The sequence below is a fragment of the Thermobia domestica genome, chromosome 13 (genome assembly GCF_964235325.1).
Source record: "Thermobia domestica chromosome 13, izTheDome1.hap1.1, whole genome shotgun sequence".
Classification (NCBI taxonomy): Eukaryota; Metazoa; Arthropoda; class Insecta; order Zygentoma; family Lepismatidae; genus Thermobia; species Thermobia domestica.
The window spans coordinates 33,680,719-33,824,897 of record NC_137466.1 but is presented as its reverse complement, the minus strand read 5'-3'; the positions used below and the strand labels follow the sequence as shown (position 1 = coordinate 33,824,897).

The 144,179-nt window shown below is 35.7% G+C and overlaps 1 long non-coding RNA gene across 1 annotated transcript; it reads left to right on the top strand.

The window, feature by feature from the left end:
- The first annotated feature begins 28,433 nt into the window (after positions 1-28,433).
- On the top strand, positions 28,434-91,342 carry LOC145669159 (uncharacterized). The gene is made up of 3 exons (XR_014128155.1): positions 28,434-28,670; positions 35,954-36,131; positions 91,215-91,342. It is a non-coding gene; the product is annotated as an uncharacterized LOC145669159 (long non-coding RNA).
- Positions 91,343-144,179: the final 52,837 nt, after the last annotated feature.

The following is a 144,179-nucleotide window of genomic DNA, read 5'->3' as shown; positions in this document are numbered from 1 at the left end:
AGTAGAGGTGCAAAATGCACTTGATAACTTCTTTGCTTCAAGGCCCACCAAGTTGTACCATCTTGGAATCTATAGCCTTCCAGAACGTTGGCAGAAGGTCGTCGATTCTGATAGTGTCAATTTTTATCATCCAGGTACGTCTTAGGTGACATATCAATGTTCGAAGCTGGTGGGTGGCCATTTTTTGTATCGTTCCTTCTTCTTTTTCGCCGCTGCCTTCTTTATTCCACCGCCATGTTTCCTTATCCAGGAGGCCTCTTCCTTTTTTCCCACACAACCTTTTTTGCTGTTTTTCTGAGTGCTACTGATATTCTGGGGGTGTACTTCTCTTCTACGAGCAAATCTTCTTGCTTTATTTGCAGTTCTTGGGATGTTATAATCTCCCTTCGAATCTTTGCAGCTCTTGTCCCATCTAATTTCCACCACTTCGGTCGAACAGGAATGTAATTCTCTCATAAAAAATATAAAAAAATATAAAAGAAAATATGTATGTGAAAAATGATGTTCACTTTCCTTCGGACCATGGACTGTGTAAATGTATCACTGACTGATGGTCGCGAACCTACTGGGCCCGGTGCAGGCATGCCACCAACAATCACCGATCCATTCACCAAAACCAGTTGTCACCGGAAAATGGAAAAACTAAATTTGCCCCAAGAAAATAATTCCCGAGCCTCTTCAATCACAACTCACAGCTCGACATCCAGGCCTGCAGCCCGTCATTCGCAACCCCTCGTGAAAAAGATTGCAAACCACAAATTACCGACACAAGATGTCAACCTCTAAGTTATGCTGACAATGAGAACTACGGGAAACCTGATGTTTGTGTTTGAATATCCTATCGAAGAAAAAAAAATCATAACGTTCGAAACAGAATCTCTTTTAGCGCAACGGAAAAAAAAAAAACATCCAAACTGAGAATTCTGAAAAAAAAAGACTGAAGATTAAAAAAATCACAGTATTCGGTCGTCTCTTATGTCGATCAGACCAAGAACTCTTTTACTCGAAACTTGTAAAATCTCACCTTCCACTGGAAGTTTAAAATACTTCTAATACTGCTCATGCATTTTGCACCTTAACTACATATCTAAATTTCACTATAAATGTTATTCGATATTACTGCATTCTTTAAATTCCCAATTCTACTCGAAAGAAAACGTTCAGATTACAATTTCTACATTTTATTAAAGAAAACCCTTTGTTTTGATTACACACATGCTACAGCTCCATCTTGAGCAATATGAAGATTTAAAAAAAAAAAAATTCTTTCAATGTTTCTACAATATTCGATTTTTCAGTTAAACAAGAAAACTCTGACAACATAGAAATAATGTTTCATTTCTTACTGAATAATTTTTCATGAATAGTACTACTGATAAAACTAATGAGATATGTTGACATCTGAGAGTATTATAATACTTGGTATCTCGACTTCAAGTTAACATCAATACACTTAATCCGTTTAATTTATACTAAAGTTTCATACAGTGGTGAGTGGGCTAGAACTTTTCATATTAAATGTTTCTTATTTTGTTACTTTTGTGCCTCTGAAAACAAGTCGTAACTCCGGCGACAGGATTTATACACATTTGGTCACCTGCCCTCTCTGCACGGAAAACATTGTCACTTTCTGTGTCTTTTCTCCCTAAAATTTTACGTTACCAACATACAGGAACACAGAATCAAAATATTAGCACATACAGTATCCTTAACCTACACCTATCCTAACCTACATTATTCTAACCTAAATTACCTTAACCTAGAACATGAAAATATATCACTCTTAAAACATTCACATTGGATTCATAGCCCATATCACATCTGAAATACAAAGACGTAGAAGGATGTCAAACTTTACTACTCAAACTAACCAGAATAAAATTATTGATTTCAGACAAAATAAAATAAAGATAAGTTAAAGAAAATATTAAATTTTAAGTCGTATTCCTATTCGTAGGATAGCATAACTTCCGCGAATTTTCGAAAGAAAATCTGTTGTCAGAAGTTATCAAGTTGCACGTTCAAAGTATATCTGTACCAGGTTATCGAAATAAAAAGAATACATAACTGTGAATCGTACATTTTTTTTTTCGGATTTCTAATTACGAAGTCAAAAGAGGTTTTAGATTTTTAAAATTTATTTTATGAGCAGTATTTTTGTTCTTAAAATCAATTGTAGTTCAGAGTAAAATTTGTCTCCTTTTATAGAATTACATTACTGAAAAGTTAATACATAAAGTTGGGATGAGACTTGCACTCACAAGGAGCGCAAACCCATCTATTGCGACAATCAAGTCATTTCGTTTGTGATACTTTTACCGACTAATTCGAGCAATATCCGGGCTAACATGACAGAAAAATGTGATTACAGTCTCTGTGGAAACTAAACTTCTTTTAAAACTGCATGATCTTGCACACGTACCATTCACAGACAAACCATCATTGTTTTCCAAACCGAAATTTCTAGTTGATACGACCAACTAATAATTTTCGTCGAATCCAGGCAGTTGCACTAAATAATCATAACTATAATTATTTACTTGATTTATTGTCTGCACCGATTTTTCAAGGAAAAATCTCCTGGTGCTTAAAAAACACGAAAGTTCACCTTACAGCAACTATCCCTGCAAGCTACTGCATCATGGTTGCCACCAATCAGCTTCCCCACGAATTTTGCTTGGGTATTCTGCTAACTGTCCATTGAGGTTTTCAAAATCAAATTTTCAACACTTCCTCCAATTTAGTCAGTCACTAATCACACAATTACCGCTAACTTAAATTAACTTTGGTGATGATTTTCATTTTTTTTTTTTTTTTAACAATTTATGGACGAGGGACTGAAATGCCTGTCCTATCTTCAGTACAGCTTTTGTAGAAAGACAAAGAAAGACAAGGAGAAGACCTCTAATTGGCTCTCTGATGACGCAACAAAAGGATAATACCTTAAATCTCGACACATCAAAAGAAACCGAACCAATGATGATATCTGGAATGAGCCTCAAACGAAGCTGAGATTTCTCTGCTCCAATGAAACATAATTACTACCTAAACAGAGGGATGTGCCAAAAGATATCATGGCTGAATTTTTGAATGATATATTTTGAAGAAATTACAGAATTGAAATTTAGTGTTTCCTTGCGAAGATTCCCTACGTTAAAATTTCCTTGAAAATAATACAAAACCTATGAGAACTTACAGAATATACACTTTTGAATCCACGTAACATGATAATAATGACAAAATATAGAATATTACTAAAATATCAGATTATATGCAATTTTATACACAATAAATAAGAGTGGTATTATTTTGACCGAATATTACAATTAAAACTACACCTTAAATATAATAATTGATATAAAATAATTCTTGATTATATTTTCAACGCTAAGCATGAACCAAATATATATATATATATATATATATATATATATATATATATATATATATATATATATATATATATATATAGGGGGTTCCAAAATTTTACGAACTGATACATTATACTTGAGTATAATGTAACAGAACATTTCGTCGTCTTCTTCATACTTTTTCTTTGATGTAAATATCGGCTACTACAAGGCAGTGTTGCCCCGTTAGACTCTCACCTGATATTACTTTGCATTTCTTTGCATCAGGAAGGTTTTGTCCCGTCCATAAGATGAAGTCGACCTGAGACCTTGCGATGCCACTCTTATATGTAATAAGATGCAGTTCTTCCTGTACATTCCGCATCAAAAAAATTGCGACAGCTAACGCAGTGCAGCTAGACCACCCAATATACACCTCCTTATCTCATAGTAGTGTCTTGTAAAGAGACCCCTCTCTCTCCTCCTTTCTTCCCTCCCATACTAAAATTAGTTAACAACATGAACGTAATTCTAATTTCAAACTACACATGTATTAGTATCGATAAAATGAAATAACAAAACCGAGACGAAACAAGATTCATAAGTTGATTTAGGGAGAAACTGAAACACACATAATGAAAAATTGAAACCAATGAATGTCTATTTCACAGAGGTTCAGAAACGAGCCAGAGAGAGCGAGAGAGAGAGAGAGACTGAGAAGGCGAGAGAAGTAGAAAAAGAAAAGGGAGAACAGATAAAAATGTGGAATTTTAAACTTAGTAAGAAAAAAACCTAACATTATAAAGTTCCGTTACCAGAAATCCAACATTAATATAGAAATAACGTTTGTTCTCATATATTTTTCAGGACTATTCGAATATATAGCGGATTGCTTGAAACATTCATTAAGTCACTTTCAAAAAGGATAACATACTCAATTTCCAGTAGAACTGTAGATCCCACAGACACATTTCAAATAATGTCAAAAGTTTAACACACATGCTTTGTTTCCGCGTCGTTCGGTTGTAAATTCGGTAGTGTTCATTGGACGTACTGATGCTAACTACATTCTAATAAACCCAGTAGGTAGCATAGGTCATATCTTCCATTCCAGACTACTAATGGAAAGTGAAGAAAGAAAAAAAAGAAAGAAAAAGAAAAATGAAGAAAGAAAGAAAGATAAAATTTAACGAGTGTTATTTTACTGCTAAATTTTAATCAGAAATATCCTATATTAAAAGTCCAAACCGTATCATAATGAAAATTTACAAATGTTGAAATGGAAAATTGGATGTTCCTTATAGATGTAGCAGACCTTGCAAGTTTCAATTCCAATGTGAATAAATCACATTGAATTATAAGATGGAAACAAATTTGTGTCGAACTAGTATAAATAAAATTTTGTTCCCAAATAACCAAAGAAGTTGCCATTTTCTAGTCTTTTCCGAAGATTTATCTGTTCCGAACATCCAGCATCACTTTCATCTCTTGCGGATATAACGTTGTAATTTGTCAGATAGAATGAATACCGTAGAGCTCAAACGGATCATAGTGTCAGTCGGATGATATTGGTTAGCTTATGGACCACCACTGGGTCGAGGATTCAAACCCGTAGTGACCCGGTAATTCAACTGAGACTCGGTAACCCAGATCATAAAAACGATATTTTGCTTATTCCCTTGCGTTTAAACAGTATTTCTTTTTTAAGAGATGGAGATGTTATCACCAGAGCACGAAAAACTCGACGCTGAAGTTGCCAGCTAATTACATTTTCCAGACCAGGTCTACGTCTATTGGTCTCTTGCTCAGTTTTAACTTTGGAACATGCACACGCACATGAAGTGCGTGTGTACGTGAGAGAGAAGGGGGAGAAGTGAAAGATGCAACGAAAGAATAGAAAACGTCAAGAAAGAAAGAAAGAGAGAGAGATGAATATAAAGATGAAACATACTTATCATTACAGTGTATGATGAAGAACGCACACACTGTTTATTCGAATTCCTGACAGTGATGCTTTGTAAGTTCTCCAATAGAAGGTAAATATCTGTTTGCAGCCATTATTTTATGCGAAAAAGTTATACTACTTGATGGAAAATCGAACCCAGATTTTCCCCTTGGAAGTCTGGTACTTTACCACTACACCACCGATTACTTTACCCAAACTTTGTTCAACAAATGCTGTAATGTTTCTTTCTGAGAACGATAACAGGAAAAGTGTTTACTACAGATCAATGAAATGTTTCAAATATTCTGGCAAATCCCTTGCCCTTTCCCAACCAACATTCGTAAATCGTGTCTATCATGATAAAGGTGTTTGCTTCCACATTCTTAAGCATTACACGTCTAATATGAGTAACTGATTCTTCACTATCAATTTGTAAAAAATGTAATTTTGGCGTGAACAGGATTTGAACCTATCTTGGACAGCTTTATTAATCGTAACTCCATTACATTACCGCTGCACTATCATGCAACCTGATACTAGAAGCCAAATATTACTTACTTTAGCCTTGATCATTGGAATGATCAAGCTTCTTCCTGTAAGGTTATTTGCACGTAAGTGCTCAGCGAAATTCATTTATTCGACGATCTAGAGAGAAATCAGTGCCCACTAAAGGAAACTACATTCAATCCAGGAAAAAAATACAGAAATAAAAACATATTATCCAGAATTTCTCCGTGCAAATTCAAAAGTACGCGAATAATAATAATAATAATAATAATAATAATAATAATAATAATAATAATAATAATAATAATAATAATAATAATAACATATATTATAAAATTGAAAGTGACTGATTTATAGTCTCTTGAATCACCCGACCGATCACGATCAAATATTCAACATTGATAATGTTCGGACCTGGAAGCATTTTTATCTATTCGTTTTGATAATGTTACTTAGGGAAGAGGGGAGGATGGAAAAACATAAAAGTAAAGAAAAGTTAATAAGTCTTGAATCAAACGACCAATCTGAATGAAATTTTCAACATAGATTACCTTTGTGCATGGGATGCTTTTAATCATTTCACTTCGATGGTGGAATATAGGGAAGGGGGAAGACGGAGAGATATACAAAAATCAATGGAAATAAAAATAAAAGTAACTATGTTAATGAGTTAATAAGTCTTGAACCACCGGACAAATCTGCATCAAATTTTCAACACGATGAAGTTCGAGCCTGATTTTCGTCATATCCCTTTGGCAGTAAAGTTTATGGGAGTGGAGGGGAGGGGAAAATATATAAAAATAAATAGAACTTAATAACTCTTGAACCACGCGACCTATCTCGATCAAATTTTTAACATGTTAAAGGTTCGGGCCTGATATGGTTTTTATTATTTCACTTTCCCGCTAGAACTTAGAGAAGGGTAATGGGAAAGGCAGTTATATAAACATAAATAAAATTTATTATGTCTTGAACCACCGTACCAATCTTGATAAAAATTATCAACTAGATAAAGTTCGAACCCAAGGTGGTTTTCCTCATATCATTTTGATGGTGTAACCAAAGAAACGGGGAAGGATAGCAATATTTAAAAGAGAACGAAAAATGACCGATATTAGTATCGAATCTATAATTTTTGGAGTCGCTGAGATGAACAGTGACACATCTGATGCCGCTTAAATCCAAATTCAGCCCGCAACCTGGAGGAGGGGGACACATATAAAAATGATCAAAATAACCAATATCATAGTCGAATTCATAGTTTTCCGGGTGGCTGAGATGAACAATGACACTGAAGATGCCGTGCTCCGCAACATGGGAAGGGGAGGGGGTATATAAAACGCATCGAAAATGACCGATATCAAAGAGCGCTTTAGTAATAGTAAAAAGTGACTGAATAACGGAGCATATTATTTTTTCTCAATTTAGCCCAGCAAAGCGGCCAATTGATGGCAATAATAATAATAATAATAATAATAATAATAATAATAATAATTATTATTATTATTATTATTATTATTATTATTATTATTATTATTATTATTATTATTATTATTATTATTATTATTATTATTATTATTATTATTCGCGTACTTTTGAACTTGCTGGGCGAAATTAATTCATGATATGTTTATATTTCTGTAACTTCTCCTGGATTGTATGTTGTTTCCTTTATTAGTGGGCACTGATTTCTCTCTACGTCGTCGAATAAGTGAATTTCGCTGAGCACTTACGTGCAAATAACCTTACAGGAAGAAGCTTGATCATTCCAAAGATCAAGGCTAAAGTAAGTAATATTTGGCTTCTTGGTTCAATTTGCATGATACTGTAGCGTTAACGTAATGGAGTTACGATTAATAAAGCTATCCAGCATAGGTTCAAATCCTCTTCACACCAAAGTTGCATCTTTTACAAAGGGATAGTGAAGAATCGATTTCTCATATTAGACGTGCAATGCTTAAAAATGTGGAAGCAAACACCGTTATCATGATAGACACGATTTACGAATGTTGGTTAGGAAAGGGCAAGGGATTTGCCAGAATATTCGAAACATTTCATTGATCTATAGTAAACAGTTTTCCTGTTATCGTTCTCAGAAAGAAATATTACAGCATTTGTTGGACAAAGTTTGGGTAAAGTAATCGGTGGTGTAGTGGTAAAGTACCAGACTTCCAAGGGGAAAATCTGGGTTCGATTTTCCATCAAGTAGTATAACTTTTTCGCATAAAATAATGGCTGCAAACAGATATTTATCTTCTATTGGAGAACTTACAAAGCATCACTGTCAGGAATTCGAATAAACAGTGTGTGCGTTCTTCATCATACACTGTAATGATAAGTATGTTCATGTTGTTAAGTATAAGTATAAGAATTACGTTCATGTTGTTAACTAATTTTAGCATGGGAGAGAAGAAAGGAGGAGAAAGAGGGGTCTCTTTACCAGACACGATTATGAGATAAGGAGGTGTATATTGGTTGGCCTAGCTGCACGGCGCTAGCTGTCGCAAATTTTTTGATGCGGGGTGTACAAGGCACTCAGGATAGAAACATCGTATGCTTCTGCTACTTGTAATATGTTCTTACCTTCCTTATTTCTGTTCTCCAATCCATATCCTCCATGTATTCTTTCACATTCAGATCTTGATCGTCCATTTAGATCTCCTGCTAGAACAAGCTTTTCATGTAATGAATAATTCTGCAAAGCACTTCCTAGTTCCATACAAAGTTCTTGCTTTGTGTCTTCATAACATCCAACTTGAGTGGCATAGACGCTGATTATATTCAATTCAAGGTTTCACCACGAGCTTGACCATAATACTTGAAATTCTATTATTTACTCTCACTGCGTCCACCAATTTCTCCTTCTCAACAACATGGTTTCTGTTGTTGTTCCCCGTATATATATGCTTGCATGCATGATTATAATCAGCACCGAAAAATTACCCACGGAATAATAGCAACGATCAACAAAAGCTGCTACGCCAAATATTTTTGAATTTAGAAAGACTAAAAAAGAAGAAAAAAGAGAGACTAAAATATATAGGCCCAATAAAAAGTCTGTATGACTGATGAATTTACGAACCAAAACATTCAGTCATCAATAAATTATTTTGAAGTTAATAAATTCCTATCTCACGAAGCATAACTAGGAGATATGTGTAATTAATGTAATTACCTATACCACTAAAAACAAAATACACAAATAAAGCAAATCGCATAATCAATCGCCAGAACTTGAGGCATGCTTATGCAACACCGAGATAGGAGGGCGAGTACCCTTCGATGCACTAATCAAACACAACCTTTACGCAAGATCAATCGTCACAGTAAGGGCGTTCCTCATCACATTAATTCGCCTCCAAAAGAGTGGGATCGGATGACAGATGCTTTAATGATAACCACAGAAACTGGTTCACCTAAAATAACTGCATCCCATATTAAGATGATGGCTGTAGTACTTACAACAAATTTTGCCTTTGCTGATGTATTCTGATGTATTAAGTCCATACGTATGCATAACCTTGCCGCTTTCTGTATATTCACTTATTCATTTCCAGATACAGGAAGATTGTGTGTGTTTCGTATGCTACTACTACTACGATACTAATTAACACACGTTACTGGAGTTTTTTTTATTAGCTCACATATTTTAAATTGTCATTCGATTTTCTTAATGGTAAACGTAAACCGTAACTGCAACAGTAACACGCTAAAACTAATTCGATATCGTTTTATAATCATAGAATACTAGCAGTATCACACAGAAAAATATTACAACACTTGACTGTAGGTGACTGTACTTGCCCCAAGATTCTCAAAAAATAACTACGAAAGCAGTCATCCAGATCCTTTGTAGGATATAGTATACGTAAAGCCGCGTCAGTTGCCGAAGGAGCTGGACGCTCATACCTTCAGGGATTATTCATTGAGTATCTACGAACTTACCAAGGGGGTAACAAAGCGACTTTGATTTACTTACCGACTGATACGAAAATAAAACAGAACGTACCTGTACTTCATATCTGCATGTGTAGTGCCCTTGTACTTTATCCATGACTATGTGTGTGTAAGGGGGGGGGGAATTTAACGCATATCGCATGTCTTGTGCACATGGTTGCTTCTTACTATTGCACTACGTAGAAAATTTATGGTATTTCATGTAGAAGTGGTAATAGAACACAGAAGAAACGCAGATCACGACGTCCTCATGTATACTATTACCCCTTTGTAATCTACCCCACCAGTGTGACCACCATTAGTACTTTCGTACTAGATCTGGTACCTTTTATAATATTTTAGTGTTTTAGTACATTCGCCAACAAATCTACTGCTTTTCTTCTCCTCTTCTTTTCACATAAATACACTAAATTTGCGAGAGAAAAAGGAAGCTCATGAACATTTGCCAATGTACGAAAATTTCAGTTTCTATTAACTTTTCTCTCTCTCTCTCTCTTTTTTTTAAGTAAGGAGTGTATCGAAAAGTAGTTAGCAACATTGCATATGTCAGGAAGGTCAGAAGAAAAGATAAAAAGTGAAGCAAACCCACTTTTTTAAATAATAGAGAACCTCTATGTATCTACATGACAAAGAAAATACAACTTACATGTCCCGTCGTACATATGAACAAGTTTCTGTTTAATTCCAGCCATTAATCGTTGCACAGTCTCGACGGTGCATTTCCTCGATGCTTCAGCCCAGTTTCTCTTGAAGTCCGCCATGTTGCGCACTGGTTTATCATTCTTTCGGAAGTTGCGTTTGACAATTGCCAATATCTTTCGATTTGACGGAGTTGTGGGCAGTTTGGTGGATTCATGTGTTTCCCTACAAACTCGATGTTCTGTTCATTGAGCCACCGTACTGTTGTCTTAGCATAGTGTGCTGTTGCTAAGTCGGGCCAAAACAAGGGGGGAATTGCATGCCTTTTATACAATGGCAGCAGTCTTTTTTTGTAGACATTTCTTTCGGTACACTTCTGCGTTTATGGTGGATTCTGCATAAAAAATACCGGAGGGCAAACCACAGGAGCAGATTGCCTGCCATACCAGTACTTTTTTCCCAAATTTTTCCACGTCAACGTACCTCTGTGCAGCACATACATCCCCAGCATTGCGTGCAGTATAATATAGGGGTCCCGGAAGTGTTTTTACATACGTTTTATCGTCCATCAATACACATCGGTCTGGGGACTTTACGATGTTGTTATACAGCTTGCGGACTCTTGTTTGTGCCGTTTGTCTCTGCTTTGGTGTTTGTTTCGCACGTTTTTGCTTCTTATAGGTCTTCAAATTATGTCTCGCCTTGATATGCTGAATCATTCCTATGAACGTTCTCGCTTTGGTAGCCAAATCTCGCACAGACATTGATGGATTTTGGTGTATCAACCGCACAACTTCACGGTCGAGTCCAGGGTTTCTGGGACCTTTTTTTTTCGCCCGGATCTCGGCATATCTTCAAAGTTGTAATGTTCACCGAATTTCTCAATGACCGATTTCGCAGTTGTATGATGAACCCCACTTTTTTCTTATCTGATTGTATGTTATGCCTTTGACAGTGCACCAATTGTGCAGGATTTCCCACTTCACTTCCAGTTTCACACGAGACATTTCCCATTCAACTCGGAACACAGCAACAAGCACGCAGCTATCCGTTTACAAGACCAACTGACCAGGTGCTTTCAGGTTTTGCCGTCTATCCAGCCTCGCAAGTGCACACCGACACCCCCAATGTTGCTAACTACTTTTCGATACACTCCTTAGTATTTACAAGAGTAGAAGTGAGATATAGGCGCCGTACGGTCGCCTCCTGCAATGAGAAGGAATTCTGGCAGTGGTTAGTTGTTCCTCGCTTGATAACAGATCCATTTCTATCGATTTTGTGTTGTAACATACAGGGCAGGGTCACTCATCCACCCACCGGAAAGGGGGAGCTGCTAGAAACCTTCTAAAAATATATTAATATCGTAAATTGTCATAAATAGAATGAAACGGGAGCAGATAAAATTTTAGTACTTTTTTCTCCAGATTGAGTACTTTTTTTTGTATAGGTTAGTACGAAATGTTTTTGCTGTGCTCACACTGTACAGTGTACACGACCATAGACCAAGAGCTTTTACTATTTTAGCTAGTTGCCTCTTCAGCAGTTGTTCCTCCTAGACAAGAATCAAACACTGAAGCTAGAAAGTGTTCTCTTGATCTATGATACCATGTTAACTATTTATTGTATCATTGTTCTTTCAACTTCGGCAGCAATTTCCTCTTTGAGTAATGGTTTATCAGAGTTCCATATATCTTTTTATACGATATGTGTATATAGAACTGTTCAACTAATTGTTTCAAGATTGCCATTTTTATTATAATTATTGTTATTAGTTGTAGTAGTGTTAACTATTTGTTCTTATTTGTACGTATTTACCAAGATATTTTGAACTTACTAAAATATGTTACTTAGATACTTGAATAACGTGGTTATTTAATGCTGCATTGTTGTAAAATAACGAACATCTCCAAAGTAATTAAACTGTCTTTTATTAATGGAATAATAATTACACAAATAATTTGTGAAGTCAACCAAAAATGTTAATCTTCTGAATGCATCCTTTTACGTGTGTGAGTCCTTGTAAATTTCGATGAGGTACAATCCACCAATACCAACAACGAGAGACAATCCACTAACCCAATCAGCAGAGCAAGATTCCATTCATCTTGATCGGATCTAATTACGTTTATGTTGGTATGTGTTTACGTTTATTCTTGTCATGAAATGAGCTAGAAGATAGTCCACAAAATTGAATTAAAGGAAAGTTGGAGGTCAGAGTTATAGTTATGGATCTCAATCTCCGTCCAATCTCATAACAACGCAGATCAATATTTGAATGTGATTGTTCGGCTGTCGGAATAGTTGATCCCTTGAATGAAACTTCGTCGTAGAACTAGAATTATTGAACTTTCTTCCTGCATCACTGCTTGGATTGAGACCATGTGGTAAGATAAGCAAAGGGCTCTTCCTCCAATGCTGGTCACCCAGAGAGGCCAATACCTAGATCAAAATCCGAGAACTTAATCATTGCTGCATGGCCGGTTTCTTCAACCTTAAGTAGACCATCCTTAATAATCCATAGCACTTTTTCTATGCTCCATGAGTTGTGGTAAGTCACATCCGGGTTGCGTCACAGTTAGGTTAAATCATATCAGACAGGCAGGATCTAGTTAATACATATAATATGGAGCATTGACTGTTCTCCAAGAGTAACTGGATTGTTAATCGACTTGCGTGTCGTAGTTGCGGCGTCGCCTTGATCTTGGGTGTCCATGTTCAGAAGTCTTGTTCGGTGTTGTCATATCCGGTGAAGTCATGATTAGTGCGGCGCCGGTAACCTTCAAAGCAATGACGTTCCTACTAGAATTTCAGTCACTTGGACAGCATAGCCTAAAAACATTCGCCACAATCCGTCTAACCAGGCCGGTGAGGAATGTTTGCGATTACATAAGAACTTATTCCGCGGTCTTCGTCTAACGATGAAGCCTGGATTACAAAAGACGAACAGTACATTCTATGAAGGCTACTTGAGGAATGATGGTTTCAAGTTATATAGTTTATTTATATAGTTTCAGCGCGTACTAAAATGAAAACTGTTTGAGAGTCTATTGTTACATTAGGTAACTATATGAACGTGTCCCACGTGGGTATTGTTACTAAGAAATAATAAAAATGTTAATAATCACTTTAAATTACACTTATGTATTGTTTCATCTGTACATAATAATATGTGCAATATTACAAATTCTACAATATCAATAGTATTGAACGGGATTTGATTTGCAAATTAGTGCCCCTTTCAGGAGCGAGGCTGTATGAGACATAGACCCACAGCTTAACGTGGAATCCAAACCACATCAGCTCCCCCCAGAAATCTGTAACTTGCAGTTACAGTTGAGGTAGTATAAATTTTTTAAGGGGGGGCTATAATTTTTTTAGTAATTTTTGATCGTACTGTGTATTATTAGATTTTACTATATAGTTTTCGGTTTATGTATTAAATCCGTTTGTTTTTGTCCAAATAAAAAATTAATCCATAAGCTTCAGAATTATTAAGAAAAAAAATAATTTCGGAAAATAATTTCTTATTTATATATTGAGACAAGAGACAAGACAGAAACTGTCAAAACCTGTAAAACAAGGTTTGGGGGTGTTCTTATTAAAGCCCTACCTAACCATTGCATGTTCTTATTAGACAGGTGTGATGAGAGTTATGACTGCTTGGTTGCCAAAATAAACAGTGAGAGGAGAACCATATATATTTGTGTTGTGTATTTCTCACTAGGATCTAATATTGAATTGTAAAATGATTTATTTACTCGTCCTCAAGGTTGTCCTGTTCTCCTGATTGGTGATTTCAATTTATCGGAAATACACAGCACGGGATTTCATTTTGAAACAAGCTCTTCTAAATGTAAGAATTTATATGAATTTATGTCTTATTATGATCTGCAATCATTAAATAATGTGACGAACGAAAATAATCATACATTAGATCTGGTTCTGTCTAATATAACGAATATAGAAGTCAGTAGGGAATATTGTCCACTAATTCCAGAAGATGTACACCATCCATCCTTAGTAATAAACGTGATGCAGCAGGGGACCGCAAAGATTAGAAAGAAAACTAATATATCAGGATATAATTTTAGGAAAGCTGATTTCTTACGGTTGTATCTTGAATTCTCGTCTATTGACTTGGACTGCCTAAAGAACTATGAAAAGGCCAATAACCTAGTTGATAATCTCTATTATGTTATTTATAGTGTATTTGACAAGTGCGTGCCAGTTAAAAATGACTCAAGAACAGCTTATTCCTTTTGCTGATGACTTCAAAATATACGGTAGGACAAAGGCCATCCATGACTGTCTCAATTTACAACGTGACATGGAAAATATTACTAATTGGTGTTCTCTTAACAAACTTAATGTAAACATAAACAAATGTAACATTTTATCGTTTATCAGAAACAAAAGTCAAATAGAGTTTGATTACTCAGTGAATCAGATCTTACTAAATAGATTAAATTCAGTCAAAGATCTTGGAGTTATATTTGATACGAAACTGAATTTAATAACCATATAGAGAACATAGTTAATGAATCTTTCAAGATGTTAGGGTTCATAATTAGAACTGGAAAGAAATTTAGCAATAGTACTACACTAACAGAAATGTATTATCCCTATGTCCGATCAAAACTGGAATATACTGCTGTAATCTGGAACCCATCACAACAGCAATACAGACATCAACTGGAAAAAGTCCAATCAAAATTTATCAAATACTTGACGTTAGTGCTATCAACGGGTCGGGTCGGGTCGGGTTGAAGACCGACCCGACCCGACCCGTGACCCGAATTGACTGACCTGACCCGATGACCCGACCCGACCCGACTGACCCGAACCGTGATCCGACCTGATTGACCCGACCCGACAACCCGACCCGAGTAGCCTGGTCTGACAACCCGACCCGACTGACCTGACCCGACAACCCGATCCGAGTTGACCCTAACATCTTGAGAGCACTATGGTCACGACACTGGGCGAACGCCAAAATGCACTCACATTGGGAATTAAACCCGGACCACGTGTCTTGGCAATCTTTCATGCTATACAAGAGCCAAGAGTGCTTTCCTCATCGGTACAAATGAAGACCAAGTGTGATTTTGATTATGGTCTTTCATACTATACGGAAAGCAAGAAAATACGCTCATCGCTACTTGGTGATCACCAAAACAAGGCCAAGAGCAAGATTACTATGCACTTCGTCTTGCATATCCAATCTTTATCTTGTTCTTGTATCGGTGTCCTTGGGCTTGGTGAAATAAAATGAAATATTCAGTTTAAGGTCCCTCGATTCTGCACCGAGGCTAAGGGATATGGTGACCATAGGCGCCGACTTTGGGGGGGCATGGCACTTTTGGCCCCCCAATATTTAAAGGTGGGGTCCTCGCCCCCCCCCAATATAATCCAGTTGAGGAAGAATTACCAAAGAGGAGCAAGAATTTCTGTCGTAAATTACGTCGTGCCTTTAATTCAATATTAGGAACAGCCTTCTTATTCGATAGAAAGCACCGTTTTCAAATCGGCGTTTAACCTTTTTAGGATTTCCACTTTTTGAGGTAAATTTTAGACTTTCACTCAAACAGCTGCTGCTTCCTTACTATTTATCGTAGGATCAAGGTTCATACCTCGTTTTTCTCAGGCTAGATCATACTTTCCAACGGAACCACTCTCTTCTCCGTATTATACACTAGAAATAAGAAAAGTGAAAGAAAAACATTAGATTTTACGAAAAAAATTCGAAATTTTTGTGCCCCTCTGGCCCGGGCCTGGGTTCACATAGGGATCTGAAACTTTAAAAATATCTTGTTATATATATAATACGTGCGCAAAATTTCGTTCTTGTATCTTGAAAACTGAAGTCGGGAGAAACTTTTGAAAGTCTGAAGGTGACCCATCTTTTCATATATGTATATAAACAGAGGAAGTTCGGGTATTATGGAATAGTCGGATAGTATGGAATAACTCATTAGCTCGCCTGTGATGTGTTGCTTCCAAGCGTAGAGGAAAGAAACTACTACCTCACGTCCCCATGATGCTCTACAGTCAGTCTCCATGTGATTGTGACATTCGTTGTGTTGGTAGGCGTGAAAATCTGATTTCTTATTCAGGAATACTTTTACAGGTAAGTGGTTTACAACTTGCATTTTCCTATTGAAATGTAATAGAACAACAATTCTTTATTTACTATGACGTTGGATATACAGAGTGGTAGTTTGATAAGCGCCATTATCCTATACGCCTTCGAATGCGTTTAATAGCTCTTTCGTTTCCAAGCTGGCGTAGAGGGCAATATGGAATACCCGCAAGAAAAGCATGGTATTCTGTATTCCGTATGGTATTCCGATTACAAAAATATATATCGGTATTGGGCAATTAAACATACATTTATGATGACAACAATGCTAAGTGTATTTTTTTATTACAGCAAATTGTCTCATGATACAAGGGATGAGCTTGGGCCCAGCGTTCATCATGTTTAATGTGAGCACACAATGACTGTGCCGATCCTGAAGCAGAGTATTATATTTATGACTTTTGCAAGTAATCACAATCAGTTATGGCTTGGCATTCAGAATTTTCATATATTGTCACTATATTCATTGTATGTTCAACAGAAAACTTTTTTCTTTTCTATATAGCATTTGTATTCCATATTACCCGACTATTTCATATTACCCTCCAAAGTGGTTTCTTTACAAATTATAAATTTTACCTACCCCTGTAACGAAACTTCTTTATCAAGATATACATAAATAAAGCCAAATATGTAAGGCGTATACTTGTTTTCCTTTTTGTTTCAATGTGCAATTATTAACTGAGTTACAAGTAAAACAAAAATGGTATTCCATAATACCCGAACTTCCTCTATATATACCTAGGTATAAAATATTTTTAAAAAATGTACTGCGTTATTCCTATTTAGCCTAGAGTCATGGTTCAAACGCCATTTTCTTCAGTATAATAAGCCCTTTCCAACGGTATCACTCACATGTCCGTATCATACACCTAAACCAGATAATTAGGGAAAAACTTGCAAGTATTTTTGCAAATCCAACCAAAATATTTTGCCCCTCTGACCTAGGCCTGGGTTAACGTAGGGATCTGATTTTTTTTTCCTAAAAATACATTGTTATGTACATAATACGTGCACAAAATTCCAAACAAAAGGGCAGAAAAATTGTTGAAAGTCTGAATTAGGCTCTCTCTCTTTATACACACACATACGTATATACTTATTATAAAAATTTACTGCGTCATTACTATTTAGGCTAGAGTCATGGCTTAAACGTTATTTTCTTTAGTATAACAAGCCCTTTTCAACGGTGCCACACACATGTACGTATCGTATTCCTGAACAGGAAAAATTGGGAGAAATCATTTCTTTTTTCTAAAAAAAAATCAGCTCCTCGGAAAATTTGCGGCCCTCGTGCCCGGACTCGGCTTCACGTAGAGATCTCAGAAAAATTTGAGAAATATCCAAAGGTACATACAATTCCAATCTGATATCGTGAAAACTACAGGCGTGAAAATTTTTTGAAATTTGCCTTAAGAAAAAGTAAAAAGTCACGCCCTTCCTCACCCACTTGGCGCAGCCAAGTTGACCATCTGGTTCCAAAACGCATCTGGGGTGTTCTTTGGTCCATCCTTGACTTGACTAATAAAAAAACGATTGAAGTACCTGTTATACAACCTAAATAAGAGGTTAAAGACCATAGTACGCCATGGTAACAAAAGTTACCAAAAATCCTAAAAGAGTTAATAGAGCACTGAAGCTTCAATCAACACTATGATAACACTGATATAAGAAGTGAAGATCAATGTGGTGCAATGAAGTTCCCAGAATTTGAACTTGAATTTGTTTTAATGCATGTACACAAATTTGACTTAGGTCATGAATTTAGCAGCGGAGCAGATGCAGCAGACCGAGATCTGGAGGGAAGGGGGCCTTTATCCAGCAGTTGGTAGAAAACGACAAATATGATTATATATTTATTCATTGTTTTGGCCCCTCCAATATTTTCCTCAAGTCGGCGCCTATGATGGTGACCATGAGAAATGAATGAAATGGTGGAATGAAGAAAGTGGGAGGAAACAGGAGAACCCCGAAAAAACCCACTACACGGCGTTTTTCCACCACAAAGCCAACTTAGCACAAGCTGGGATCGAACCATGGGCACCATCAGTGGCGGACCCAAGGGGGGCCAGGCCCCCTTGCTCAAATTCTTGCCCCCCCTAGTGCCCCACACACACAGATGATGCTATTATAGGTCGACAAACGGTGATTTACCAGTGGTTACAAGTGAAACTACTTCCAAAACATCTCTCGACAACAAAGTTACGAACTGCAGAATACCGTTGCGTTCCGAATAAAATAGCTCCACTCGTTTTAGTTTGTAGTACGGAAAGATCTAATTCACGGAAATCTGTGGGATGCTTGCATTGACCTCGCCACCTGGACATTCATTTTAACCTCTGTCCATTATCTATCTCCTTTGTTTTTGACAAACAACCAGAAAAATAGAAAATCAGTCGGCATTCTCATTCGCTTCAATGTTGAAAGTCATACTAAAATATGATATGCATACTTACCAATAACATACACTGCAGTAAAACATTACACTTGTGTTGGACGAAAAAAGTCTTCGTACACTAAGTAATTGATTTCCATTGATTATGGCGACATAGAACAAATGCATAGCATCCATTAAATAATTTGGTATTATTATTATTATTATTATTATTATTATTATTATTATTATTATTATTATTATTATTATTATTATTATTATTATTATTATTATTATTATTATGAGTTTATCTACCAAACAACTATTTATTGATTAATAAAAATGATTAATCAATTATATTTAGTTACGTATGGTAGATGACTTCAGATTATATTATTTACTGACCGACAGTATCCCACGTTGTCGTATCTGTGCATAAGAGGTAAGTTCTAATCTTTTCTTTGTAGAAGTTAAGTAAAAGAACCTGTTTTACTTCGAAATGCTTAATTACAAGTTTATTTACACAAAGACAATTCTAACATACAAGATGATATTAACGATGCTATTTGCATATACGAGTTATTTGTCACAAAAACTAATTACGCTAGGAAACTAAAATTATGCTTTCTTAGCTAACTTTTACAAGTCGTAGCAATTGAAACTCACATGAGTATATGGTAACCTCTCACCCGAAGTCCAAGGTTAATCTCTTTGCACATGGCTTAAAAAAAAAGAACGTCTCTGTTGCCTCCGTTTTCACTCTCCCCCTCTGCCAGCCTGAATCCCCATTATATTACCAAATATTATCAATCTTTAATTTCAAATTAAGTGCATTATGATTTTTTTTTTTTTTTTTTTTGCAATTATAAAGTCTCATTAGTTTCTATCACCGTTGTCCCTTAGGACAAGTTATTATAACAAAGGAAAAACATATTAATGGTTCATCTTGATTACTTTTCAAGGCTTTTTCTTATAATTCACTTAAACACTATCACTTTTTTTTTTTTTTACAAATTATCATATCCATTTATTCCTTTTTTTTTTCATAAAATCTGTTTTCAACACATTATATTATCATGCGGTATTACAACAAATCTGGAACTTCTGATATTTATTTACCTCCATCCGGAAAATTAGTGTGATCTGTACATGAGGGAATGCTATCGGGCTGTTAAAATTAAGATTACTGGTGGCATGCTATAACTTTGAGTTTTGCCTTATCTCAAGTAGATGCAGACATGCCAGAAGGTTTGATCCTTGTAGATACATTAGTTCAAGCGCTGTCCAAGATGAGGTCTGGTAAATATGACTCTCAACGAACAATATCAAGAATGTTTGGAGATGTGCAAAGAAAATGGTCTCGAATTCCAGAGCCGGAAACAAATAGAATATAGGGGTTCCTCGTGGAGACGAACTAGACATCCGCCATCGAAATATCACAAATTCATTTTGGATGAATCTTTTCCTTCATTGGATGCAGAAAACGAATTTTCTAAAGATAATACATCTATCAAGAGACATTTTTCTCCCTACTATTGATAGACAATCACTGATATGGAAAACCGCTTTGTATCATGTTGCAAAATCATCAGATCAATCACCACTCTACATCCAAAAAGTAAAAACTTTTTTAAATTAGAACATTGTCGAGCCTATAACCCAGCAGTGTGGAGTGATCTGCAAATTAAAGTGAGAACTCAAAATCCTCCCAAACACAATTAATAGAGCAACCCAAAAGCATAAAAAGCATATAAAGCATAACAGCAATTTACACATATAGTTGGTACCTTGAACATGATTGTGATTGTCTAAGGGTCCAAAAGAAACTAGTTTTAAAAGCATAATTTTAGAAAATAAAGTATAAAGCATAATTTAAAATATATAGCACAATTCTTGGAAAATTCTCTTTCACTGAAAGTTTAACATACTGTGTTAATATTTTTTAAAACCAATATTTACAATGCAAAATCATTGAGAACATAACAATACAACAATGAAAAGCTTATTTTCATTTCTGTAAACTTTTCGGTGTAATCCTTTGATGTGGAGAAAAGAAAAAAGTAAAAGAAGAAATGTTTCCGTCAACAATGAATAGTACGCAAGAACTCTATACTATATTGTTAGTTTACTTTTTGAACTTAAGCACTTTCTGTACTTTTTGGTGGCATCTTTTACTTTCCCTTTCTGTATATATGTACCTGTAAGGCGCACACAAATGATATCGGATATCTAGCATATCCGAAACAGTTACAAATTATAATTTAAAATAAAGTGGGTTTTAAGCTTTGGTCAGTCTCTCTTTTGTGAAAATTGCTATTTTTAATTAGGCAGCTAGTGAAAAAAAGCAGCTTTCGATTCCAGCCGAGTTTAAGCTCAACCTAAACTCAGTTGACCAAAGTGAACTGACCCGACTGACCCGACCCGACAACCCGACCCGACAATCCGACCCGAGTAGCCTGACCCGACAACCCGACCCGAGCTGACCCGACTGACCCGACCCGAGTTGACCTGACCCGTTTGAGAGCACTACTTGACGTACCAGAGAACTGGAATCTATCCATATTATGAAAATTATCTAACATTAATAGACAACTTCTGTATTGTAAATGTACTATGTAATACACCAACATTATAATTGGGCTTATGCCTGTTGTGTTGATGGCAAGTAAATAAATATTATTTTTTGGTCGTAAATTTCTGTGTATGGGCACATCATTTGGATGATTATGGAAATTATACATTTTTATTTTAATGTAATGCATAGATTAGCAATTGGGTAGAATTTTCTGAATTTGTCCACTAATCCAATATTTGGTAGAATATTTTAGACCCCCTTCGTCCCGGTGAGATGCCCATATCCTGCTAAAGTCCAGTTTTTACTATTTTTCATTCGCTTTATATTTTCCGCCGAGAAAATTAAATGCTGTGATTGGGAACTATACAGGATGAGTCACAAGTCCTTGGGCACCCGCATAAGTTTGAAAATTGACAGGAAAAGTAAAAAGTGATGATGGGAACAGAGGTTTGATGAGGGGCCGCAACTTTTGGAGTGTATGCTATTCATGGCCGCCATCTTGAAATCCGCCATTTTGGATTCAAGTCAATTTTTTAAATAGGAAGGGGTGTATGACACAACAAATAACACTAGCTTGAGCTCAGGAATTTAGTGGTGTAATCTTTTTTTTCTATCTTGTACAGTTTAGAAGTTATTAATGTTCAAAGGTGGGAAATTACCTTGATACTGAATGCTACAACACATGTTCTACGTGTTGTCCATCCCGTGCAATGCACAACTGTAGTCGCCGCAACCACTCTGACTGCACACGGAGGAGAATGTCTCCTGAAATTTGGTCACAGGCTTGTTGGATGCATTACTCCAGGTGTCTCAAATCACGGATTGTCTCAGCATACACTATCTGCTTAAGATGTCCCCATAGATAAAAATCAAGGGGCGTTAAGTCAGGGTATCTGGGCGGCCACTCTACGGGACCACGGCGACCAATCCACTTCCCTGGCAGTTGTTCATCCAACCATTCACGGACACCAAGTCCATAGTGTGGAGGGGCTCTATCGTGCTGGAAATAAGATGGGAAAATGCCGTGAGCGTTCAGTGTGGCAGGGAACACAAGGTCCTGCAGCAGCATCAGATACTGTGGTGCAGTTAAGGGGTTGTAAATGAAAAATGGCCCAATGATGCGGGTGTCCCATATGCCACACCACACTATTACCTTCGCTGGACTATGTTCACGACTCGGGTCTACCCAGTTCGGATTTGCGCCACACCAGTATCGACAATCATGTCGATTAACCTCCCCGTTCAAAGTGAAATACGCCTCGTCGCTGAACAGTATGCCCTTGGCAAACGTAGGATCCAGTTCGTGTTGTTCAGTAGCCCACATGCAGAACTCCAACCGGCGATCAGGGTCATCCTCGTTCAGTTTATGTTGCATGTGCAGCTTGTAAGGATGCCACTGATTGGCGTGCAATATCCGGACAACGGAGGATTGGTTATTGCACATGCTAGGGACCAGGGGCGGATCCAGGGGGGCGATCGGGACTATCGCTCCCCAGAAGAGGAAACTTTCTTATTTTATATAAAACCCAACCCAAAGTTTGGAGGCCTTAAAAGTAGCAGTATGATAACCCACCGCCCCCCCAGAAGTAGGTCCTGGATCCGCCCCTGCTAGGGACACACGACGGGTACTTCGTTTAGGACTTTTCACAAACGACACAACAACCGCTATTGCAGTTTCGTCATTGGTGGCAGTCTTTGGTCGCCCACTACGTACCCTATCTTGAACAGAGCCCGTCTCTCGGAATTTGGTGATCACGTGAGCCACCGTGCTGTGCGATACCGGTTCTCTGGGTACCGTCCGTAATGATGCGTTCGAGTCGAGTCGAGACAGGATTTTCCTGACAAAATTCGAGTCGAGACACAGCTCTTCCAATAGAAAAATATATATTTTTCGAGTCTAGACATCACTTTTACAGCACATTTTCGAGTCGAGACAGTCTTAAATCTTGTCTCGTGCGCATCCCTAACCGTCCGTTGTAGTCAGCTGCTATTGTTCGGTAGCTGCGTTCCCCTGATATAAGGATGATTTCGATCTTCTGTTCACGTGTCAGACCCATTTTAGATCACCTGGAACAAAGAGAGAACTGGGTCAGTAAACTTTTAGAAACATCTTAAAAAGCTTGGAGGGAGGTATAGAAAATTGACCTATTAACCTTCTCCTTCTACCACATGGTAGTGAAACAGATATTTTCTCCGAAATCCGGTGTTGCCAAGAAATTCTAGCTAGCTGACAATTTTCGACCAGAGGGGTGAGTATTCTTCTGTCATTTGAGAAAGGTTTTGCCGAAAAAGAAAAAAAATGATTAGAAACTCGGAATGGTTTGTGTTGTTTTGTTATTTGACACTTTGAGTGGAAAAATCTTCCTTCTTCCTTTCGAGAGGAATGAACCATATGCAGGAATATTGGTTAATGTGTTTATTTTTCCCTTCCCTACTTTGGAGTGTGCATTCTTTTAAAGTTATAAACATGAATATATCTATTGAGAAAGAAGGATGGAATTTTAATCTTTACAAAATACTCTTGAATTCTAAATCAAATAATATCTGAAATGTATGATGGAGAAGTATCTAACTTTCTCATTAACATAATAGATAAGGCAACATGAGATCAGAAATTTATGAATAATGTATTTTAATTATATTTTGCATTTTATTACATTATATTTAATTACTTTATTACATAATTACATTATATTACATCGATTATTTTTATAAAATTCTACACCAGAGCATAAAATTCTACTACCCGTCTGCCTCTGAATTTCAGTGCCTCTAAACTTTAGTGACATCATCTCTGGAAGACATCCCATCCACCCAATCAGGTGCCATTCAAGGAAAAAAGGTCAATTATGTGAAGTTAAGATTAAAAAAAAAAACTACATCTGACCGTCTGCCCAGCGGCCCAAACGCTCCTCCCTCCACTGCTTGTTCCCATGCCTGTCAATCCAGTCACCATTAATCTTCACCTTTGACCCTTTCAAGTCTATGAAAATTGATGGTAGACTAACCCCACCCACTCATTGATCCAACCACCCGTTTTAACTAAAGCTCCGTACCCTGAAATCAACGCTTCGTACCCAGAGTGATCTGAAAATTGAAAACAAATAGATTTAGTGCGTCAAATATTTAGAATATTATTTACAGTTTTATACTGTAACGCCAACATTTTGTTACCATTTATAAACTATCATCAAAAGGGTCAAAGCACTCATATAGATTCTAATTGAAACTATCTGGAGAAAATTAAGAGAAGCTGAAAGAAAAGCAAGGATGAAAGATGAATTTATTTTTTAACGAACAAAACTTTTTCATACTAGGATAGTAAACCACTGGATGTTTTACAGGATCTAATGCATGGACAACCCAGCCTATTCAGTAGACATTGCTCCATGTAATTATTATATACTTAGTAATAGGAACTGAAAGACTGAAATTTTGAAAAAAAAAAATGTAGACATTGTAAGTACAACCAGCAGTTTTCTGGAAGAGTCATTAAACAACGATGTCTTAAGCATGTTGAACTTCGGAGTGAATATGTGGAATAAAACAATCTATATATATATATATATATATATATATATATATATATATATATATATATATATATATAATTTTCTTGTTTGTCAGTTCTCAACCTCTTTCGTACTCTCAATAACTTATTTGCTTTAAACGAATATTAATCAATGTTTGTTGAATACATATATTTTTTGAAACCTGCAGTTTAATTCTAAAATTAGAAGTGAATTACGTAATTAAAATGTTAAATTCAGACTTTTCACGGAACAGCTTCATAAATCCAGGAGTGGGCGGAATTATTAAAAAAAAAAAAAAAAGATAAGAGACTCCAGTATGTTAAAACTTTGACTGTTCATTTGTTTGAGTTTTACATTTCATACTTGTAACCTTTTTAGTGCAATGAAGATGATGAGAAATTATGATTATTATGATGAGATTAATAGCAAAATTTTAAAAAAATAAACTCATGACCTCTTGGCTTTTTACCACAAAGTATTTAAGTATGCTAGGAAGTATTCAGTAGTAATAATTAACATATGAACTTATATGCAAAAATCTATAGATATATGTATATAAAAATGAAAGTGATGTTTGTGACTGAATAATTGTTGAACCACTCAATCAATCTCGACTAAATTTTCAAGATAGATGAGGTTAGAACCTGGGATGATTTTTATCACTTCACTTCAAATGTACAACACAGGGCAGGGGGAGAGGTAGATATATAAAAAAGTAAATAAAATTTAATAACTCTTGAACCACAAGATCTAGGCCTATCACGATCAAATTTTCAACATAGATGAGGGCCGGGCCTGGAATGGTTATTATCATTTAACTTTGAGTGTGCAACTTAGGGGGGGGGGGATATTTAAAAATGATCGAAATTTAAAAAAAATACATACACTATAGCAAAACTAGTTTTCACAATACAAAAGTATGATTTACACTAACTGGGACAATTTTGTTTCTGGTCGCCAGTGCATGCTCCTGCCTAAACCATCTAATGACAGCTAATTACAGGCGTATGTTATGTGCATTCACGAAAATGGAACACGGAGGTGAGCCTTGTAACTCTTGTATTGCATATCATTGCAAGACACACTTATTAATCTAAATTCACGACATATTCGACTAGCATAACAATATTTGTCGGGGCCGTCTTAATCCACATAGCTTAGAACAGAAGGGGCTGCCTTACCCCAATCATGTAGGGAAAGCAACAAAGGACACCCTTCTACGTTGTTGCATTTTAACTAGGAAGCAACGCAGTATGCACGACACTTCATCTAATACTCCTATATACCTAACTTTTATATAGCTACAGATTTGCTTGTTTATCTCGAGTTTTTTTTTTATTAAGCAAAGAGTTATATCAGCCATTTTGATAGTAGACTAGTATTTTTATCACTTACCTTTGTATTTAGGAGTATGCAGCTGGATGCTTCCTTTTATCAACACGGTGCTTATACCACTTAATTTCAGACAGCTTCACCGCGTGTTGGAATATGAATCGTTAGCTTCAAATTTCGCCACGCGTGGCGCTGCGAAACAAAACATTATGGGTAGGCCGTCTTTGAACAAATGACCCTAACGTTTTCTCTCTATTTGTTAATTATGATCACTTTGTTGCGTAGATCTCTGCTGGAAGTCCTCTAGACTTTACAGTTCCATTTTTTAATGACTCTTAATATATGTCTCCTCACTCTTAATGGATATTATGTCCAGCTGGCTTCAGAGCCATTTCCCATTTTGACCGCAATGCAGATCAATTTCTGTCACAAATAGTAACCTTGGACGAAACATTGTTGTACCACTACGATTCTGAAACTAAGTAACAGTCAATGGAGTGACACTTTTGTTTCCCTCGTCTGAAGAAGCTCAAGAGACAGACGTCGGCTAGGAAAGTGTTTGCAAACTACCTGCCCCACGGTCAGACATTTAATGCAGAGTGTTACTCTGCATTACTCACAAAACTGAAAGATAATTTGAAAGTACAACGCCGCGGAAAATTTTAAAAAGTGTAGTTCAGGAAGTGTAGTTCCTTCAGGACAATGCTTCTGTCTATCGAGCACTGCAAACAACAACTGACATTGGATGATCTAGAATTCCAATGTCTAGATCATCCTTCTTGTTCCCCAGATATAACTCCGTCAGACTATAACTTATTCCCCAACTCTAACAACACTTGCAAGAACGCCATTGTGGATATGACAAAGAGGTGATTAGTGCTATAAAACAGTGGGGCGAGGAGCAGTCTTCATATATTTTTAACTCGTTTGCAAAAATTGGAGCTCCGTGCAGGAAGTGTATTAAATTTCGTGAGGGATATGTAGAATAACCCATATATAAAATATAAAATGTTAACACTCCACATGCACTCTTTCTCGGTTTAGCTACAAACTTTTCAGCAGTCATTCGTAATTATTATCCATAAAATGGAGCAAGGAGTAACGTTTATAGATGTAGCAGTTCCATTGACTCACAACATCGTAGCCCTACAATATTTAGTGCAGAAATTGGCATAAAGTATAAAGACCTGGCAGACAAAAACAAAAAGATCTGGAAGTATCAGAAAGTTACAGTATATTATTGTCTCTTACTAAAATCTTACTGTTGGTTTAAGTCATCGATTAAAATTTCATTACAAGGCAATAGCATACCATTAACATTAATACATTAAACAGTATCGTTACACAGAACTTAGTAAGTTAAAGGTTTACGGAGTAGAAATTTAAAATTGATTCATTTGTATTTTTTTAAAGTTTTCAGCAGCGAAGCTTTTAAACTGAAAAAGACCTTCCGTGGGAATAAAATCCGAGATCTTGTGTACTAAAGACATACACCCTCGTCACTACACGAGCAAGGAGGGCTAAATTTCGTTTAGAGTAGACAATTTGATGGTAATAACTTAGGAAGTGAACGTATGCTTCTTTAGATGGGACTGTTTCGATTGGATCGAACATGTCCCTTAGATATAAAATGTCCGGTACGACAGAGTTTGGTAGTACAAGGGCCACATTCGTAAATGTCTTTGCAAAATTCTGCTTACAACAACGCAACGCGAGAAGAATGCAAAATATCATTATAACTGCTATGCCAATTATCGCAAACTAAATAGTAAATTTTACGTTGTGTTGACGCAAACCATTATGGAATGTACTCACAAATCTCATTCATGTAATTTTGCATAGTACTATGTAAAGAATGATTCGTTTCCTTCATATTAGTTAATTGTTTGTAATATTTTCGTAAAGATAAACGTATATTAAAACTAAATTTTAAAAATTTAAAAAATGTCAAACTTTTATTGAGGAAACTAATATATCCAAACTTAAAATTTTCTTTTTAATCCTGAAGGTCATATTAATTTACATATTTGCAATACCATTTTAGATAAATGAAACTGATTTGATTATTTAAAAATGCAGAGGAACAATTCACTTTCTTTCCGGTGTAATCTGTGTAATATACATAAAGCATATTAAACGAAATCGCTAATCCATAAACTTAAATTGCTGCTGAACAATTACGTAACATAAAAAGTTTTTGTCATGATTACATGTTCGTATATAAGGACCTGAAGAGAATGAAAGTGCATCAGTTGTTATCCTCTGTTACTTCTTTGCAATTTGGTTGATCTTTTTCTTGGAAACGCCATGGTCAAGTTGGTAAGTCTTGTATACATTTTTATTATCATTAACGTTGTGCTTCACTGATAGGAGCATGTGCGTGCAACAGTTAGAAACAGTGGATACAATCTGCTGCTTAATAATATATTTTGTTTTACATACATAGGACATAAACAAAGAAACCATGTGTTTCAGAATAATAAAAACAAATTATGTATTATTATTGCGGTCCATGTTCCGTTAAGGGAGTCCAAAACTACACTGGACCCTTAACGGAACATTGACCATTATTGCATTGGCAGCAGTACATTTTAGTACCATAAAAAATCATTTTTGTCGATTTTCTGGAAAACTACACATGAATACTTCGTTATTTCATTTTCTTCAGCTCAACATGATTTATTGATTGGTATGTTTCATATTTATACACTATTATAATTAATAAAAATTAAATGAAAATGACCTGAAATTTATAGTTGTATATTCGATTATTATACTTTGATTGTAAAGGAGATTCGGTAATGAAAATCAATGAATTAAAATGATGGGACGAAGCAAATGGGGGGAAGGGGAAGAACTCCAATAAACTCCACGCACACGGTTGTTTGTGAACCGTAAAGCCCACGTGGCGCGAATTAAGATCGAACCTAGGCTCCGTGAATAATGGGGCGTTTACACTTAGTCGATTTGCGTTCGATTCAGTTGAATTGACGTCACTTTCAACTTAATCGACCGTGTAAACGGGACTTCAATTTAATCGCTTGTTGATCGAAGGCGACTAATCGACTGGCAACTGAATTGAAAGACGTTCTATTTTCTTCTGCTATAACACCGCAAATTGTACCAATTACTGCTTGCTTGGACATCTTTAAAATTGCCAGTCGATTTCGAATCAGCTAGAGGAGAGCGAGTCGACAAGCAGCATTCAATTTCGGTTGAAACAATTGAACACATCCATCGATCTGATTCGGCCTAGTTGCTTCGATTTAGTCGCAAATGCAACGAGTCGATTTAGCCGTGCGACTAAATCGACCAAGTGTAAACGCCCCATAAGAGGTGAGTTCTCTGCCATTAAAGCAGCGATCCAAAAACAAAAATTAAAGTGTTTAACATAATTCTGAGACATATGTATACTCAGTGTATACTGTATTAAACATAGTGTATACTGTAGTTTTGCTAATGTCATAAAAAAAAATCATGATTAATATCTACTTCAGTATCAGCTTTACATTAATGGATGCCATATTTTTAGGTTTACAAAAAAGAAAATATTTTTTCTCAAAGACTACGCGTGAAAATTTGCACTTGCTCATCTGTTTTAGTTGACCTCAATGAGATCTACGTTTTTATATGTCTTATCTTTGGACAAATTGTTATTGTAAAATCTACAACGTACATTTTAGTTCAAACCATGTAATAAATTTGGACTCGAAACTGCTGTGAGCTGTGAGTGTATGCATACCATTTTATTTATTCTTGCAAATTTTTTTTTTTTTTTTGAGAGTTGTAAAATTTTAGGCAATATAAAATTTCAAATAAGTTTGGCAGTATTAGTAAATCACTATCTTAAACCATTTACGGGGCCGCAGTGGCTCAGTGGTAGAGCGTTCACCTCTGGTGTTTGGGGTCCCGGGTTCAATCCCAGCCCCCGCCAAGTGAACTTTGTGGTGGACAAACACCGTGTGCGTGGATTTTCTCGGGGTTCTCCCGTTTCCCCCCACTTTCTTCATTCCACCATTTCATTCATTACTCATCATCACCGTCTCCTTTAGCCTAACCGGCATAACCGTGGGACGTAAAACTCAAAGATTTCATTTTTTAAACCATTTACATTACTTTCATTTACTGGGTTTACCCATGCAATAACATCTTACAAGATAATTTTTATAATTTAATACTTACTCAAATTATAAAATAGTGCACTACAAACATATCTCAAAAACGTAACTTTACCTTGATTATGAATACATTGAGAAAAACTTGTTATCTGGACAGTGGTATATTATGCAAATATACGGAATTCTTATGTTTACTACGGAAATCTACGAAGCATACGTTATATATATGCTTCATACGTACTACGCTTATATGTTACATCATGCCGCTTCAGGATGTCTCACATCTGTGTTCCGTATATTATACACGTCAAGTATATGTTACTATATGCCCATCTGTGTGTGAGATCCTGACCGCATATATATATTTCTTTGTTTCGTGCGGAAAATACGTATAGATGGAACGCTTATACAGAAAGTATTATACGTTTACAGTTATACGTTTGCTACCTATAATCGTATGTTCAGTCCAAAAACTCCAGGATTTACGCATGTAACTTACGTTTTTACGTACCCCACATACTTTTTTCTCTTTGTATTTATTATTAGCATGCACATTGTTCTTTAAACTGAACGTGTCTTACACGGTTTATTGAGTTTTCATTAAAGCATGAAAGAAGCTCTTTGCAACTACAATTACTGTTAAAATCAGTCTCCCAGGCTTGGAAATCAAAGAGAACTAACAGTAACCATATCGCTTATTAGAGTGTGGAGGTCGCAAAGCGTATTGTGTATAGATTCCAAGTTATAAGAAAATACACCCTCCATTCCGAAAGAAACCGAACTTTTGAAAACAAATAGTACCACTAGTGCCATCTGTTGTAATATTTTACCGGTAGGTGTCGTAGTCCCTCATAGACAACTGGTATAAATGTCATGACATTTAGATACACGGCAACAAAGTTATTGCGTTTCAACTGTCAGTGTGTTGTGTACATCGGTCGAAAATGAGTTTCAAACAACGAGCTGCAATTGAGTTTTGTGTTAAACTGGGTAAAACTTTTACTGAAACGCACCAAATGCTACAAAATGCATATGGTGATGAGTGTCTATCCCGTACACAAGTTTACGAGTGGTTCAGGCGATTCAAATCGGTTAGAGAGACGCTGGATGATGACGAAAGATCAGGCCGTCCCAGAACCGGATTATCGGAAGAAAACATCGAAAAAGTGCGTGAATTCATCAAACATAACAAAAAATCGTCACAGACAGTCACTGGAGAGTTTTAATGAAGCGTTTGCTGGCAAGAATTCGTCGTATTCGGCCCAAATATCGCGAAATCGGCAGTTGGACTCTTTTGGACGATAATGCACCATCACATCGTTCGCGACTTGTAACTGAATTTTTGGTCAAAAATCACATTATTCGGTTGCATCATCCGCCCTATTCACCAGATCTTGCTCCGTGCGATTTCTATCTGTTCCCGAAACTGCATTTGGCGATGAAAGGAAAGTGGCACGCATCGATTGATGCCATTGAGAAGGCGACGACCGCCGTCCTAAAGACCATTCCAATAAAGGACATGGAGAAGTCGTTTGACAACTTGTTGGAGCGTGCAAATATGTGTATCGATGCAGAAGGGGAATACATTGATTAATAAAAATGATTTGTTCCAAAATGTACATTGCTTTTTTGTTTTTTTTTTAAAAGTTCGGTTTCTTTTGGAATGGAGGGTGTATTGTAAAGAGACTCACCCATAAAATATAAGTCATCAACTAGGAAAAATAATTTTCGTTTGAATTTCGAAAAGGAATACACATTTTTTTGTATACATCTTTCAACATATATAACTAACTCTACATACTATACTCTACTCGTTAGTATTTAAATATGAGTTAAACAAACTCTAATAATATAACTCCTTTTGATTTCGGACAAACATGGTTTGAATTTAAGTTGGAAGTAACACCACTGACGAGCGATATCAAGAACTTACTGCCCTAACTAACAATTTCAACAGTCTCAAATTTTATTAGTTATTGTTATTATTTGAAGCTCCACGTCGCTCTTCAGCACTGAGGATATATGAGACGCCAATTTGTTTGATGGACTGAATTTAACGTCCCTCTTCAGTATTGGTCCTATATGGGACTGCTGTTACAATTTAAACTTTTATCAGAACTATTCTTCACATTTATATCCGAGACAGACACTCCACCAGGCATTTCACTAGAGGTCGTGTGCGTTAGCTAGTTGGCCATGGCCTCAAGAAACAAATGAACGAAACGACATGAATCTACAGCGTAAAATGGGATTTTAAAAACACACACACACACACACACACACAGGCACCCTTAGTGGGATTAGAATCCGTTAGTTTAATATGAAAGGGAGGCACACATACAGACCACAAACGGCAAAATAGAGTTATTTTTCTTTTTTTAGATAATATAAAAATTTGTAAACTTATGCACTCGTAATCTTAAATAAATTCAGAGTAATTGATAAACAAGAAACTAAAAATTATTAGAATGTCAGATATAATATAAATTGTTTCGTGCATAAAAATTCGGATGAAATGAAACCAATCAGTTTTACATTCAACGGTTATGTCGTGTGGGCTAAAGGAGACAGTGGTAATGAGAAAGGAACGAAATGGTGGAATGAAGAAAGTTGGGGGAAACGGGAGAACTCTGAGAAAACCCACTCACACGATGTTTGTTCACCACAAAGCCCACTTAGCGCGAGCTAGGAACGAACCAGGAACTCCACGCAGCAGAGGTGAACGCTTTACCACTTTTTTATTTTATTAAAGTTAACTGATTCAATGAACGTAAATCATTATAACTTGCTTAACTACTTATTACTAGGTTTTTCCTTGTTTTACTTGCTTAATTCGCTTTTTTATTAACCTAGAACAACAGGGACACGAACACAGAAACATCGAGGACAGTTAAAATTCAAAAGGCTCCCCCACATTGAATCGAACCCGGGACCCCGTACACCAAAGGCGCACCTGCTAGCCACTAGATCAGCGGGGATGGCTAAACCACTGGGACACCGCTGTCCCTCGTAAAATTTCTGATGAAATGAGGAAGGAATACGTACAGAATCTTAAATACGTTCTTCAGCACTCTCTGTTCTTAGAATGAACAACGAACCTATCGGGCAATTTTATAGATTTCATAATAAAAGAACGAATGTTACATAATGATGTTCGAATATCAGATTGCAAACTTTAAAAAAGTTTGTAAACACTTATGGCTCTTACTTACTTTTAGTTCTCTTGTAAATCAACGAATTATAATCAAAACAGCCCTAATACGTATATACAGGGTGTTTCAAAACAACACCGACAGCGTTTGGGAGGTGATTCCTGATACCAAAATAAGACGAAAAGTATAGACCAATCTGGGTGTACAAATGTTTCGTTTTGGAGTTATAGGCTGCCGAAAACATGGAAAAATGAAATTTAAAGGTCCTAAGCTCCAAAACTATGGGACCTTCTCTTGTCGGGTCAACATTTAAGGTACTCACGGAACAATTTTTGTACAGGCGGTTTGGTTACGGGCATATAATCTGAAATACTCACTAACTACCTCTATAAAAATTGTTGCGGAAGTACTACAGGATTCTGAAGCATGTATTTTTGGATAGAGCACATATTAGTTCCTTATTAAAATGTTGATCCGACTGCGGTAGGCGCCATAGTTTTGGAGCTATGGACCTTTAAAGTTCATTTTTTCACGTTTCCATCAACCTATAACTCCGAAAGAAAGCATTTGTGCACCCAGGTTAGTCTATACTTTTTGTCTTATCTTGGTGTCAGGAATCACTTCCCAAACGTTGTCGGTGTTGTTTTGAAACATCCTGTATATATATTGTAACCCTTTCCACTCCTTTTATTTCTCCTTTGTCTCCTAAACTGGTCTCAATTGATTTGTCAAATGACAATGTCTTGTATATAACGACTTATTCTTCAAAGTCGAGACGTATTACTTTAACACTATTAAAATAGGGTTGAAAACAGTGGTTTAATTATTGTCCACTAGATGTAGCTGCAAAGAAATCAAGCAGCCAACTCTTAACATTGGATAAAATGAACTGGAAGAAAGTGTCGAGCTTATTATCTCCATATTGGGCTGGGATGAATATCAAGTGTCAAGATCCAGTTGACAAAGGAGTGGAAATGGTTAAAACTGTTATGTTGCTATAATATTCACAATTTACATGTAACAAACACACATACAGTATATGATTTCCATAGTACCTCCAGTAATTTTGATTGGAAACTGAGTCACTCATAAAAAATACAATAACAAATAACATATATAAAAAAGTATATTACTATTCCCGGTGGGAGCTCATGTGGCCTGGATCCCATGCTATGCTGTAGATCCTCATCTCATACAGTCTCGGAGCTGAAAGGAACGTTAAATTTAAGTCCAATTAAGCTAGTATATTACACAAATCTTTGTTACGTTTTAATTGTATTGTAATGAATATTTTGCATCTCTTAAAAGTATTACGTCATTTATATATATATTTCTGACATCAATATATATCACGATCAATCGAAACTGCGATATAATCGAAACGATGTTGACAGACGAAGGCAAAGACGCTAAAACCAAGTTATTCCTAAAAGTTAGCTTGAGATGTCGGTTAGACAGAGGATAAAAATGCAATCTATTGCCTTTAGTTTCTGAATAATAAGTTAAATCCTTACATTGCATTCTTAGTAGTGTGTGAGAAATCAGTTAGTTCCTCTGATTAAATAATAATAATAATAATAATAATAATAATAATAATAATAATAATAATAATAATAATAATAATAATAATAATAATAATAATAATAATAATAATAATAATGTTGCAAGTTCTTTCCTTCTAAATTGTTAACTCGAAAACTCAAAATTCCAATAATTTATTTAAAGACAAGTTTGCGTGCAAAAAAAAAAAAAAAAAAAAAAAAACATCTCTATGCAAACTACCCCTACAAAATTTGAAATTGTCTCTATACATTCATGGACAACATAAATTAGAAAATCAGGCCCATAGCAGAATTCTAAAAGAGGAAGAAGGATGAAGCTAACTTGAGTTCATCTCACATTCATGACTTCTTGTTTTTGAATTTTTGAATATTTGTTGATATAATCAAACAACTGAAAGTTTTACTGGACTGAGCACCTCTGGTCACGTGCTACCTACGGGGCTGTAGAAAATGTCAGTTTATTCAATGTAATTTTGAGAACTTTGGAATGAATTCTAAAATCGCATCCAAATAGGGATGCGCACAAGACGAGTCGAGACAGAATTCTCCTGACAAAATTCGAGTCGAGACACAGCTCTTCCAATAGAGAAATATACATTTTTCGAGTCGAGACATCGCTTTTACAGTGCATTTTCGAGACGAGACATTCTCAAATCTTTTCTCGGGCGCATCCTTATATCCAGAAATAGCTTTAATTTCTTGTACTTCAATTTGTTGAATTAACACACAGTAATCTTAAAGTTACTTAATAGGAATTTCATAATTTTCAGGTGGTCTTCGCTGCTCTTTTATCTGTTGCCTGCGCTGTTGCCCCTGCAAGAATTCCAGCTGGCGTCTCCCCTCAACAGTGCCCCAACTACCCTTATTGTGCCATTGGTCAACCAGCAGTTCAGGCTTTTGGAAACACAGCAGGCGCTTTAGGAGGTTTGGGACTCGGAGGAGGCTATGGTAACTATTAGAGTATTTGCACACGTCCCCGGCAATGCCGGATCCGGCACCGACAATGCCGGAACCGGAACCGGGGCTGCTTTGCACACGCAGCCGGCAAAACCGGAGCCGGATCCGGCAATGTCGGTGCCGGCGCTGCTTTGCACACACATCCCGGTAATGCCGGTGCCGAAAGGTAGTTTAAGTTTGAACGTGAAGGAGAGAACATGAGTCCGTTTTATACATTATATGAAAAGCTGCGTACATATGATTCGATTTTTTTTTTTATTAATTACTTTCGCATGTCTAAACAAACGTTCGATTTCTTAGTACAACGAATTAGTAATCATATTCAGCGCTGTTCAGATTTATTTTTATTTTATTTTATTTTATTTTTTTTTTGCAAGTGCCGTGTAATATTACAGACTGACTTGAAGGGTCGTTCAATATCTGAGAAATAGCTCAATGCAAAGAACAAGGTTAATTGTATTACGTCAATCAAGTGACGTAGGAGCATTAACGTCTAAATCCCCAAATATCTTTTCTTTAGTACACAAAGGTATATTTGCTCTTTGTGTGTGTGGATGTGTGCGCACGAGGTATATGGCCTTCTTTTGGTTTCTTTCTCTTTTTTTTCACTTTTGTTGCCATAATTTTAACATCTATTTAAATTTCTCAAAACTGAAACATGCTGAGATCAAGCTATTTGAAATAATAATAATAATAATAATAATAATAATAATAATATAATAATAATAATAATAATAATAATAATAATAATAATAATAATAATAATAATAATAATAATAATAATAATAATAAGCTCTACAAAGGCAACATTGCGGCTGCCTATTCACTCAATATACAATCGTTCTATGGAACAAATACCAGACAAGACAGAGTACATATTTTTATTACGATCTATAAGGTAAAACAGTATGCAACCACAAGAATAGAAATTTTCTTGTTCTATTTGTGCATTTTCAGTTTTTTCTGTAGCTGTGTTGTAGTTTTTATTTACTTTAATTTTACTTACAACCTTTGTTATGCTTGAAAATGCCTACTTCTACGATTATGATGGATATTTATACCGTACATACTGGGTTGCATAATTAACAGGATAAGCACTGGACAACTATCCTAGATTCATAATTTCTTCGTATCTCCATTTTGTTCATTTCCGCCAAGTTGATTTTTTAAAAATTATGACTTCATATATGCTAAGACATATTCTCTATCAAAACGAATCCAACGACCCCTTTGTTTAAATCGTTTAAGTAAGTTTCAGCTGTAGAAGATAACAAATTAATATACATACATACATGTGTGAAACTCACTTTCCGCGTTGCCGTAGTTGGATAATTCAAACAAGATCCGAATTTCCCTTGCTGAGAATTTATGTAAATAGCAAGCCACTATATCTGTGGTACCTCACAGCCATTTTTATTATTTCATTCTTCATTATATATTCATATGATGTGAAAAAAAGAAAATAACAAAAAAACTGAAGTAAACAAAAAATCCAAATACAGGAAAAGAAACAAGAATACGCAACGCCTTGCTACTCACTCACTGTAGCTAGATTGAAGAAACCTATCAACAAGCCGGCTCCGTCTTTGCCGGCTGCGTGTGCATCTACGCATAATAAAACATTGCCGCCGACAAAACCGGAGCCGGAGCCGGCACCGACATGTCGGCGGCTAGTCCGGCTGCATTTGCCGGAGCCGGGAGTTCCACCGGCTTTTTTGCCGGGTCGGAAAGCGTGTGCCAGCTACCATTTGATTACATTGCCGCCGACTCCATCGCCGGCATTGTCGGAACCGGATCCGGCATTGCTGGGGACGTGTGCAAACGCTGTTACGGTGGACAATTAACCGGTGGTTATGGTGCATCTGTTGGTTCACCTGCACGCGTTCCAGCTGGTGTCTCTATTCAACAGTGTCCCAACTATCCTTATTGTGGAATCTCACAGCCAGCAGTTCAAGCGTTTGGAAACACAGCTGGCATAGGTGGTTACGGAGGATATTAATAATCATCTATACTTGAAATATGTAATATTTTTGTAAGTAAATTATAAGTGAATATGACTTCGTGAGAAAATTAATGTTGTTTATAATTAATTTAAATGATCCTACCTTGAACTTAATTTATTATTCAGAGCAGGGACTTTTTGAAAGAACTGATCATTTAGTTACATGATCAAGACATTTCTCTATAATGTGATTGTATACTATTAAGGGAATCTTTGATATATCATTTTCCTTTTCCTTAAAGGTCATGGAATTCAAGTTTATTGAAGTGTGTAAATTAGCAGATAACTTTCCTGATTTATTGACACAAAAGTGGCACAGTAAAACGTACATTGACTGACTAATGTTCACTTTTCACTAAACTAAATTTTCATGCCCCAAAAATGTATAGGAAAATGTCACGAACGGCACGGAATTCAGAAATTGCCTTGTGAAGAATGCGACTTCTTGAAGAATAGGAAATCAGAGTATATTACATTTTAGGAATATTGATTTATTTCTTTAAGTAAATAGCTGTATGTGAAGTCATAATTACGAAGTTCTTGTATACTGGTACATTTAATCCTAATTCTTAACATATGCTTCTACTACGGCTCTTAATATTCCGAAAGACCAATACTCAAATTAAATTGTCATACCATTAACCTCAGAGTATCTACCCCAACATTGAACTCCACTTCTCGAGGACCATGCCGGAACAAACCTCAGCCTCAATTAGAAGAAAACACCAGAAGACCGTCCAACTCAAGCCACACCTCCCAGTACCAAATCACTAATGAGGAAGTGGAAAACAGTTTTAAGAAACATATATTAGTTAGTATTGAGTTTGGTGTAAAGTAGTGGTAAGTGTGGATTTACTACGCAATCCAATAGTTACATAATTCGTTGGAGCAACAATAAGACTACAAATAGATATAGAAACAACAGGAAGAAACATTGATTAGACAAAACAAAAAGGCACTTTTAAACAGTTTACACTAAAAGCACTGCGATTCATGATCCCGTTTCACATTACAGAAGTAGTGAAATGGTCCTTATAAAGGTGTGTGCTCACCACGGACAACGATACATATTCTGCAACGTGCTTTTAAAATTGGCAAAGAGTAGTTGTGGTATAGAGTTCCATTATTCCACCAGCGCCGTAGACAAATGCTGGATGGTCCTCGGTACATCTGGACAAATAGCAAGAGCTTCCCATAACATCCGAAACGTGCTTGATGAAATTGAAATCGGGGGAACCAGCAGGACAGTCCATTCGCCGTATTTTTCATTTCAAAAAATCAGGCACTTACGCCGCACAATGCAGTCTTGAATTATCTTTAAAGAAGTTGGGGAAGTCTACACTTCAGAAAGGACACGGGAGAAAGATAATAGTATTGCAAAAACTTTGACCTGTGAGTACCGCGTTCAAAAATTGGGAGATCCGTATGTCCGTATAGCATTATGCCTCCTCACCAGATCACCAAAATATTCATGGTCGACAATGTTTCTGGGTTAATTGTTCATGTCCACCTCTCACCAGATGAGTACATGTCCAGAATCACTACCCATACTTAATCTGCTCTCATCAGAGAAGAGAACGCGACTTCACTACTCCTCGTTCCAGTACTAATGTTCTTGGCATAGTTGATAAGGGAAAGAAAAAAAAGAAGAAAAAAATACTAAGCTCGCTCTGTAACAAATGAGGGTTGGGAAACCCTGTATCGTGCAAATGAGATGCATGGAATAAGTCGTGAGTGGGAACCCTTCACCCCTGGTGGGGATATTCATGAAGCTATAGGCTTATGTCTAATTATATTGGAATATATTATCCATTTCTTAATTTCGAACATACTAGGTTCGATCGAAATGAGAAAACTTCTTATCGGACTTCTGAAGAAAATAAAATAAAATAAATAAATACATGACCGTGTTTATTACGTATGGAATTCCCAGTCACGACCCCCTTTTCAGTTTTATTCACAATAAGAGAAGAAGAAGATGAAGAAAGGAAAAGGAAGATAGGATAGAAGAGAAAAGAGGGAAAGTAAGAAGGTGAGAAAGAGGGAAACTGTTACTGGATATTTTTGAGAAATATGGTAAAGGAAAGTGAATAATTATCGAATTGGGATCATTTCCAATAGCTATTGGGTGAATATTTGGTATTAAGGTGATCAAAGGTAGACACATGTCAACCCATACTTCCCAGACCTAGATCCATGTAACCCCAACTACCGAATTACCCCAATCTAGATCTGAGATAGATGAGAAAGTTTGATTTAACAGTTTATTGAATATTTCCGAAAGTTCTCGACTAGTATCCAACATTTGAAAGATAAATGACGAAGTTGATGGCATGTTAGAATCGACCACAGAAAAAAAAATCAGAGTAACACATCTATTTGTCGAAAAATTTTGACTTTCGAAGTTCTCCTATGATGATCATTCGTTCAGGTTACTTCGGTCCTTTTCGCTTACTTCATAGAGCCAACTTAAATTAAGTTAGTATTGACATTCAAAGACTTTAATTGCCAACTACCATTAATTGTAGTAAGTCACACATACGGTGTATATGTCAAAATAATTGGTGCGCTTAATATTAAACCTACATTCCACTCACACACACATTCATACAGGACAATGTATACTTCAGGTTGTATTTAGTTGAATTAAACTAACCTAACTACATTTCTATAGACATTTATTACATTTCAAGAAAAGAAAACTTAGTTTGACATAACAGAAAAAATTTGATACATGAATTTAAAAAAAAAATTAATAATGATAATATTATGGTTTTTAGATATGCAAGAAATCTGTTACTTTCGACAATATAGAATAATACATTTCCCTTTGTTGATACATTTAAAAAAAATGGATTGCGTTAAAAAAATCGACAAAACGAAAGAAGAAAGAGAAAGAAAGATAACATTGCACATATTTCAGATTCAGAACTAAACGAGTCCATACCAATGCGAAAGAAGAAAGAAAAAAAACATTGGTTAATCATTAAAAAAAAACTTTGGTTAATCATTTAAAAAAAATCTTTGGTAGCATTTTTATTGAGTCTCTGTCCCAAGAGGAGAAATTTCGACAATTTTGAGTCCTTTTCTCACGTCGATAGTAACTCCTTTATCAACTCTCTTTATGCACTGTGATTTGTGTCCATGAGAGTATTTAATCGTTTGTCTTAACTATAGAGGAAAGAAAAAATAGTTTCTTCATATACAGTATATATATTTTCATTTCGTCACTTGACGCACTTGGTAGAAAAATTTCAAAATTTATCAATATTAAAAAAAAAAAAAATTATCGAATCCAATCCCAGACATTGGGACCATATTTCCATAATACTATATGTCTCAATGGAGCTAGGTCTCTGGACCTAGGTCCTGTATTCACATTACTAAATTATTGACCACATTTCAGTTCATTGAATTTAAGATCACTAAAATTTTTTTCTAGTATAGATCGTGGAGTCAAAAGGTTTTAGTCACTGAACTGACGAACGACAAATAATTAGGTTTCCGATCGTAGGGGAAGGATTTGGGGCGCACTGTTTCGTAGTTTACTGATTTAACTATTGTCTCGCAAAATAACTTTGGATACGGATTAGGGTTTTTTCTTCTTACGACCTGCTACTTGTTCTATTTACATGCAACATTTGACATAGTATTAAAAAATTGAATAGTTACAAACATTATTAACAAATCAGTAAGGTGTCATTAATTATAAGTTATGCGGTAATACTTTACATCACAAATAATTGGTCAATGTCGGGTGTCAAAAATCTATAGCAACCTAAAACAACCAGGGTAAATACCGAGCCCTTTACATACATACTCATATATATATATATATATATATATATATATATATATATATATATATATATATATATATATATATACAGGCCTGCCCATGAATTGGCTCCCGGAGCCGAAGCGTGAGCGACAACGAGCGAAGATAAGAACAGGTGAGCACAGGTGTTGGTAGCTCCGCCCCTTCCACTGCATCCGATAAGTGTTGCCAACCACACATGATGGTAAAAAACCTACGGCCAAGCCTGGTCACAAATTTGCACGATGTTGAAGCATTGAGCAGACGCAAGCGTGAAATGTGCAGGTGTGCTCTCCCCCTCCCCATTTCGAAAGCAGTGACGCGAAAACACTGCAGGAAATAAAATTGGTACGTTTTTTGATCTAGGAAGACGCATGATAGAGGTTACAGTTAGCGTTGAAGTAACTAACAAATGAAAAAGAAAGAAAGAAAGAAAGAAACGAATATTAAACATGTCAGCTTACAGACGTAAAAACGACTGCAAAAATCGGAAACGAATTGTTTCAGGCCTTTTTTTAGCTTGCTTACACAATTCGTGACATTGCATTACATTAGCACTCGGTCTGTAACTTGTCACTCGCTTCACGTTTGCTAAGTTGTGAACGCCTTTCGTTGCTAGATTGATAGCAGAACGACGGGAGGTTGAAAATAATAATAATAATAATAATAATAATAATAATAATAATAATAATAATAATAATAATAATAATAATAATAATAATAATAATAATAATAATAATAATGCGTATTATAATTATTATTATTATTATTATTATTATTATTATTAATAGTAGTAGTAGTAGTAGTAGTAGTAGTAGTATTCGGACCAAAGACGGATGAAAATGGGGATTTGAGGAAATTCATAACGAGGAATTGCATAGTTTATACCGCTCACTTAACATTGTTAGGGTCATTAAGTGTAGAAGGCTCAGGTGGCCATTCCGTGTAGCCAGAATGGAAGAAATTAGAAATGCTTTCATAATTTTAACTGAAAACCCAATTGGAAGAAGACCACTAGGAAGACCTAGACGTAGATGGGAAGACAATATTAAGATGGATCTTTCAGAAATAAGAGTACAGAGTAGAAACTGGATCCAGTTGGCTAAGGACAGAAGTTAGTGGAAATATGTTGTAACCGCCGCATTGAACCTTCGGGTTCCATAGGCCATAGAGTTAGTTAGATATTATTATCTAAAAGAAATGTTCAAATGTTGTTAAGAGACAATTACACAGAAGAACTGAGTTCCGACCAAACACTAATTTGCCGGAAGGAAATCCCAGTGCAGTTCAGCCCACTTTAAGCGTTATCCGTGCAATCCACGTTTCATGTTCAAGACATTGGGAATAATTGTTCGTATCATTCAGTTGGAACGTTCCCTTCCAAGTTTACGCTATTACAGTAGGCCTACAACATCGTGACTTTCAAAACCAGTCAGTAACTATCGAAGAAAGACAAGCATGTAGCTTCAGTCGTTGATGTGATTTAACATTATTTTTCACTTTTAACAAGCCACCGGCAAGCAACCAGCCAGGGACAATATATTTTTCCTTATTAAAAAGACACTCCTTGTTAAAAAAAAAAAAAAAAAACTAATGGTACCCACTAATGGTCACTCTTAAAAATGGAAAATCTCTTTGGCTCTCTTAATATTTTGTTTGATTCTTTGCGATCAAAGTAACATTAAAAGTGGAAAAAATGAAATGAAATGAAATCTTTGGGTTTTACGTCCCACGGTTATACCGGTTAGGCTAAAGGAGACGGTGATGATGAGTAATGAATGAAATGATAGAATGAAGAAAGTGGGAGGAAATGGGAAAACCCCGAGAAAACCCACGCATACGGTGTTTGTCCACCGCAAAGTTCACTTGGCGGGGGCTGGGATCGAACCCGGGACCCCAAGCACCAGATGTGAACGTTCTACCACTGAGCCACCGCGGCCCCACTTTAAAAGTGGAGTAAGAAATACTATTCTTCCTATTGATAGTGTAATAGTGGCTTCTAATCTCCACAACCAACCCCTTGCTAAGCCTATTCGTACACACATACATGCATAAGCTAATTTTCTGGAGATAATACTTAGATAATTACAAACAAGTGCTACAGTATTTTTTTTTCGTATCAACAGATTATCTCTTTTCCTAAAAAGCGAAACAACATACCCACACTCGGATTAAGAACTTGATAATATATATATATTGAAAACTGGTTTTCCATTGGGCAAACTGGCAAATTTTTATAAATGTAAGCGATGGTTTGGTTCCACCACATCCTTCTTTAACAAAAGGAAAGAAAAAAGAAGAAAAGGAACGTACATAGTTTATCATTTGATTGCTGTTACCAGTTTGTGTTGTCTATAGTTAACGGTTACCACATTGTAAAAAACACTATACACTAAATGGCAATCAGTTACCATACATACTTTTTTTTTATTTGGTAAGCTAGTGATTACCGCCAAGGTTGACAACACTTCCGCTCCTCTAAGGACAAAACCCGAAGATTCACGAAGCACGAACAATGGTATTTGCTCGTAGAATGCTCGTGAGCGTTCACGAGGAGATTTTCCACTATCTGCTCGCCGTGGCCAGGGCTGTATATATATATATATATATATATATATATATATATATATATATATATATATATATATATATATATATATATATATATTCATATTACTCAATATAATAAATTTCACTTTAATATCCATCTTAGTATTTCGTCGATATTTAAATTCTACATAACCTTTTTATATTCAACAAGTATTCACACTTGCTTGGCTCAAAAATAAACAAAAACCCTGACTAACAAAACTTTTTTCTTTTCATAAGGTTGCAACATTGAACTTTATATGTAAACCCGATAACAATAATAATTCTCAATTTACTAAAGATCCGCGTATAAAGAAATAGTTGGTGTTATTTAATAAGTTGACATAAGAGGTGGAAATACAACAAATAGAGCAGGCACGTAACTTTTCAGACTATGTAAGTACACACACACACACACACACACACACACACACACACACACACATATATATATATATATATATATATATATATATATATATATATATATATATATATATATATGTACATACAGAGAAAGAAAAAAATGAAGATTATTTGAAACTAGTGGGCCCAAACTACTAATACATACATACCATATAACCAATCAATAGAAAGAAAACCAGAAATCAGTAGTCAATGGATACAATTTGTACGATCGATGAATAACAAGTCAGTTTCTAGGAATCTGAAACCATGGTGTACCTTCTCGTCAGCCCCTCCCATGGTGGGTTGAGTATCGTGAAAACGGTCCTGAGTCATGCTGAAATACCTCCACGAATTGTATTCCTTGGTGTCTCAGTTAGTACATACGATCGAAATTAGTGATATGAACATTGTATGTTTTCATGAGTTTCAAAACCGGGGGGGGGGGGAGGTTGACAAAATAAATAAAAAAACTTTAGAGAAGGAATAGAAGGATAGGTAAAAAGAGGAGACAGAACACTACAACTACGAAAGATAAGTGGTCGAATTTACGTATACAACATACTATAGCCAAATATTCTCTTTTATGCCAAAAGGGGTTCGGCTTACTCAAATACGTAACCTAGGTGGCGCCCTGCTGCCAAGGATGCAAGTCTGTGTCAATCAGATCCCAATCCCACAAGAGTTTGCTTGTAAGATTGAAATCTGAGCCCCGTATCCGGCCCAGACCAGCAGGATAAAAGGAGAGGGGGAAGGGACCAGGTAATTGTGTCCCCAATTTTGAAATCTCTAAGTAAGTAAATAAAAATATTCGACCCCTCAGAAGAACTAAGGAGGTTCAAGGACAGTAATGAAACTAGAGTAAAAGTAATAGCTAAGATATCCCTAACTACTGGTTTGCCAAAATTTAAAAAAAAAGTTTAAATAAACTGAATTTTGGATCGGTGATTTCAGTGACGAAACATCACCGATGGCTACCCTGCGCAGACATGCCCAAGTCTGGGACGTCGTTAATTTCCATCAACTAATTAAACTAAGAAAAGAAACGAAAATGCTTAAGAGGATCAGGGGTCGACGTCCGGGTACGCGATTGACATAAATATTAATTTAGTAGCGGTTGATTTAATCGGATAGTCCGATCTAAGCTATATGAACACTGCATAATAAATAAGGTAAGCAACGAAAAAAAATCTCGGAAAGTCAATGAATGTTACAAATGACAAATGACCAAACCTGTGCTTTTCGATGATCACAGGATATAGCAGTTATCTTTTCTTAATTATCATTTCTGTCAACCTTTAAAAGTAATTCCCACATGATGCTACCATATCTGATGAAAGGCTTAAGATCCGGGGCTGTTAGTATGAGGTACTTAAATGCGAAGTAACATACAATTCCCAACTACACTTTACTATCCAAATAGCAAACTCGGTTGGATGAATGTACTGGTGTAGAAGTCAAAACGAGAGAGATTTTCAGTAAAACATTCATATTCTCCATATAGAATATACACTGGGCCTATTCATTTAAGTACGGGTGTCCTACTATCTCATTCATATTTTATATCGTATTATTACTATATCATTACATTCATTCATTATTTACTCATTTTTCGCGCGAAGTAATATTTTACAGACACCCTATTAAATACATTTACACGCAGGCCATACACATATTTACATTACGCACTAATAAACATATAATTATCACGATCCGTCACGCTTAAACTACTACACGATAACATTCATCGAACCACGGACTCTTTGTTTCGCAGCACCCAAATTATATTTACTTGGCAGTTTTGTAAAGAAAAAAAAGTCATACGGGCACACACTTGAAAGTTAAATTGTCAACGATGATTTTATTTCTGATTTGTTGATAAAACTAAAGCAACAATGGAATTTTTCTACAGCCACAGGAAAAGAGAATTTAATATTACATTTTGAAACAAACAGTAACATCATGTGGGCTATTAAGAAAATAGGCGTTCTTGATTTCAGTGGATATTTCGGGTTCTAAATGACATAGCAAACTGTAATTTTCAGAACTACGAGATCTCATGCTATTTCATCAAAACGTACACTTATTTGAACCGAAAACCATGTCCACGGGATGTAATTTAGAAATAAGGAGCCAAAATCAAACAATCTAGATCACTAACTTGGGCGATGACGTAATGTCAACAAACAATTGATTAGCGAAAACGGACACGATGGCGCTGTAGTAGAGACATAATTTACCGTGTACTGAAATATATACAGCTCATGCAAATAGACGTGAACAGTAAGCTGCGCGAGAAGGGAACGTAGGAGGAGCGAACAGTATAGTGGTGTGGGGCACGTTCGAAGGGAAAGACCACGTAGCGAGAGCAATAAGATTGTTTCAAGAAGGAAGGCTGCAGTGGTACCAGCTCTGTTAAGGCAGAATTTGTCAAAAAAAAATGTGCTCTGAAATAACAAACAATCAAAGTATGAACGAAAAAAAAGACTTGAAATGTTTACTTGTATAGGAAGACGGAAGAGAAAATATGACTCAAGGAATTGATCCGTGAACACGTGTTTCATAAATACAAAGGTGCCATTTGTTCTGACAACTACGTCATATTTTTTGTCCAAGTTGATAAGCTGTGACAGGAACAGCACCGCGTGAGGCTATTTTGGCTATCTCCCTCTCCATCCACCCCGAGCATTCCATCATATAACAACTCTAAAACTTCCGTAACTAAAATTAATGCTTGGATACAGAAGAAAGAAAAAAGGCTGTTAGAAATAGTCTTCGGTGATCAGCAGTAGGTCAAGAACAGATGCTATGTTGTGAATTTAAAAAGACGAAGTTAAAAATGTACTGTAGAAGAGTACTTTTGTCCTCTCCTATTTTATTCGCAGGAAGTAACCAAATAAAAAAGTAAGTTACAGCTTACATCTCCCAGAATTTAAATTTATTTTATTACCTTTAGACAATTATGGCTCAGGAAGGGACAGAGCTTGGGAAGGTTGTGGGGCAGATCCTATTATGAAGATACAGTCTCGGCATTTGCCTAGCGGGACTAGGGAAAACCTTCATTCAGGATGGTCGGCAGCGGGATTGGAATCCACGCACCTCCCCATTGCCGCTCCGAAGTCTGCGACAATATCACTTGGACTACCGCGGCTAGGTAGGACTCCCAGAAGTATTGACACACTTCAATAGAGGGTGTCCAAAATGTGTTGACCTTTAAAGAAGTTAAGAAACTGCAGTAAGGTTGAGTTATGCAAGTGCTATTCAACCACACCGGCTTCAGCCAAAGTTGCCTCAATAACATAAATAAATTGATCTCAATTGAATAAAACCACACTTCAGCAAACTATCGTAGGCCTATGACAAAGATAAGGGTTAATATCAATTAAACTTACCTTGTTAAGAAAGTGCTGTTTCCTCCATACATTTTTCTCTTCTGACAACTCGCTGTGGTTTTATTGGATAACAAAAGAAATATAGGCCTAATTGTTTTGTATTCCAAAATATGAAAAGATAAATAACACACGCACACACACACACACACACAGTTACTAAAGTGAAACAATCACAAGGAAGAAAACTCGCATCACAGTTATAACAATTGTAAATACCACACTGGAACTATTCACTCACTATCGCTGTCTACGTCTATGGGATGAATACCCGACATTGTCACACCGGAAGTTTTCCCCCCATCACCATCCTCATCACCACTGTCAGTCGAACTATTATCGCTGTCACTCATATCCGAATCAGTGTCTTCTCCAACATTAACGATTATTTCTTCCATCCCTTGATCCAACAAACCCTCTTTTCTAAAATATGCTTCCTCAATAGCCTTAACATGGTCACACTTTCGTTTCCACTCTTCCTTTGAAATTGACGCAAATTTCTCATCTGCCAGCTTCATCACATCATCTAATTTAAAAGTTGTGTTCTTGTTTGCAATCCAGTTTTTTTGCATCTGCCCAGATCAATTCTATTGGGTTTAATTCTGGATGATAAGGCGGTAAACGGAGAACTGTGTGGCCATGTTCAGATAGAATAGTATCTATTTTGTAGGTGCGATGGACTGGTTTATTTGCTTTGATTATTGTGTACAACTGTGGTTTCAACATGTCTTCACTGAAAGGAATGCCTTTTTCAGTAAGCCAGGATACCATTGTCTTTCGAGTTGAATTGGAATTAGGAGGAGGATTGACTTGTTTATTATGGTATGGAGCGTTATCAATGACGACTACACTTCGAGGTGGTAAATTGGGAATTAATTTTTCTTTCAACCACTTTTCATAATTTTGATAATCCATATCATGATGGTAATCCCCAGTTTTCTGGCCAGATTTGAATCTTACATACGCGTTTGGCACAAAACCTTCTTCGCTACCGGCGTGAATGATTATTATTCTCTTCCCCTTCGAAATCGGGGAGAATAATCCATGTAATGATTCATCGCTCCAGCCATAAGGTGACGTGTGCGACGCATGTACGTAAGTCTCATCCATGTATATAATAGGGCGAGAATCATTTCTGTATTTCCTTATGCTTCGCAAAAAGGAAATTCTTTGTGTCCGGATATTGCTTTGTTCAATTAAAACTCGTCTATTGTTTCTAGTATTTTTCCATTTAAATCCAAGAGTAAGGAGTATCTTCCTAAGTGTGTTGAGGCTGCCATCGAAATTTATGGACTGGGTTAATTTAGAGTGGACATTTTTAAGAGTTGGCCTTTGCTTTTCTGTTATATAAAAATCATTTACTGTTCGACGCACAACAGATTCATTGAAGTCATCTAGTTCCGCCTTCCTTGATCTTCTGGGCCTTTCTTTATGCGGTGTTGTGAATGACGCAGATGCACCCGACTAGATACTTGCCAATTCATTTTTTATCCGACGTACTGAACTTAGGGACACGCCAGTTGCTGTGGAAACTCTCTCTAAAACAGAACTTAATTTAATAGCAAGAGCTCCCCGCTCAGCTTCCGTTTTCATGAACTTATACACGTTCGCAACCACCTCCCGCGTTTGGCTGTGCAGTACTTTACCCTTGAGTTTACTTTTTACTGGTGCCATCACTGTATGGTTGGCAACACCGGGCAAAACCGATCTACACGCGACACCGCACGATACGCACCGTTTCAATGCTTATAACCGACTGACCAACACACCCCTTTCTTTCTTATCCCTCCGTGATAGACTCCTCCAATTCTACTGCGCATATTGTTTACACTGTTCACGTCTAAATGCATGAGCTGGAATCAGAAATCTAATATTTACTCTCGTTTAGTATACTTCGAGTTAGACAAATGGTACTAAATTGACGCCGCACTCACACAGAACTACGAACTACACACCACTATAAATACTACACATAAATACTAACTAAGCAAGCACCATTTAATTACATGCGTATTGAGGAAAAGTACTCCTTTGTTGGTATATCGAGTTGGCTCTATTAAACTTTAGGGGCAAAATGAGAAGAGTTAAGCCTAGGTCCAATTGACCTGACCAATTACTTAGAACATATTTACTAGAATTTGAAGCCCTGGGGGCACTTTAACAAACTTTATTGAGGGACCCTTCCCCTGAGAGGGGAAAAGGCCCTAAAACAAACAATAACTAACCCATTCCCCCGATAGAAATGGTTCAATTTGGAAAGAGAAATAGGAGCCTTTTAGTTAACTTAAGCTGCCATTCTGATGATTAGTATCACACTACGAAACCTATCATGTACATGCACTTACTGAATAATAATAAAAAAAATCACACAATCAGATACACGAATAAAATGCACAAAACAGGTCGTATTTCCCTAATCCGTAACTAAGTTTTAAAAAGATCAGACAATCACTCTCAAAAAGTGTCTATGCTTTGGATTGGATGATGAGCAATATGGCGTCAGAAAAGCAGGTTCCTATTTCTCCTTTATTTTACAGTTCACTTAACGAAAATGTAGATCTTGTCATCTCCTAAATGGTCGTACGGCGTTTACTATTGCAGATAAACTAAAATTTTACCTTACTTTCTTCGAAATCCTGGTCTTTTAAGCAGATATGTAACCGTAAGAAAATGTATGTTGCTCCTCTTAATGTGTCTTCGATTATTATGATAACATTGCGCCGAAAACGACAGGGATTGGAAAATTCCACCAATGAGGTCGGAGTCTTCCATCCGCGGAAATTACAATGCGAATAGAAATTTGGCAAATCCAGATATAACCGGATCTGAAAGTGACTATGGACTAGTGAGAGGGGGTGAGGGAAAGTTTAGGTACCTGGCCAAAATCTACATTGGTCTGAAATTAAGAAAATTTATATCCAATGACGGAACTATGTTTCGGTATGACGTCAGAATGGTAAACCTTGTAACTATTCAACTTGTATATGCGAAAATGGAATTTACAATTAATCAAAATATAAATAAATATATTATTCAGTTAAAATATGATTACTAACGAAACCTTTCGATTCATTACATTTAATTTGAAGTAAGGAGAATAAATAAATTGTGTAATTAAAAAGGAAATCGAAGTAAAAAAATACTAGGTACAGGGTGCGTAAAAAAAAGTTACCATTACTTTCAACTGTAATGGTACATTACAGCACAAACATTCAGTCTACCGAGTAGTATTTACCAGATTTTTGTTCCGATGCCAGTGATAAAACAGGGGGGAACCAGGGGGGCAAAGTGGTAAAAAAGGGATTTTTTACCCCAAAATCCCGTTTTTCGTCAGTTTCCCGCCTTACATACATGAGAGGACCACGTGAGTCATACCGTCTGAAAGGCCGTTCCATTCTAAAGAGAACGACGGTCGAATTATTATCCTAGGGTAATTAGGGATGTCTCAGGGAATTTTTAAAAAATATACTTCTATATAGGGAAAAATGGGGCATTGTCGGTACATATATTTTTTGGCGGGCTTATTTTTGAACGTAGAAGATTGAAATTTTGCACAAACATTCAGTCCACCAAGTAGTATTTACCAGAAGTTTTTTTCTGATTTCTGCGTAAAAACAGGGGGGTCCAGAGAGGCAAAAGTTGAAAAAAGGGATTTTTAGACCAAAAATCCCTTTTTTGGGAATTTTCCACTTTACATACATGATAGAGACACGTGAGTCATACCGTCTGAAAGGCAGTTCTGTTCTGAAGAGAATGATGGGCGAAACATGACCCTAGGGTAATTAGGGATGTCTCAGGAAATTTTTTCCCTGAGATCATGGTGTTTTGCGGTCGTTTTGGGCATGGTGGGAATTCCTGATAAAATTTCTCCCGACCTTACTATTCATGATAGAAACTTGAAATTTGGTACACATATTTAGTTTACCAAGTACTATTCATCAGATTTTTTGGAGATCTCTACGTCCACACAGGGGGGGCAGGGGGGCCCAAAATTGGACAAAAAAATTTCCATCAAAAGTTTCCCTTTGACATCAATTTTCCCTCTCCTGGTATATGGTATGGGCATGGAAATGATACCATTTGAAAGCCTGCTCTATTCTGAAGAGAATGAGGTATAAACCATGATCCTAGGATAAATAGTAACGATGCAGTAGCTGCTTGACTGAAAGTCTAAAAATAGCCCAAAATGCCAGGATCCGGAAAGGGTTAACAGCTTCCTGTTTGTCAGACGTAAGATATTCGTTTCAGAGGTTGTTTCTTTTACGTGTTGTTTCTCCATGAGTGTTGTTTCTCCAAGGGACACATATATTGGCCCTTAATACGAAGATAAACCCGTCCGCGGAAATATATGTTCGAATGTAAAATATATGCTGGAAAGTTCTGGAAATTGTTTGGAGATTCGGAGTTTTTTAGAAAATATTTCGGGAGGGGCTTAAAACCTTTCAAACGTCTCTCCGCAGAAACAAAAAAATTCGTATTTCTTACTCAAAAGTCTAGAATCTCCATGCATACTTTCCTCCGAATCCCTTGTATACTTTTGTCGATTTTGGCCTTTGTCATTCCTTTTGGAGATATTTGAATCGGGGTTTTGCTTCCCCTGCAAGAGTTTCCTAACACAGAAGAAAAAATATTCCTTTGTAATGTACCATTACAGTTAATTGAATTTTTGTTTGGAGGGTCCAATAATTTTTCAACGCACTGTACTACGTGATTTTTTAAACTATAACTTCGGTCCGTGTAGTATATACATTCGTCGTTCATTCAAACCAAAATTAATGTGGAACCTTTAATTAATCTAGTAGTAATCATATTTTGGGGAACAATATCTTTATTTATACATTACTTTATTATGAATCTCATATATGGACATTTCAGATGGATGAGTATTGAAATTATCATCTTAATGCTATACGAAACATAGGCCCACAATTGGACAGAAATTCTTGAAATTATCCACCAATCTGATTTTTTGGCAGAATAATTTAGACCCCCTTCGTCCCTCTTAGATGCCCATATCATTCCTAGATGCGGTATTATCCAGTTTTTACTATTTTTTATTCGCTTTATAATTTTTCGCTGCCAAAATACTTGATTCTGATTTAACTATTTTCTGACGCTCCGATATCAAGGCGCGAGAATGCTTATTCTAGAGCTGGACAAGAACACAGCCACGACGCATCACATCGACGATTGTAAATTTCAGAATTTGGGTAGAAAAGCTGCATTCTTAAGGTAAAAATTAGATTCAGTAAATAAATCAAGTTGTTGGGAGCAAAAAGGGAGCCTCAGACAGTAAAAGTTCAGTAGTAAATTCGTCAAACCAGTGAAATATAGAGGTTAGCTTCGAAGACGCCATGTTGATGATATGAACAGTAATAGACAGTATTTCAAGCGCTATGTGTTAATTCTCGATTTTCAACTGAAGTTTTTGTGATCAAAACCTTTAAAAGTCTCCTTCTCACCCCTCTCGAAATTCATTTTAGGGTTACGTGAGACCTGTCCAAGTATAGCTTGTGTCTGTGTACGTAGTAAGTGTGGCTTTTTAAAAATGATTACTAACACGGCGGTATCCGATTTTGTAGTAGTTAGGGTAATTTTCATTATGGTGGCGTAAACGTAAAAAACGGGGTCTCATTCATTCCGGAATTGATTAAGCTTCCAACCAAAATGGGTTGAACAAAATTTTTCATAAGGGTTCTTTTTTCCCTTCAGGAAGGGGACCCTTACCAGTAACATACTATTTGAAAACATGATTTAGTTTTGTAGAAGGGCTACTTGGCCCTGATCTTTTCGTCTCCCTTCTCTTCGATTCATAGAGCCGATTAGGGAATCAGATAATTCCATGTGGTTCGTGTATAGTTGAGTGAGTGAGCATGCATACTTATGTGTATCAGTATTTACTTTGTTGTGTATGTGGAATGTAATGTGCATGTATTGAAGTGAGTAGCAGAGATTTTAGTAGTAAGTGTGAGATAATGTATGAAATATGTCGATGGACAGTGTATTGTTGTTTGTTCATTTATCTTCGCTTAGTCATAATGAGTACATTATTCCTTCTTGAAGAGTTTCACAGAAATACCGTACCGTAATTATATAGTACATGACTTATGATTAACAATAATAGTACAAAACCATTATTAACGTGCAAAGATTATTCATTTGTGCACAGGCTGTTTTCAGACTACTAGCGCCATCGCGTCTAAATTTAGTATTATTCGTTGCTAATGTCCTATTATCTAAATGCTTAGTGATCTGGTTTATACGGAAATGACCCTTCTTTTATAATAAATTACGAGTAAACATTAGCTTAGGCTCATACGAGAAGGTAATTAGACAAATATTGTAATTGGATATTCCTGAAAAGCACGATCGTTTATTTATCCTAGTAACCAAAATATTAATCATAATAATCTTCGCGTTTCTACTTAACTTAAAATTTGTCTATATGGTGTTATTTCTATCACCGGGCTGCATTTACAAATCATTTTATCCGTTGCGTTCTGCGAGCAATGGCATTGTTGACACTTTTCTGGATATGTAGCTGCATATTATTTATAATGTTGAACTTTCAATGCATAGATTTTAAAGCCGTGAAGTGAATTATACGATAGTTTATTACGACAGAAATTTACATTTGGTTCATCTAGGATCACAGGTGCTAATTGATGGATTATGGTAATTGCTGATTTTAATATAGTTATATAGACTGCTTTCAACAGTCTCCGGCTTAGTGATGAAGTATAGGGTGTCTCAAAAGAAATCGAAGTCGTAAAGAAAAGTAAGTGAATAAATAAATAAGTGATTAATGATAGCATTATTAGTACATAAATGTGTATAGTAATGAATATGGGTAAATAGCAATACACGCATGTGTATATATGTCCAGTGATTAAGTTACTATGAAGTATTGATAATACACCCTCCATTCCAAAAGAAACCGAACGTTTAAAAAAAAAACAAAAAAGCAATGTCCATTTTGGAACAAATCATTTTTATTAATCAATGTATTTCCCTTCTGCATCGATACACATATTTGCACGCTCCAACAAGTTGTCAAACGACTTCTCCATGTCCTTTATTGGAATGGTCTTTAGGACGGCGGTCGTCGCCTTCGCAATGGCATCAATCGATGAGTGCCACTTTCCTTTCATCGCCAAATGCAGTTTCGGGAACAAATAGAAATCGCACAGAGCGAGATCTGGTGAATAGGGCGGATGATGCAACCGAATAATGTGATTTTTGACCAAAAATTCAGTTACAAGTCGCGAACGATGTGATGGTGCATTATCGTCCAAAAGAGTCCAACTGCCGATTTCGCGATATTCGGGCCGAATACGACGAATTCTTGCCAGCAAACGCTTCAATAACTTTCACCGACGATTTTTTGTTATGTTTGATGAATTCACGCACTTTTTCGATGTTTTCTTCCGATAATCCGGTTCTGGGACGGCCTGATCTTTCGTCATCATCCAGCGTCTCTCTACCCGATTTGAATCGCCTGAACCACTCGTAAACTTGTGTACGGGATAGACACTCATCACCATATGCATTTTGTAGCATTTGGTGCGTTTCACTAAAAGTTTTACCCAGTTTAACACAAAACTCAATTGCAGCTCGTTGTTTGAAACTCATTTTCCCACCGATGTACACAACACACTGACAGTTGAAACGCAATAACTTTGTTGCCGTGCATCCAAATGTCATGACATTTATACCAGTTGTCAATGAGGGACTACGCCATCTACCGGTAAAATATTACAACAGATGGCACTAGTGGCACTATTTATTTTCAAAAGTTCGGTTTCTTTTGGAATGGAGGGTGTATATATAATAATAAATGCCTTAGTGCATTAATTATCACATCAGATCTTATATGAGAGTAGTGTGTTTCGAAAATTGATGGATGGTATTTTTCACTTAGCGGCTCGAGTCTCCTAAACTAAATACACCGGTTAGTTAGTCAACCAGCCCGACGATACAAATAATATCCATATGACAAGTGATCCCGGATACTTCACAGTTAATTATGTAACAGAATAGCTGCTTGCAGAATTAATCCAGTTTATATATATGCGTTTGACTTGTATTTATATTAATACCCGGCAACTTCGAATTTTTTTCACGTCACCCGACTAAGCGAAGTTCATTATTGTTCGTAGAGGTGACGAAGTGGATAGGCTCAAATAATCTAGTACGTCTATTAGAGTAAACTTTCGTAATACCGTACCAGAGCGTCTAAACTCCCTTTGTCCATGAATTTTCACTTCTTTTATTTTTAGTATATAGTGTTTGAAATTAGTCGACGTATCAAGGCTGGCAACCTTGCAGACTAGTAGCTACTAGTAATATTTGCAGACAACTTACTAGTACAAAAACTATCTTTATTAACTTTTTATTTTTGGCAAATCCCTGTTAGAGTTCGTCTATTCTATTGACTTTACTCTAGTTTTCCATACTTTCCTCGAACCTCTTCTCAGTATCTGAGGGATCGTATATTTTTCTCATTTTAGAAATTCTAAATTAAGAAATCACACTGAGTGCCGGAGTCTCCAAGGTCTCAGTCGGATTACAGCGAGGAGGGGGATTTCACAAAAGCTTTTGTCTTTATGAAAATCCTCTTGAGGGCACGAACTTACTGTGGATATGAGGACATTTATTTTATGTTAGGCATTTTAGTAGACCGGCCATTTTCCGCATTTAAAAGTATATTTGGCTGCGGATTTTTGTATGTTGAAATTCGACACTTATCTGTAATTTTAGTGTCCTAGCTTCCTCCTTTGCCGCCGCTTTTTCTCTCTCCTTTCCTTATCTATTCCTGTGCAATCTTCTTCAAGAATTTTTAAATTTTAACTTCCCCTCGAGATTTGACCTTTACAAATGTCGACCATGTAATATATAGCATTTGAATCTAAATTACCAGCTGAGATGTCGCTAGATATTCATTGGTGTGAAGTATAAAGTAAACGTTTCCTCCATACTGACGGATTGCAGTAGCGAGCGATGGACCGATCTATGATTAAATTTTTCTTGCGTTTCCTTTCATTATCCGCTTATAACCTTTCGTCAAGATATTAGCTAATGCTACGTTTGTTTCCATTGGTAACTGCAAATGTAAAGATTGTTGTATTTATCTGGGCCCAAATGTACTATCAATGTCTTTAGTTACATTTATATGTATATTCTTTGTGTTTACGTGCCTCCCTCGCACATTGAATATCCGCTGTTCTAAAAAGAATACCTAGGAATATGAATTTTATCTTTATGCGCGGGAAATTATTTCAATATATATAATCCGATATATCAATATATATAATATATCAATATATTTGGAATCCGATATATCGTATATATATATATGCGATATATCGGATTTGCACTCAAATGTAAAGTGTTGCAACCTGAAAATTCGATTTGTCGGAGTTAATGATTTGAAACATTGAATAATTAATGAATATATGTATATGTCGAGATATGAATATGAATATATATTGAATGTGAATATAATATTGAAGTAAAATGTATATTATTGAATTGAATAAATGAATATAAGTGTAAGGGGTATTAGTACCTTGCCCTTGGTTCTTGGTTGCCACGGTCGTCAAATATCCGGTAAATGTGAAGCGTAAATGTTGAAAATACCGCCGCATGTTGTATATTCTTTTGAAGTTGTGTGATATTCTTCAATAACATATGTCAGAACTAACCTTATTTGTACAAACCGCATGTAACATGGGTTTAAGGCAGGTCGGCGTAATCCCAATTTCCTACTAAATTGATCCTCAGAGCAGTAAACTGGAATCCTATTATAGAATTAAATTTAATCCCATCCCTCCTGTACAAATCCTGAAATTCAACCAGTGTTTTCATCTTGATAAATCGTGCTCTCATCGACGAAGATCCTTCTGGACTTGAGAAATTCTCGTTCTTAGTTTTTTCTTGAGTTGTGCGAATCTACAGATAAACGTGATTATTTAATGATATAAGGCGATAATGGTTCAAACGTGGTCAAGGACCTAGCAAACCAATTGAAATGACCAATGAAGGAAAGCTGTAGCCGTAAAGGTGGAGACGAAACTTCGTTTTGGTAATCCAAAAGTGGATGAAATATACTGACAAGTATATCTATAGACGGAATAAGTGTCGAATGCAATTAGTAACCTAATTTCATGTAGTCAGGTTTACTATGTAATTTCGCCGGAAATTGTTGGAGAGTATGAAAAGTGTACATTTTCTGAAAGCTTATAGTATAACCAACAAGAAAAACAATGTTTCCATTTTCTACGACTCCTACGTGGGCGCCATCTTGGATTTTACAAAATGGCTGACGTAAAAACAATTTTTGTTAATATCTGAGCTTCTAAACAACATAAAAATATAATTTTGACAGATAAACATGCATTTTCCGGACTAGGGAATCTAATGGTATCGGAATAAATTATCTAGATTAAGCGACAAACTATGATGATTTATATCAAATGGCTTTTTATACAAATTTCCTGACACCAACAACATAGGGTTTAATATTTTCAATTTCGTAGCAACTACAGAGTCTTTACAACTCATCGTCGTCATTGTCATCATCAGTTTCATACTGTGTTTGTGTGTCCTCATCATTTGTACACTTACTGCCGCACTGGCAAAGATGGGTGCATGATAACGTAGGCTTATTTGCTCTTAAAGGACAACTTGCAGAAGAACAGTCTTTTTTGCATTGACAATTAATCATCTCAATTATTGCCTTTGGAGCTGGAAGAATATCTGTCATGGTTGGTTTCAACTGGCCATCCAAATCTTTGTGATAGCCATTCTTCGTGGGATCCAGCTGATGATCTTGCATAGCGATGTTAGCCTGTCCCCACACTCTGGCTTGGATGTGGACTCTGAGGACATGCTGTTTGAGAGCTCCTAGTGTGGGAGGTAGCTTGTCACTTTTTGCCATATGCTTGCAAAATAGATACCATCACAGTTCGATGATATTTTCGATATAGATGCCTTTGGGGCAATAAGCTACACAGACGAAGCTAGCAAGACTTGACAACATGGTATCGGACACTTCTGCTTCTGTTGAAAGCATCTGCAGAGAACTGATCACATCTGGGTTTGCTTTTATGAAAGCTTGCAGCCAGGTTGCTTTACCTATACGAGAGAACCGTCCAGTATTGTCGGCTCCAGTGAATGCATGGAAAGCTGGCAAAGCCTTTGCTCTTTCCGGCCCTAGGGCTCTCCTTATTTTCTCTATGTCGATTACTCCAGAGACCATTAAAATCGACGTATTCTTCAGCATGATGTCATAGTTAGCTATAACTAACAGCAGGACATCAGTATCTGGGGAAAGGAAAACCATCTTTGCATCCGGCGAGTTTCGTTGTGTTGCCAGGACAGCTTGGTAGATCAACAGTGTGTCTGCTTCTTCATGATTGTTGTCTCGAAAACTAAATCTTTGTTGCTCCTGGTGCGCCCTGAAGAAGAAATAATGATGAGTTTTTGTGAGGAACTATTGTACTCTAGAATCTTAGCAGCAAGATAGTTTGTCTGGTCTGCCTTTGTCTTGTCATGTGAAAGAAACCTGTTCATTGGAATGTGTTTAATGTTTGTGTCATCTCTGATCTGATACTGAATTGGTGCTTTTCCTTGCCTTCTTCTATCTTTAGTAGCACCTATAAGATAATCTTCTCTGTATGTATCAAACACAAGGTTGATTTCATCATAATTTCCCGCGAGAGACATAAGCCTGCTATTGAAGGAAGCACCGAGATCTTTGACCGTCGCCATCGTTGCTGGTTTTTTGGCCATCTTCTGAAGAACCATCCCATCTACCAGGGCGATCCTACAACTTGGAACATCTGATGTTGTGTCCATCCAATCCTCTGGGTGCACATCTTCCTTTAATGTTTCTGCTGTTGCCAAATTGTTGAGGAGACTGATCAGCTTCGACTTGTCAAGGCATGGCAAGATTGTACCAGCTGGAGCAAAAAGAGCTCTTGGTGTCAGTGAATTCGTAGTCCCCAATGGCCTCTTTCTGATTAATGTCTCTGGTGGACCTTGCCAAGACCATCATTCTGCCATATAAGTTCCTGGTCTCCTGTAGATCCACAGTATTGTCTCGGAGTTGTACTTTGGTTTTCTTATTTGCCGACATAAACATCTTGTTGTTCTTCTTCTTTACTGGTGCCCATAGACTAACATCCCCATTGATTCGCTCCGACACGTATTCTTCGTACAGCTTTTGGCCATTCTCAATTGCTTTCACGATCATTTTACATACTCATCAGGGATGAAGGTATGAGTGATAACATTGTACAACTTGTCACCTACAGCAGCAAATGGGTTTCCGTGTTTCAAAATTGCTTCCTTTATCTTTTCTATAACATGATGATGCTTCTTGACTGTACTTGGCCCAAATTCATGATGCTCTCTGGTTTTATCACTGTCTAAATCAAACTGACTCGTAAACTCATTGACAACACGGGAGAGTTCAGGTGTAACCATGAAGAATCTCTGTCGAGCATTGGCATTGTTCGAAATGCCGACAATTCCAGAATGAATTTTCATGAGCTTGTTCAGATGCTCGCATGCATGGTCTGCCCCGATGGATACAAAGGGGATATCATTTTTCGTCACTGAAATGTTACCTGCTTTCAGTTCTGCCCATGTTTGAGGGTGATTGCTTCTAAGGTCATGCATATCCGTGATGTATCTTGGCCAGAGTCGTTTGTATTTGATCCGGTCAAATGCAAAGAAGAGCTTGCTGAGCTGCTCTCCAGCTTGAAGATGAAGCTCAAGATCTGCATTCCGAGTTGCAGCGACAAACATAAGAATTGTTTCCACTCGCTGTAGGTAGTTCATCATTGATTTGAACATTGCATTTTTGGATCTCTGTTTCACCCATGTATGGAACTGTGTGCTTAAATCACTAGTGGAGATGGACTCAAGTAGTGTGTTGTTTGCTTGTTTCATGGACTCACTTTTTGTGTTCTTGTTCCTCTCAGAACAGGCAGCTTCAACTCTCTCTGTTGCCATCAAACACACCTGCTTTAACTTCGGATTTTCATACAGAGCAATATATGTACACGAATGGGCACGAAGAGCACGCTTGTAATGTGTACATTTCAAGATTTGCCTTGTTGTTGCAGACCCATACACATCAGCTTCTATCCACGCATCATCAATAGCTGAGCTCTCTATAGAGGTGCCCAGAGCACGTAGGGCAGTCATAACAGCATGTAGCTCTCCCAGTCGCGGGACAACTGTGCGTTTCAAGTCAGGTCTGGCATCTAGCAGTTGGACCACCTTCTCATACAGAGCCATGTCAAATGAAATGACAGTAGAATGATCTTCACCAACAGTCAACTTCCTCAGTTCACTCGCTTGCATGATCACAGTCAGCAGCGTTGACCACTCGTGTACCAGCTCTGGTAGCAGTGGTAGGGCTCCGACGTGGGTAAGTTGCTTGCTTTCGGACAACATTGAGTTGTATCCTGCCCACGCGGGAATAATGCTGGATGATTTCTCTTGCTTCAATCTGGACATAGCAGTAGCAACAATCCATTCAAATTGTGATTGTTGGTAGGAACCTAATATATTCTGACTTATGACAAAGTGTTCTGTTCTCGGGGTGTGCCGTGCTTTTGGCTTGTCACAGTGCATTATAGGTACATGGTATGGAATGACAGATAAAGTGTGGGCATCAGTTATCTTCAAGGGTGGTGCAACAGGTTCTCCAAGAACATCTGCTTTCTGATATACAGCAGTTATAGTTCCATGTGTTGTTATTTTCCCATCAGGAGTGTCCTCTGCAAAATCTGTGTTATCGACTGCAAAGAACACCTTCTCCTTCTTTAAGAATGGTGGTACATACACACCTTCTAACTGTCGCCTGTTTTCTACAACAGCATTGGCCAAAGCAGTTTCCAAAAGTAGGGTACGGCCATAAGGAACACAGTACCCATGTGAACTGAGAAGATTCATCAATTTCTTATTGCCGTGTTCTGATAAACGGTCAGCGACAGTCCCAGGACCTGTGGGTTTTCTCGTGCATGGAGTTGTCTGAACACTGATGATTCGTTTATTGGCTTGTAGTTGGCCTGACGCTTCGATTTTAATTCATACATGATATTTTGACTCAAAGTCAGTAATGCTCGGTCAACAGCGTTGGTACTCCTTTCAGTTTTAAGGCTGTCAATCGGTCCTGTGATGATCCATCGGATCGGGTGTACAATTCGGCTGGAGCATCATGTACCGTATGTCACTGGTGACCTGTATGGTGTTTTTATCCGTGAGTGGCTTTGTAAAGTTTATGATGCTCTTCCTTATCAATTGTGCTGCTTCGTAGATTTTCTGCATGTTGTCCACATCGTCATTACTATTTTCCAAAGCAGAATGAACCATGAGTTCATCACAGGCCTCTGGGGAATAAAGAACAGCTGATTACCTTCGGTTTTTTAAAAGACAGGACTTGAGATGTGGCAAGGCATTCATAATCATTTCTTTGAGTCATTTTCTAGTGAATGTAGGTTTGTGCTTTTCCAAGCCTTCGGTACCAAGCATATTCACATAAGTGGTTTCGATATCTTGCATAGGTAAGTATGCTTTGTTCTGTGTTTGGATGTCAACTAGGTTTATCAACTCGAGCAGACTTGCACGCTGTAACAAAGGCTCTTTGCGATCTGCTCTGCTGGTGCGGCCTTCTTGCTGTCCATGGAAAACATGCTTTGTCCAACAAGATTTGTGGTACCGGACGTCAATTGCATGTACATCCCCTGGTACAATGCATGTGTTCAGTCTTGTTTTCAGTGTTAAATTATCAGGTCTTTTAACAGCTTCTTTTAAAGATTCCCCAGCGTTGACTGTCCTCACTTGATAAAGCTTCTCATCTTCATCGTTCTGACAAAAGAAACATTTTTCCTTATTCAGTGGGCATGTATGTGACCTGGTGAATGGTGAAGAAGATGTTGATGAACCTGTATCGTCCGTTTCAAATCTTCCGATTTTGAATCCCCGTTTCTTGGGCATGTGTCTACCACTTGCTAGTGCATGTGCATAACGGTCTCGGGCACGTTGGATTTGGTCGTTGTTGACTGCATTTGAATAGCAACTACGATGGTAGACTGCTTGATGTGTACAGAGTGCGTCTTTCCCGCTGTAAATTCGTTGATGGATATCAACGTACTTACCATCCTGCAAACTGGCCCTCTCTGCTACTACGTCCACAATGCGCTGGTAAGAGTGCATCCGAGGATTTTGCACCAACTTCTCCTTCTCATCAGAGGACTGACACAATATACATAGCTTCCAGTTCACAGGTGATTGACCTTGACAAATTATTTCATCAGTTTGCGGTTCTTCACTCATGTTCAAGCCCTGCAATCATAAAAAACACAACTTCAATATATGATTGGTTTCATAGCAATAATATAATATAATTTAAAATCTACAAAACGCTTATTAAAATAAACAAGATTGATTGAACGGTCGTTTTTAGTTTCCGTGATACAACTAAGAATTACATCTTTTAGATCGGATTTACAAATGTTAATCTCCACACGGGCTCTAGCCTGGAAAATGCATGTTTATCTGTCAAAATTATATTTTTATGTTGTTTAGAAGCTCAGATATTAACAAAAATTGTTTTTACGTCAGCCATTTTGTAAAATCCAAGATGGCGTCCACGTAGGACTCGTAGGAAATGGAAACATTGTTTTTCTTGTTGGTTATACTATAAGCTTTCAAGAAATGTACACTTTTCAGACTCTCCACAAAGTTCCCGCGAAGTTATATATCATGACACAGTGAACCTGACTAATGTGTACGTACGGAAAATAAAATAAAGTGAAAGATTTGGGCACCATGAAAGGGTGCCTTAATATTTAGTGTAATACTAACGCTCATTGCTAACGCAGATAGGATTCGAAAATTTACTTAAAATCTTCATATGTGAAAAAGGACTCATTTGAATTCTAATATAAAGTTTTTTTTCTGTTCTTCATCCAGTTGTGATTTTGTAAAATATAAATACCTTTTTTATTTTTTTATTTTTAATTCATATTATAAATTCAAACGATTTAAGCAAATACATATATATCCAAATATAAAACGTTCCACTTAATCTTTCTGCTAATATATATATTGATTGCATGTTTATAAGAATTTGTGTCTCATTCTAGAATAGATGTAAGAAATGTTAACAAAATTGTAGTTAGATGGTTTATATTACATTATTCTTATCTGCTGTTCCACTGCAATGAAGCTAATACAAACACTTATACACATCGCTAAATATTCAGCTACTTACAGTTTATATAAGCGGCTTGGAGGCAATTAACTGAAAATTTCAAATCATAACAGATGTTCTAATTGCACTCGGATTACATATAAAGTACGTTCATCTCCGTTACAAATAGCGCAGAATTTATAGGATGAATAGAACCAACATGGTAATTAGTTACACGAAGTATAATTGCATGTTAGCTTCTGATTTAAAAAAAAAAAAAAAAAAAAAAACGAGTGTAAATATAGACATTCTAGTCTCCATCACACAACTTTATATCACTAATCATTGACGTAAATATATCGCAGAAACTATTAATTTAAGCTATTATTAAGTGGTAAGGAAATATGTATTGAATTCTTACATATTATCAGCTTGATTGCAAGTTCTGTAAGGCAGTACGTTACATTATCAAATGACGTATAATATACTTTTAACTAATAAAATAGTTTTCTTAAAAAAATAACAGTAGATTTATTTACTGTAAATTGTTATTCCTTCACTGATAACCAACACTTTGAATCCTAGTTATCAACAGCTCATGACCTTAATAATAATTCCCTTCAACACGGAGATGGTGTACACTTTTGAAAAACTAAAACTCGAATTATCTTTTCTGCACCCCCGTAGTATATTTAACAACACTCAAAAACAAGAAAACGATAGGATCATTCTGAGCTACCACACTGTTCTTATGCCGGGATGAGGAGACGTAAAGAGTCTCCACCCTTGCTGACAGTATGTCTGAAAACTACACTTTTAAAATTATTTTAATAATTACTGATATTAATTTTCATTGTCACAGTAATTCAGATTGACAGCCTTACACACAAAATTTCACGCTTTCTATACATATCTAATTAGTTATGATTGCTTAATTAAAAGTATATTAATTTTGAAGTTAATTCAGATGCTTACTCTAAAAACAAGCATTAGCAGAAACCTTGCTCCTTCCATCTGCACTCTGTCAGTAATTGACCTCTGACGGCCAAAATTTCAACTATGCCTTGTGAGCTCTATAGCACAAAGCCTGTGAATGAATGTTTCAACATATATCACAATAATTCATTGAATTAAAATGGATTATTATATGCATACAACTTATATATAACACCACAGACGATCTATATGCATAATATTTACAACATGACATACAATAATTACATTAAAAGGAAATAGAGTCCAACACACTTGTTTCTGCCGCGATCATTGCACAGCACAGTGTTGCAATCTAAATATCCAAAATAATAACTACCAAGCATTGTACAAAAAAAATTACACTAACGTAAATGAATAACATGTATAGCCTATTAAAAAAGAGAGAGCTTACCTTGTTCCAATGGCTACAGACATATTAAGGCTAAGACTGATGACACATTGTGAAAATAAACGTTTTTACAAGCGTAAAACTTAAAAACTAGGAATAGGCTATCTACAAAACTTTGAACACTAAAACAAAACACTCCAAGCTTCTTTTTTTTTTAAAAAAAAAAAAGCCTGTCTTCACCACAGTTCGAAAAACGCGCGCACTTAGGAAAAGGCACTTCAACACCACTAATCTCTATTGTCGCATGCTAATAAGTTTTTTTTTAACAATGATTTTTCTAGAAAGAAATCTTGCGGAATACTCCTGCTTCTGAAAGGTACATTTTTTTTGCTTTTGTCTGCCGTTGGCAACACTACACTTTATTCAGCGAATCATAGTTCAGCATGGAAAGAACAATATGCGTCATAATGAAAGGTGTCATGCGCAGTTGCCAAACTTACTTCAGCGAAAAGGAGATAGAACGATATGGAACATAAATTCACATAGGACTTTTAAATTATCTTTCCTCCTCGGTGTCAAGAATTTAACTGACTATTGTGGCAACATAGCAGGTGCTAGAAAGAAGGGGGCGAAGAAATGCATGTAAGAAGGGCGGGGTGTGAAGCATTTGTATCGCGGCAGAGACTTCTGTGTCGAGCTCTACTTTCTTTGGAAATATCCGTCTACTAAGGGAAACACCACGTGATCAGGATGTTTACTGCCGTTACAGCCAATACGTTATACCCCTCTCATGACTACAGAAAGCAAGCAGATATGAATCGAAATAAGCTTTGTGGTTTTGTAATTAAAATGAAATATAAATTGCATAGGTGAGACTGGACATTACTAGAATTTCATTGTGCAGTGAAATCCCTCTTAGTTGGACATCTGCGGTTCCTTCGAAAACTGTCCAAGTTAGAAGGGTGTCCAAGATAAAGGGAAATAGGTTTGTAGCATGGCCACATTATCTTTAAAAAAAAATCTTACACTACTACATGCATCAATACGCTATATTGTAAGCAAAACAGTAACTGCACATCATGTTGATATTGTACTCTTACAATATCTTTATGTAGAAACACGTCTTGACTTGGACTGTGCAATACAATACAAGGCACGGAGTAATTCTTTTTCTGTAACGAAGTTTTACGGTTTGAATCATACCTTTGTTCAAAGGTTGTATTTCTAGTCAGGTTCGAGGGGAGGAATTGTAACTAGACACTTGACAAGTTAATATCTACGTGACTTGTGGCATTGTCAATAAATAAGAGAATTTTATTATTTGCGAGTCTCATTTGCAAGTTGATGTTTTTTAACCACTTCGAGATCATCCAGGCTGAGATCATCCAGGCTTTGATGATAACTATATCATTCACTTCTTCGTGTGGTGTTTTACGCTACACTTCTTCGTGTGGTGTTTCCTTCGAGCGCTACAATTTTGTTCCCATAGTTTTAAAATAACGTTGGAATGGCAGTTCCTGTTAATATCCATTTTTTACAAGGAAAAAAGAATAATAAATAAATAAAAGTAAATTTAGTGTGAGATCAATTGTGTACGATGTTCACTTTTCTTAGGACTACGGACTGTGTAAATGTATCACTGACTGGTGGCCGCAAACCTACTGGGCCCCGTGTGGGTATGCCACCAGCAATCACTGATCCATTCACCAAGCCAATCATCCCCGGAAAATGGAACTCAAATTTGCAAAAAGATGATTCCATAGCTCCACAGCTCGGCATCTAGGCCTGCAGTCCGTCATCCTCAACCCAACGTGAGAAAGGTTGCGAACCACAAACTACCAACTACCACAAACTACCAAACCACAAACTACCAAAAATTTGAAATTACGTCTGTAATGGTCCTAACACAGAAAACAAAAAAAATCCACAATAACTTCTAAACAGAATTAAACGCAACGGAAAATAATTAGAAAAAAATCCAAACTGAAAATTTTGAGAAAACTGAAAGATTGAATTTCACCTCGGAATTCGGTTGTTTCATTTCCCGGTCGCACTAGGAAAAGCCTTTGCATATTTCACAGCTGTAATTTTCATTTTCACAAATGACATCATTTTCATGTACTGCTTTAAACCGCATCAGTATAGCGTACACACTGTAAACATGACTATATTTTTAATGACTTAAAACTAAAGTGATATTTCCCATTTTCTGCTTTGAAAGAAAATATTCAATTCACTGCTTGTACATTTTATTTTCATAATAGCTTAAAATTTTGACAAACTTTGCTGAATAAATTTTTTAAAAATGAAGATTTTAGCAAAATAGTATTCTTCTTGGAATCCAATGTCACAAGAGTTTACAGTAAAGATTTCTTTAGCTTGAACAATTTTATTCAACAAATAACTTGTTTGCATCTTACAAATTAAAAAAAAAGTTACTTGTCTCACTGTGTTATACATATTTTCAGTATCTATTAGGTTGACAAAGTAAAATTTAAAGAAAAAATGGAAATGAAACAGACTGGCTACATAATATTCTAATAACATTCGGATTACATTATTTTACTTTATTTTGTGGTAAGCTAGTTTATTTTTATTTACCCCTTTTTATCTTTCTTTTGTGTGTCAATGTCAGCTTAACATGGTGATGACCGGCTGGAGGCTTTACGCATTCTTAGCGACCTCACACGTGTAGCACGATTCTCTCATTTTTACCATGTTCATCTTACTGACCCAGTCACATCAGAGCACATTATAGTAACTTCAACTACTCGTGCAGAAAACACCCTTTTCACTGTCACGACAGTAAAACATTTAGAAGGTTAGATAGGCTGGTTTTTTGGTGCACTCTTTCTACACCACTTACTTGATATACAGCCTATAACTGTTGATAGTTTGAATGTTTATGTTGTAATTTTAAATCCACTAGATATTACCAGAAGATCCTATACGTGGTTTCAAAACATCAATGAAAGATGCATACAACAACCATGTCTCGCCGTCATGACGGACTAGTTAACTTCTTCTTTGTTGACGTCAATCGTTGCTCATAATTTTAGCTCCGCTATCCTGAGATCATTCCACAAGAAATTTCACACACTTCTCCATTTCACACACTTCTTAGAAACTGTGCAAGTCCAAAATGCAAATTCAAACTAGTGCCACCATTACATTCTTCACTCTTTTTACGTTTTGTAACCATGATAAGTTTTGAAGTCTAGCTGTTAACACTGCTTCACGTAAAAGACAAAAGATGATAGGAAGAAGATCCTTAATTGGCTATTATTGATGACGTAACTATAAGACAAGATTTTATCTATTTAACATTAAAGACACCGCAAATCTCAAACGCAGCTGTGATTTCTGATGACCCAATAGCAGACAATTTTCACCGAAACTAAGGGATGTGCCAAGAAGACATTATGGCTGACTTTCTTGACTTAAAATTTTTGAAGAACCTACGAAACAAAATTTTGAGATTTTCTTAAGAAGATTTCCTGCGTCAAAATGCCATTGGAAATAAACTAAAAACCACTGAAAACTACAAAATATACTCTTATTTCCTAGAATAATTCAATACCGTATGTTTGATTAAATAGGTAAAATTCTGAAAATAATATTACTACATATATATTTTTTTAAAATTGAATCTATACTTAAATATTACTCTTTTGGCTAAATTATTAAAATTTTGCGACTTAATCCTACAGCACCACAATAAATTTCTACATATTTCTAAAATCTCTACTAAACAAAAAAATTTCTGAATATATACAGGACTAGCAGCGTTCACCCCGCTTCGCTGCGGTCACCCCGGAACGCAATAAACTTTGTTACTTAGATAATTTTTACTTTTTCGCTTTCAAGTGATATGATAAAAACCATAGAAGATTGCACTAATGTTAACATTATATCGCCTGTCATTTATGTTAACCCGCCCCGCTTCGCTGCGGTCACCCCAACCCGCCCCGCTTCGCTGCGGTCATCCCGGAACGCAATAAACTTTGTTACTTAGATAATTTTTACTTTTTCGCTTTCAAGTGATTTATACCGCCTGTCAGTTATGTTAACCCGCCGAGTCACATGGTCATGCGGGTTGCATATAAATACGTTTATTTTTATACCTATGATGAACTAATAACAAAGGATTTGTACGTATGGACACCTGAATGGTCAATTATCTCAAGACACTGGTAATTGAAAATTAAAGTGATATGATAAAAACCATCTAGGGTCCACATCCTAACAACCCCCCAAAAATGAAAGAAATCGGTTCAGCCGTATTAGCGTGATGAGCGGACAAAGGATTTTTTGTACGTATTGACACCTGATTGGTCAATTATCTCAAGACACTGGTAATTGAAAATTAAAGTGATATGATAAAAACCATCTAGGGTCCAAATCCTAACAACCCCCCAAAAATGAAAGAAATCGGTTCAGCCGTATTAGCGTGATGAGCGGACAAAGGATTTTGTGCGTTCTCTTTTATATATATAGATTTCCAAAAATTCTCGGACCATGTTACATTATACCAAGGTATAAGGTAACACAATATTGTCGAATTTGAAACCCGAAATTCATCTGCTAATTTCCTAGAGCTGTCACAATTATCCAAGCGATCGATTACCTTTCTCTTTTCTTCTAATGTCAATTCATTCAACTTCCGCTTACTCATTTTTACAACTTCAAACGTCTTCTGACGCCGATCACACCACAAACAAAACTGTCATGTTTAGTTTGTAGAGAAACGGAATGTATTGCTGGTCATCTGTTCTTCTTCTCACCCACCATCTTGGATTTCCAGTAATTTTATCTTGCAAATCATCAGTTCATAACCTTTTGTCAGAGGTTCATTCATTCTCTTTTACCTGTGTAGTGTGTCTTTTAGGTGTTCAACTTAGTTTCAAATGTGTATGTCCAAGATGCAAGATAGAGGGGTGTCCAGTAGAATAGAGCCCTTTTCTCACGAACATTGGAGAAAAGTGCAGATTTCTCACGAGAATTGGTATAATTTCGCCTTATTTCTTACGAAAATTGATACAAATTTCCCTTATTTTCACGAGAATTGAAGAAAAGTGCAAATTTCTCACGAAAACCGGTACAAATTTCATTCATTTTCACAACGATTGGTCAACAGTGCAAAATTCTCACGAAAACTGGTACAAATTTCCTTCATTCTCATAACAATTGGTCAACAGTGCAAATTTCTCACGAAAATGGATGCAAATTTCCTGTTGAATGTTTTATCATATATTTTAATACAATTTTATATTAATTTATACAATTTATGCTGATTACTTACTGTTTTTCCCCAAGCCTTTAAGAAACTTGTTTCTTCCTTGGTTATTCCTCCTTCAAATGCTGAAAATACCTAAAGGAACTTCAGAACATGTCCACACAAGTCTTTTTTGTTAATCTTGAACGCAGTTGGTCTTGGTATTCAAGAAACTAATTCTAAAGAAAGAAGGCACCTATAATAAAAGAATGGGATGTCGTAAGCTGACGTAAGTAAAGGAGAAAAGCAGAAAACAAAGGAAAATCGAGTAGGCTTATTCCGATATGTAACCTTCGTGTGAGGTCTTTGTTCATTGAATTGCCGACAATTAGCTTTTGTAAACGTGAGAGAAGCTCTTTTGGAGGTGTCTCGTAATTCCATCATTGTGTCAATTAAGGAAGTAAGAAAATTGTCAATTTAATGTGACATATGGATGTTGCACAATACTTGAACCGTAGGAGGTGAGAAAGACATGTCAAATAAGTTAGTTTCATGTATTTAGAAACATGGGAAACTCTGGATAAAGCATAGCTATATGTTAGGTAAGAATGGTGTAGGAGGGAGGGAGCCCTTTGACGGAATAACGAACGTAACATAGACACCTGCTTGTATGTGTGTGTTCCAGGGTTTTTGGAGGTGGAGGGAGCGAACTGTGCTCTGGACATTGCTTAATTGGGGGACTGTGATTTCTACTGCATGGAAACTGAAAAATATGTGAAAAAAGAAAGAAATAGGAATCATTATTCTAACGACAGAGAATTTAAGAATGAGATAGGTACGTGTCACTTTTTAAAAGTTAATGTATTGCCCCACATTGAGGAAACCGCACATAAGATGGAGGGGTGAAGTGTGTTTTTTGTTTTGTGAGCAAAGGATCACTTTAAACGGGCGTTTGACTTCTTACGCATTTTGTTAAGACCTTGCCACATACGTAGAGGGGGAAAAAAAGAGTGAGCGTTCCTACCTGAGTTTCAAAGAGGAAAAAGAGTGAATGAATGTGTACGCAAGACAACTTTCCCTTTTGTGCTTTTGGAAGAAGTTTTGAAGGAAGATTTCTGTAGGTATTTCCGCATAAATGATTTTATCCTTTTAAAAACTAGAGTAATGAATTAATTATTTATGAATATTAATGAGATGATAATGAATATTAATGAGATGCTAAAGAAAAGGATTACAAAGAATGGATTTTACTGTTTTTCGTATATTTAGAGGCATTTTGCGGATATATGTAATATACAGCACTGCGTATTGTACATAAATGTATGAGATAATGTGGAAGGAAATGCGCGCAACTCTAAGAAACATATTTTATGTAATGATATTGTATTTTCAGTAGCTGATATGTGATTTTAGCATAGAATATCATCTTTTGGATACTGTATTGATCTAATGGGGTACGAAGCTTAGATGAATGACAAATTGCATGTATATATGAATAGTTTGTAAGGGGGGTACATCTATGTGTAGGTGATATGGGATTTTATCATAGAATATCATCTTTTGGATACTGCATGGGTCTAATGGAGTACGAAGCTTAGACGAATAAGAAATTGCATGTATATATGATTAGTTTGTAAGTGGGGGTACATGTATGTAGCTGATATGTGATTTTAGCATAGAATATCATATTTTGGATATTGTATAGGTCTAATGGTGTACGAAGCTTAGACGAATGACAAATTGCATGTATTTGTGATTAGTTTGTAATCGGGGTACAGGTATGTGTAGGTGATATTGGATTTTAGCATAGAATATCATCTTTTGAATACTGTATGGATCTAATGATGTAGGAAGCTTAGACGAAGGATAAATTGCATGTATATATGATTAGTTTGTAAGCGGGGGTACATGTATGTGTAGGTGATATGGGATTTTATCATAGAATATCATCTTTTGGATACTGTAAGGGTCTAATGGTGTACGAAGCTTAAACAAATGACAAATTGCATGTATATATGATTAGTTTGTAAGTGGGTAGATGTATGTATGTATGTATGTATATTGGTTTGATATCGGACAGGAATATATGTATCATATTGTAGACATATTATCTTTCGTTTACATGTAAGTGTTTTAAGCATGTGTTGTTGGTTGCGTAGTTTTAGGGGCTATACTAGGATGGATGCAAACACCTAAAGTGTTTTTATTCTATTAATATTGGATTGTAGCCTTATTTATTGTATTGTAGAGCTGTATATGTTGTTGTGGTGATACGCTATGTGAATGCAAACACATGAACTGATTGTATTATATTAATATTGGATTATATTGTAGGTTTATATTGTGATTGCATATGTATATAGATTACCTTGAATACCATGTTAGAATGTATATATTGTGATTTTTACATACGTAGATGCTTGCGAAAGATGTTCTAGGGGGTATTTGAAGCACAAAGGATATCACTGTGTTATAACCCATTTACATATAGATATCTTTTCACTACAGTATTCTAATGTCTTATATTGATACCTTTACTGACTTCTAAGATGCTTGTTCATCGTATAGTAGACATTATGACAACAATATGGTTTCGAACTTACGATCATTTATTGTAAGAACATAAAATACGTATAAATAACCTTATATGAAGCATAGGTATTGTTCCTTTATTTTATATAGAATAAAAATACTTCGTATTATATGAATATTTGTTTGGAGAAATAAAACATATTATTATAAATTGTAACGCTTTATTGTATTTATATACTCTACAATATTCTATTTTGCAATATTGGCATATTGATATACATATATAGATATATTTAAATAAGATATTTACATTATATATACGTACAAGTACCAACAGATAGGAAAACTTATGGACATCATGATACCTTTAGACAGATTACTATTTACATATACACAGAATACCAATCATTTCACGCACTTAATACTTTGATAACCATATGGCAATGTTCTATAGTCAGTAATACTGTTATGATTTAATCGTCGTCTTTTATTTTGAACTTTTTGATGTGTTTTAGTTTCAGACTTGGATACAATGACAAACCCAGGCTTACGAACAATTCTTCCTGGATTGTGTAACTGTTTTTTGTCAGCTTTATCTTGAACTAGTTGATAAAAATGATCAAAGTTAATTTCTTGTCGTGTACGATGATTTAAAGTAATTCCTCTAATTTTAAATACATAATCTACTTTCCCTGTTTGAACTTCTTTCATCCTATAGGCATAATTTTTTGGCCCTAAGCCTATAAAGGCATCAATTTCCCACCCATCAGGAACTTCATTAGTTAACTCACCTAAATAGGAACCCAAAGAAAGTGGAGGCTTTTCATTACGTTGTTGCACAAACATAATACTATCAGTGTCGCAGTACAATACACGCTCAGGATCTATAACTGTTAGTAACTCATAAAGTTTTAGACGTGCCCAAGAGGTGATGAAGGCTGCAAGGACAACATTGGAAAATTTCCATGGCTTGTTTTTGTTTTCAATGTTTTTATATGATACAATGAGATGCCGCTCTCCAATAGGCAATACAGTTTGTACCTCATATTGTGGTGCCCATAGATAACTTAAAAATTTTTCTGGAGTATCTACAATTACAGATTGAGATAAATCTGTTCTTTGTCCCCATTTCCCATACAAGGAATTGAGAAATATTTTGGAAATATATCTTAGACCAGGATTTGATTCAATGTTATTTTCCGTTAACTGAATGCATTCATGTTCATAATAGTCTGCAATATATTTTTCTTGATCTTGTTTAGTTTTGCACCAGCTAGGAAATCCTGAAGACTCCTGCTTCATTTTTAAGAAGGAATTGACATAATCTTTAAACAGATTATTTTCTGATCCAGATAATTTGAATTCCCAAATTTCAATAATTTGTAGAATTTTGTATCCGAAATCTAAAGCCACATGAAGTTCAGGAGTACAGTATGTACCAGTAAGGACACGCTCGGCATCATTATGGATGCAATTGTTGTCACTTTGTTCCATACACGTACGGCATAACCCAAACAAAAGGCGATCATTACATGTATATGGTAAAATTGGAAAATATAAGTCTTTGGGAGGCAAGATACTACATTGCACTAATCCATGAATACTTTGCACTTGTGGAAAGTCAGGCCCCTTGTATATTATAGGTTTTCCTATAGGCAATGGCTTACGTGCCATTACCCAGGGGTAAAGACTGGTAACATCATAATATGACACAAACTCTTCGCTGGTACATTCGTACAAGGCATTAAAACATTCTGTACGCCCACCATGAAAACTATCTTTAGGTACCAGATGATCAACAAGATCATGACACTGTGTTTGAATAAACTGTTGTAATTTCTTATCATTTTTTACCATGTGGTCCCATTCACATTCCCACATTTGAATGACATTAAGATTTAATTTTTTAAGAAATGCTATTTTTGTGGTGGTGTTTTCATACCGATCTTGTAGCGATGTACCTTGTTTAGAGGATGAATCTAGGGACACGTGTCGTAGTGTAGGATAGCAGTTTAAACACCCGTGATAGTAACATCCATGAAATTCGTAAACTGTATTTGTTTTACTTTCAAATCCATCAACCTTATACCTTCCAAATCGTTTTTCTAAACCATTTCCAGAATGAAGAATTTTATTACCAGTAGTACGTTCTAAGTATCGTAGCCAGTACATTGCCTTCAGACTTTGACGATCACGATGGTCAAACCCATAAGGTGGAATAATTGGAATAATTTCTTTGGGTAAATATAAGGTACGATATGTTAGTATTGCCAAACTAGCAATAGTTGACGCGACGATAAAACATTGAATACCATTTGTTTTGTCTTCAATTAAGTTTGAAAATTTAATGACAGCCTCTGCTAAAATTTTAACATCATTCCGACAATATTCAATCATTTCCTTTTGGAGATTATACTCCTCATTACTTGCAACACGTTCTTTGTGCCATATGATAAGTTGCTCTCGATCTTCACTGTTTCTTGAATCAGGATCAAAATATTTTAGATCAGGAATTTTGCCTATATAATTTTGGTTTTCTAATGTATTAAACAAGTACGGGAAATCTCCCTTTCGTAAATTTGCAGAAAGACCTAACGTCTTAGGTAATTTAGATAATTTAACTCCCATATACAGATATGTGTCACGGAAGTAAATCTTTTGTCCTAAACGCATTTCAATAATTTTTTGCCCTGACATTATTACTTCAGGTGTAAAATGATGGTTTATGATCAAAGTTTTAGCACAGAATTGCATATCATAATTACTGCCATTATGGGAAAGCACAATGATTTTTTTAAACATTGGTCGAGTTATTAATACATGATTAACAAATTCTTCAATGTTGTTGAAATCAAACGAACGGAACCCATTTTTATCACCGCATACAAAACATGTATCATCAAGGTTCATGTCCTTACACTTGTAACAAGCATGAATACAATTTATAAAATTTACATGATGTTCTTGTTCTCCCTGTTCATTTTTAGGAAGTAACATTGTTTCTACATCAAAGATAATGTACAAAAAGGTATCTACATGTTGCATCATAGCCGTTTGAACAAAACAAATATGGTCATCGCTTACATATGTGTAACATGTTTTACAATAACGTTCACCACATTCATGTTCAGACTTGCGTGAACGCATGTCAATTATAGTACCACAAAGGACACAAATTTTCTTTGTTTCGCATAAACTTTTTCCGCAAACATTTATCGCTTTATGATTAGCAAAACATTCTTCTGAAGAAAACAGTCTATGACAATCAAAGCATTCAACTTTAATATTATTATCATTATTAGAAACATTATGATACTTTTCGCACATTGGACATTTGAAGTTACACTTATGATTTTGTGTATGATGATAACCTTTCAAACAATACTGACAATATTTCCGTTTGTTTAATAGTGTTGTAATGTTGATAATTAATTCGTAGTGTCCTTCACTGTACAAAATCAAAATTTTCTTTGATGCATGTATTCCAGGATAAATTACATTATAGTTTCGAGTTAATCCGTTCTTTTCGTAAACAACAATTTGATAATGAGGCGCTAGCTTATTTTGAAACTTTTTTACATCATTAATAGTACATCCATCATGGATTTCAATGTCAACTTTAGCACTGACACACAAATCCTTTGCTTGTTTCATCAATCGTTCAGAATGATTTTTCAATTCATATACGTAGTTATAACGATGATCAGCCCTACCCATTCCAAGAATAATACTCTTGGGAAGACAATACACATCCTTTTCTACAGGAATAGTACATTGTTCCAGGTGTGTTACAAGATCAACAAATTTTGATGAACCCCTTGTTCGTCCCCTACCTTTACGTGAATCAACAATATGAATTTTGAAATTTACTTTATCACCTAATAAATAATTTTCATTACTATTTAAAACATTTTCAATTTTACGAAATAGAATGTCAGAGCTTAAATCCGACTTTTGACGCCACGAAATGTATATTGGTTTATTAATGGTAGAAGCAGAACTTTCTATTGTTATACCAACATACATATCATCATCGGCATCATTTAAAACGTGATCCTTTACAAATTTAAATAACAACTGAATATATTTTTCAGGATTATCTATTCCGCTAGTTTGCATACGTTCAATTGTAACTTCCTTTCCTGTAAGTCCAAAATAACTATATTGTTTGATTCTACTATTAACAATACGAAAATATTCATTTGTTTTACCACTCCCATACATGGTAGGCTGTGATACAGTATTAGTATTAGAACTTGGAAAGTTTATAAAATTTTCCATGAAAACGCTAAAATCATTTGTAGTTAAACTATTAGCTTTTCCTTCAGACACAAGTTCCATAAACTTTTCACGTGCTAAATTCTTTATATTATCTTGACGAAAGAAGCCTACATGATATAAATCAATAATATCTTTTGCAGACTTACATTTTTTCAAAACAACATGAGGATCACAACCAAAATGCATAAACAACGCCTGCAATAACTTGGAATAAGCTTCATTGCTTACCCTTGCACCCGTAGCATGACATTGTGTTATCACTTCCCATGTAAATAAAACTTCGTTTAGATTTTCATATCCACGTGCTTGTTGTGCTGACAACATGGTACAGATGACAGACTGTCCTTCCATTGTATGATTAACACACTAAATATGTAATTGCAATTTGAATTATTTTGTCTTATACAGTAAATATTTTATACAATGATGTACACAGAACTTTGATATTTGTTTTCACAGTTTTAAATGTCAAGGTTCGTAAGTAGCCTTTTATGATATGATTTACAATATGTTGACCAAAGATACACTTTTTAAGAATTTTTACACTTACCAGTAAATATAATAATAAAACTTTCCCGAACTTGTTTCAGTTCACAACAAATTTAGTTGTAAGTTTACCGACACTACACTTGAAAGCTTGTCGGGAATTGCACTAACACTTGCCGTTAACTACAATCATAAAACTTCCCGTAACTTTTTTCAGTTTAGTATCGATGCACTACCACTTGTCACTCACTAACTATATTTTTAGTTCACCGAAGATATATTTTTAAGTTTATCGGTTAATCCTTTAGCACTTTCCGATAATTGTAATTTACAAAGCGCCGTAATAAAATTGATTTAGACTAATTACAGCACTCAAAGTACAAACAGGAAGTGTGTTTACTTTTTATTGATTGCTTATTATCAACACTAATAAATGGAAATTCCAAGAACTCCACACGAAGATTTCCGAAGATTGCCGAAGGTTCCCGAAGTTTCCCGAAGTTTTCCGAATATTGCCGAACCTAACCGAAGATGAACATAAGAGTTTATCCACAATTTCTGTACATGTTGGTTAATGTACCACACGAATGGTTCCGAAAATTGCCGAACTTAACCGAAGATGTACACGTTTAGTAAATGTAAATTGCAAAAGACTTGTAACTTTAAGATATATTTCAAAGTTTATTATTATTAGATGTAACTTTATAACAAAATTGGTATTTAAAATAAATGATTTAACAACAAAGAGTATACCAATGATTGGCTTTACTTTAACAGTAGTAATTCTATAGTGCGCGGCGCGGCTTGCTGCGCTGGATTTATACTTTCAAAATTTAATCTCGTACCCAAACGCATTTCGTTTTGTAATCTCGTACCCAAAGGCATTTGGTTTGTAATCTCGTACGCAGGTGCTTTAACATATTTTAAATTAGTAATACAGATATTACACAATATGATGTAATTTGTAAATGCACTATTAAAGTTTGCAACACTTGAAATAATTATAACTACTTGTTTGTATGCTTTTCCATTGTGTTATCGGTCTAAAAAATTCCTTTGTTAGTAATGCTAGGAATTTCTTTTGTTTGCTTTGCTACAGGTGTTTAAACTGGTTTAAACTGGTTTAAACTAGTTTATTGATTTTTGTTATACAATTATTGAGTTCTGCAGGAACTTTGTTGTTAATTTTTTTTATTTGTTTGCTTCATTAGAAGCTCAGAGGAATTACATTTCGAAAATATTAAAATTATCAAAACATAAACTTGAACATAAGAAAGTTATTTTTAACACATCACAAGACGATTAAACTTAAAATTTATTACATGAAACTTTTTGATTGTTAAATGGACAAGTAAAATTTAAGTCAGTGTTGCAATTGAATACACAAACTAAAAGTAAAAGAACAAGTTACCAAAAGTAAAGTGTAGAAACATAACTTAAAACACAATGTTGCAATCTAAATTGCAAAAGAAAATTAAAAATACAACTTACAAACAAAATGTACAAACCGAAAATAAAAAGTGCAGAAACAAAATTTTAAAAAACAATGTTGCAATCTAACATACAAAACGGAAAATAAAAAAATATAAAAGCAAAACTTAAAACACAATGTTGCAATTAAAAATGCAAAGCTAAAAAATACAGAACCAAAATACAGGACCAGTATACGGATCTGTACTTTTACCGTCATTATTTTAATGACATGAGTTTGCAACACATTTTGGGGAAATAAGGTCCGTATACTACTAGGTAATGTTCGTATGTCTCATGTTTGTATTTTTTACTTTTTCTTTGCAATTTGGATTGCAACATTGTTTTGAATTTTCTTTTGGTATTTTTAGTTTTCAGTTTGCATTTTTATTTCTTAACTTGTAAATTTAATGTTGTTTTGGATTTTGTAATGTAACATTGTGTTTTAATGTTGTACTTTTAATTTCCTTTTGTATTTTAGATTGCAACATTGTGTTCTTTAAAATTTTTTGCTTTTGCATTTTTAGTTTTCAGTTTGCATTTTTATTTCTTAACTTGTAATTTTTATTTTGTTTTGAATTTGTAATGTAACATTGTGTTTTAATGTTGTACTTTTAATTTCCTTTTGTATTTTAGATTGTAACATTGTATTTTGATTCTGCATTTTTAGTTTTCAGTTTGCATTTTTTAATTCTTCACTTGTAATTTTTATTTTGTTTTGAATTTGAAAATGTATCATTGTGTTTTAAAGTTGTACTTTTAATATTCTTTTGCAATTTGGATTGCAACATTGTATTTTGATTCTGTATTTTTAGCTTTGAATGTTTCAATTTTTAAACTTGTACTTTTAATTTTTTCTTTGCAATTTGGATTGCAACATTGTATTTTAAACTTTTGCTCTTGTATTTTTGATTGCAACACTGTTTTAAGTTTTGGTTCTGTATTTTTTAGCTTTGCATTTTTAATTGCAACATTGTGTTTTAAGTTTTGCTTTTATATTTTTTTATTTTCCGTTTTGTATGTTAGATTGCAACATTGTTTTTTAAAATTTTGTTTCTGCACTTTTTATTTTCGGTTTGTACATTTTGTTTGTAAGTTGTATTTTTAATTTTCTTTTGCAATTTAGATTGCAACATTGTGTTTTAAGTTATGTTTCTACACTTTACTTTTGGTAACTTGTTCTTTTACTTTTAGTTTGTGTATTCAATTGCAACACTGACTTAAATTTTACTTGTCCATTTAACAATCAAAAAGTTTCATGTAATAAATTTTAAGTTTAATCGTCTTGTGATGTGTTAAAAATAACTTTCTTATGTTCAAGTTTATGTTTTGATAATTTTAATATTTTCGAAATGTAATTCCTCTGAGCTTCTAATGAAGCAAACAAATAAAAAAAATTAACAACAAAGTTCCTGCAGAACTCAATAATTGTATAACAAAAATCAATAAACTAGTTTAAACCAGTTTAAACCAGTTTAAACACCTGTAGCAAAGCAAACAAAAGAAATTCCTAGCATTACTAACAAAGGAATTTTTTAGACCGATAACACAATGGAAAAGCATACAAACAAGTAGTTATAATTATTTCAAGTGTTGCAAACTTTAATAGTGCATTTACAAATTACATCATATTGTGTAATATCTGTATTACTAATTTAAAATATGTTAAAGCACCTGCGTACGAGATTACAAACCAAATGCCTTTGGGTACGAGATTACAAAACGAAATGCGTTTGGGTACGAGATTAAATTTTGAAAGTATAAATCCAGCGCAGCAAGCCGCGCCGCGCACTATAGAATTACTACTGTTAAAGTAAAGCCAATCATTGGTATACTCTTTGTTGTTAAATCATTTATTTTAAATACCAATTTTGTTATAAAGTTACATCTAATAATAATAAACTTTGAAATATATCTTAAAGTTACAAGTCTTTTGCAATTTACATTTACTAAACGTGTACATCTTCGGTTAAGTTCGGCAATTTTCGGAACCATTCGTGTGGTACATTAACCAACATGTACAGAAATTGTGGATAAACTCTTATGTTCATCTTCGGTTAGGTTCGGCAATATTCGGAAAACTTCGGGAAACTTCGGGAACCTTCGGCAATCTTCGGAAATCTTCGTGTGGAGTTCTTGGAATTTCCATTTATTAGTGTTGATAATAAGCAATCAATAAAAAGTAAACACACTTCCTGTTTGTACTTTGAGTGCTGTAATTAGTCTAAATCAATTTTATTACGGCGCTTTGTAAATTACAATTATCGGAAAGTGCTAAAGGATTAACCGATAAACTTAAAAATATATCTTCGGTGAACTAAAAATATAGTTAGTGAGTGACAAGTGGTAGTGCATCGATACTAAACTGAAAAAAGTTACGGGAAGTTTTATGATTGTAGTTAACGGCAAGTGTTAGTGCAATTCCCGACAAGCTTTCAAGTGTAGTGTCGGTAAACTTACAACTAAATTTGTTGTGAACTGAAACAAGTTCGGGAAAGTTTTATTATTATATTTACTGGTAAGTGTAAAAATTCTTAAAAAGTGTATCTTTGGTCAACATATTGTAAATCATATCATAAAAGGCTACTTACGAACCTTGACATTTAAAACTGTGAAAACAAATATCAAAGTTCTGTGTACATCATTGTATAAAATATTTACTGTATAAGACAAAATAATTCAAATTGCAATTACATATTTAGTGTGTTAATCATACAATGGAAGGACAGTCTGTCATCTGTACCATGTTGTCAGCACAACAAGCACGTGGATATGAAAATCTAAACGAAGTTTTATTTACATGGGAAGTGATAACACAATGTCATGCTACGGGTGCAAGGGTAAGCAATGAAGCTTATTCCAAGTTATTGCAGGCGTTGTTTATGCATTTTGGTTGTGATCCTCATGTTGTTTTGAAAAAATGTAAGTCTGCAAAAGATATTATTGATTTATATCATGTAGGCTTCTTTCGTCAAGATAATATAAAGAATTTAGCACGTGAAAAGTTTATGGAACTTGTGTCTGAAGGAAAAGCTAATAGTTTAACTACAAATGATTTTAGCGTTTTCATGGAAAATTTTATAAACTTTCCAAGTTCTAATACTAATACTGTATCACAGCCTACCATGTATGGGAGTGGTAAAACAAATGAATATTTTCGTATTGTTAATAGTAGAATCAAACAATATAGTTATTTTGGACTTACAGGAAAGGAAGTTACAATTGAACGTATGCAAACTAGCGGAATAGATAATCCTGAAAAATATATTCAGTTGTTATTTAAATTTGTAAAGGATCACGTTTTAAATGATGCCGATGATGATATGTATGTTGGTATAACAATAGAAAGTTCTGCTTCTACCATTAATAAACCAATATACATTTCGTGGCGTCAAAAGTCGGATTTAAGCTCTGACATTCTATTTCGTAAAATTGAAAATGTTTTAAATAGTAATGAAAATTATTTATTAGGTGATAAAGTAAATTTCAAAATTCATATTGTTGATTCACGTAAAGGTAGGGGACGAACAAGGGGTTCATCAAAATTTGTTGATCTTGTAACACACCTGGAACAATGTACTATTCCTGTAGAAAAGGATGTGTATTGTCTTCCCAAGAGTATTATTCTTGGAATGGGTAGGGCTGATCATCGTTATAACTACGTATATGAATTGAAAAATCATTCTGAACGATTGATGAAACAAGCAAAGGATTTGTGTGTCAGTGCTAAAGTTGACATTGAAATCCATGATGGATGTACTATTAATGATGTAAAAAAGTTTCAAAATAAGCTAGCGCCTCATTATCAAATTGTTGTTTACGAAAAGAACGGATTAACTCGAAACTATAATGTAATTTATCCTGGAATACATGCATCAAAGAAAATTTTGATTTTGTACAGTGAAGGACACTACGAATTAATTATCAACATTACAACACTATTAAACAAACGGAAATATTGTCAGTATTGTTTGAAAGGTTATCATCATACACAAAATCATAAGTGTAACTTCAAATGTCCAATGTGCGAAAAGTATCATAATGTTTCTAATAATGATAATAATATTAAAGTTGAATGCTTTGATTGTCATAGACTGTTTTCTTCAGAAGAATGTTTTGCTAATCATAAAGCGATAAATGTTTGCGGAAAAAGTTTATGCGAAACAAAGAAAATTTGTGTCCTTTGTGGTACTATAATTGACATGCGTTCACGCAAGTCTGAACATGAATGTGGTGAACGTTATTGTAAAACATGTTACACATATGTAAGCGATGACCATATTTGTTTTGTTCAAACGGCTATGATGCAACATGTAGATACCTTTTTGTACATTATCTTTGATGTAGAAACAATGTTACTTCCTAAAAATGAACAGGGAGAACAAGAACATCATGTAAATTTTATAAATTGTATTCATGCTTGTTACAAGTGTAAGGACATGAACCTTGATGATACATGTTTTGTATGCGGTGATAAAAATGGGTTCCGTTCGTTTGATTTCAACAACATTGAAGAATTTGTTAATCATGTATTAATAACTCGACCAATGTTTAAAAAAATCATTGTGCTTTCCCATAATGGCAGTAATTATGATATGCAATTCTGTGCTAAAACTTTGATCATAAACCATCATTTTACACCTGAAGTAATAATGTCAGGGCAAAAAATTATTGAAATGCGTTTAGGACAAAAGATTTACTTCCGTGACACATATCTGTATATGGGAGTTAAATTATCTAAATTACCTAAGACGTTAGGTCTTTCTGCAAATTTACGAAAGGGAGATTTCCCGTACTTGTTTAATACATTAGAAAACCAAAATTATATAGGCAAAATTCCTGATCTAAAATATTTTGATCCTGATTCAAGAAACAGTGAAGATCGAGAGCAACTTATCATATGGCACAAAGAACGTGTTGCAAGTAATGAGGAGTATAATCTCCAAAAGGAAATGATTGAATATTGTCGGAATGATGTTAAAATTTTAGCAGAGGCTGTCATTAAATTTTCAAACTTAATTGAAGACAAAACAAATGGTATTCAATGTTTTATCGTCGCGTCAACTATTGCTAGTTTGGCAATACTAACATATCGTACCTTATATTTACCCAAAGAAATTATTCCAATTATTCCACCTTATGGGTTTGACCATCGTGATCGTCAAAGTCTGAAGGCAATGTACTGGCTACGATACTTAGAACGTACTACTGGTAATAAAATTCTTCATTCTGGAAATGGTTTAGAAAAACGATTTGGAAGGTATAAGGTTGATGGATTTGAAAGTAAAACAAATACAGTTTACGAATTTCATGGATGTTACTATCACGGGTGTTTAAACTGCTATCCTACACTACGACACGTGTCCCTAGATTCATCCTCTAAACAAGGTACATCGCTACAAGATCGGTATGAAAACACCACCACAAAAATAGCATTTCTTAAAAAATTAAATCTTAATGTCATTCAAATGTGGGAATGTGAATGGGACCACATGGTAAAAAATGATAAGAAATTACAACAGTTTATTCAAACACAGTGTCATGATCTTGTTGATCATCTGGTACCTAAAGATAGTTTTCATGGTGGGCGTACAGAATGTTTTAATGCCTTGTACGAATGTACCAGCGAAGAGTTTGTGTCATATTATGATGTTACCAGTCTTTACCCCTGGGTAATGGCACGTAAGCCATTGCCTATAGGAAAACCTATAATATACAAGGGGCCTGACTTTCCACAAGTGCAAAGTATTCATGGATTAGTGCAATGTAGTATCTTGCCTCCCAAAGACTTATATTTTCCAATTTTACCATATACATGTAATGATCGCCTTTTGTTTGGGTTATGCCGTACGTGTATGGAACAAAGTGACAACAATTGCATCCATAATGATGCCGAGCGTGTCCTTACTGGTACATACTGTACTCCTGAACTTCATGTGGCTTTAGATTTCGGATACAAAATTCTACAAATTATTGAAATTTGGGAATTCAAATTATCTGGATCAGAAAATAATCTGTTTAAAGATTATGTCAATTCCTTCTTAAAAATGAAGCAGGAGTCTTCAGGATTTCCTAGCTGGTGCAAAACTAAACAAGATCAAGAAAAATATATTGCAGACTATTATGAACATGAATGCATTCAGTTAACGGAAAATAACATTGAATCAAATCCTGGTCTAAGATATATTTCCAAAATATTTCTCAATTCCTTGTATGGGAAATGGGGACAAAGAACAGATTTATCTCAATCTGTAATTGTAGATACTCCAGAAAAATTTTTAAGTTATCTATGGGCACCACAATATGAGGTACAAACTGTATTGCCTATTGGAGAGCGGCATCTCATTGTATCATATAAAAACATTGAAAACAAAAACAAGCCATGGAAATTTTCCAATGTTGTCCTTGCAGCCTTCATCACCTCTTGGGCACGTCTAAAACTTTATGAGTTACTAACAGTTATAGATCCTGAGCGTGTATTGTACTGCGACACTGATAGTATTATGTTTGTGCAACAACGTAATGAAAAGCCTCCACTTTCTTTGGGTTCCTATTTAGGTGAGTTAACTAATGAAGTTCCTGATGGGTGGGAAATTGATGCCTTTATAGGCTTAGGGCCAAAAAATTATGCCTATAGGATGAAAGAAGTTCAAACAGGGAAAGTAGATTATGTATTTAAAATTAGAGGAATTACTTTAAATCATCGTACACGACAAGAAATTAACTTTGATCATTTTTATCAACTAGTTCAAGATAAAGCTGACAAAAAACAGTTACACAATCCAGGAAGAATTGTTCGTAAGCCTGGGTTTGTCATTGTATCCAAGTCTGAAACTAAAACACATCAAAAAGTTCAAAATAAAAGACGACGATTAAATCATAACAGTATTACTGACTATAGAACATTGCCATATGGTTATCAAAGTATTAAGTGCGTGAAATGATTGGTATTCTGTGTATATGTAAATAGTAATCTGTCTAAAGGTATCATGATGTCCATAAGTTTTCCTATCTGTTGGTACTTGTACGTATATATAATGTAAATATCTTATTTAAATATATCTATATATGTATATCAATATGCCAATATTGCAAAATAGAATATTGTAGAGTATATAAATACAATAAAGCGTTACAATTTATAATAATATGTTTTATTTCTCCAAACAAATATTCATATAATACGAAGTATTTTTATTCTATATAAAATAAAGGAACAATACCTATGCTTCATATAAGGTTATTTATACGTATTTTATGTTCTTACAATAAATGATCGTAAGTTCGAAACCATATTGTTGTCATAATGTCTACTATACGATGAACAAGCATCTTAGAAGTCAGTAAAGGTATCAATATAAGACATTAGAATACTGTAGTGAAAAGATATCTATATGTAAATGGGTTATAACACAGTGATATCCTTTGTGCTTCAAATACCCCCTAGAACATCTTTCGCAAGCATCTACGTATGTAAAAATCACAATATATACATTCTAACATGGTATTCAAGGTAATCTATATACATATGCAATCACAATATAAACCTACAATATAATCCAATATTAATATAATACAATCAGTTCATGTGTTTGCATTCACATAGCGTATCACCACAACAACATATACAGCTCTACAATACAATAAATAAGGCTACAATCCAATATTAATAGAATAGAAACACTTTAGGTGTTTGCATCCATCCTAGTATAGCCCCTAAAACTACGCAACCAACAACACATGCTTAAAACACTTACATGTAAACGAAAGATAATATGTCTACAATATGATACATATATTCCTGTCCGATATCAAACCAATATACATACATACATACATACATCTACCCACTTACAAACTAATCATATATACATGCAATTTGTCATTTGTTTAAGCTTCGTACACCATTAGACCCTTACAGTATCCAAAAGATGATATTCTATGATAAAATCCCATATCACCTACACATACATGTACCCCCGCTTACAAACTAATCATATATACATGCAATTTATCCTTCGTCTAAGCTTCCTACATCATTAGATCCATACAGTATTCAAAAGATGATATTCTATGCTAAAATCCAATATCACCTACACATACCTGTACCCCGATTACAAACTAATCACAAATACATGCAATTTGTCATTCGTCTAAGCTTCGTACACCATTAGACCTATACAATATCCAAAATATGATATTCTATGCTAAAATCACATATCAGCTACATACATGTACCCCCACTTACAAACTAATCATATATACATGCAATTTCTTATTCGTCTAAGCTTCGTACTCCATTAGACCCATGCAGTATCCAAAAGATGATATTCTATGATAAAATCCCATATCACCTACACATAGATGTACCCCCCTTACAAACTATTCATATATACATGCAATTTGTCATTCATCTAAGCTTCGTACCCCATTAGATCAATACAGTATCCAAAAGATGATATTCTATGCTAAAATCACATATCAGCTACTGAAAATACAATATCATTACATAAAATATGTTTCTTAGAGTTGCGCGCATTTCCTTCCACATTATCTCATACATTTATGTACAATACGCAGTGCTGTATATTACATATATCCGCAAAATGCCTCTAAATATACGAAAAACAGTAAAATCCATTCTTTGTAATCCTTTTCTTTAGCATCTCATTAATATTCATTATCATCTCATTAATATTCATAAATAATTAATTCATTACTCTAGTTTTTAAAAGGATAAAATCATTTATGCGGAAATACCTACAGAAATCTTCCTTCAAAACTTCTTCCAAAAGCACAAAAGGGAAAGTTGTCTTGCGTACACATTCATTCACTCTTTTTCCTCTTTGAAACTCAGGTAGGAACGCTCACTCTTTTTTTCCCCCTCTACGTATGTGGCAAGGTCTTAACAAAATGCGTAAGAAGTCAAACGCCCGTTTAAAGTGATCCTTTGCTCACAAAACAAAAAACACACTTCACCCCTCCATCTTATGTGCGGTTTCCTCAATGTGGGGCAATACATTAACTTTTAAAAAGTGACACGTACCTATCTCATTCTTAAATTCTCTGTCGTTAGAATAATGATTCCTATTTCTTTCTTTTTTCACATATTTTTCAGTTTCCATGCAGTAGAAATCACAGTCCCCCAATTAAGCAATGTCCAGAGCACAGTTCGCTCCCTCCACCTCCAAAAACCCTGGAACACACACATACAAGCAGGTGTCTATGTTACGTTCGTTATTCCGTCAAAGGGCTCCCTCCCTCCTACACCATTCTTACCTAACATATAGCTATGCTTTATCCAGAGTTTCCCATGTTTCTAAATACATGAAACTAACTTATTTGACATGTCTTTCTCACCTCCTACGGTTCAAGTATTGTGCAACATCCATATGTCACATTAAATTGACAATTTTCTTACTTCCTTAATTGACACAATGATGGAATTACGAGACACCTCCAAAAGAGCTTCTCTCACGTTTACAAAAGCTAATTGTCGGCAATTCAATGAACAAAGACCTCACACGAAGGTTACATATCGGAATAAGCCTACTCGATTTTCCTTTGTTTTCTGCTTTTCTCCTTTACTTACGTCAGCTTACGACATCCCATTCTTTTATTATAGGTGCCTTCTTTCTTTAGAATTAGTTTCTTGAATACCAAGACCAACTGCGTTCAAGATTAACAAAAAAGACTTGTGTGGACATGTTCTGAAGTTCCTTTAGGTATTTTCAGCATTTGAAGGAGGAATAACCAAGGAAGAAACAAGTTTCTTAAAGGCTTGGGGAAAAACAGTAAGTAATCAGCATAAATTGTATAAATTAATATAAAATTGTATTAAAATATATGATAAAACATTCAACAGGAAATTTGCATCCATTTTCGTGAGAAATTTGCACTGTTGACCAATTGTTATGAGAATGAAGGAAATTTGTACCAGTTTTCGTGAGAATTTTGCACTGTTGACCAATCGTTGTGAAAATGAATGAAATTTGTACCGGTTTTCGTGAGAAATTTGCACTTTTCTTCAATTCTCGTGAAAATAAGGGAAATTTGTATCAATTTTCGTAAGAAATAAGGCGAAATTATACCAATTCTCGTGAGAAATCTGCACTTTTCTCCAATGTTCGTGAGAAAAGGGCTCTATTCTACTGTGTCCGGGTTACAGGGGTTTGTAATACACAGAAATCAATGGGGTTTTTTCTGGTTCTGAAGAAAAGTGTGCAAGTTAGAGGGGTGTCCAAGATAAAGAGATGTCCGAGTTGAGGGGTTTTTATTGTATTTTCAAGTAAACATTATAATGATAGGAGATGACTGAAGACTTCGGGGCTACGGGGGTGAAAGAAGTTCGGTGGAACAGCCCTTTCTGAATCATTCGAATCGAACAAGAGAGAGAAAACCAAATTCCTAGGCTGGAGGCGGCTGGCGGAGATCTTAGAAGCGTAGCTTGTTAAAACCTTGTTAAAAACGGTTAAGTATGTTTTATTTCACACCTATTGTTTCCTGTGTTTCCACAGCAAGCTACGAAAAGTCCGAGAGCTTGGAAAACAAAGCTTCTCTTCGTCTTGATGTCACCCAGTACGATATGTACACCATCGTTTCTAACCATAGATGGATTTCGATTTTCTTTATATCCCTTTCTATCATAGGAAAAGTAAACTGAAAATCCATTATTCATATTTTCTCCTTCTTTTGTGGATAGATGCGCTGCTATTCAGAACTTGTGTGGTTCTCCTTGGTGCGTTTTGATTTTTTTTTTTAAACGTACGAAATGCATCTTCTGTGTATAGGAAATTTTCCCTGTATTCCATGTCGACGGAAAGAAAACAGGATTTTCAATATATATTAACGATATTTTAAATTAATTCACAATGATAATGATTAAATGAATGAAATTTAACATATATACTTATCACCAAATTCTGTCATCTTTCATTATGCAAACAAATACACTATACGTCAAAAGAGAATATGTAAATCTCAAATTATTCAGAAAAAAATTAAATATTGGTTTGTCAATCTATCAAATAACCCTATAATAAGTATTGACAGATATGCCTAATGCAAACTTTAATTGCATTTAAGAAGTTCAGTCATAGAAATATAATTGTTTCCATTACTCAAAAACTCTAATTGGTTAGATTTTCACTTTTCGAAAAAATAAATAAACAAATGGTGGCCTGTGATTGGCTAGGAGCTCGGATTCTCCCTCAATCGGTGTATCTGATTTGAAGTACGTTAGAAGGATATAACAATCTATGATTATATGTCATTATTGAACCTCGAATTAGTCAACAAATTTTGAAACTCGAGTTGAAGGAAAAGCCTAATCGATTTGTTTTATATTGTTTTAGAAGTTGGATGCTGTTATGGAATAAACACAAAGTTGGAGTGTCATATGGAATAAGCACAGCATTAATTCGAGATAATGTTTAAAACTACTCTATTATTATTGTAAAGTATGTTTCCTCAATGGTAAAATACTACATCTATAACGCTTGAACTTCGGACAACTGAAGTTAGGAATTTTAACAGAGCTCCGAAGGAAGCTAAGCGGGAAGAAGGGAAGCCTAGAGTTTTGACGCAAACTAGAGGCTTTGGATTAGATATCTCCCAGAGCTCCAGAGCAAGGTAGAGGAGGAGTCACCACTCGAAATTGATGTTTCATTTAGGAAACTTCTCGGTCATATAGGAGCTCCAGATGAGGGGGTGAGGCTGCTGTTTCTTCGATGTCATGTGATTACTGATGTCTCTGTTGCCTCCGTTGTTTGCAGGTATAGTAATTAATAGTAAAACGCACATAGTTGGTATTTGTAAATAGAAGCACATGTTAGGTGTTTGTAAACTCAATCAAACGCTGTATACAACCTACGAATCGGATAAAATAAAGTTAGAATATTATTTAATGTTTAATTTTTAAAAGGTTAACACTACCGTTTAAAATATGCATTATTTTATAATTAAATAGTTACGTTACTATATTACATTTTTTTACTATTAACATTCAAAACAATTACATACACTTACGTGATGTATCGTTTATAGTTCCGCGTAAGTAAAATTAATAATAACACTTAGTATATAAAACTATTTCCCAGTACTGGTAGTATGAAGTGCTTTAGAATTAAAAAGGAACTGTATATCTAACGCACTCTTTTCACATACATTATATTACACACTTTTTAGGGTTCATTCCTATTTTATAGAGAAAGCTACAGTTAAGTACTGAAGGTTTTTATATAGCAAACAAACATTGGTGACGCTGTAAAGGGCCAACTGACATTGAGTAAATATACATGTAATAAACAAACGGTAGTTCATGATGGCTAATTTAATTTCAGGGACTGTGAAAGGATAGACAAATTTAAATGTCCCTGAGAGAAACTGAAATTTCCGGGAAAATACGAGGGTATGTCAAAAATTATCCGCAATGTAGCTCTAACTTTTCTTATATTGTTTATACTGATCTCTGTTCCTCATTTATTTTATTGTTATGTTGTTTTGGTCATGCTATGAAAGTTTGATCCTAATTCCTCCATTTGTCTTCCTTTTGTTGCAGATAGCTTCATGATCGTTCCATTAGAAGTTTGTACCAAAGAGGAACGAGTACTGCTCCGTTTTTTGTGGTTGAAAGTTGTATCAGGGACCACAATCCATACGGACTTTCAGAACAATACGGGAACAATGTTTAGACGCAGTGTCTACGTATGTATTGAAACATTGAAACCATCCTTCCACTTGAGTAACACTTGCGCAATTATTTTTGATTTTTACAATCCATTCGTAGACACTCCGTTGCGGCAAGACACTGTTCCGCATGTATTGTGCTGAAGTCTTTGATGGAGTGCGGCCCCTGATACACCTTCCGACCACTACTTGTTGTTCCTCTTTGATACAAACTTGTAATGGGGCGGCCATAGTCTATCTGCAACAAAAGGGAGACAAATGGAAGAATTAAAATCAAACTTTCGTAACATGACTACAACAGCATAAAAATAAAATAAACAAGGACAGAGGTTAGCATGAACAATGTAAGAAAGGCTATAGCTACATTGTGGATAGTTTTTGACTTACCCTCGTAATTAATAAAAAAACATTGCTCTGAAATCCAAATAGGCAGAACAGGAATTAGGCAAAACAGGAGTTTCTGTTCTCCCCTAAAAGTAAGATAAGGTCAAAAATGTGCTACACAGTGCTGGGGGGACGTTGGACAGAACAAGAATTAAGAAGAAAAGGAAGATACCGCTCACATTAGACCTAAACGCTAATAAATAGCGAGAAGCAGTTTCCTTTAATTCTTTAAACATCTTAAAATCATAAAAAAATATAATGCAAACGAAATATTACATAGCAAAATGCGATATACGTATTTTTCTTAAAACTTTTTGCTAAACTGAGATACTTCTGCAACAAATATTTAATCTTTCCTTCAAGACAGAACGATTCTCTTTCAGTGTCACACATACTAGTAAACGTACAGTGATAAATATCCGTAATCTCGAAAAACCAACCTTTCATCTTATGTATATTTTAAATTCCCAATAATACGAACCAATCAACTATGGGTTATGCACCATAGTGTTGGAGATTGGTCACAGAATTGGCGAGAAAATATCTTGTGTACTTCGACATTATATTGAATCTGGAAATAAAGCACTTAACCCTCGGACTACCAACGGGGGCAGGGGCTTGTACTTTGTGCCCACCTCAGTATATTTTTTTGTAATTACTCTTCTAATCGTTTCTCTAAAATTGCAAGAAAATATGTTATTGCTCAACATGTTTAGCTAAATCATATACCTTACAATGGTTTAAGTTGAATGTTAGTGTGTCTCATAAAATTTGCTATATTAAGTTGGTGGATACAAAGTTGGCAGATGTCACTGATATTTAGTAGTCTTACTTCTAGAGGACAGTAAAATAAATAGTAGTATGCTGCCTTTTCTGAATTTGGCGGTTAGTCTTATCCCGCGTTGTGTTTATTTTGAGAGTTTCGCGTTAGTGTGTCTCATAAATTTGCTATTTTACTTGGTGGTCACAAAGTATCCCCTTCCTCTACGTTGGTAGGAGATGTGACTGACATTGAGAAGTGTCACTCCTAGATGGCAGCATAATAGATAGGTATTAGTCTTATCCTATGTACTGCTCACTTTGGTCTCTGTAAGATATGTTCATTAGCAAGATATGTTTAATTTTAACAGGTGGGCACAAAATACACCCCCTTGGGAGACCGCGTTACAAACAATATCTAGGTAGTGCGAGGGTTAATCAGATTTTGAAATACAAGAGCCCATCTCAATGTTTCGGAAGCAAGATCACGGGCAAAAGCACAGAACTTCCTCACTAGCTTCTTCTCTGTCCTATCTAGTCATAGTTGTTTCAAGCTTTGATAAGAAGTTCACAAATGATGTATGTATAGTAATTGTTATAAATCATTGATCAACAAATATTCATTTTTGGTAAGTCCACTTGCTTTCTGTTGGAAATGGAGAAAGAAAAGTAAGGTTTGGTTTAAAACTTTTAGAAAAGTGGGAAAATTAGCTAGATTCGTGTAACATTTGGCTCAAATATTAAGTTGGAAAGGGTATAATACATTTGTGTCAAATTAATTTATTATGTCTTTATATATAAAAAATGAAGGCTGCATAGACTGCATAATTCCAATTTCTCGCTTCGTGACGGTGTTACAGATTCAGTACTTAATAGAAAACTCGATATGGACACATTCGAAACTACATACTACGAGGGTGATTCAGAAAGTTATGCCTCCATGCCCACTACTTGACCATTCTGAACTGTTTATCATTAATGTATTGATGATTAAGCGGTAGAATGCCGCTTGTTTCACCTTTTTATTTCTTCAAGTTCCAGAGTAATGGAGCAATCAATAATATCCAGTGGTGACGTCCGGTTTAAACAGCAGGCTGTCATCGACTGCGAAAGGTTGTGCGCGCAGGAACATTCATCGCCGTCTACGAGTCGTGAATATACCATTACGACCCGGAAACGAATCGTCAGTCGATGGAGTAGCGCCACACTTCCTGTCCTCTGCCAAAGTTGTTCCATCTGCTGGCAAAGTGCTGTTGACATTCTCCCTCATCCTGCCTATAATCCGGATCTTACGCAATGACGCTGAGGTTGAAGCAGTAGTTCGGCATTGGTGTCACCAGCAGCTACCTTACTTCTTCGCTGACGGCATGAAAAACCTTGTCTTGCGTTGGGGCAAGTGTGTTGCCCATATTCGGAACTATGTTAATAAATGATGCATTAAGTGTTGCTAACATTACAAGCTTTTCACTTATACCTGCATCGGCGCTATCTGCCAAACAAAATAAAAGTATCATCTTAGACGTATTACTTTCTAAGTCACTCTCGTACCTTATCATTATATAAAACAATAAAATATAATAATAATAATTTCCTATACTGGTGAAAATGCGATATATATATATATATATATATATATATATATATATATATATATATATATAGGGTGCCTCAAAAGTCCCCTAACATAGGGTAACTTTGTTATTATCAGAGATACAACAAAATGTAAGAGAGGGGAAAAAGTCTCCAAATATGATGTTTTCAATCTGAAGTGAAGGAATTTTTTAAATCGGGCGAACCGTTTTGGCTGTACACTCTTTATGCTCCCAAGGTTAAATGAAAATGCAACGTTGTCATTTACCTGGATCTACAACAGAAGTGAATGAAGTTACTGTCGTTTACGCTAATATGTCAATGGCCAACCCTTATTTCAAACATGCCCTCATTTGTTTTATATATATGAAGAAAAAAGAAATCATTAGAGACATGTAAAGAAAATGTCAGAACGAGACACAACTCTCTCCCCTGAAATTTTGCGAAGAAAATCAATTATACTAGTATTAGTCGTATTATTATTATGGGATAGTTAACGAAATATATATTCATGAAACATAAATATAATAGTTAAAGTCATTTTGAAAAAGTCACGGTTTTCAATTTTCATTATTTAGTAAACTACCGTTGTGTTTTTGTAGGAGGAAAATTCGAAATCCCTCCTCGGAAAATTTATTTAAAAAACTCTTTAAAATTTGGCCTACATACACGAAACAACTTGGTATCTAGGATTGTATACATAGGGACAAAAAAGGACTGAAAAGTAATAGAGCATGTAAAGTTATCGAAATGTCAATTTTGTTAGTACAGTTTTTACACTATCACTAATGTTACCCACGACGCGGTAAATCTCTCGTTTCAAGAATGTAAGACGACAAGCACTTTTGAAAATTCGAGACGAAAAGAGTAACATGGGAATTCCTGTCTTGCCTTTTAAAAAAAAAAGGTGAAAGAAAGAGACGAGATGGAAAAATTTTGAGACAAGTTAGAAAAAATTGAGGTGAGATAGAAAAAAATTGAGACGAGATGGGAAAACTTTGAGACGAGATGGAAATTTTTGAGACGAGGTGAAAACATTTTTGAGTCTTGTGAGCAATACTAGTTTACTGAAATTTTAGATTTCAAACATTGTGTTAGTGTTACGAAATTCATAGTACAAAACAATAAATTGAAAAAGTTATTTATGAACCCAATGAAGAGCATTTATCAACGTTTAAAGATACACCAAGTCATTGCACAATATATTCCAACAATAAATATGGTTTGAATGTTGTAATACCACACTTTTCGTGGACCTCTTGTGAGGAGGAAGGATTCTCATAAGTTGTAGATGAAATTAATGTTTGAAACGAAACAGGGCATAAAATTTGTACATGAACTTACAAAATACTTTCCAAAAATCGAGACGAGACGAAACTACTAGAAAGTTCACGAGAACGAGACGAGAAAATCTTATTTTTTTGTTTCGCTTTATCTCGTGGACAACACTAACTATGACATGACTATCAAGAGACTAGTGTTGTGTTCGAAAGTAAAACACTCACTTTACCTGCAAATATACAGGGTGACCGCGTGACTATGTTACAAAATTTAAGGGATGATTCCTGACACGGAAACAAGAAAAAAAGTTCAAATGAACTTTTGTTCAACGTACATAATGTCGGAGCTACAAGGTGCCGAAAGCGTGGGAAAATGACATTCAAAGCTCTATAGCTCGACTATGGTGAATGATAGAGCTAATGCGGCATGGTCACGTCAAAGACACCGAAGCTGCTGTATTCAAAAATGCTTACGTCGAGATCGTGCAATTCGTGCACAAGGGATTCCCCAAAGGAGCGTAGGGATTCCCGGATAATCTGTCAAGAAAGATGGGTCGAAAAGGATACGGATGAATAGCTGTCCCAACTGCTAGCAATAATGCGTCTGTACTAAGTCGATATCTCGCACAAGCACAAAATGGCGAACAGTTTTATACGTGCCATGTGTGGTTGCATAACGAGCACTAAATAATAGTGGGAAACACGAAAGGAAAATGTGAATAATTTGGTACAAATTGTAACTACATGATATTACGCTGTCCCATCATTGAACAGACGCTTTTAATAAAGGTAATAGTCGTGAAATATACTAAAATGTTGTAAAAGGATCACACTAACATTGTTTTCTTCGATGTAGTTTTGTCAATGAAAGCAAGGAAAACTAAGGGGAAAAACCGGGGGATATGGGTGCTTTCTTCCAGGCAGAAATCTTATTTTATTTGATGATACGAGCCGAGGATACTTTTTACGAGAGGGGGATTTTTCCGCCATCCAATGTTAATGTGACCACTGCCAGAGAACAACAGTAAAATATCCGTTTCTGATCATTAGCAGTAATGTGCGTTACCCGAACATTGAAAAAGAACAAGGAAAAACATTTTATCAGGACGTTTGTTTTAGTCGCTGCTTCCGATGTTTTGCAGGACTGATTCCGAGATATTGTCTAGAATGCTTAACATATCGTCATATTGTTATTGTTTAGAAGATATTTTGTTTTCACAGACAGTGTTATCACCTGAAGTACGCCACAGTTTGCAGGTTCGATCACAAGCATTTGTTCTTCCTTCTGGCGTAGAAAACAATCGAAGGTAAGGAAAGTATAAAGGAAAGTATAAGACAACACTACTAGAAGGCGTTGTGGAGGGTGGAAGGTCATTCTTCATGTGGTTTGTTCGTAGCGTACGAGTTCCTTAGTGCAGTTTGTGCTTTGCTTGTTCGAATGTGAGATCAAATGAAGTATTCGGTAGCAGAGCTTGCGGACATGATATTTGTGTACGGTCAAGCAAATGGCAACAGTCGAGAAGCTGATAGGTTATATCGACTGAATAGTATCCACAAAGAAGACATCCAGCCCATACTATGTTTGCCAGACTTTTCCAACGCTTAGGAGACACGGGGAATTTATAACCTCAATAGTACGACCAAAGAAGACATGGACTCCGGACTCCGGACACAAGGACACAAGGACTCCGGACTTTGAAGAACAAGTGCTTGATCGTTTCGCCTAAGACCCAACAGTAAGTACCCGGAAAGTAGCACGTGAAAGGGGAGTAGCACAAGATACTGTTTGGAAAGTAGTACACGAGCAACAGTTACACCCTTATCATCCGCAGAGGGTTCAGGCCTTACGTCCAACTGACTTTCAACCTCGCGTTCGGCTTTGTGAGTGGTTTCTCCAACGCTCTGTAATTGATCCGCAGTTTGATTCCTACGTGCTTTTCACCGAAGAAGCTTGTTTTACGAAAGACGAGATATTTAATAGACACAATAGTCATGTATGGGCAGACGAAAATCCTTATGCAATTGTGGAAAGGGGCCACCAAGACCGATTCGCCATAAATATGTGGGCGGGTATTATCAGTGATCAGATAATAGGTCCATATTTAATACCACCACGATTAACTGCACCAGTGTATACGAGATTCCTGCGAGACATACTTCCAGGGTTATTATAGGATGTCCCTCTCGGTGTTCGTCAACGGATGTGGTTTCAAAATGATGGCGCCCCAGCCCACTTTTCAGCTAGTGGTCGAGAGTATTTGAATCAAACGTTTCGTGACAGATGATTGGAAGAGGCGATCCTTGTAATTGGCCTGCACGTTCCCCAGATTTGACTCCACTTGATTTTTTCTTGTGGGGTCATTCAAAACACTTGTTTATGAAACGCCTATAGACAACGCAGAAGAACTATTAGAACGAATACTCGCTGCCTGTGATACTATAAGAACAGCTCCTGGGTTGTTGCAGTGGATGCCTCAGAACTTACTGGGACGCTGTAACGCCTGTGTTGAAGTAGAGGGACGCCATGTCCTTCACCTATTGTAGGATAATTGGGAGATTTGTTTTGTTTACAGGTAATTGATGATGTTCTTGGCTGCATTCAATCCTGCTGTAAAATGTTGATTGAAGACATTATTCCCATTCTTGTGACTTTTGTTTTTAGGACACAACTTCTTTTGCATTATGATTGTTTCACTCAGTTTTGTTTATTTGTATTCAATGACAACAATACATGGAAGAAAGACTTTAATAGTGTGATCCTTTTACAACATTTTAGTAAACAATTACCATTTATTAAAAGCGTCTGTTCAATGATAAGACAGCGTAATATCGTGTATTTACCATTTGTACCAAATTATTCACATTTTCCTTTCATGTTTCCCACTCTTATTTAGTGCGCGTTTGCAACCACACATGGCACGTATAAAACTGTTCGCCATTTTGTGCTTGTGCGAGATATCGACTTAGTACAGACGCATTATTGCTAGCAGTTGGGACAGCTATTCATCCGTATCCTTTTCGACCCATCTTTCTTGACAGATTATCCGGGAATCCCTACGCTGCTTTGGGGAAAAAATGAAATGAAATTTTGAGTTTTACGTCCCACGGTTATGCCGGTTAGGCTAAAGGAGACGGTGATAATGAGTAATGAATGAAAATGGTGGAATGAAGAAAGTGGGAGGAAACGGGAGAACCCCGAGAAAACCCACGCACACGGTGTTTGTCCACCACAAAGTTCACTTGGCGGGAGCAGGGTTTGAACCCGAGAGCTCCTTTGGGGAATCCCTTGTGCACGAATTGCACGATCTCGACGTAAGCATTTTTGAATACAGCAGCTTCGGTGTCTTTGACGTGACCATGCCGCATTAGCTCTATCATTCACCATAGTCGAGCTATAGAGCTTTGAATGTCATTTTCCCACGCTTTCGGCACCTTGTAGCTCCGACATTATGTACGTTGGACAAAAGTTCATTTGCACTTTTTTTCTTGTTTCCGTGTCAGGAATCATCCCTTAAATTTTGTAACATAGTCACGCGGTCACCCTGTATAGCATTGCTCAGTTGTTATTAGAAAATGTGAAAAAAATTGCATCAGGTGTTTTCTTTTTCAAAATGAAAAGAAAAAAAAATAGAATAACTCTGAGAGTAAACTGTGCCTTGCAGGCTTTTAAAAAGGAAACTGACTTACCCTTTATTGTAGGCTGCTAATGAAATATTTATGAAATTTGAACGAATTCGCCTACACCGGTATCTAGAAAATTTGTTCTTAAACAGTTCATTAACAGAAATAAATTACCAACTCATTGATATTTAAAAATAAAACATCATTGTATAGAGTTGTGAACGAAATATTCATGCACGAAATATGAATGAAATTACCTCAACTATTTTTGAGAAAATCATTTGTAAAGCTCTTTTTAAAATAAATCTTTTCTCGATTTTTTCCATAGAAATAAATTATTCGTTTCATATTTATGACAGATAACAGAACGTTTATTTATCAAGTATACATCAAAGTGTTACAGTCATTTTCAAGAAATAATAATATAGCCACACACAAACACATAATAAAAGTTATGCGCAACGAACCCCAGCGTATGGTTTCGATGTATTTTGTTACACAAAATTCAAACTTCGAAACTCCAAGACAATTGACCATGCCATTTGTTTTTATGGGCGAAAAACTTGAGCAATTTTGGATAGGGAGGATGCATGTAACACCGCCATACAAGAAAACAAAAGTTTGTACAGGGGATCCCAGGGTATGGATTCGAAGTACTGTATTTTGTTACACAGAATCCAAATTTCGAAGCCCAAGGCCCATTGACCGTGTCAACTTTGGTTTATGGGCGAAAACTTGTGTCCTCTCTATCCAAAATCGCTAAAGTTTTTGCCTATTAAAAATTGACATATTCATTAGTCCTGCAGTTTCTAAATTTGGATTCAGTGTAAGAAAATACTTTGTATCCATACCCTGGGACTCGCTGCACAGTATTTTTTTACTTTTGAGTGTGTGTGTGTGTGTGTGTGATTGTGTAAGTTTACATTTTCAATCTTATAAGAAACTTTGAGTTAAAAATTGTTCCGGATTCGTTGTATGGAATAGACAAATGAGAAGAGACACACAGAATCCAAAGAAACAATATACTAATGGAAGGTAAGAGGGTATTGAAACATTCTACTTGCTTCAATATTACGAAAACGAATTTTAAAAAAAATCAGAACAAAATGTTTTAACAACGGACAACTGTATTCCAAGAAATTTGGTGAAATCTTACTTTCTTGTATCAGAAAGATATTTAGGTACGTTTCGTACAAGCAAAACGAAATTTATGTTCGTGAAAATATGTACCTGCTTCTATCCACATACTATATATGTAACCGGAAAGATTTATCTGCAAGGAATTTTAACCATGTCTGTGTGAAGGTGGTGTAACGCAAAGATCGTTATATAAAAGTCCGTAATCGTGATGTGAAACATCATTCATTCGAGGAATAGTACATTAATAGGAACTGATAAGTGCCATCATGAAATTGGTAAGTGATTTTACTTATTCATACAGGTATATGGTCCTTTAGTGTTCTATTTCGGTCAATGTTGTGTGTTACAGACTTCACAAATCCTGCAAAATAATGAATAGCTACGTAAGCATATTTTTTTTCAGTCCTCATCTTAAGGGCCATATTGAACTCTTAATATTTTAGTTCACTAATTTTAATCCTTATCTAAAAATGTTTGTTCGAAATATTTTCTCTTTCGGTTCAAATACGATTTTGTCTTTTTATTCTGCATTTCTTTCTATAATTGTCTCAACACTCAAGGCTCAACTAGCAAAAAAGCGAAAGAAGAGAGAGAGGTAAAAAGAAGTTCTTGCTCAGCATAGGAACCACTCCTTCAATAACATTGACAACGTCAAATTAAACAAAACAAACAAAAAAACATATATTTTGACATTTACAGAAAAGTAGATTCGACTATGGACTCGATATTAATATCGAACATTTTCGATCATTTTTATATATCTTCTCCCTTCTCTCCCCCAAGTTTGCAATCCTATCGAGTAATTTGACAGAGTTCATCCCATAGATTCAGAAACCGTTAAAAGTCAATTTAGAAGAAAAGAAAAAAGCATTGGAGATGGGAATGCGTTCCTTTTTGAAAATACATTTCTCACTAATGAAATATCAAAATATGCAGAGCTTTAGTTTCGGAGTTATTGGTCACCAAAATTGGAGTTTGGACAGTCAATTTTCGACAAAATAGAAAACGAAGAAAGGAAATAAAAATAAAAATATCAAATAGCTGTTTAGAATAATTAGGAAAAAGATACATGTACGAGTAATTATTTTCAACGAAGGCCGAGCCTTTCTCGCAGTAGAGAAAGTTGATAATCCGAACGTCAAAAATCCGAAACATCAAAAATTCGAACGCAGTCCCTAGAAGCGTTTTACATTTTGTCTTAGCTCTAGCGATAAACAAACAATAGGGTTGTCCGTCGGTGGACCGAGGCAATGATCTTGGTGTGTCCTTATTTTCCCTTAAGCCTATACAAGTTAAGTTTTAAGAGTGAGTTACTGAACAGTGTAATTTAGTGTACGAGCAGGATCTTCAGAAACATTAAATCAAAGTAACCTTACATACGTTATTGTAATTACTGTACGTATGTACTGTATACCCACGGTATCGATAAAAGAACATGCCGTACAGTATACAAGTGTATTTAAGCCTAAATGGCATTTTCTTGATCATTTTCGAAAATCCAAACTACCTGTGGTCCCAATTCGTTCTGATTTTCGACTTCCTACTGTATTATCCTTTTCCTGTTATATCCAGTACTCAATATCAAAGATCAACTCCATCAATCCTTTATTTTCTAAAAATATTATAGGGCCTAAGTATGATTTTTATTTTTTTTATTTTTCACTATCTCATCGACGAATGGAACATTAATATAGGGTGACCAGATGTCTCGTTTCTAATAGGATTGCCTCCCTTTTCAGGAAATTGTCCTGTGTCCCCGAACAAATGCAAACGGGACGCATAATGCCACTTAAAAAAAATTAAGTGTCCCGTTTTTGAGTAGTAATTATAGTTCGTTTCTTCAAGCGGAGTGCAGTCCATATATAAAGAATGCCGCCTTCTACAGTCGCTTGTCAATTCAACGTGGAGTCTTAGTTGCCCGTTCCAAATGCAGTCCTTTGAAGTTAGTGATCGATTCACTGTTCTCAAGACCAAATTCCTTGTTCTTACATTGTCTGACAACACAGACAAGACGGGTGTTAAGACGTTGCAACCCAGCAATGCAGTCAAAAAAGGGATGGAGGGAGGAAAAGATGCTGTTGTGAAAATCAGCATGAGAACTTGAAAGATATTTGCCGAACTGCACTTCTGTTAAGTGAACACCCTATAAGTAGAATAATCACCAAATGTAATTTAAACATATTTCTTGTATGGGCTTCTACAGTTTCTTCTGAAGGAAAGATGAAATCTTTTACAAGAAATTCAGTCATTATTTTAAGAAAAAGACACTGAAGTAATAGTTAATATCTCTAATCCTTGTTTCTATTCAGTTAAAAGATACGTAATATACAAAATAAACTGAAATAAGGTCAGTCAAATAAAAAGCTGGTTAGTTTAGAAGAATTCATCAGTGGGATGAATAATATAACCCCCTTAGGTGGTGAAATATCAAATAATGTAAGTTTGAGTAATTTTTTGTTTCTTTTTTTTTTATTCTCTAAATGTGGTCACTCAATCTTAATACCTCAAATTGCAATTATTGGTTATGCTTCTTCAATAGTAGTAAACATTTCGAAACAATAGTTGGATTGTAAGATGTTAGATAAGTATTAATAACTTCATTCTTGTCCATTGTAGGTAATCTCTGCTGTACTATGTACCCTGGTCACGGCTCAACAAACCCAATACCCAGCAGGTCTCACTCCTCAACAATGTCCGAACTATCCTTTCTGTGGAAACACACCACCTGCAACAATCAGAGGAGGACAAGTTGGTATCTATTATGGAGGCAGCGCTGGTCAGACATGTTCTTGGGGACAAGGTGCTCAATGGGGACAAGGCTCTCAGTATGGAGCACAAGGTCAATGGGGACAAGGTGCTCACTATGGAACACAAGGTCAATGGGGACAAGGTGCTCAATATGGAGCTCAGGATTCTCAAGGGGGACAAGGAAATCAGTATGGAGCCCAGGGTTCTCAATGGAGACAAGGCTCTCAATATAGAGCACAGGGACAATACGCACAAAATAATATAGATAATACTCCAGTGCGAGGAGCAGATGGTGACGATGGAAGTTACCGAGGAGAAGCAGCCTATGGTGATGATGGAAGTTATCGTTGGAAGGAACAGGGAGGTTACTCAGGAGCTCAAGGATTCTATTACGGAAGTGGAGGAGCACAAGGAGCTCAATGGGGAAATGCAGGAGCAGCTGTGAACTACAATACCATATAAGGAAAATAGGAAACCCAATCTATTGTCTTTTAAGTAATGTTATTTGTCTTTTCTAATGTAAGTTATGAAAATTAATTATTTATTGAATAATTAAATATATAAAAATATGTATTTACTCCTTGTCTTCTTCTGCTTCCTTTCGATACTAATGAATTGTACAGCTATGGTATGTAGTCAATTAGTAAGAATACTATATTGAACAGATTTGCTAAAATTCTCGTTCTGTTTTAACCTTAAATAGTTGAAGAATAGTAAAATTTAAACTTCACTTTAGCTCTTAACAAGGACCACCTGCTATGAAGTGGTTTTAGCAGCTAAATGTTAGTGATTGTTTGGCCGTGCGTAAACTCAGTCGTTGTAGCCGTATGTGTCAGTGATTAACCTTCGAAATATATAAATTAGTGTGATCACCGCGCTAATATATGAATCATTCCGGCTAGTTACGTAAATACTGGATTATCATTATCAGTAGTTTAAATACAAATGAATGGTTGTGCTATATGGTAGCTATCGATGTTTGTTGACACTCGTAAGTGTAGGAATTTTCAAGTTGCGAGTCAATACAGAAGTTTTCGCAGATGGAATAATTTTTAGTATTAACGTAAGCAAATAAATGGTGATAAACTTTCATTCGCAAGCATGATATAACGAATTAAGAAGAGTAAATGTGCAGGGATGTCAGTGTTTTCGTAGCAACAAATGTTGTGTAGTTTCGAATCTTTCGTTGCGGTAGCAAGCGCTTGACAACATTTTACTTGAGGTTTATAATCTCTATTCGAATATCCTTTGTAGGATGGCGAATGCAGATTGTAAGAACTAGCTTTGAGTAGTAAATGCTTATTGACAGTGGCATATATAAATAAAAACGACATGAATGCGTTAAGCGACCCTGAGAGTTGCAAATGTTTAAAGTTTAAGCAAAAACAGCCTTTAAAGAATGTTTTGTATAAGATCTATACCTATCAAAAACGTCAAATCCAAGATAGCGGAGGTTTCTCAATACGGCAGGTTTTCCCCAAAATGAATGCTTTGGGACTTTCAATATGTTAATTAGAGCACTTTCCCGAACATTTTCATCAATTTTCAACGTGTTTTTCGAAATGTCCGGATCAAAGCCTAATTTATAAACCGTTAGATGCGATAGCCATGTTAGAAATGGCCGCCACATTGGATGAGTCAAACATTGGAGCGGCGAGGACTTTTAGGGGATGTTAGTTAGGGTCTTGCAAATCAAGTTACGACAATTCACTGATTTTGAGTAGGTTTCACTAAACTTCTACCACTATACACTAATTTTATAAAATTGCCCTCTGCTTACATGTTGAGAGGAGGGGAATGCTTCCCTTTCCTAATGAATAATATTCATTAGGACCTGAATTATCTTCAGAAATGATTTCTTACAGGCGCATAAAACCTCTCGAACTTGATAAGTTTAAAGAACATGTGGTATAATATTTATGAAACTCCGTTGAAAGCAGAAAATATCATGAGAATGATCAAAATTCGAACATTGAAGAACATAAGTCACAGAAATGAAATAGGATACCCAAACCATATTTTTAACCTTGCTATAAAATGTATATCCTATATTTTTACTATTTCCTTACTCCTATGAAAGTAACCTGGGGAAGATATTCTCTCCAAATTTTTCAGACTGAAATCATTTTATCCCGTACGATTTCGCCTCCTGACACAATACGAAAAAACAAATACTGTTAAAATCCATACACATGATCCTTCCGGGACTCAACCCGGGGCCTTCAAGCCGATGGTCTATCGCCGCAGACCGCTCGGCTTGGTATGAAGATGTACGTTGTATGATTATGAATAGATCACTACAATATAAGAAACTTAAATCCAAAATGGCCACCCAAAAATCAATTTTTTTTAGACCACTAACTAATCTGTCATGAGTTTGTTACACAAACGGGGCAACCACCATATTGGGGCACACACCCCGCGGGTATGGGAACAGATTTGTACCATGAAGGTGAAGACTGGCCCCAAGCATTCTTTCCTCCAATGTGTCGTTCAGCTCCCATTACTATGGCATTTTAAGTAGACTTTACTGTGCAGTAACGTATAAAATTTCAATCAAATACATTCCATTACTCAATAAAATTATTTGGTTCCTAGCTTTAAAAAAAATAATTGCAACAAATCTAAACATGCTAAAATGGAAAGTAGTTTTTGGATTGGTATGAATTAACATTGTGAAACTTAAATTCTGGAATATATGAAATCAAAGTCTACACACACATCTATCTATCTATCTATCTATCTATCTATCTATCTATCTATCTATATATATATATATATATATATATATATATATATATATATATATATATATATATATATATATATATATATATATATATATATATATATATATATATATATATATAGTAGAGCGTCGATTATCCGAAGTAATTGGGGGACATGGGTGTGCGGAAAACTGGTTTGTTCGGATAATCGAACTGTACATGTTTATTTGCCAAAAAGAAGTACTGTACAGTAAATTTATTCATAAAAACAGGCATCTCTTTGTAATACGGCGTTGAAATACAGCGACTGGCGGCTTGGCCGGTCAGCAGCGCCTTATAAAGGCCCTATTAGAAGCAATGTTCCGCCAGCGGTGGCTCAGTGCAGCGACTACTGTGGGAAACTTGGTTTGGGAGTGAGGGGGATGATGGACGGTAGGGTGGGAGAGTAACAGGTGCGAGCGAGTACAGAGTTCGGTTAAGCGGTCGTTCGGTTGACCGACGTTCGGATAATCGACGCTTTACTGTATATATATATATATATACCGATACTATAAAGCAAGTGGGCTGATAGTATACGGTAGTGTCGGGGACATTATTTGACATTAGTGTCTTCATCTTCGACGTACCTATGAGCAATTTACTGTATATTCGTGTATTGAAACTGGTGAAACAAATTTCAATGTTTCAGAATATAAAAAAAAGAAGCCAGGGTCGAGAAGCCTCAGACAACTAAGAGCAGAGATATATTACCTTGTAAACTATTTGTCCTTGCATTGTGAGCTTATTTGAATTTATTTTTTAAGACCTTTAGGCAACTTTGGCCCACTCCGAATGTATGATGATGGGAAAATTAGTGGAATGAAGAAAGCTGTAGGATACAATTCAACTTCGAGAAAAAACACACACACTCGGTGTTTGTCCACCACAAAGCTCAAATGGCACTAACCGAGATTGAACCGACTACCATACACACCAAAGGTGAATGCTTCACGGTGTAGCTACCGTGACATTTCTTGTCTTGTGTGTTCTGCGTAATAACTTAGTTGTATCTTGATTAGCATGGTGCAGTCTGCTACATTTTACTTTCGTTCCCATGGTATGCTGCTATATTTTTTACGAGACAAAACGAGACAAAACGAAGCGAACGAGGCGAGACGAGACGAGACGGGACGAACACATTTTTTCGAGACGAGACATGCTTTGCACGAGACGAGACAGTCTGAAGTTTCGTCTTGTTTCGTGGTAACACTATATATATATATATATATATATATATATATATATATATATATATATATATATATATATATATATATATATATATATATATATATATATATATATATATATATATATATATACAAAGGTTCAGCACGAGCTTTAGAACACTTCTAAAGTAGCAATATTAAAATGTTTATTTATTTATTTAATTAATTATTTATTATACTGTGAAATTATTTCTCTCTCACTGCTGTTACTATTCTGATACTATTAACCTTATCTCCTCCGGGGGCACTGTACCCCCCCCCCAAAAAAAAAACATGCCTGAAAGAAACACTGTTTGTGTGACGAAAGTTTCTAACAAATGTTCAAGAGGATGAATATTCCTGACTACAAAGGAGAAAGTTCATTTTTGATCTTAGAGAAAGTTCTAAAATCTCTCTTGGTGTTTGTTACTACTTACCTTTGTGAACGTGAATTCCTTCTCTTATATGTCAAAAATAAGTACCGGGCGGAATAAATTGAATGTTGAATGTAACTTAACATTGAAACTCAGTCAATTGAAACCAGATATTAAGAAGCTGTGTTTCGGTAATAAGCACAACCTTCACACTGAAGAAAAACTGTGAATTCTGTTTTTACATTCATTGTTCATTCTGACTGCAAGTTTACTTCAGAATTGAAGTACCGTAATCAAAAATGTGTGTGCTCACAAATTTTAAATATTTTTTTTTAATGTTAAATTTTAAATAAACAATCCAGTAAGAAAGTGATTTCAATATACATCTGCATTTTAAAAAAAATAGGTACTTAGTTAGGAAAGAAGTTATAGAGTTCTAATTTTGCCCTTGGGACAAATATAATCTTTGACTATTAGTACATTAATATTCTCTATAGGCCTATTGTGTAGTACGCCGGTCGAAAAGGCCGAGAGCCCATAACGTAACTTGAGTGGCTGAGAAAACCCTCAATTTGTTCCAGATTTCCCCGGCAGATGTCAGCTCCATGTATTTCGTAAGGTTTTCTTTCTGCAGATCTCACTAGATGGCGCTGGAGACGATATCTGCCTTCAAAATTCAACGTAAGTATTACAAATAAACAAACTGCGTGAACACTTGTAATTTCGAAAATTACTTTCATAAAATTTATTAATCCGTATGTTGAATGTTAGAATTAAAAGGTGGATCACAGTCGTAGCCCCAGGGAGGGTCCTTTCCTAAGTGATAAATTCGCTTCAGTGGGAAATTCGGTTGCAATTTTAGGGGACAAGTGAACAACTTTTACATCTTGGGATTTACCATGCTCTTTACACTGAAAGAACAAACAATCATAATTGAAAACGAAGTATGTAGGTAAGCAAGAACTAATGTGCCTAATCTCAAATATAAGTTAGGTCTATGTCATAAAACTGTGCGCAGAACCATGTATTTTGATATAAGAATAGTAGTGTCCACTCCTAATGATGCTAAATAAGCATGAAATTACAAACTCCCTAGTGGCTATGTAGTTTGTATTCCTGGGAGGACCGGGTTCGATTCTTGGTCGGATCTTGTGGTTCAGATCCTATGTTAAGCTGTAGATCTACGTCTCATATATTTTCGGAGCTGAACGGAGCTTATCTTCAAAACTCTCTGTCAATTTCTTACACATAACACAACCTTTCTCGTATTTTTATTTTGTAAAGCAGAATTTCTTATTATTATTATCTTAATCTGATGATGGTCATCAATGAAGCAAAGATGTCTTTGAATCTAAACAATAGTCGGAAATGAAATCTTTCAGTTTTACGTCCAACGATTATGCCGGCTAGGATAAAGGAAACGGTGATGATTAGAAATTAATGAAATGGTGGAATGAAGAAAGTGACAGGAAAAGGGAGAACCCCGAGTAAACCCATTCAGACGGTGTTTGTCCACCACAAAGTTCACTTGGCGCGAGCTGGGATCGAACCAGGGACCCCATGCACCAGAAGGTGTCATTTGCTCTTTCTATCTGTATCAACAACTAGAAAGTTTATCCCACGCAAGAACCAAAGTCAGGATTCCTAAGTGACATTTTTTCTTTGAAAGCAAAAATAAGCTCTCCGAAAAAACGCAGGTCTGAAACATTGCTTCTAGTTATGAACAGAAATAATTTTCTAATGTGTTTTAACCTTTCTGAGCTCTTTCTTGCCTTGATATTTCTCTAATCCCCTTTTCTCTTCCTTTACTATTTTTTTTTTTTTTTTTAAGATTTTATTCAATATTTCCCAATCATCGAGAATTGTGTGTAGTGTATGTTGTGTGAGGATTTTGATTTTTGACAAGATCAAGAAGATTGTGCTTTCTGTGGATCCCAACAACGCAGGTGCAATTTCCAAGACACATCAGTTTTCTCATCCAGTGAATGTTCATGATTTGTAGACAGAACTATGTTGTAGCTATGGCTACAAATATGTAGCGGCTTCTATTAAAAACACGAGACAAACAACGCTTAGAAAAGAGAAATGGGCTATCTACTTGCTTAACTCTTCAAAAGAATCCGAAAGTTGTCGAATTTGCAACATTTACATAGTGCTCCGAGTGAATATGAAATTCGTGTCACCGATCTCTGTGATTATGAAAAGAAACTTTAGCATCTATTAACACAAAGATCTTTCATCTTCAAATACAAAGACACTTACATTTCACAAGCTGAAGATGCTTTATCGTAAGTAACAGCTTTATGTTTTCCCTTCTTAATACAGGTAAGTATATTCTATCCAGTATTAGGGAGATATACAGGCTCGCTCGCAGAATTTTTTGTTGAAAAGGATCCAAACTTTGAGAGGGGGGATACTACAAGCCTCTACATCTACCTAGTATTGAACGGGTATTATTCTGCACTGGAAAATACGATAAGTAATTGTAAAATACATGCATCTATATTTTCAATATACAGGGTGGACAATTTATCTAGAACATCCGTGATAACGGCGAAACCAGAAGAGGGAGAAAAGCGAAACTTTACACGAAGCAACTATAAAGAAGAGGGCATCGTTTTACGTATTAAACACCACCAAACAGTGAACAGTGTTTCCATCCCAGTAAAAAGTTAAATTTTTTGAAATGGCACAACGTCAGATTATTACATATTTCAAATCAACGTGTTAAACGAAAACTTAAAATACCACATTTATTATTCAGTGTTGTAAACTAAGAATGTTATAATATCACAAACATCCAAAGTTTGGAAGCCTATATCACATATCAGCACAACGGAGATGGACAAGAAAATGCACATTCGGAAGTACCTTAGCGTTGGATAATATGGTCATAGTATGACTTGTTTTGAATGAATAGGAACGAAATTACAAAGGCTTGAAAATTTGAACTTTTTTCGAAAAGCTTTATTTCGAAAAAAAAAAACGCTTAGATCTAGTTACTTGTTATCTAGTTACTTGTGCGGTCTGCAATAGATGTGTAATTTTCCGTTTACAGCACTTCTATATCTTAAACTGTACCGGAGATATACGTAGTTTATATATTTAATTAGGTTCGGGTTGATTCTAGTTATTTGAAAGGGCAACTGCCAAAATAGTTGAGGGAAAGCACCTCTTCCTCCCTAGCATAATCCTTCCAACAAGTAGATTCAAAGTAAGCAAGAAAAATCGTTCTTAATTGATTATAGGAAAATTATAGTCTACGGGGTGGCCCAAAAGTAGGTATACATCCCTGCATTGATCAAGTGTAACATTCTAACTTATAGGTTTGTTTGCTTCGGCTGTTCCGAGATTAAGATATAAGTAAAAAGACATTAAGAACAAATAGTAAAGAAACTAAGTCTACCTAAGATGACAATAAGAAATGATATAAAATGCAATGTGTTGATCAGCTAACTCAATTTGGACAGACCTAGAAGATATGCAACCGGCGTTACGCCATACATGTTTTGGCTGGTGCGAATACAGTCAGAAGTCAAAGATGGTCGAGTTTGGGTTTCTGACTCGTCATGAATGTTTCTACGTGGGAATATAACTATCATATACAACGATAACGTTGTTATGTTGTTGTATATAGTATTGGCAATCTGTGCCAGCTTATAAAAAGGCGATCAGAGGCGAATTAGTGGAACAGTATTATGTAAAAAGAAAAGAAAGATACATAGAGATATCAAGAGATTATTCTTTTGTAATCGTAAATTAGAAAAAAAGAGTTGTTGCTAGGGATACATAATAAATAGGTGTGTGTAGAGATAGACATCTTGTTATGTACGCTTCTCATGAGTGGATATTAAACTCAGTTAAGAAAGTGACAAAACGTATATGAGTTATATTGTTTATGAAGTTTATTCTTCTAAAATATAATCTTCATAAATAAGGTAACTCATATACGTTTTGTCACTTTTGTCAATTTCGTGGAACTTGTGATCTTTGAATAGTTGCCTAATCTGTGGCCCTATGAAAACACCCTCTTTAACTTTGGCATCACTTAATCGAGGGAATTGTCCTCTTAGGTACTTATAGGCCTCATCCTCTTGGTTCATGCTTTTAACAAAACTTTTCATAAGACCTAATTTAATATGTAGAGGGGGAAGCAAAATTCGGTTACGATCTACCAGTGGTTCATGCTGCACATTTTTCACTCCCGGCTGAAGAGTTTCTCTGGTACTCCAATCACTTTTGCGGTAATGAGATCCATGATCTCTACTGTCCCATTCACATATAAAGCAACCATACTCTGTATACCCTAACTGCATACCTAGCAACAGTGCTATTACTTTAAGGTCACCACAAATGAGCCACTGAAAATCGTAATTTTTAATGGCTTGAAGTAAACGTTTCAAGTTTTCATAAGATTCCTTCATATGAACTGTGTAACCTACAGGAATTGAAGGAAGTTCATTTCCAATATGTAAAAGCACTGTCTTTAAACTCACCTTGGACGAATCTATAAAGAGCCTCCACTCCGTAGGTTCGTAATTAATTTTAAGTGCCCTCATGAGACCATTTACATCTGTACATGCCACAAGTGTGTCTTCCATAGTAAAAAATGAAGTGAACATCTTCTCCCTATTCCGATACACTGAAATATTTACTTTTTCCTGCAATAAATTCCATTGCTTTAAGCGTGACGCTAAAATTTCGGCTTTGCTTTTCGAGAGGTCCAAGTCTCTGATTAGATCACTTAGTTCCTCTTGAGTAAGTCTATGTGGTTCACATGGAGGTTCTTCTACAACAAACGTAGGGACCTTCGAAGTACTTGATTCAGGAGCTTCAACTTCTTGATCATCATCAGAAAAAAGATCGTATTCTTTAGGTGGGTCAGGAACAGGTAGTCCTTATCCATGTGGAACAGGGCGCATTGCAGAAGGAATGTTACAATAGATCAAGGCCCGCTTCTTCTTCTTCGTGGAAATTCCCTTCTTGACGGAAGGAACCATACAAAAATAACAGTTTCTGATGTGGTCACTTGGCTCCCTCCAAATCATGGGCACTGCAAAAGGCATTGAGCGCCCCTTCCCATTAATCCAATTTCTTAGATTGCTGGCACAAGTGTTACACACAATGTGGGGTGCCCAAGATTTATCTTGGTCTCCAATTTTACAACCAAAGTAATATTGATAGGCTTTTCTTATTAGTGGTGTTATAGTCTGCTTTTGTGGGGAAAATGTCACTTCCCCACACACGTAGCAGAAGCTATCCGCACTGTTTACACAATTTCGCGGCATTTTTGTTTATTGAAATCCTCAAAATGTCACTTGAAATAGTTCCGACAACTATTTAAAAATATACATTCGAAATACCAGTATTTTTGCGTACTTGTAGTTGTATTTATATGCCCTGCACTACACAAACGTCACACCCAAAACGCTGATAACTGCACTAAACCTGTCTTTTCTAACAATACCAGAACACTACTGAGATAAGGAACATAATGAAACCAAACGTTCATATAGTTTCTCCAGTGTTGCCGGATCAGTGTAACATTTTACCCCAAACGAAGCGAATATATTTATTTTTAAAGCGTTATTATTAGACATGCCTGTAAAACGAAATGTAGAGCTAATATTCGAAAATAACTTTCAAATTCGTGATCAGCACCACAAAATCAATAAGAATTAGCTGATTTTGTTCAATTTACCTTTTCGTTGTTGGACAGTGTAATCTTAGCAAAGGTGAAGATAGTGTTTTTAACAACATATGAACAACATCAAACCGTTCGATTTCCGTTGCGCTTCACAGTTATACGGCTTTAGACCCGAATACAATACTGTGGTTGAAATAAAATCAATATAACAATCTGTATGTCTTCCTACTAATATGTCGAGATCATAGCTCGAATTTAATGGTATGTGTATTTTCTTTCTGGAAATGGAGATTGATGTTGTTATCTTCATTCATCATTGCATGAGTTGAGTTGATTTTGAGTTTAAGGTCTCTTTCAGCAGGGAAACTATATGAAACGTGGACCTACTGATTAACGTGGAATTCGAACCACATGAGCTCCCACCGAGAGTCGAACCCAGGTCTCGTACGTCAAAGGCGCGTACGCTAACCGCTTACCCAGGAAAGGAGCTCTCGTTCATCATTTCAGCCGAATAGAAAACTGCCTGAGACAATTCATAGGAACCTGTCAAAAGAATTGGTACACAGAGAAAAATCCGTTCTCCGGACAGCGGTATATTGTACAAATATACGGTATCCTCTTGCTTACTATAGAAATCAGTACGGAGCATACGTTATCCGTATGCTACATAGGCACTGCCCTTAGATGTTACATCATGCCATTGCAGGATGTCTGACATCTAACAGTTTTCCGTATATCACATGCATATACTTATGTTACTTTAGTCAGGTATATGTTATATACGTCCATTTGTATGTGAGATCCTGACCGCCTACATTGTTTCATACGGAAAGTACGTATAGATGGAACACTTATACAGAAATATTATGAAACATGCATTTTATGAAACGTTAAGTCCAAAAACTACAGGAGTTACGCATGTAACCTATCTTTTTAAGTACACCACCTACAATTTTTTTTCTCAGTGTAGCTCTCTTTCTGTCAATTCTGGGGATGGGCACGAGCGAGTTCAAGCGACTTTTCACTGAAACTCGACTCGATTTGCAACATACATCTTTGAGCTCGACTCGAGAACTCGGCTCGAAAAACTTCCTCCAACTCGACTCGAATTTGACTCGAGTTTCGAGTCGAGTCGAGTCAAAACGAACCAAATCGAGCCAAATGCTGTGTGTAGTTTCAAGTACTCTCTTCAAGTATCCTACATAGACAATAACAGTGTTTTACTATTACTAAAACATTATTATTATTATTATTATTATTATTATTATTATTATTATTATTATTATTATTATTATTATTATTATTATTATTATTATTATTATTATTATTATTATTATTTCAGGGTACAATTTTCATTCATACGCATTATTCGACCTCTTGTCGTGTCGAATACATCTTCGAAAATATTAGTACCAAGTGGCCAACAGTATTGTGAAGTTTCATTCCCACAATAGCTTTTTCGATTGTTATGAGCTCTTTTCCTGAACAGGCTGCGACTCTGAACTTACAGGGTAGAATGATTTTTTTTCGAAGGACTTCATAACAGATGCACACATATCAGAAACTTGCCGATGCCTTTCCAGCCCTAGAACTGCAGCACTAAAGCTATTCAAATTGCGAATGAGCAGATAAACAAAAACGTAACTGTAGTTAAATTAGAATTCGATTATCGGTGGTACTGGCGCTTTCACGCAGTTTCTCGAAGAAGTACGATTATGAGAATTGTACTTTCATGTACAGCCATTCATGATGAGTTAGAAATTCAAACTCGACCATCTTGACTTCTGATAATATTCGTGCCGGCCAAAACATGTATGGCGTAATGTCGATTGCATATCTCTCAGGCGTATCTGACTTTTGTTTTCCTCATTGTAAACTAATTTGCACCTCGAGTATCAAACTATGGTCAAGATATATTATAGGTGGGTTGGTGTAGCTTCTACGGTGGAAAATAGAAGGTGGTCACTCAAACATAAAGCAAAAATATGTGAATTTGAGTACTTTCGACGCGCTTTTCACTAGGAATTTGAAGGGCAAAATACAGTGTTTCTAGCTTTTGGTAAGACCCTTAAAGCAAAATATACGCATATTTTATTTCATCCTCGTAACTTAAGTCATTTCCGAGGTATGAACAATTTTCGAATTTTCAACACTAACTTCAAAATTCAAAGGAATTTGAAGTTGAATTTCAGGCCAAAGTTATCTTAGGATATGAGATACCTTTGGTATAAATATCACAGCAATCCGTGTAAGGGCACTTTTCACTGCCTTATTCGGCACCACCCTTTGATGTTGTATAAGGACATAGAACATAAAACTTCAGACTTAACACAATACCTAAACAGTTCAACCACACAAATCACTTTTCACTGTAGGGCATCACTTCGATTTTTCTGTATTTGTAAAAATATTCTAAAATGTAAAGTTCAATATTCAAATGTCAATTAGGCCAATCCACCAGGAACAAGGATGAAATTTTAAAAAATAAAACAATACGAAGGCATTATACTTAAACAGAATGTAAATTCAAACGCATGCATATGTTGTAACGCAAAACTGCTAGAAAACACTGACTGTTTAATTTCCTGTGTGTTTTCAAGGAATGCTTGTTAGAATCACGAGTTGTCAAAAAAAAATCTTCTTACACATATTGAGCCAGCCATGAGGTGACAAACATCTGATGTAAAAATAATAAAGAAAGAACCCAATTCAAGAATAAAATAAGGTATGAAAACAAGGAAGTGTAAATTCATATAAAACATTATGATTGGGAGAATTCTTGGTCTTTTACATTGGTGTTTGCTAGGAGTCTCTTTGCCGAAAGTCTTCGCCATGGTTTTTCATCGTGGACATTCTGATTGGGCTATTAGTCACCTCTCAGAAAGTACAAGACCAGTAGCGTAACTAGAATTTTTCTCAGGGGGGGGGGGCAATGAAGGGCCCAAGAACATTTTGAGGAGGCCATCTCCAATGAATGATTTTTTTCATATATATAATATATATATATATATATATATATATATATATATATATATATATATATATATATATATATATATATATATATATATATATATATATATATATATATGTGTGTGTGTGTGTGTGTGTGTGTGTTTTCAAGGTGAATGTTTTCAGCTTTGTTGTTCATGATTTTACTCTTTTACGGTGAAAGTGTAAGAATTTACTATTTCAAACAACTAGGATACATTAATACAATTGATTTCTAATATAAGTAAGTAGTAATTTAATCGCTGCATTTAAAATATGTGTGGCTGGTAGATTTAAGTCGAAGCAGAGAAATACACTTTTACAGGTCTAGAAAATAACTTAGAGGTTCATGCCTCGACTTAAATGAGGATCTTTCTATTCTTGTGAGCAGCAGCAAACTTATCAACAACTTCTTCAAGATCTAACGATCTGGCAATTTTCTTCAATATAAAATAATCCTAAGTTTTTCAACCTATCACCAGTCATTGAATTGCCTATATATCTTTAATCTTTTCAAACATGAGAATGGCCTTTCACATGTAGCACTAGAAACTTATATAGAGATTATATGTAACTTGTTGGTTTCTAGGAATGCGTTTTTGTAGACGCAAAGATGAACGAAATTCACCAAGGAATCAACTTTGGTTTTCTCTCGTCTTCATACAACTTAATTGTGTTTGGGAGGATTTTGAGTTTACATTTAAATATTTCCAGATCACTTTCATAATACTGGATCATATGCTTCACAATGTTGTAATTTAAAAAGTTTTCACCTTTTCGATGTAGAGTGGTGATTGATCTAATAATGTTGCTACATGATCCAAAACGTTTTTCCGTCTCAGTGGTTGCTTTATCAATAGTAGGCAGAAAAATGTCTCTTAATATTTTATCTTTAGAAAATTCGTTTTCTGCCTCCAATGAAGGAAGAGACTAATCCAAAATAAATTTGTGATATTTCGATGGGGAATGTCTAATTCGTTTCCACAAGGAACCTCTATAGCCTATTTGTTTCCGGCTCTGGAATTTCAGGAACATTTTCTATGCATATCGACAAATATTCTTGATAAATTTGTTCGAATGTTGTTCGTTGAGAGTCATATTCTCCAGACCACATTTTCGACAGCGTTTGAACTAGTGAATCTACAAGAATCAAACCTTCCGACATGTCTGCATCTACTTGAAATAAAGCGAAGCTGAAAGTTACAGCATGACAGCAGTAATATTAAATTTTACCCGAAAACATTCCATCTCGTATAGATGACATCTATTTTCCGGGTGGAATGATGGAAGTAAATAAATATCACAAGTTCCAGATTTGGTTTAATACCGCATAATAATATAAATAGTTGTTTGGTAGATAAACTGTATTATTATTAATAATAATAAAGTAAAATGTGATGTACGAGGACAAAAGTGCTTACGAGACAAACGTCGCACAGAAACGAACTGAACTCTAACAGGACAGTGATTTGCCGTTCCACCCCACTTTAAAATATAAGCTTTGTTCTTGAAGCTTAAGTTTCACTCTAAAGTAAACTGCCAATAATTATTATGTATTCTTAATATTTCAGAAAAATGTCAAAATTTCACGCTCTAAAAAATGGTAGCCTAATCAGTGACGAAACTAGACATTTGGTGCCCAGGGCAAATTTTGCGATTAGTACCCCTTTCATCTACATCCACACCAATAAATACACATATTAGTTTGCTGGCGCCCGGGCAACTGCCCCGGTTCCAGTATCTTGTTTTGATCTGGCCGTAGTTCAATTACTTTTTGTTACTTTTACCCTTGAGCTCTAAAACTGAGTAATGAATGTGCCTTTACATTATTAAAATGATGAAGTGAGCACTCTTTGAAGCAAAAAGAGGAAATATGTTTTTCTTTCCCTAATATCAAACAGTGTTAGAACAGACATTTAAATCGGGACTCCTTACAGCAAAAGAAGTATACGTGGTCCTTTTCTTTCTTTCGTTTGTTTACCTTCACTACTTTTTAGAATTTGACGTGAATTCAAATACACAAACACTTCACACTCACACCGAATGGGCAAAGCTCAGCGGTAGAACATCAGCTTATGATTCGGAAGATAATGTGATGTATCCCTCGTATTTCAACTGAGGAGATTACCAAGATTCTTCCTCGGTGGCCCTATTGACTAATTTCCCTTATTTCTATCCTCTGAGTCTCGGATGTTTCAAAACCTTAAAATAAATTCAAATGTAGTTGAAATAACGCTACTATCCTGTAGTCGATGCTAAATTAATATTGTAAGTTTTGAGATTAGATTTGAAGGAGGGGCATTAATTAGTATATTCTGTTGAAAATCCATGTCATCACTGCATAATTCCTATAATGTAATTTTCTCAGAAATGCTTAATGGTTAATTTTCTCAGAAATGCATATTTTGACGCAGAATTAATATAAACCTGTGATAAAAATTGGTATTCACTGACTGAACTTACTGAATGGAATATCTGTAGACCAGTCCCACAAACATCAGATAACAGGATGATACAACCTGGTCATGGGAATAACTACACTTTTACACAAAACAGCATTACTGCCGCGATCAAGTTGTATCATCTCGGTATCTTACCTGATGGTTAGTAATCAGGAGATTGTAGAACTGGCTCTGTGATAAATTTCGGAATTTCTCTAGTAGTAGCAGTTTTGGAATTAAGCTACAGTTAAAATAGTTTAAAAGATAATACTTCTGAAACATTTATTTATAAAGAATCACTGATTTTTGTTAGCCTCATTTCCCCAGGCTTTAGTTAATAGAATAGGTCCACCAAGCGCTGACTCCGTTTTCCTTGGAGATCGCTAGTATCACTTATTAACATCGCAGCAGAAGGTTTCTACTTAGTTGCCACGGCCAAGAGCGTTAGGAAATTAGACGTACTAGAGACAAGACCAGAAGGTAGACGAGAAGGGGAACCAGTACCAGTAGCAAATAGTAGGTGTTGATAGTATTCAGTATCATAATTTTTTCGAATTATTGGGATACGAACAGCAGAGAGAATGACAGAAATAATAAAAACTTCTGCTCTCTTCTTTTACTGTATATTAACAATACCTCTCGATATTATTTGATAATAATAATAATAATAATAATAATAATAATAATAATAATAATAATAATAATAATAATAATAATAATAATAATAATAATAATAATAATAATAATACCAAATTATTTAATGGATGCTATGCATTTGTTCTATGTCGCCATAATCGATGGAAATTAATTACATAGTATACGAAGACTTCTTTCGTCCAACACGAATGTAAAGTTTTACTGCAGTGCATGCTATTTGTAAGTAAGCATCTCTTATTTTAGTATGACTTTCAACATTGAAGCAAATCAGAATGCAGACTGATTTTGCTTTTTTTTTTTTTTTTTTTTTGTTCTTTGTCGGAAACAAAGAAGACAACCAGATAAGGGACAGAAGGAACGTTCAGATGCTGAGGTCAATGCATGCACCTTACAGATTTAGATAAATTAGATCTTGCTGTACTCCAAACAAAAAGGAGCCTGAAGATTTTTGCCCGGAACGCAGACTATTGCAACATACGATATTCTGCAGTTGGTAACTTTGTTGTCGAGATATGTTTCGGTAGTAGTTTAACTTGCGGCCACTATTAATTCACCGTTTGTCGACCTATAGCAGTATCACTCTGTGTGGGGGGCCGCTAGGGGGGCCAAAATTTTGAGCAAGGGGGCCTGGCCCCCAGGCCCACCCTTGGCTCCGCCACTGTACAAGACTCATCTTGTCTTGAAAATTGATTCAGAGACAGAGACACATTGTTAGTCGGTGTTCAAAATTGTAGTCAGAGATCAACAGACAATTTTTAATCGGATTGAGACACCATATAGAGGAAGATAGAAAGAATACAACCTCCGCCACGTTCATGGCCGCAAATCAACAGGATTCACCAGGTCCATCTATCCGGAGAAATAGCAGAAGACAGGTGTTGCAGTACCAGTTGGAAGTACAAGGTTAGTCTTGTCCATACGTAATGTTGCATTCCTTGGCAAATCGTGTATTCTACTAAGACACTTGAAAACACAAACACACACTCTCAAACATTTGTAAAGAATTTAAATTACATTAAACTCATTCAACCAGATGTATTTATGTTTTCACTTGTACACTACACAGCGAACCAAATGGGGTTAGGCTGATTTGGAGTTACTACTCACAATAGAGAATGAGTGGAAATCACTCGCTCTAATTGGTATTGAAAATAAATAGCTTTCTCGCCCCTAAATCATACCAAAGAGAGCAGGGAGCGAAAACTGATAGCGAAATTTGGCGCTTTCAGCACCAGGAGCCCACTTACATTGAAGATTTTTCACCTACCGATGTAAATTCAAGGTCTTCTTCCATCTTCTTCCATCTTCTTCCATATGTAAATTCAACTTTCTACTATATGAGGTCTAGAAAGTTATATTTGGTTTATCTATCTCTTTTACTTCAACCATTAGATAATTTTAACTATTATATTTTCCACGCTAAACAGTATTTACTTGCGTTCTCAATGCATATTTACACTTATTCCACCATAATTCAACATTCGTTTATACACGCTGAAAATGTAACACACACCATCTTGATTCATCACCATGCTTCAAACTTCAAATCATAATATGCTGGTTAGTTAGCACATATTTTATTTCTACGTACAAACATATAGTATTGAGTAAACAACTAGTTAATGTGAGAATATCTTCGAGTTTCGTGGACAGAGACAATTAATAGAATATAACTAATATTTTTTTCTTTCTTCTTTTTTGTTTTCACCTACAGACCAGTATTTCAATGACATAATGCGAATCAGAATTTCGTTTTAAAAGTGTCTTAACTTCACAGTTAAAACAGAGACAAGACATGGATTTCAAAGAAAGATTAAGGTAATATCGCTTTGCTCTATTACTCTATTGCCTTCAATGGTGACTTACTAAACAAGTTACTAAGGGAAAAGTCACTGAGTCTGCAGTCTCACACCTAAAATATCCACACATGTCATTTTTTTTTTCAAAAAATAAAAATACAACTATAATTATATTTGTAGACCCTATATGTGAGTAGTAACTTGTTTTCTTGCAAGAATAAAATTAATAGCAAAATAATGAAACATGATTCAATAAAGAAATCAATACGAAATCTTGCCCTGATCCTTAATACGCTACTTCACATTTATTCATTCAGTGGAGTATTTCGTGTGTGGCTTAATTAGTGTCAGCAAAGATGCTTAGAACTAGAGTCTCGTAAGGTGACCAGAATTTTTAACACTTTCGATCCTAAGCCCGAGACCAAAACGCCGGAACCCGGTCTAACCCGTTTTTTAAACGTAATACCCCATACGTAACTTATTATGGGTTGCCGCCGGTTGTCGGTCGTGTTAAATGCTTAACGCAACTTAGTCCTCGAAGAAAAACTATTTACTTGACATCCAGCGAAGAGTAAACGAACTTTTGCAGGTTGATTGTTGTGATCAGCTTTCTGCGTTTGACTCCAGCACGTTCGATAAAATAGTGGAATAGTTTGTTTCGAAAACTCTCATTTCCAGTTCCCGCAGATTTCCCGATCCGTATTACACACCCTTACCACTGCTCGCACTTCTCACGCGGCGGGAGTATTATTTTTTTATTGTAAAAATTTCTCTCGATTGTTCAAAAAGCACTTATTTCAAACAGCAGTGTAGCAAACTACCCCTTAACAGCAGTGTAGCAAAAACTTAAAACCCCAGGATACTGGAATAAACAATTTCAGATTAGGCCCGGATCGAACATGTTAACTTGCAAAATCGGGACATGTATGAATAGCCAAGAAAGGGGTCTGTCAGCTTCTGATTCCCATACTGCCTTGGATGACAGTAATGTTTTCAACTTACAAAATGTACAAGAATCACATTCAAAAGTTAAAAGCAAACAAAAGCACTTCAAAGTTGCAGGCATGGCTTGAAATGAAATGAAACTTTTTAGTTTAATTAGTCCTACGGTTATGCCTCTTAGGCTAAAGGAAACGGATCATTAATGAAAGTGAATTATACTAAAATTAGCTTTTATTCTCTGCTCCGAGAATCGAAACTCCGAACTATATGCACCAAAGGCACATCTGCTAGCGGAGGAGGTTACATGTCCTAAAAATTCCCAATGAGCATTTGTACAAAAAACCCTCTTTAGACCATATACAGTCAACTTAACGAAAGATTGTAGAATTTGCTCTGATCATTTATATTTTAAATAACGCTTACGAGATTATGAGGATTACCATTAGCAGTACGATCAATAATCTCACCTTTTTGAGCAGCAGTCAAATCTAAAGATCCAAAAGATGACCATACGTCCCGTTGTAGTCATTGACCCGTTTTCAATGATTCCCAAAACGGGACGCCTAAGTATGGCGTGTTGGATGGCAAAGTGGCCTAAGTCTTTTTGTTTTTTTAATTAGATACAGTCATTTCAGTGAACTTGAAACCATAACCTGTTGGATGGCAAAGTTGCGTATCAGATCAGGCCATAGGCCAAAAGATGGCAGCACAAAGAACCGATTTTGTCTGCTTTTTCTATATCGATTCTAATAAAAGTCTCAACATCTCACAATGTCTCAAAACTGAGATACGTCACTTTGCCGTCCAACACGCCATACCTAGGCGTCCCGTTTTGGGAATCATTGAAAACGGGACAATGACTACAACGGGACGTCTGGTCATCTTTGGATCTTCAGATTTGACTGCTGCTTAAAAAGGTGAGATTATTGATCGTACTGCTGTTGGTAAGAAGTTGTCTCACATTGCTAGATATTTTGGTTGCAACCCTAGAACTGGGAGGAAGTAACTGGATCATCCCGCTGAGGCTGAAAATGAATTAGATCAAAACCGAGGAGTGAAAGGTCGCAGACAACATCAGCGGCCCAAAATCAAGTTCTGATTGAAGAAGTACGGAACCACTTTTTTTTTTTTTTTTTTTTGTATCATTGATCTGTCTTCAATGAAAAAGCAACTGAATTAGTATGCTCACACGAGACAGTAAGGCTGCAGTTTATTGCAGCTGGACTCCATCACTCAGGTCAAGCCATGAGACGTCTACATCCAGTCTAGAAATACTATGAAAGCCTATTTTCACGAAAGCTATCGTAAGACATATTAAGACACATTTTATAAATCGCAGGGACAGAGTTAAATTCATTCCTTCATCCTCAACTGATTCTATACCCAAGCGTTGAAGATGAATGGAAAGACTCAGACACATGTATCCTATATTCCACAAAAACCGACAATTTGATTACGAAAGTTATCGTGGAGCATATTTTTTGATCGGTAAATTCATTCCTTATTTTACACAGAATTAAACTTCAGCCATGGAAGTCATTGAAAACCTCAAAGGAACTATACATAATGTTGCTACAAAATGATATATATACAGGGTGTTTCAAAACAACAGCGACAACGTTTCGGAGGTGATTCCTGACGCCAAGATAAGACAAAAATTATAGACCAACCTGGGTGCACAAATACTTCCTTTTAAAGTTATAGGCTGCCGAAAACATGAAAAATTAACTTTAAAGGTCCATAGGTCGAAAACCACGGGAGCTACTTAAGTCGGGTCAAGACTTCACTTAGAAACTAGTATGTTCCCTATAAAAATATCCAAGTTTCAGAACCCTCCGCTACTTCCGCAACAATATTTATAGAGATAGTTGGTAAGTACTTCAAATTATATGCTTGAAGCCAAACTCCCTCTATAAAAATTGTTGCGTGATTACCTTAGGACTCTGAAACATATATATTTTGGATAGTGCATATTTTAGTTCCTAAGTGAAGTCTTGGCCCGACTACGGTAGGTCCCATAGTTTTGGAGCTATGGACTTTTAAAGTTCATTTTTCCATGTTTTCGGCAGGCTATAACTCCGAAATGAAGCATTTGTGCACCCAGGTTGGTTCATACTTTTTGTTTTATCTTGATGTCAGGAATCACTTCTCAAACGTTGTCGGTATTGCTTTGAAACACCCTGTATATATATTAAGAAAAAGTATCACAGAACATAGCAATATTCAGTGTGGATTTACCATTAAACTCTTAACAGACTTTAACCCCATGCAGTGATGTGATGGGAAAGCCAAAAGATGGTATACGTCGTATTGCATCAAAATCGAATCAGTTTTGTGAAAGGTATCAAAGAAAATTACTATCTTAATATATTATTTCAACAATGAGACTTCTAAGTTTGGAGGAACTTACACCTTTTTCTGGCAACTTGCGAAAAACCTTTGATTGGTTTTCATCGCAACCATTGGAGACGATTTGCATATCTTAAAGAAAGTATGCACTACGTTTTATGGAATTCAAATAACTTTTCCGTCGTTTCTACTTTGAAATGCTTTCTGTATGTGAAAACAGACAACATGGGATGGATTTTACTCTCATTTCACTGTCTTATTCTTGGAGGACTTTTGTAATGTCAAACAATAAGGTTATGTACAAAGATTGGAGGATGGCTTTACTAAGTTTCATTAAAATTGAATGTTTTACGAGAGTTAGTTGAAACAGAGACATAAATACTGATTAAGTCAAATATTAACAACTCGTTACGATTGTTTCAATTATATACATGTATATATTTAGTTTCAGGCGTAAGCTTGTCTCTATATTTTATTTATTGAAGAAAAATGTGGAACACCGTTATTTTTGATCTAAAATCATTAATACCGTACTTGTTGTCTTATATGTATTATTATCTTAGAAAAATGTTAGAAAATATCTAACACGATGAAACCAGATCTAAAACTGTAATACTATATTTTATAACTACTTCTTCGATGAAAAGAAAAAAAGTTTACTTGATGAAGAATCGAACATGGACCATCTGACTGGCAGGTAAGAACAATACCCAAATACTTACATCCTGTACTCCTGCAATAAACTTTAAACATTCAAGCGATTTTCATATTTTTATTGTGTGGAACTTAATATCCAACAGTTTTTCTGATTTCTCTGCTTGTTACACTATTTGTCTTATATGTTGTGTAAACTATATTTTTGTAAACATAATATATTTTGTTACTTTATAAACACCCACAGCTTCAAAAGTTCTAATAAGGTCAATTAAATGGTTGGGTGAGCTGATTTTCTCATATCTTCCGTTATTACACGGGGCAAAATGTACTACCCCTCGAAAAACATGCATTTTTTATTGTAACTTTTGAAATTTTACGTTGCCAATGCTCAGTAAAGCGACCTACCAACGTAGGCAGTCAGTCTACCGTTTTCCAATATTGGGTCTATTGTTTGTGGTGCTAGCAGTAGCGTAATTAAAGATACCCTCTCCCCCGCGAAAATGTCAAAATCCTTTTTTCTTTCTACGTTCATGAAGGCACGGAAAACTCAAACAGCAGAGATTTATATTATTATTATTATTATTATTATTATTATTATTATTATTATTATTATTATTATTATTATTATTATTATTATTATTATTATTATTATTATTTCGGATTAGGGATGAATTCAGGGGGTAGCCCAGGGGGGAATTTCAGCTCTGAAGAAAATTCGCCTCCCCCCGGAGGTATTCTAAAATTTCAGTTACAAAATGTGAAGATTACTTAACCCAATTACCTGCTTCTCTTTCCGTGCACGTGCAGACGAAATCCAATCTTTCAATATAAATATAAATGACGCAGACGCATTCCATGTAGATAATATATACTGTGTAACATGTAAAATAGAATACCAAATAGTTAATAGAACCTGAGTTTCTTAACGCTATGAGCGGTTTGGAAGAATATGGAATTGTCAACTGTTGATGAATGGTATATATTTTAGTACATATTATAGATACTCTCACTCTATATTATATATATTAGTAGGCACCATTAGCACAGTTTGAGATAGGAAGGGAAAGGAAAGATAGAAAAGATCCATCGATCATTTCATATGATGTCTGACATCAGCAGACTTCAGTTCTTTAAAATTAACAGTTCATTTTTTGAAACACAACGACCTAAATCCCATTTTTTGCATCGGAAGTAACAGAAGTAAGAGCAAGGAAGAAGCCAGGAAATACGGTTGATTTAAAAAGAATCAGAAGTGTAAGAAACATAAGAAATTTTTTGTTAAAATATTTCTAAGTATGTTTGTTACATGAAAATTAAAATATTTGAGTTATTTTAAATCTTCTTTTACCAAACTTCTACATTAATAACAAACAGTAATTACTGTAAATAGGAAATAATAACAAAAATAACTACTGTAAACAGCAATTAAAGTACATTTTTCCCACTCGCCGTTAATTTTTCTTCCTCTATATAAGACTAACGAGGGAACCTATCCAAGTGTAACTCTGACTTCGAGTCGAGACTATGGCCGTTGGACACCTTGTCCCAAAAGAACCTAACACGAAAAGGGATACATCCTCGATCGCAACCGTTGTGGAGATATAAGCGTGAAAAGTTAGAAATTGAGCTCCATACTATACATTACAAAGTCAGATTCCGGGTCAGATTTTTCGGAAACGGTCAGGTAAGCAAACTCACCGAATACATATCAAATTAATGTGGGGAGCCCAGCACCTTTTGAATGAAAAAGTTATGTCCCCGGGACACTCGCAAGGTCTCAGGCGGGGTCCAACTCAAAATTTGCAAATGGAACCAGGGGTCAAATAGCATATTGTATGAAAGCTATTGTTAAATAAAAGAAGAACAAATCTCAACTCTCTACAATAACCCTGTGCAAACGAGCAACTGGTTAAAATGTCAATACAACCTACATCAGAAAATCTATGGCCACGCTTCTAAATCCATTAAGTTGCGACAATAACAAAACAGAAAAGAACGTTTGAAAGTGCAAGGTATTGAAGTAAAGAAAATTGCTGCAGAGTCTCTCACAGAATGCATAACAGACCCTATCCAAGTATAAGTGTGACTTCGAATGACCAGTGCACCATAGAATAGCCATGACCATTGGATTTCGAGTCCTAGAAGAGAAAGGATACATTGTCAATCACAATCGTCGTGGAGGGTGAGAAGGTCAAATGGCAACGGTATATGCTTCGCGAATCGGGACCCGAAATTCTCAGATTGCACTGTGAAATTTCTATCGGGGGATTTGCTGTATGAGAAACATGATGGTAAAGACGAAAAGGAGTAACCTTGAAATTGTGAGGCAACTTGGAGAGGAATGGGGTTGGAGAAAACTGGAATAATAGTGCAGAATTAAAATTTATCGGAGGGTACTTTTGAGAGAGAGACTCTGCAGCAATTTGCTTTACTTCAATACCTTGCACTTTCAAACGTGTTTTTCTGTTTTGTTATTGTCGCAACTTAATGGATTTAGAAGCGTGGCCATAGATTTCCTGATGTAGGTTGTATTGACATTTTGACCAGCTGCCCATTTGCACAGGGTTATTATAGAGAGTTGAGATGTGTTCTATCTTCTTTTATTTACAAATAGCTTTCATACAATATGCTACTTGACCCCCGGTTCCATTTGCAAATTTTGAGTTGGACCCCACCTGGGACCCTGCGAGTGCCCCGGGGACACAAATTTTTCATTCAAAAGGTGCTGGGCTCCCCACATTAATTTGATATGTATTCGCTGAATTTCCTTACCTGATGGTTTACGAAAAATCTGACCCGGTATCTGACTTTGTAATGTATAGTATGGAGCTCAATTTCTTACTTTTCACGCTTATATCTCCGCAACGGTTGAGCTCGAGGATGTATCCCTTTTCGTGTTAGGTTCTTTTGGGACAAGGTTTCCAACGGCCATAGTCTCGACTCGAAGTCAGAGTTACACTTGGATAGGTTCCCTCGTAAGATTAAAATTCATTTGCTTAGAAGCTTTTAAGCGTTTTATACATTTTATTTTTCTCTTAGAGACAAAGCCAAGACGAATAAAGATACAAACACTCGATGATTGCTGTGAACTCCATCGTCCTGAGAACAATTTCAAGTGATCATTACCATTTTAAAAGCGTCTATTGCTTAACAAAATTATTTAACATAAGAAAAGCGAGGACAGAACTGTGTCTTCGACATTGAGAGACATCGAAGGAACCGCTCTGTTGTTCTATCAATTCAGGTAATTATGTACTTAACTTCGTGAGTATTTTTCTGGACACAAACTGTGTTCAGGATGAGGGAAGAAACGTATCTTCAGCTCTGATATTTATCGTGAAGATATCGTGAAGATCGCTCCGTCCTTACCCAAGTGAATTTGTGCTAGGGATGGGCAAAACTGGTTTTTATAAAAACCGGAAACCGGTTTCTAGAAAAAAACAAAAACCGAAAAACATTTCGGGATTCACCGAAACCGGTTTCGGTTTTCGCCAAAAACCGGTTCGTTTTTTCATCGAAACAGGTTTCGGTTTTCTTCAAAACCGGTGTACTGCCCACAGTTGAAGCTGCCCATGCATTACCGGGGGGTACAAGATGAGCAGCCAAAAACTACCCCCCAATAAATCATATTGACATCCGCTTTTATTCTTTCCTACTTGTGGAACCAGATATATTACCAAAAGGATACCGTCTTTTAAGTTGGTTTCAGGGTTGCCAGTAATATATAGGTACGAGTAAGGGACAGGGTGATCATTCAGCGAGTTCAAGTAGTGCTTATACACAAAGATTACCCCCCAATAAATTATTTTGACAAACACATGTAGTAGCTCTTTCTTCTAAAAAGAGATGACTTTCACCAACAGGTGCCGTCTATGAATACCAGTTTTAAAGAAAACCGAAGATTGACAATAAAGCAGGAGGAAGTTTAGTTCTCCCTACCTGCTCACGCGGTCATCGGGTCTCTAGTTGGCGTCAAAAGACATAAACAAAGCTCTTTATTCGATTCACAGCAACACCCCTAAACTCTTCGACCTTTTTAGCCAATACGATTCCAGTGTCTAATGTCAAACTCTCATCAACTCCACGTGGAGTAACACTTCTTTGAGAAACTTTTGTGTATCCGTTTGTAATGAGTAACGTAAGTTACGAGGAGCAAAAGCCAACGAAGAGAATTATGAAAGTCAGCTCAAATAATTGTCATATTTCTTACCTGCTGCAATACTTACAGATTCATTGAAGCTATTATGTCTATTCCTTCTTGCGTTTCATGTTAATTTTGTCTGATTTTAAAGTAGGAAATTTTCCATAATATTATTGTAAATATATATTTGTTTTGTGGTTTTCTTTGTTTTGTTTCATTTTCAAGGAGTGTTATTTTTTAAAACATTTCTTTTACCGAGAGTTACTTTTTTTTTTTTAAAAAAAAATCCGACTTTAAAAAGTCAGTTATTATACATGAATAGTTATTATTTATTACTTTATTTATCGTACTGTTTATTAATTTTTCTTTGTTTCTCTGCCTGCATTATGTTTTAAATAAATATTTTAGTAATGCTTATAAGAAAAAGAGACAAATGATTGGATAATGAACCAATTAGTTAAAATAGATACACATATTTTCCCAAGTTGTAGTTCATAAAATTACCTGTATGCTTATTCGAAGTGACTGTAAATTGCAAGGAATAACCAATGGAAATCATAACACTATTTCACTTTGAAATAAGTATAATAGGCTATCTGATTCTCGTTTTATTGGGTTGGATTAGATATCTGAGTTTAGTGTCCCGTTCAGCAGCAAGGCTGTATGAGACGTGGATCTACAGCTTAACGTGGGATCCGGACCACATGAATTCCCGCTGAGAATCGAACCTGGGCCTCCCACCCCAAAGGCGCGTATGCTATACACACGAGGGAGTTATTTCTAGTCTGGTATACACTAACGCACATACATATTATATATATATATATATATATATATATATATATATATATATATATATATATATATATAAGGAACTTCTTGTAATAGTAAAACAATGTTATTAAACTCTGAAAGATTATGAACTAGATGGTGAATACATGAACATCCGAACCAAATAGAATATACTTACATTATTAATTTTTATTTATAATAATTAAGGGTAAAAGTGAGGGAGAACGCGGGGAGATACCGTCCTCCGACCTTGAAAAAATATGTACGGCGTCCCTCCAGTTCCTAAAATTTACAATGGGCAAAGATAGGCAAGGGGACGGCGCGACCTCATGCCGCTACCTACCATACCCCTATCTTTTCAGAACCGCTTTTACCCGTAATAACAATTAATACGATTATCAATAACACGCATGCTAAGATAATTTTATAATTAATGTCACGTATTTATGTATTGTTATAACGTATTAAATAATCTTAGTGAGTGCCTCATCATTACAAAACACTCATTCTCTGAAACACTCATCGCAGGTTTGACAACAGCGCGCTGATCACTAATTGGTTGCCAAAAGTTAGTTTATCTGGCTCACTGTATGGTAACTAACTACAGTGAATATAAGTGTTGTCTACTGTAGGGATATGTATCTTTCTTTAACTTAGAAATATTTAGACATTTCTGGTAACCGTAGGGACATATGGACGGAATTTTATAAATTGGTGCGGAAGATAGGGATTTAAATAAAAACTTTGTGAGTGAAAATAAAATGCAATTAATCCTAATATTGGTAATAGTAATTGTTCAAGGTCATAGTGTTTCATACTAGAGATGGAGTGGGTCATTGGGTCGTGGGTCAACAGCATGTGACCTACTGAGACCCACCACCCATCATGACCCACTGCAGCCCACCACTCACCATGGCTCACTCTGATCCACCGACTCTCTGCATTATAGACAGCATCTTCTGAATACTGGTGAATTTGTCTACGTTTTACTTGCATGGCTTTCATTTCCTTCCCTTTTTCATTTGTTTCTGTTTACTTACTTGAGATGAGTATATTTAAGTGAAAAAAGAATTTCAGGCATTTTTGGATATTGATATTTGTAATCGTAATAAAAGCAATAGTACTTATACTACTACTTGGCTTTTGAGAATCAGCGTGTGAGCTCTTAGAGGAGCTAAATACTGGAAACAATAATTTTTGAATTACTGTAATATATAAATTATTATAATAAAAATTTGAATGTAATTATGTGTGCTTAACCATCACGGCCAAATTGAAAAGTCAAATGAAATGACTTTAGCTTAGGTCTTAATCCAAACTGGGATGGTATCACATAGCTTTTATTATAAAACATATCCTAAAGGGGTAGTGGGGATCCGATTTTTTTGCGCAAAAAAAAAAAAAAATCGAGTATCTGCTACGGATGGGCAAGGGAGAGTTTTCTTTGAAACTCGACTCGACTCGAAACAGACATTTTTCAGCTCGACTCGAAAATTTCGTGCAACTCGATTCGAATTTGGGCCCTTTCGAGTCGAGTCGAGTCAAAATGAGCCAATTCGAGCTAAACCCTGTGTGTAGTTCCAAGTACTCTTTTCAAGTATCCTACAGAGACAAAATAATTATCAATTATGCTACTCCTACTACTACTTCTTATATTATTATTATTATTATTATTATTATTATTATTATTATTATTATTATTATTATTATTATTATTATTATTATTATTATTATTATTATTATTATTATTATTATTAGAACAATATCGTGTATAACCATGAAAGGTAGGCGGTTTGTATCTGAATAATGAAAACTAGTTGACTGTAGATCTCGGTCTTCGAAAAGTCTTCAGGAGGCAAAAACATCGGTCACGAGGTTCTGGGTTTGAGTTCCGGAGGAATAAGTAATTCGGACTCGAGCGAAAAGTTGTTAAAAGTTATACGGCGCCGGCCAAAGATGTTCAATACTGCTCGGCCTGGGTTTATGGTTGTCAACAGCTTGAACGGCTCGGCTCACAGCTCATTCATATCGAGCCGAACCGAGAAGTGACCTGAGCCAACAGCTCACCTAAATGAGCAGGCTCGAACCGATGGCTCACCCAAGCCGAACCAAACCGAGCTGATTGCTCACCCAACCGAGCCAATTCGAGCCATCGACTCATTTGACCTGAGTCGAACCAGGCCGATGGACTCGTTTCAACGGAGCTAGCTAGAGCCGAGTCGGTGGCTCATCCCAACCTAGCTGGCTCGAACCATCGGTTCAGTCGATGGCTTGTCCCTACCGAGCCAATGGCTAATCACAATCGAGCCGGAGCGAGCAGCTCGCTCAGTTGAACCGAGCCGAGTCGGTTGACATCACTACCCGGATTGAGCTTCTGTTTGGGCTCAAACATTAGACCGTGCAGGTCTCAGCCTTGATGGTAAGAACTACATACTTATATTGGTGGTCATGACATTTGAGGCAGTCTCGTTATTAAAATCTATTGCCTCGTTATCAAGATGAGACGAGACGCACTAAAAGTTCCCCACAAGATGCACTAAAAGTACGAGACGAGGTGCGTCCCTCGTGGCTCGACAACATTAAAAGTATTCCGCATTACTGTTTACATTCCTCATGGCTTTCGTTTTCCAGGCTAATCTGGCGATGATTTCAAAACGAGCTGAACGAGCAAGCCATTTATCAAACTCGACTCGACTCGAAACTCGACCTCAAAACAGTGACTCGACTCAAGAAAATTGAATTTGACTCGACTCGAAACTCAAGTCGAGTTGAGTTATAGCTCGACTCGTGCCCATCCTTAAGTATCTCGCAAGTCCTTAAACTTACGGAGCTGAAATTCAGTGTGTTAACTCTTTATTGAAAATGAACAGAACATGTCCTAGCATTTTTAAAAATTCTCCTTTATGAGTGGGGGCGGAACTTTCTATATATGAAAAATTGGTAGTGGTTTGGTTTGTAAAAATAATCGAAAACGATCGATATTAGTTGAGAAACAATTATTAATTGAGAAACAAAATATTCAGTGCTTCGCTTCATATATCCATTGCTTTCTACTATAATAATTGTTGAAGCTTACTATATGGAGCGCTTATGTAGAGCACAGGGCAATCAACCCATGAAGTTGCGAGAAAAGTAGGCATAATATTTGTATTGTAAGCTTCATTACACGAAAATTTTAAGTTCAGACTGTACGTTTAATTGTATGAAAAATTGTATACTTTTTTCTTCCTTTACGTTAGTCTACTTACCTTGATTTGGGACTTTCAAATTGTATCCTTTTTTTCACTGAAAAGTATCGACAATTCAACGAGGCAATAATTATACCATGATAATTTAATTAAAATTCATCGTAATTTGGCCCATGACAAACACTTTACCCTTTTATATCATAAAGGTCAGGTCCACCGTTATTGTAACAGAAGGGTGTTTGAGCGATTGACCGTAGAAGTTCAAACTCCGATTAGTGATAATTTCACAACCTGGTTTTATTACAAGTGTAAACACTTTAGTCAGTAGAGAAGAGGCCGTAAATCATGTCAGAGTTGATGACGAAATGGTTACTCCGATGATAAATGTTTTCCCGACATTTTTTTAGCTATTCAGTAGGTTGGTTGATTTGGAGTTCAGTGTCCCTTTCAACCAGAGGCTGTATGGGACGCAGACATACAGCTAACGTAGAATATGGATCATATGGGCTTCCACTAAGAACACGAGTCTTCCTCGCCAAAGGAACCTATGCTAACAAAGTAGTAAGGGTCCCACCTGATCTCACTCTTGATTATCCAATTTAGGGCCTCATGGACCATAGTGAATGAATCAGAGATGATTTGGCCTGGGATTGCGTCACCTATTGAAATTTTGCTTATGCTTATTCAGGGCCATGCACGCTGGTGCGAATGAGTCACAGGTACCTTGGCCCTGCTATGACGTCATTGAATTGGGAGTTTTGGATCAGATGTTATGATGATTCTTTAAAATTACTAAAAATTTGGTCTTGATGATTCATTACGTTATGAAATAGTACAGGTTTACGAATGCTTTTTATTTTTCGTTCCCTTTTATGGCATAAAATTTGGAGATTGTTATCCCTTTGATGAGATGGACTAACACTGGTGCAAATGAAATCTTTAGTTTTACGTCCTACGATTATGCCGGTTAGGCTAAAGGAAACGGTGACGATGAGAAATGAATGAATTGGTGGGAGAAAAATGGAGTATCCCGAGCATAATGTTGCCCACCACAAAACTACTTTCGCGGGGTTTCAACCAGGGACCACAAACAGCAAAGGTGAACGCTCTACCACTGAGCCACCGCACCCCTACTGGTATGATTGAATTAGAGGTATTTGGTTCGAGCTAATATGTTCGTTTGACATTACTGAACTGGGATTTTTAGCTTGGAGATTATGATGGCTTTTTTCTTTCCCTTTTATGGGTATAAAATTACTAAAACAAGGTTTGATCTCTTTCTTGATGATATATTACATTATGAATTAGTAGATCCCAGTAATAGTATAAATTAGTATTAGTATTAATATGAAACTCGAAAACTTTGGAGTTCCTTCGTGGCTAACCGGTTAGCGTTTGCGCCTTTAACGTGGGAGACCAGGGTTCAATTCCCGGAAGGAGCTCATGCGGTTTGGATTTCACGTTAATTATTAGGTTCTATCCTCGCTGCTGAACGGGACGTTAAACTCAAAATCAACTTAATTCGAAAACTTTGGGAGGAATACTTTATTTTGGTTAAGGTTTAGTTTTCATTCATGGAACTTATGGGACTCGAACCATGATATTCAATTGTCAAAAAGTGTGTCCAGGAAAGCATACATTTATTTGAGACGCATAAAAGAGGGGGGAGGGTCGATCCCGGACTTGGTTAACAATAATAATTTATATTCTATTCGTTTGTGGATTAAATAAAACTGTTGGAAAGATTTCAAAAGCTTCTTTCTGCATTGACTTATAATCATATGTTGAAAAGGTAACGTCAACTAAATCGTGTTACATATGCTTACGTATTCGATTCTTGGTTCTAGTTTAGGAAATGTTGAATTTAACGCCCCCTCGAGGCTAAGGGAGACGACGATGATGAGAAATGATAGGACGAAACAGGAAAAAACATGAACTCACTTGCTTGCGGATTGAAGCAGGGACCTCACACATTAGAGACAAGCGCTAAGCCACCGTGCCCCAATAAAAATGATGCAAAGTTAAAAAAAGCTGCTTCGTGCATTGGTTTATAATCATATGTTTAGAAGCAAACGTCAGCTATATTGTGTTACATGTGCTTACGTATTCGTGGTCAGTATCATTGCCATTGTTTTGTTATTGCATATTAAACATATACAGTATTTAACTGTCAATGGTTTACTTAATGGTTAACTGTCAATGACGGAGCGTAAACCTATGTAAACTAGAGGGGTTGTGGCGCAAAATTTCAGCGGGCGTCACACTCCAGGGGCTGAAAAGTTAAAATCAGGTAACACAAAATAAGCTATACATACACCTGTACTCAGGGTGGAAAAAAATCATGATTTTTTTTAAAAAAATCATTTTTGTTGATTTTTTTGATTTAAATCGATTTTTTTGATTTAAATCAAATCTTTCTTCTCGTAAATTACAAGTCGCGAACTGAAGAAAAAGCATTAGGAATTAGTATTAAATGCTAATTATGCCATTTAAGTGAAAGTATTAGGGTTGAATTTTGAATTAATCCCCAGTTGTTAACCTCTGTTAATCCCAAACAATGTTTCTTAACCCTTTTAAATTATGGCTTTTTTAAAAAGGAAAATTCAGTCAAGCAGCTATATCGTCATCCCTATTTATCCTAGGATCACGGTTCATACCTCATTCTCTTCAGAATAGAACAGCCTTTGAAACGGTAACATTCGCATTTCTCTATCATGTCCCTGATGCGGGAAGTTTTGAGAGAAAATGGAATTTTTCTTATTTTTTTTTTCAAATTTTGATTCCCTCTGGACTTCTTGTGTTAATGCACATATCTCAAAATCAACTGAGAAATACTAAGGGGTGTACTAAATGTGTGTATAAAATTTCAAGCTTTCTTGAATAGTAAGGGCGGGGAAATATTTAACAATGAGCTAAGAACATCCCCACAATGCCCCAGATAACCCGCATGTAATATAAACATTTCCTCAGATATCTCTATTTATCCTAGGGTCGTCATTTGTATATTATTCTCTTCAGAATAAAAAAAGATTTTCAAATCGTATCATTCAAATGTCTCCATCGTGTATCTGGGGCGGAAAAATCACGAAAAAAGGGATTTTCTGTTAAAAATACCCTTTTTTACTTTCTACCCCTCTGGACCAACCCCGTGTTTTAAGGTAAAGATCTGAAACACTGAAAAATACGAAGGGGTACATTAAATAAATCTGCAAAATTTCAATCTTTTAGGTGCAAAAGCAAATCTGCAAAATTTGAATCTTCTAGGTGCAAAAGTAAGCCCGCGAAAAATAATATCCCCCAAATACCCCAGATTCCCTTATAAAACAGTATCTCAGGTAACAGTTTCCTGAAACATCCCTATTTATCCTAGAATCATGGTTCGTACGTCATTCTCTTCAGAATAGAACAGCCTTTCAAACGGTACCATTCATATATCTCCATCTGAATCGTGGAAAAAGCTATTTTGTTAAAAATATCTTTTTTTTTACATTTTCCTTTCTGGACCCCCGTTTTCACGCAGAGATCTGAAAACATCTAAAAAAAAAAATACCAAGGGATGCACTGAACGAGTGTGCAAAATTTCAGTCTTTTGAATGCAAAATGTAAGCCTGCCAAAATAATAATAATAATAATAATAATAATAATAATAATAATAATAATAATAATAATAATAATAGGCATAACAAAAATATCTTTTTAAATTTATGATGTCATCACACACTATTCTCGACGCAGAAAGGCGTGAAAGCATATGTAACATGTTCTACAATGCCTTCAGTCTTGAAAAAAAAAAAAAAAAAAAAAAAACGAAGTAAAGAAATTTATTGGTACTTTTTTAATCGAATAATGAAGATTCGATTTTAATAGAATAAAAACAGGTAATATAATTTAAAAGGTTAAGCATTAAGGAAAAAGTATAGCAACATTTATCAAAATGTCACTTTTTTTTCACAAAAGTTACTGATGTTTGGTAGGGGCATATTTTCAAAAAATTGGAACTAGCTTGAGGCAGGAAATACATAAATTTCGCCTAAAGTTATAAATCTTTAAAAAAAATCTGAGAGGGGATAGGACCCCTCTATATATGCCCTATTATCCGGGGAACAAACAAGCAGACGCGCACACGAAAGAATTTTCGTCTTAAATGCCGATGGTGATTTCCCCGTTGGAATAGTTAACGATTTGAAAACCCAAACCCATTGTTAGGAAGAGAAGAAAGCAGCATTGCTTCGTTACCCGTTCAAAACGGGATTTTCCCAAATCATCCTCTGCATGACACTTGTTTTCATACTATACTGTACATTTGAGTCTCATTGTATTATGATTATTAACTTCCATAATCGAAATAACAGAACAGAAACGGGATTTTACTTATTTTCACTTTAAATTATTTTATTTCGGAATTTTGATTTAAATCAGCGATTTTTATTTAAAAAATCAAGTGATTTAAATCTTGATTTAAATCGTGATTTAAATCAGACTGATTTAAATCAATCCACCCTGCCTGTACTCCATCATAAGGTAACAATCTCCTAATTTTATGCTGTAAAAGGGAACAAAATCAACAACCTACCCCATAAAGGCGGACGGGGTATGGCCTAGGGGCGCCGGGGGCGCAAAAGTTAAAATTATATACCGCAAAGTAAACTATACATACACCTGTATTCCATTAAAAAGTAACAATCTCCAAAATTTTATGCCTTAAAAGGAAATAAAATCAACCCCTCTCGGCAAAACTACCCCATAAAGGCTTGACCTAACAACACGTAACCCAGAAAAGACATAGCCTAACATCACGTGACCCTATGACGTCATACCACGTAACTCCAAAAAATGGGCACCGGGCGCCCGGGGGCGCAAAATTTTGGCGACGGCGGCGGGCGCCACGTTCCAGGGGGCGGAAAAATAAGATCAAGTGGGGCGAGTACTGCTAACAACGTAGCCGCAAAAAGATTTTACTATTCGCTTATATATATATATATATATATATATATATATATATATATATATATATATATATATATATATATAAGTATTAGCGTGTGTATGTACCGTTTCAAGTAACGGTTCACTTTCGGCATCATTTTTGTAGCACAAACATCATACTTCGGCACCTGAAAGCTGAAACAGCACGATGATGATGACACCGATTTTATGTTTCTGTCACAAGTTCCCAAATCGGTGTAAGGTAAATTGAATAATCTTCTGTATAATTGTAATAACACAAATTAACTTTTGGTAGACTCTGGTGGAGACTTGAGTTAGAAGTACGTGTCGCTAGAACACCATAAAACTACAAGTACTCCAATAATAATAATAATAATAATAATAATAATAATAATAATAATAATAATAATAATAATAATAATAATAATAATAATAATAATAATAATAATAATAATAATAATAATAATATAAATTTCTCATCATATAACCAGTGCACATCTAATAAGAAAACTATCAATAGAAGTACTATATTTCTGAATGTTTAACAAGGAAACGACCAGTTACACAGCAGAAAGGAAGCAACACCTATCCTTAGGCATCCTTCAACGATACACTTTTTTCAGAGAGGGGTTTTCCTTTCATTCTCCAGTAAATCAAACACTGGTTATAGTATCGCGAAATTAGCTATATTTATATTTACGACGTATTTACTGTATACCATAGATGGCCATTTTCCACTGGGCTCGCTCGCGCTCGTGCTCACCTGTCTCTACTGGGCTCGCGCTCAACTGTCTCAACTGGGCTCGCGCCCACTAGCACTCGCGATCACTCTCTCAACTGAGCTCGCACTCACTCGGGCTCGCGCTCATCTCTTTTGACTGGGCTCGCACTCACTCGCGCTCGCACTCAACTGTCTCAACTGGGCTCGCGCTCACTAGCGCTCGCGATCACTTCTCACAACTGAGCTCGCACTCACTCAGGCTCGCGCACATCTCTTTTAACTGGGCTCGCACTCACTCGGGCTCGGGCTCACCTGTTTCAACTGGGCTCGCACTCACTCTAGCTCGCGCTCAACTGTCTCAACTGGGCTCGCGCTCACTAGCGCTCGCCATCATTTCCCTCAACTGAGCTAGCACTCACTCAGGCTCGCGCTCATCTCATCATCACCGTCTTTTTAAGCCTAAAGGCATTTCACCTGGTTACAAACATTACGAACGTTGTAACATAGAAGCGTTTGTAGAAGTCTTGCTGGAAATAAATGTAATTTATAGATTCTTCTTCTTCATCGTCGTCGTTGTCTTCTTCTACTTCTTCTTCTTCTTCTTATTATTATTATTAATATTATGGAAGATTCAATAATTCAATGCAGTATCTGAAATCGCAAAAAGGGTCAGATCAATGAGCGGCAGGAAAGAGGAGAGACGTGAAGTATATAGGATTCACGAAGGGGTAGCCGTCAAACATAGTTTGGGAAATGCTGTCTTGGAAGAAATTGTATTATTGAAGTAAGAGTAATCAAAGGTTCTCCAAAGTTACTTGAAATGATAACATAGTACTAATGAAATTTCAGTTACATTTGACGTGATAATCGAAAAATTCATCTATATATATAAAAGAGAACGCACAAATCCTTTGTTACCTCATCACGGTAATACGGCTGAACCAATTTCTTTTATTTTTGGGGGGTTATTAGGATTTGGACCCTAGATGGTTTTTATCATATCACTTTAATTTTTAATTACCAGTGTCTTGAGATAATTGACCATTCAAGTGTCCATAACGTACAAATCCTTTGTTAGTTCATCATAGGTAAAAATAAACGTATTTATATGCAACCCGCATGACCGTGTCACTCGGCGGGTTAACATAAATGACAGGCGATATAATGTTAACATTTACTGCAATCTACTATGGTTTTTATCATATCACTTGAAAGCGAAAACTTCCGGGGTGACCGCAGCGAAGCGGGGCGGGTTAACATAAATGACAGGCGATATAATGTTAACATTTACTGCAATCTTCTATGGTTTTTATCATATCACTTGAAAGCGAAAAAGTAAAAATTATCTAAGTAACAAAGTTTATTGCGTTCCGGGGTGACCGCAGCGAAGCGGGGTGAACGCTGCTAGTAATTTATATTGGCCATGGGATTTTGAGAAGCTGAAAAATAATACTACATCTTGAATGAATTTCAAACAGCGATAGGAAGAGAGACAAGCAAACACCATAAATAATCATTACACAAAAATCTAAAATAATTAATATATGCAATTAAAAAAAAAAGATGTATTGATTGGAGCTTAATATTCTTTTCAACACAGAGGCTATACGTTACGCGACATACTATTTAAAATGGAATACAAATTGCTTTTGAAGTCTGTATCTCAGGCAGAGATGGTATGGGTCAGTGGGTCGGTGGGTCAGTGGGTCAAGTTTTCTGAGTGGGTCAGTGAGTCGTGGGTCAACAGCAGATATGGAGTGGGTCAGTGGGTCAAGTGGGTCAAGTTTTCTGAGTGGGTCAGTGGGTCGTGGGTCAACAGCATGTGACCCACTAAGTGAAAAAAGAACTTCAGGCACTTTTAGATATTGATATTTTTAATTGTAATAATAGCAATAGGACTTACACTACAACTTGGCTTTCGAGACATGTGAGTTTTTAGAGCTAACTACTGGAAAAAATACATTTTTGAATCACTGTAATATATAAAAAATTGCATGTAACTATGTGTGCCTGATCATCACGGTCAAATTGCAAAGTCAAATGAAATTACTTTTGGTATATAGTTCGGCCTTAATCCAAATTGGGATGTTATATTGCTTTTATTATAATGCATAATATCCTAAGGAGGTAGTGATGATCCAAATTTTTGCGGAAAAAATAATGAGTATCTCGCAAGCCGTTAACCTTACGGAGCTGAAATTCAGTGTATTAACTCTTTATTGAAAATAAACAGAATGTGTCCTAGCAATTTTAAAATTCTCCTTTATGTGGGAAAGGGGCACGGAAAATTAGTAGTGAGTTGGTTTGTAAAAATTAGGGATGGGCACGAGCGAGTTCGAGCGATTTTTCTTTGAAACTCGACTCGACTCGAAACAGACATGTTTGAACTGGACTCGAGAACTCGGCTCGAAAAATTTCCTCCAACTCGACTCGAAACTCGACTCGAATTTGGTTCGAGTTTCAAGTCGAGCCAAAACGAGCCAAATCGAGCCTAATCGTGTGTGTAGTTCATGTACTCTCTTCAAGTATTATACATACACAATACAATTATTATCAATGACACTTATTATTATTATTATTATTATTATTATTATTATTATTATTATTATTATTATTATTATTATTATTATTATTATTATTATTATTATTATTATTATAAGGACTGCCGTGGCTCATTGGTAGAGCGTTCACCTCTGGTGAATGGGGTCCCGGGTTCCATCTCTGCTCCCGCCAAGTGAACCTTGTGGTGGACGAACACCGTCTGCATGGGTTTTCTCGGGGCCCGCCCATTTCCTCCCACTTTCTTCATTCCACCATTTCATTCATTTCTCATCATCACCATCTCCTTTAGCCTAGCCGACATAAGGCTGGGACGTAAAACTCAAAGATTTATTATTATTACAGCGTTTTTGCTTCGCAATCGGAAGGTCCCATGCTCGAATCCAGAGTTCAGTATCCTGACTGAGGTTTTCCAGGGTTTTCCTCAGTTACACCAGGTCAATGTTGAGATGGTACCTTAAAATACAGACCCTGGCCGAAACCCTTCAACTTCATTTCCCAATGTTGTTATTATTGTTGATTTGAGTGCTCCAGTGTAAAATGGCCTCTGAGATTGTATCTGGTAGCTTAGTGATAAATAAATAAATAAATAAATAAATAAATAAATAAATAAATATATATATATATATATATATATATATATATATATATATATATATATATATATATATATATATACATATATATATATCGTTCACTTAATTCTGCAAAAGATGACTGATGGTGGGCATGAAGTCATACGTTTCCAGGTACATATACAATTCCTAAGAGACCACCACTTTTACGATACTTTTTCGATACGAGACAGACACAAACTTTATCTCCTAGACTATTGAGGTGGTCAGTATATGAGTAACTTTAAGACACAATATATGCTACATTCGCGAAGTGTTCTCTCGGTATTCGTGTAAAATTGATTCAAATGCGAAGTTCTCCGCGGCCCAATGCATATTGCACTAATTTTAACGGCCCATATTTCATTTGCATATTTATGGGCCTTCATATATCCGGAATTCAATCATACACTACTATAACGCTCGGGAACAAATATTTTTTACACTAGTTTCTTTAGATGGAACTGGACATGAATGTGGGTATATACAACAAAAAATTGGATCAAGTATTGGATCAAAGAATTGTTTTGAATGAATATTAGTCTAGTAGTACTTTACTAAGTAAATAAGCAGAACGATATGGAGAGATTTGGATCGGATAAGCACAACACTGGCTTGGGATTGAAGAAGACAAAATTATGTATGTAACACTGCTGTCAGAAATAAGATAAAGTATGAATAATGATAATATATTGTAGATATTCACTATTATTATTATTATTATTATTATTATTATTATTATTATTATTATTATTATTATTATTATTATTATTATTATTATTATTATTATTATTATTATTATTATTATTAATTTCAGCACGCAAAGTGTCACACATGTAAATATTTCGTGAAAGCAGAGAAATGAACTTGTTTTTCCGATTGCCTTTGTAAATAGCTGTGGAATTCTTCCTGTTATTTGAGGAGTGTCTGCAAATTTTGACTACCATAGCTTTGCTCAAATAAATGACACACTGCCGCAGAAAAGTAATATTGTTCTTCTCCTATTTTTATTGCCTACTATAAAAAAGGAAAGAGCTTAAAACTATTCAGTAAAGAAAAGTCTGAACCCCTGTAGGGAGGGACCTCTGATTACAGATTCCGTTTGGTGGTAACCTGTTTACTTGCAGAGTTGCAGGCCTGTTGAACAATAAACCACACGTGTTCAGTTGCAGTGCAGTCTAAATCTGTAAGAACGTTTGCCTCCAATAAATAACATAAAAGAGAATTACCGGCCATACAAAATATGAAGAAGCGAAGTCTTCACTTTATTTACCATGATATGTGGGAGGGGGCGGTAGCTCAGTAGTAAAGCGTT